The sequence below is a fragment of the Rhinoderma darwinii genome, chromosome 11 (assembly GCF_050947455.1).
Source record: "Rhinoderma darwinii isolate aRhiDar2 chromosome 11, aRhiDar2.hap1, whole genome shotgun sequence".
NCBI lineage: Eukaryota > Metazoa > Chordata > Amphibia > Anura > Rhinodermatidae > Rhinoderma > Rhinoderma darwinii.
Window position 1 is genome coordinate 34,663,235 of NC_134697.1, and position 144,179 is coordinate 34,807,413.

The window sequence follows — 144,179 nt, forward strand, 5'->3', positions numbered from 1 at the left end:
TCTGCCAGATCCATAACACTTCAAGGAACATCAATATCTGAGTCATGGCAACAACTTTGACCAAAACCAGATAAAAGTCTTTACAAAGCAAGAAGACAGGGAATACTCCAGATACAAAGCAACCCCTTTAATGTGCGAGAACACATGCTTTATGTGAATGACCGTAAACACTAAATTTGGCATGACTCCGGATTGTGTTCATCTCTTAACCTCGGCTTTCAGATGGGAAACGTGTTTTCAGGCTCCGATCCAGCTGCATTGTGATGGTTATTTAGAGCAACATGAAAGTCTTAAAAAGAAGAACAATTTGATTTGCTTTGAAAGCCCTCTGTCTGTATATAGGAGATTGTCACAGCATTATCATCATCATCATCATCATCATCATCATCATCATATTGGGAAACTGATCTGACTAATGTCCCAATAATTCATTTTCAAGATTATCTGTTTTCTGCCTTCTCTGAGATCACGTGCAATCTTGAAGGAAATTGAAATCGTAATGATCTTCAGAGATTAAGAAAATCTTGGGAAGATGTTTTTTTTTTTTTACTTTAGGGATCAATTAGAGTCTTAATGAATATTTTCTTCAATCACTATGTTTGCTAAGCTGCATCCGCCCTATACCAAGCAACAGGCTCTGCAGCTGGCGAGCGTCTACCGTGAATTTCCATGTTTCTATTGAGAACACCACATTAGGTTAATGTATTATGCATACGTTAAAGGAGAGCAGATATATGGCTCTATATTTGACTACAGCCAAGCTGTCAAAATGAGGACATAATGGGACCCCAAAAATTAGATAGGTCTACAGCCACAATTCCCGATGTGAGGAATTCATCTTTTCAGATTTTGCAGGTTGCATATAGAAGCATAAGCCATAAGACGACTATACATAGCCAACTCATCTATCCAGTTCTGAAATACTGACATCCCTCTAAAACGTTCACCGAAGATAATTTATACGTGACCTCACAGCCATTACCTCATCGTGTTCATTTTATACTGGCGTGTGCGTTCAACTTCAGATCAATGCGAAAGAGCTTACTCCAGTAACTATAGAATCCCTGGGGGATAATCACGCTACTGATGTAAGACAGACACTAGTAATGAATCACAGACGTGTTACGCTATCGAAGGATGAATACAGCCACAGAAAAATACTGATCTCCATTACACGTCACCACAAGAAAATGGCATTAAAACGGACAATGGCTGGAGCGTAACAAAATACTACCTGTGTTCTGGTGGTGAACAGCAACAATAATGTTTTCTCCTTAACATTAGGCTAGTCTGCAGAGTAAAAGTAAGTCAGACATAGGGGTCATAACATATGGCAGAAATGATCCCAAAATTCTAAAGAATCTACATCCTCGCCCCACAGTCAGTGGTCCATACCCAACATGGTCAGACTGGCCAACCTCTAGTGGGCCCAGGCTCTGACACAATAATCCACGCCAAAGCTCCAGCTGAAGACAACCCCATTTGGTGCCCACCTACTAAACCTCATTGATGACCTGTGTGTGCAATAACCACAATGCATTTAAAAGTAGACGTGCACAAGTTCTGTATAGATGGGTGGGCCCTCAAAATAATTTTCTTTCATGTGCCCAAATAACCCCAATTTAATTATGCACTCAATCAGGACATAAACATGAAGGCTAGCGCAAGTAAAGGTAGACAGACCAGTCTGCATTCGCCAGCAATAGCCTTTACCCCCCCCCCCCATCACCATCTTTAACGTTGGTCTACTATGGGCACATAGATATCTGACCAGACACCAACCACAACTATTTTGTTCCATGGGAGGAAGATTCCAGGATAGCCATTGAGAAATAAAGCACTTGATATGTTTATCAGCAAAAAAGGTTAAAATGAATGCCTGGCTCGATCTACAGCTCCAAGGCAGAAATGCCTCAGGAATGGATTATTAAGACTATTTTGATAACTGAATGGTCTGTATTTTCCAAAAAACAAAAACAGCCACAACTACGGAGAGGATGAAAGCCGAAAATTGGAATGAATCCTCTCCCGACCCCTATTTTCCTGGTACTAGTATAGCATTGGCACAATGCTAATTATAATCAACTACCTATACAAAGCAGAACATTTTAATTCATGCATGTGATGTTTTAGGAGAAACATTCCCAAATTACTTTTTAATCCAGAATTGCGCGATGGTCCTGAACCGTGAGGAACAGTTACCGGAAGTACATTACAAGATACATTTCCAATATGGCTTCACATATAGGTAGTTTAAATGGATGGTATCTGGCTGTTTTGTGCCTATCACAGAGCTATCCTGATTGGTCGTGTCAGTTTTAAAGATACAGCTGTAACAAAGTTGAACTTGACTGATCACTTGCTGCAGCGTGAAATCACACAACAAAAGCCATTGAAAAAGTCAAATGAAAGAGCTTCTTGCCACAGTGTATTTAATAAGTAACTACACTGTCAGCAAACTTTTGACATGTCATAGTGACATATCAAAAGTTTGGATCAGTAGGGGTCCGGGTGCTGAGATGTAAACAGTCTACAGCTTGACAGGTAGCGCCGATCACAGACGAAGGTGCAAAGCGCTCAGCCGAGCGCATTGCACTTAGTTTCAGCAATGGTGGGGATCTCCGCACCTGGAGCATCACCGATCTAAACTTTTGAGATGTCTTTATGACATGTCAAGTGTTTGATGAAAGTGTAGTCACTCTTTAAAGGGAACTTTCAACAGTTTACAATTCTTAAAAGTTTACTCCCACGTCACCATGTCAAACATTTTAACATACCCATTTTCTTGTACATGTAACTGATGCAAAATTATGTTGAAATCCCCCGACGCGCTATTGAATCCCCAATCCCCAATATCACTCTCAGCAGTTTTGAGACCACAAAACTGCTGACAGGTTCTCTTTAACGTGTTAAAGATTGCTACATCTGTATTGCCAGGGGATATCTCAGGGTCTGTAGTGCATGCGGAGTACAGACATTCTGAGAGAGCGCTTGCTCTGTTTGCCTCTAGTATTCTGTAAAGGGGGCTTTACACTGGGCGTTTATCCAGCAAATGATCATTCACATGACGCTTGTTGCCGATAATTGCCCTGTGTAAACAGGGGAACGATCAGCAGATGAACACGCAAACACTATATTATCTGCTGATCGTATCGTTTTAAAAAAGTGAAATATCATTGTCGGCAACACATCTTCTGTGTAAACAGGGAGACGCGCTGCCGACATGATAATAATGGATGGGGACGAGCGATCAGAGTAACGACCGCTCATCCCCATCCATAGCCCCTTGTCACAGGAGCAAACGAGCGCCGATCAATGATGTCTCGTTGATCGGCACTCGCTGCACTGGCCGCTTATCAGCAGTTGAAAAGGGCCTTTAGAGCAGCATGACTGTAGCGCTCCTGTTCTGCTGCAAGGCCTCATGCACACGACCGTAGCCATGTGCACGGCCGTGATTTTCGGGTCGGCCGGCCACGGAGTGACAGCCGCGAGCCACCCACGAATCGCGGGCTGTGCACATGGTCGCGGTCATTATTCTCAATGAGCCTGGAAACCACGGTCGTGTGCATGGCCCTATAAGAATGAATGGGGCCGCAATTCTCCCGTGGATTTTCGGGGGAATTGCGGCCGCAAAAGCACGTTCGTGTGCATGGGGCCTTAGAGGGGTTTGTCTAGTTTGGACAATCACTTTTTGCTAAAAGAGTCACCCAGTCGAGTACAGGATGTTCCGCTACTGGGACACCCAGCAATTAGCTAGAATCAGAGAGGGCACCCAGCAGCAAATGCTTCATATCACCTATGGTGGTGTTGCAGGGGAATTGAACATTACACAGAGCCCATTGAAATTAATAGGATGTTCATGTCATATATGTGCTGGGTGCTCAGAGAGTGAGAGCCTGCTCTCCATTACAGCTAATATGTGAGGATCCTTAAAGGTGAAACCCCCACACACATTTAAAGGGGTTGTCCGCACATGGACTACTGATGACCTATCCACAGGATAGGTCACCAGAACACGATCATGGAGGTCCAACACCCGGACAGATCAGCTGCTTCGGCTGCCTCAGAGCACCGGACGTCCATGACGGAAGCAGATTACTCAGGTCACAGAATAGCGGCCGAGCTGCAGTGCTGCAGCTCTGCTCCTATCCAAGTGAATAGGAGCAAAGTTGCAGTTCTGTAGCACGGCCGCTATGCAGTGTATGGAGCCATCTGCTTCCGACTCCGAACACTGCAGTATAAACTCATTACAGTTCACAAGACTAGGTACACTTCAAATAATGAGTGACACTTGAATAATGTAATCTGCAACACAAGAAAATATATGTAGATTGATAGACGACACAAGACATTTTAATACATTTCTGGATTTCACCAGGGTTTTATTATTAGGCTCACAAACAAATAACCCATAAAGTATGGGAATCAGTCTTTGTTTTGGCTTTAATACACTTATCTTTTTGAGATATAGCCGACTCCCCATTGTTCACCTTATTATGTAATTACAATGGCTTATAATGTAAACTGAAAAAGTGCACCAATTGACAAGAAGTACACAGCTATGGGATATTTCAGCTATGATCAATTGTCCACTTACTGGCTTTAAATTGCTTCTTTAGCCTGTTCAGCATGGACAGTAAAGGATGTTGGCATTCATATACCTAATTCAATTTACTATTTCTATAATCAATACCCTTTAAACGAAAGGCGGCCTACATGAAACATTTATGTCATACTATCATTTTTATCAGTCTATCCAATCATCTGTGGCTTCAAATCGATGATATAATATAGATCACAGATATTGGGGGAGTTTATTGTATTTTTTATTCGGCTTTACGACACTTTTCTGGCGTAAAAAAAGTGGTGAGAAATTGGGCGGGGTTAACTACAGGGTTCGGGGTCAGCAAGTTTCTGACATATTTATAGTTTCTAAAGTCGTGCAAATTGTAGCGCAAATCTACGTCTGCCCAAAGAAGGTGCACAATTCGGTCATTAGGACTGCCCCAAATTTATCAAGAGGCGTACGAAGTTCACTCCAACATACTACAGTTGCATGAAACTGGAGTTTGAAATGCCAATCTTAATAAATTTCCCGTCTCCCAAAAACAGGCCTTTCATTTGACCAGTTATAATTTATCTATAAGATAATTAAGCTTACCAAAACATAAAAGTTGGTGGGATCCATGGACAATGTAATTAGTACGGGAGCAGCTTGAATATTCCCTGATGCCTTAACCTTGCTTCGCCAGTCGTCTGTCAAGTTGGAGGTCAACATGCCTGATCGTTTGACCCCCTGGGAGACATGCACTGCCTGACATGTTTGCTTTATCCCCCCCTCCGCATGGCAATAAACATACATACTCTACCTACGTGGGCATGCATGCTTATGAGGGAGTTGGAAGAGGTAGTTGTCGGCTATCGTATACATAGCTTTAAAGCTGATCTCTGTACACAACGGGGAGATTAATCAACCCGGTGCAGTTGCCCATACCCACCAATCAGATGCCATATCTAATTTTTCAGGGGCTTTTGTGAAAATAAAAGAAGCAATCTCATTGGTTGCTGTAGAAAACACCTCCACTTTTCTTTTGCACCCCTTTTGATAACTCTCCCTCAAGGATACTTCACAGTAGACAGGTAACACATTACTTACTATCTTTCCTAGTACTTGTGTTCTCCCTTTCCTTGCATATTTTCAACCTGATGAAGTGCCAAATCTTCTTGGGTTTCCAGCAGGCAGTTTATTGTGTAGCAGAAAAACTTTCCTGTGACCACTTCTGTACATGTAGCCACATGTAATCAAATGGTGGTCACCAAACAGAAGTCAAGTATTTGCTAGGCAACCTGAAATAGCAGACCCTTCTAAATCCATTAAAAGGGGGCTTATGAAAAATCCCACAATAAAGGTTAAGGTATGTAGTACTTATAGGTATATGAATTCAGTTACTGGAGTGGAGTTGTAGTCAATTTATATTTAAATGCCATTGTAATAACAAAAGGTAAAGTAATGGAGGGGTCACAAAAAGTATTAGCAGATCCTGTAACTCTCAGCAGGCAAAGGGGCTGCCACATATGGCTCGGTTGTTTAGTAGTGAGTTATAGACCCTCTGAGAGCTAGAAGGAGGAACAGTCTTTCTATTGCAAATGGTATTACTTGAAGTCTGTGTTATGATTGTGCTCTAGCAATTCGCCTACCTGAGATTGAAAGCAACTATGTCAAATAGGAAGAGATAGAGAAGAAGGTGCTAGTCATAGTTTACAAAACCAGTCATTTCGCTTTGGGAAAAAATATCGCTTATCTTACATTATTTACAACAGTTGACCTAAACGTGCCACTGTGGTAGTGGAGAATACAAAGCCAAAGCGAATGACAGACGAACGTGAAAGAAAACATTAAAAAAATAGCTACAGTATTAACCGTGACAAAGGAGAGAGAGCAAGAAAATAGGGTTGCAATGCTATTAAATAAAACTATAGATATCCAATGGAAGCTTTTTTGCTTGATGTTACTTCCCAGAATCCTTATCTGCTGCATCTTGGACCACAGCAAAATGGCTGTCCTGAGATCGGAACGTAAAGAACTTAAAAAAGTATGGTATCCTTAACGTTTCTGCCCAATGACACACGGCTTGGGTTCATTAGGCAAGGTTAGCATTGCCCGTGAGGATGGATATGGCTCCTTTAATACACATCAGATGAAAACAAACTCATATTGGAACTTCTAGACATCTATTCACACATTATGTCCGGTCAGTTAAATGTTTGTGTTCCTTTGTCAATATAAAAGCAAGATATGTTTTATACACGAAATGCAATAGCATTTGTGGGCAAGTTGCTTTTTTGGCAACACCAATCGCTGGAATGTCAAAAAAAAAGGCATAAGTGGTAAGTTATTGGCTTTAAATTTCCGTGGCTGTGATTTCTTCGAACTGAATCTCAGCACCGTGCAAGTCAAATTCATCAAGTTCCCTTGCCTCCAGTTCCAGAGAGAGCTGCTTAATGTCTCTCTCCAGCTCCCGATTCTGTTGGTACATCTGGATATAGTTGTGTTGTAGCTGCTTTTGATATCGGATCACTTTTTCTTTTTCTTGCTGCCATATGCGTCGTTCTTCCTCAAAATGTTCAAACTGATCCTGGTTTCTTCTGCGTTCACTCATCAAAGCCTCTCTTAGCTTCTCCATGTACTGCTTCAAGCTCTGCAGGTTGTCCGAATTTTGACGCTGTGCTTTGGCCTCGTCACTTTCATAGAGCAAGAATGGATCTTCCTTCTCATAGCAATGGCACAGTCCATGCCGAAGGCTGGCTACAGCTGCTTCTCGGAGACTAGCCACCTCCTGGTCCAGCTTACTAGCCTTCTCCCGTAGTAGCTCAGCCTCATTCTTCTTACGCTGCAGTTCATTCTCGCACACCTCCAACTCCAGCGTCTTTGTATGAGCAGTGTCTTGAAGTTCCTGAACTTGCTCCTCACTAATCTGAAGCTCAGATCGAGTGTCTCTTAGCTGGGAACGAAGCAGTAATATTTCATTGGATTTTTGAGATACCTCGGACTGAGTATCTTTCAGCTGCTGTTTGAGTAGAGAAATTTCACCAGACTTCTGACAAACCTAAAAACAGAAGACATGACATGTAAGAAATGGAGGACGGGCTTTCATTCTATCCAGTGAACACCATTTTGGACAATATACATAATTTTTTATATTTTTCCTGCAAAGTTAATAAGTATTTTGGACGTTCGATGCACTTCATACAAGTTACATTTTTAGTATGGCGAGTTACTTGACATTTTGACATGATTTAAGGCACATGAACGTGTCCGTTTTGTGCACGTAAAAAACGCACCCTTTTTCTTGCATTGTAGTTCCGTGTGACATCCGCGTACGATGCGCGTCTGCGTTTTTTACGCACGTTTTTTACATCAGCAAAAAAAACTGAAGCAGGGGTTTTATTTTTTCCTCATCATTTCTTTAGCAACTGGTGCGTGAAAAACACGGACAGCACACAGATTGACTTCAATGGGTGCGTGACACGCAAAAAATGCACAGGTATAGTACATGCAGTCAGTTTCACGCAGCGGAAATACGCTGAGTGAAAAATACTGAATGTCTGAATGGCCCCATTTGAATTGCATAGGTCCGTGTGACGTCCGTTGTTCACATAACATGAACGTGAGATACGCTCGTGTAAATAAGGCCTAAAAGGGTATTCCAGCGACAAGCATTTATGCGTTGAATTTCTGATTAGAAACTGGACTCCCACTCAACTGAACAACAAGGGTCCCCTGTTTCTGCCATGTAGGTGAAGAGCACAGTCACTTGTGAAGTATTTTCATAAGAGTCTATGGAGAGTGACAGAAACAGCTGTTCAGATCTTTCCGAAACATTCGATAGACTTCCATGGAGAGAAGTCTTGGTGCGCTCTTCCTACTTTTGCCTGGCTGCAGGGCAGCAATGGGGGACACGATCAGGACCCTTGCTCTGCTGACTGTGGGGCTCCCATTGCTCGACATTTATGGTATATTATATGGTACATTTATGGCACATCAATGTTAGTTGATGGACTATTCCTTTTATAGCTTGTTCATAGCTTGGACATAACATGACATTCTGGCATTTAGAGGGGTAAGTCATTAGACAGCCGCCTCCCTCTCTCTTAGAACAATATTGGAACTCGGACCCTGGGTTCATAAACTTAGGTGTGATCAATATTATGGTTAGCCTGTGTGTCAGAGATGATGTAAGCCGACCTGTCGGTCCAGCAGACTGACTGATTTCACTTACAGAGGTGCTATGCAGCTTCTCTGTATAGTGCCTACATAGAAGCTGCATAACAAAAAGTTAATAAAAAAGTTTTCATAAAAATAAATGAGAAAAAAAATTTTAAGCAACAAAAAAAAAAAAATAAATACAAAAGTTTAAAGACTTTAAATGATATGTCTTCTAAAAGAATCATAAGACATCAAGGCATAACATAAGGCTCTCGTATGAGTTTCATACCTCCCATTTTGTCTCCTCCAATCGTGGCCCAAGCTCTGTTTGCTCTCTTTCAAATGAGGCGCACCGCTTCTCCAGCAATTCTCTCTCTTGGAGAAGTTGAGAGAAATCCTCCTGGAGTTTTTTCTTCTCTTGCTGTAGCTGGAATATTTGGAGTTGCAGAACCTGCTGCATCCGCTGAGCTTTCTGGGTAGCTTGCTTCATTTTGAGGCCACAGCTTTGACGGAGTTCTTCCATTTCCTGCTCACATCGTTTTTGTTTTTCTTCATAAACCTGTAAACGTAAAAAACTAATTTGTCTGAACCATAAACTCGCAATTATCCTGGTCAATTCTTCAATAATACCAGCTGTTTATAAACATAGTGGTTGAAGCCTTGTTCAGAAATACAGACTGAATATGTATAGCAACAGGTGTCTATTTTGGCACCATGGTGTCATAAAAACAGCAACATTTAATAAAAGAAGCCAAATTCTCAAAATTGGTGCATAGCCTGTGAAAATTTATTGTAATTTCTAGTAATAAGAACTTGTTAGTTAGAACTGCTGCGGTTTACTTTGAAACATTTGTGCAGCATTGTAGACTTTAGAAATCATGCTTTTTTTTGGAGCATTCTTCCTAAAGTCTACAATGCTGCACAAATCTTGAAAAATAAGCAAAAGGGGAAAACTATCCAATGGGTTCTTGCCTTTGAAAATGTTGCCTACGCTTATGTATGGGACACACCTATATTGCACACACAAAACAATAGCCACCACTATGCATTTAGAAATACATGCCTTTAAAAAAAACTCTCCATATGAACTTAAAGCAGTTGTGCAGTGTTCAAAAAAAAAAAAAAAAAAAAGTATTTTTCCACCCCGATAAAGATAGTTTCTCTTGTCCATGGGACGTGCCTGTTATTGCGGGTTAGCTCCATACACCTGAATGAGGACAAGCTGCAATACTAGACACAGCCTATCAACAATAGCAGAGCTATTTCTGGGATCTGAGTCTTTGTCTAATACTGGATAACCCCTAGAATAAGTACAGCTGCTATTAAAGATCTTTCTACAATATGTTTATTACATGTATGTGTCATGTTTATTACAACAAATAATACTGCATGTGTATTACAATAGCACGTAAAACATAGAGTGCCAAGTTTGGAGTCGGGAAGGAATTTTTTTTCCAAGGTGAGGACATTTGGTTTCTGCCTCATTGGGGGTTTTGCCCATTTTGGAGTACAGTACAATAGACCATACTAGTAAAATCACAAAGGCATGAAGAACTTCTCAACAACTGTTTAATTATATCCTAACTGAACAATATGATCAAAATATTGAAGTGAGCCTTCAAACCCAACAGTTTGCCTTTCGACATCACAGTGCATAGTCCTCACTATATGGACTTTAATAAAAGATCAACTTATTGAAAATGTATTTGTACATTTCTTAAAGTGGCTGTTTTATTAAGACAACTCCTTTTTAAAACTGAAGCCATAGCAGTGATCAGCCGAGGCGCCAGCTTCTGAAACCCCTGGCGGGAACAGGTCCAGCCATACGTGTCCCCAGCACCAACTGCTGCAGGGGAAATGTACTATTACATGGTGGCCATTCAGATATAAAGAAGAGCTGGGAATCTCCCTCTGGGACATCAATATGTACTTACAGGGAATACGGAAAAGGGTTGTCTTGGTGAAACAACTCCTTTGAGGCCGGAAGCTGTTAACTGTGCTAAAGAAACCCTTAAAAACATATAAAAAAATTGTATTATTAAGGTTCTTAGAATTTTGAGGAATAGTTCCTTTAGCAAAAGGATTTTGCCAAGCCGGTGGTTATATTTTTATTTGTTACTTGAAGAGAAAATCAAACACAAAAAGTATCTTTAAACATATTGTAGATACAAAATCAGTGGAGTCTATGAGCTTCAACCACCACCAATTTCACAAAGAAGCTGTGACTTTCTATAGAGTGCCCAAATACCTTTGGCACTGCTCAGACATATTGGTTACTGGACCTTGTGGCACAACTTCATAAGCAAAATGTTGACACTGGAAATCTCCTGAGCTGAGATGATGGTTATTGGGTGCTCTATTGTTTTGGAAATTGGCAGGAGGTCCCCTCTCATAAACTCCACCAACACAATACTTCTACAAGATATATCAGAAGACGACTTTTATATGGAAATCCCCTTTTACTTAATAGACAAACTCAAAATCCGGTTTTGAGTTGAATATTAGAAATGCCAAGATTAGAAGAACTTCTTGTTTCTAAATATATAGGTCCGGCATGGAGTACAGCCTTAGGCTGGCCATACACATTAAATGCATGTCAGCGTACCTGCTGATTTTTTCAGAACCAACCGACCATTTCGGCCGAGCATACATGTGTATGGGGGAGTTGAGAATAATAGCTATCCCCCGAACGATCGTTCGGCCAACAGCTGTCTATAGTGTATGGCCAGCTTTAGAGTAGAAGATTCAAGATTTCAGTGGCTTTAATGTTCTAATTTCAAACCTGGCAAATAGCTGCTTCATTTTCATCCAGATTTTCTTTAAGATGTTGTAGTTCCATCTCCCGATCTTTCAACTTCTCCTCCAGCTCTCTTATAAGAATCTCTTCATTGATGATGGGTGACCTATCACATGAGCCACTATCGGATGACTGGTTCCCTCTTCCACTTAAAGACCCGGTGCTTTTACTGGAAGATGAGCGTCCACTGTCAGAGTTTGAAGGACGTGTCCGTGCTCGTGACACTCGTTCCGAAAAACCATTTATGTTACTGTGATTATCTAGGTTAATGTGTCCCATGGACATGCTAACTGGGTCTTGCTGTTGACTGCAACCTGTGCTATAGGTGGGAAGACTAGATAGAGAGTTCCGACCAGAGTCTGACATTGTTCCAGAGATGGAACTGTTCCTGCAACTAAGCGAGTTGTGCTTGTCATTTGTTCCAATTGAGTTCCCATTGAAAAGAAGATTTAAACTGCCCTGGCTGTCCGATAAGCTAGGGACCCCATTCCGTTGGATAAGATATTGTAAAGAAGAGTTCCGTTTTTTTGGCACTACTGGTTTGAAAGCTGTTGGTTTTATTAATGTCTTCTCAATATTCTGTAAAAAAAAAAAGCACAATACAATATATTTGATAAGTCATCAGTGAAATATTACAACACTAGTCCATTTACACTGACTTGGAGTCCAAAATTAATCAAATGAATACTGCAATAGTAGCAGAAAAAAAAACCATGATCATTTACCAATTGATTCATCTGATCATCGTCCCGGTAAACAATATATGGTAATTATGTTAAAAAGTGGAGTCTGAAAACTGGAGCCAGAGTAAAATAGAAATATCTATCTTGTCTAGACCAATTTACCAATGCAGTAGTCATTACTGTACTGAGTTTTCAAGCAGCTGCTTATTTATTGGCAATGACATAATTAACATTAGAGTTTAAAAGTTGATTTCATGAATAAAAATAAGTGGGCACTCATCTATTAAGATATCTTAGACCACAACATGAGCAAGAACTTCTGAAGTTTAAGAATAAGAGAAAAACAATGGTTGTTCCTAAAACTAAACAGGAAAGATTGCATGCACAGAACTTCAACCAACAGGACATGGTGGAGTCAAGACCAGTACTGGTGTATTGCAGTAATAAGTCATGGGTTCGAGAAAAGTCTTAAAGAGTAACAGTCATTTCATAAAAACTTTTAACATGTCATAGTGACGGGTCAGAAGTTTTGATTGGTAGGGGTCCGGGTGCTGAGACCCCCACCGATTGCTGAAACAGGGTAGAAGCGCTCAGCCGAGCGCAGTGCCCCTTCAATTGTAAAGGGATAACTTGGGCTTTTTTTTGTCTCTTCTCGGGAAGACGAAGGTAGTTGAAAATGGGCTTATAGACTTCTATGAGCCCATATTCAGCTAACCCGGTCTCCTTGAGGAGAGCCAAAGTATACTATTACAGCCGAAGGGGCACTAGGATTGAGCGCTTCTGTTCCTCGTTTCAGCGATCGATGGGGGTCTCCGAAACCGGAACCCTATTGATCATTACAACTTCTGACATGTCATAGGGACGTGTCAGAAGTTTTGAAGTGACAGTTACTCTTTCAGATGGCCATACACATTAAACCAACATCGGCCGAACCCGTCAACCATCTAATGTGTATTAGACGTTCAACCAACAATTGTTTGGCAAATTTCGGGGGAGTTGGAGGGGGGTGAGGTTGATATTGTTGTATCTCAACACATTCAATCCTTTGTCGCCAATAGAGATAAGCTGCCGCCAGAGGCCTATTGCCGGCTTCCTATTGAGAACACATGCACGCTCGGCCGAACTGAGCATTCATGTACATGGGGAGGTTAGGAGGAATAGCAGTCGTCCGACAGCGATTGAAGATTTACGGCTACATTTACGAGGGCTGTGTATATTTTACTACCAGGCTAGAAGTTCAGCTGGCTTTCCAAGACTCTCCAGAGTCATATAGTAATTGTGCTTCATGTGATCACCTGAACTAAACTTACTATGCTTTAACAGACCAGAAAATACAGAATCATCTTTCCAGAAACAAATCCCAAGAGATGTCATTTTCTGACATCTATGTTTCATCTACAACTGTTAGACTATGGTCCTATCTTATACACGTCTGTGCCGAGTATTTTTGAAACTAAGAATAGCCAGACAAAAAAGTCTGACTTCAATGTGGGAAGCTTTAGAAGTTAAATTGATCTACAGTACAATCTTCAAAATGTTGCAAAATCTTCTAAGGCATATCAAATTAGCTATATATGGACAATTTAACCACCAAGATGAGCATCTAAGAAAGATATCTCATAGAAGTCTCACTGTGTATGTTAAGCCTAAAGCGACCCTCCGGTCCCGGGACAACATTATAAATATGACGGGGTGCATTGAGTTATACTACCTGCTGCCCTCCAGTTGTGCCCCCTCTGCCGAGTGTCTAGTTTTTAAAACGAAGGCTCCGTGCGGCTCCCTCCTGCGGTCATGTGATCTCTAATCTGGCTGGCCGAATTACACAACGTCTTATGTGTGGATTGGAAGCCAGTTTCTCTATGTAAGTCTCTGTGTGAATCGGCCAGCCGGTGAGCAAACAAATAGCTTATACGTACACGTACAAGATGCCCATTACAACTGGGCAAAGCATGTTCATGGGCGTGCTTCTTTAAGCGATTATCGTGAATGCTCGCTCATTAGTGTGGAATATGACAGATAATCTGCTTGTATGAATGGGCCTTTAGTTAAAGTCATCCAGTCGAAAGATCTGTCCCCTGAGCATTGTTTGCTTTTCCTCTATTAGTTAACAGTTCTCGTTTTAGCTTTCTCTGAAGCTTTCTGCAGAATAGGATTACACTTCATTTACACCAAAATAAGATTAGAGTCCATTTTAAATGTGTTTTGTATCATTGGAGTTTTGAATTCCACTAAGGAAGAGAGAATAATTAAGATGAGGTAAAAGTAGAGCGTGTAATCCCATACTAGAGAATACGATATTACTGGGGAAGATGACAAATACACCATTATGTCTTGAATTTGACGAATAAACATTACATCACCAGGAATATAATAACCCTTAAGAAGATTATATTTCCAATATTTCTTCCACTCCTAAAATGTCTTAAAGGGCTACTAAACCTATGACATAAATTACCTTAATAAGCCAGAAAAAACAACTTGACATATTTTACCTTTGAAATAATGTGAATATGCATTGTATAATTAAAGAGGTATTCTATCAGGACAAGCCTTGTCAATCTGGAATTTATGGAGGTGGGAGGTCAACCGCTTGGAACACCCTCTATGAGTGACAGCAAAGCGCTACAAAAAAGAAGCTGCTCTGGCGGACTCATGTAGTCCATTTATAGCATGGATAAACATTTAATCTGAAAGGCCGTCATGTAGTACTGCATTTTGTCTGAAGTGGCTACTACTGGGAAAATTAATGCTGGCCGAATCCTCCCACAGTAAAAATAGCTATTTGCCGGGGGTTTCCAGAGATAAATATTATATTGAAGTAAAACCATGAAAAAAGAAAGGATAACGTACAGCACTCAATCAAAAATAAAAGCCAAAATATTTATTTCATGCGATTAAAACTAGTAAAACATTCCTAGGACGGACGCTTACACATTTCGAACTGAGAGTTCTTAGTCATAGCTATAACTAAGAATTCTGTTAGAAACGCGTAAGCTTCCTTCCTAGGAAGGAATGTTTTACTTGTTTTAATTAGATGAAAACATTATTTTAGCTCTTATTTTTCATCGAATGCTGGACGTTATCCATTCTCATTTTTTTCCCATGCTTTTGCCTGTTACCGACATGGAGTCCTGTCCAGAGCACCGATAGAATCTCAAGCGTGGTAAAATATCAGGTGCATGGTGGGCGGACCACATTCTTTTTGTATTCTTTGTATTATATTAAAGTACCAGTATTTGACGGGGTAGTCCCAGAAGCGACCGTTATCACCTATCCACAGTATAGCAGACCAATGTCTGATCGCTTGGGGGCCCCACCGCTGGGACCCTCACAGATCGCGAGAAAAGGGTTCCTAAACCCCCATTACCCCTCACGGTTTGACTGCAGTGAGTAGCACAGTGAATGGAGCGGCGGTCAAGAATGTGTGCTGCCACTCCATTCGGATTCTAGGGGAATAAGAATCCAGCCCATTACAGCGTGGTTTCCATCAGTCCCACAGACATTGAATGGAACGGCAGGTGCATGCTCAACTGCCGCTCCATTCAAGCTCCTCCTCACTGCGAGGGATGCAGTGAGGAGGAACAGGGGGGTACGGGACTCCCGCTCTCACGATCGGAGGGGGCACTTGCGATCAAAAATTATCACCAATCCTTTGGATAGGTGATAATTCTCGATTTTTCGGATACTCCCTATAAGCACCAAAAGTATAATTCTATGTCATCAGCTAATGAAGCCATATTGTATTTTCATTTTGAGTGACCCTATAGACACTGTCATTTCATTTAATATTGGATAGGGATCTAAAAAGTAGACTTTTTGGATGCACGTTAACTATGAATGTCTTGTATATATTTTGGGAGAGGTTAGCAATTATGAAATAAAAAAATAGAGCTGCTGGCAAATTAAGAATTCTGTTTACCCTTGGATCCAACTCTACAGTACAGTTTTAGACAAGACGTGTCTTTGGAAAGGCTCCCTGTATAAAGAAGAAGACACAAAGGCAATACACCCTTAAAGACCACAGAAACTTCCTGAAGGTGGTAACATCTATATATTTAACTTGGCAGAGATTAACTGGGTAGGAACTAAAATAAATCGTATGTCCATGAAGGACAGCAAGAGATTCACGTAAGAGTACTACGCTGCCCAATGGATTCATATTGCCTGTAGTTTGGGAGTTATTCAAATTTCATTGTTGCCCTGTATTTTATATTGTTTCACAATGAATTTCTTGTTAAACAACAAGAATGGCATCTCTAAATATTGGACACCTAAACTATAAGACGCTGTCCAACAAATGTCCAGAATAGTCTCGAAAGATGTAAAGTTAAGCGATTTGGTGGAAAAGTCACAACATGAGGATTGGTGCTTAAAGTCTTTCAGATTCCGTTCCGGTTAAAAAGATAGATTTAAAAATACATATGGGAAAACTTACCACCAACTATCTTTTATTTAGATGTGATAGATATGTGGTAACTCTACATTATAAGTCGATCTTACATTATGGTTACTACAGTCAAACCACCTATTAGACAACTTTATGAAAAAAACATTACCTTTTCTAGTTTTCCAGAAACAGGAATAAGTTTGGGTGGAGGTCCTCTTATATTTCCATTGATGGCCCGTTCTTCCCGCAAGTCATCGACATCACTGCCAGGGCTATTGGGAGCTCTAGCTTCACGCCACTCCTCCTTATAGTCCTCATTGACATAGGTATAATTCCCATTACTCCCAGATGTAGCAGCACACGGTTTCTTTGTAGGAAGTCCATTATAAAGTGGGTCCTGGGAGTTATAATTACTTTTTAGGAGTCCCTCCTGCTGCTTAAAAAAGTTCGACATGCTGGCAGGTTTACGGCACTTGTTGCTAAATTCTGATGCCTTGCATTGCTTGTCATGATAAGGTCTTCCAGAGATTAGACTACTCACACTTCCCATAGTGTTCTCGGAGTCTGGTGGCCTTGGCTGGTCTTGGGGAATGTTGACCTCCGGGTTCTGGTCAATGGACAGGGGAAGAGTCTGCACTGCAGCCATTGTGTACGTAATTGGAAGATGTAGGTCTACACATGCAACCTAAAACGAGACAAAAACAAGAAATATTTTATATTTTTTTTCCCATTTCTGTTCTCTTAGCAAAGTATTCACGGTCTCAAAGGCGTCTCCAACAGATAACCACTAGGCTACGTTTCACATGGCTGGACACCATCTCTCCCTACATTCCTTTGGCTCAGTGTTATATTTCCACTTTCCAGCACACAGATCAAAGCACTGAAATGATGTTGCTCTTATTACAGTCACAAACGAAGTTAGTATAGTCGTTTTTTAGAACCAACATGTTTCAATTAGGTCTGAATTTTTACTTTGGTGGGAGAACAACTGCATTATTACCAAAAAAAAAAAAACTGAAAAAAAGGCAGACCATTAACTGGAAGATATATTTTCTGGGTTACATTAGCAGGGGAAACGTGGAAATTCCAAAATTAGCAAGTGTAAGATATTTACAGCAATAATTGATGTAAGATGGAAGGATTACTGAATGTTGTGTATAATTTATAGTAAATTAAATTGTTTTTTTGCAGCCTTGCCTGTAGGGTAGGTTTTAGAAGTCAATTTTGAACATACCCAGCATTTTACGTCTTACCCAGTGTGGCAAGGTGAGAACCAAAGGGAGAACTCTGTCATGTGAGTTGTTGCCTAAAGTAACCATCACTGACAATTAAAATGAGGGCAAAGAAAAGGACAAGCAGGCTTAGCAGGATTGGAGCCAGCCATACACATTAGAAGTATGCCTACTGAACCCGCTGATTTTAGTGGGACCGGCCGACCATCTAATGTGTATGGTGGCGTTCCGACTCTCAACCAACGGCAGATATCGTGGGAGAGAGGGGTTAGACAGGTTGAATTTCAATATGCCCGATCCTTTTGGTCATTAGTAAATAAGTCGCTGCCAGAGAAGTCTGGCAGCTGCTTTATCACTTCTTCCCTTTGAAAACACATGAACGCTTAGCCGAGCGGAGTGTGCATGTGTATAGGGGGAGTAGGAAGGAATATCTGTCAGCCGAACGATCGTTCATTCGACAGCTGTCTAAAGTGTATGGCCAGCCTTTGGGATTTTAGACAGCCTTTTTCTGAATGACTTGCTCTGTGGAGGATGTTATTCTGAATCAAAACGCCATAGGTTAAAATGACAAATAGCAGATGTCTGCCTTGATCTGTGGTCTGGTCTTGGCCTCTATTGAACAAATTTCCAAGACTGCACTTGTCAATGACGAAAAAAAAAAAAACCAATGAGGCAGATTAACTTTTTCACAGTTATCGGTCTTTGATCGGTATCGGTCACACATATTCAGGTCACGAAAAGGACACTACAGTTGGCATAAAATGATCTAAAACAGACTTTTTGACCATTCAAAATCTCTAGTGTATGGCCAGCTTACGTGTGGTCTGCAGAACCATTTGCAGGATTTCTGCAGGATCGGCAAATGATCTAATGGCAGATGTCAGGAAAAGAAGGACTGAGTAAGTTTGTTTTTAAGATAAATGACACTTTGTTACCACAGGCTTATTCCCTTCTCCCCCATTGAAATGAACGCGCACGTGCTTGACTGATAACTGTTGGCTGGATGAGTGTTAAACCAACGGCTATCGAATGTGTATGGTCACCTCTAACGACACCATTCTTCATCTTACTGCCGTGTTTTGTAAACATAAATTTATAAGAAGCTCTATAATCCCACCATATAACCACAGATAGTCCTTCATATGGTTAATCTATGCATCTCTAACAAAACTATTGTTTCCAACTGATTTAATTTCTTGTACTACTGGTCAAAAAATTTACTTGACAGGAAAAAAAATATTATTGGCAAATGTTGGTCATTAAGACAGCAAAAGAAAATAACTGATATTTCGTGGAACAAGCAAAATTCTCTGACCACTTTTTAAAGGAAACCACCGAGAGCTTGTCTGGGTTTGCTGCAAGATGGATCTTGAAATAAAAGAATGTATGGTCAAGTGTAAAATATCTAGATAACAGAATACACATCGGTCCTTGCAACCATTAAATGCTTTTTGACTTAAATAGGAATTGTTCCACGTATCAAAACATATCTAACCATATTTAGCATTAGAAGAGAGAAGTCAAGCCTCAAAAATATTGTCACTCTTCGAAAGGTCGCAATAAATATACAGGAATTTGAACTGCAGATCAGCAGTCAGTCACCTCCATAAATATCCTAACCAAACAGGATAAATTGGATTTCCAGAAATATACTATTTACCAGACTATACAGTTGCTACGTGTGCCAAAGTAAATGGAAATAACTGAACAGAAAAATTATCTTAAGTTGAAAGATTTATTAAGGGTCTCAAAAGGTCCCTATAAAAAGAAACAATAATATATTACATGACTAGTACATTTCCAGCTGTTGTGCAAGTCCTTAACGTGCGGAAAGAAGTTGCTGGGATTTGCAGTTCCACATCAGCATGGGAAGATCTGCTGTATCCTAAATAAACCGATGTTTTCGACTTCATCATAAATTTCTATTGCAATGAGAAGTAGGACATAGTCTATTCATGGGGTGCAGGCTCTCAGGAGTTTGTCATGACATCTGTAAAGATAGATGGACATTTTTTGTTTATCATGAACCAATTAAGTCGCCTCTTGATATCCGAGAAGGCTCAGCAAACTAAGGTCTATGGGCTGGACCCCTAGGCCTTGCTTTCCTTTTGCTTCAACATTTGGGACCGTGGTGAAAATACAGGCCTGACAAAACGGTGTAAGCAGACCAGCACACATTAGTCTGTTGGCACCAAGAGGATGGCGAATTAATACTACAACTCCTATCATAAGTAACCACCATAGATGTTACATCTAAACATGTGGTGTATCCCTTTAACCGGTTCAGGACCATACACCGATTAGCGATTTTTAGAACACGTCCGTTAAACCGCTATAAAAGTTTTTGTTGGGCTATCAACGTGATTTTTTATGTTTTTTTCGTGATTAATGCAATTTTCTTATGTTTATACACATAGTTTATCCTTTTTTTTTTTTTAACCATTTTTAGGCTTATGGTTTGAAAAAAAATAAGATTTATGTTGGGATTTGAGCAAATTTTTGGGGTAATTATAGTGTTACCCTAAAATATACTTTTTATTTGTGATCGTCATGGTCTACGGTTTATTTTTATATATTACATGTCTATTTTATGGTAATAAAATCTGGGCCGACGTTGCAAAAATGATTGGCAGGAGGAACATTTTTATTTATTTTTTTTACGGGGGGTATTTTATTGTAGGACTGCACCTTATATCTGCAGGTATGAAATGTTTAGATCTTTTCTAAAATGTCTTCCAAATAATTGTTACCATTGTAGTCCGTCTCTCATCACATCTGACATCTTGGCTAAGCAGCTCAATGCATAAACTTACAAGTAGAGACGTGTTACTTATCTCAGGTGACAAAAGTCAAATGTGAACAAACCCGCCTGGTTATGGAGCACTATTAATACTAGTACTGTACATGAACTTTGATCGGTAACCATCTTTCAATGTTACATTTAGTACATGTCAATTTAATACAAAGCCTTAGGCACTGAATATTTGCCGGATACATTACTGACCTCCGAGCCTACGTGATCTCTCCATAACGGTTGTTCCGACCAGCTCTCTAATCACTAACAGACCACAAAGTCAACAAGATATGTGGGGATATGGTAGATCTTGATATGGTCTCTGCTCGAAAGCTGGAACATATCACGTTGTAAAGTTCTATTGAAATCAAGTTCTCTCTTCTTGGCTGTTAACCTTTTCTATAAACATTCTGCCGCTGTCTAACTTTTATATCGGATTCCCTCACTAATCCCTCTCCGACCTCTCCGCTTTCATGTCTGCAGATGCCACGGTTCTTCTGACCTCACCGCTGCTTTGAATAGGGATTTCTTTACCTCCTTTTCATTTGTTACTCCCTTTTTGAATGTTGCCAGGAGTTCAAGAAGCCTTGCGTGACTAGCTCACATTTGTGGAAACACTAGACACCAGGCCTTGCCTTGTGCTAATGAAAACCTTTGCTGCCAATGACAGTGAACTGAGAAATAACACAGAACTCTTGATAGCAAACACCTGCCGATTGCTCCAAGGGCAACTGAGCCATTCTTCTCACCTCTATGGCAAGGTCAAAGAACACAATCTAGGCACTGATCCTGGGGCTAAACAAACACGTGAATGAAAGATACTCTGGACACTTCGTATAGCCTAGGAAGGTCTCGTCAGTCTCTCAGGTTGCTACAACAATGCTCTAATTCTGCTCTGCGAGGTATAAAACTAGAAGGTATAAAGATGTTGATTTACAAAAAGTATAGTAAAAAAACCTAGGTAGAAAACACCTTTAATACAGTCCAACAGCCTCCTTAGGTCATTTCATCCTTTCCTACTTATTATCCTCTTTGTATCAGGTCCTTTATTGTAGATGACATTTACCAGGGTCCTGATAGTCCCATACAATGGAGACTTCAGCAGAACATAGTTAAAGTCCATAGTTCTCAAAAATAGATGTACACAACTGAAGTGTCCGGAGGTTCTAGGTCTCTATGGATTTGGTCACTGTTAAATATAAGACATCTGCACCAAAGTATAAGAAAGGTGTAAATGATCTGCAGATTTAATGGCGGTCAATTCTGTTACACATGCTGCATCGTTTATATCTAAAAGATTTATTGGTTTCATAGATTATAAAAATATATATATTTTTTTATTAAAACCAGAGACTTGTTTTATGGAAAACAATGTTCTCATTATGCATTTATAACTTCCTAAAGTCCGTTCCACCATATGGAAGATTGGATATTTGAAGATTAGTGATCCAATCCCAAAACGTTATGTTGTTCTGTACAAACAAATGAGCTACTATATAATAAAAACAACATCATATAAGACATGCCTATATTTCCCAATATATACTAGCGGTTAATATGTGGTTACATGCTCATTGGGGGTGGGGGGGGAAGCAACTACACTAAGAAAGTAATGGGAAGGGCTATTTGTAAGTTATGCCTCATTTAAATTGCTGGAGTAAGTATATAGATTTCTATCAGACCTCTCAACGTTTGGAAATGTTAATAGATGGACAGAGATGTACATATGACGTGGCATTTCTAAGAGTGTCTAACCCCAGTGCCACAAAACGATGTTTAGCACAATGTCCATGTAATACAATTATTTCCCTTCATCTATGCTCCAGTGCTGCTCTTTTACTTAAAGGGGTAGTCTACTTTTGGCAAATTAATGTTATTTATTATATCATTATATATAATTAAAAGTTATAATATTTTCCAATATACTTTCTGTATTAATTCCTCATGGTTTTCAAGACCTCTGCCTGTTATTATTCAGTAGAAACATTCATGGTTTACTTCCAGTGGATACATTCTGTCCATAGTCATGTGATGGACACAGGTGCTGGGAATGTTAGAAAACACAGCTCTGATACACATGTAACTGTAAGGGTATGTTCACACGAGGGCGTCCGTTACGGCTGAAATTACGGGGATGTTTCAGCCTGAAAACATCCCCGTAATTTCAGCCGTACCGGCATGTGCAGGCGCTTGAACGCCGCGTCAATTACGGGCGTAATTAGCGCTGCTATTCATTGGAGTCAATGAATAACGGCTCCAATTACGGCCAAAGAAGTGACAGGTCACTTCTTTGACGCGGGCGTCTATTTACGCGCCGTCTTTTGACAGCGGCGCGTAAATACACGCCTCTTGTGAACAGACAAACGTCTGCCCATTGCTTTCAATGGGCAGATGTTTGTCAGCGCTATTGAGGCGCTATTTTCGGGCGTAATTCGGGGCAAAAACGCCCGATTTACGTCCGTAAATAGGCCGTGTGAACATACCCTAACGATCCCAGCATCTGTGTGTCCATCACATGACCATGGACAGAATCACATCCACTGGAAGTAAACAATGAACGTTCCTACTGAATAACAGGCATATATAGAAAGTATATTAGAATTACTATAGAAAGTATATCAGAACATTTGCTGAAACTGGACAAACCCCTTAAGACTGGCCGCTGCCATGTAACTTCCTGTGAGTGCTACTTCCTCTTCCCATGTCGGAAACAAGCACTAAGGGAAGAAATCAATCTGGTTTACACGACCTATCACGGACTGCTTCTTCAGGGACATTTGAGTGTCAGCCCAGGACAGTGAAACCATACTAGCAATACGTGATTATTTTAGTGAATATGAAATGGTTGGCAGCATTTTTTTTATTAGAGACATTCCATATTCCCTAAATACACAACACGGCATCTAAGCAGCCATGGTCCCCGAGAAATAAAGATTTGTCCCCATGGTAAGTTCATAGAATACTTATCACGGCTTCATAAGCGGTCAATTATCTTAAATAATGTTAAATGTGATCTGAGCAGGAAGGGGATATTGAGGATTAAGTAGGGAACATAATGATGTCATCCAGAATTCTATCTACCTGGGACATTATTATGTTACATGACTGAGCTGTGTTTATAAGTAAATGCTTTATAGTAAATGGGAAGTAATGCTTTTACAGAGCCGATCTCTCTGAAATAAAAAAATAAAATCAGCAGTAAGTATATGACCTTAAAGCGATTGTCCTTAAAGCGATTGTCCAGTTATGAGAATAAAACTGATATGAAATCAGGACCTATAGGTGCGGTTTACCTGCTATTTATTTTCTTAGTACTTGCTGATCAGCTGCTTTTTAGCTTAGCTCGATCACCTCAGAGCTGTAATCTGACTAGGGCTTAGTTGCAGTGCCTACAGGGAGTCTGAGGTAGTCTGAAACAGACCTCCTATCATCATTGGTTCATGCTGCAGCTGCAAGGGCAGAATGATTATAAAGTGTCTAATAACCACCACTGAGAATAAGATGAACATATACGGAGGCCCTAGTACGGGGAGCTTGAAGCGTCGCTTTAAGGCATTCTCTTCCTCTATCCTCAATTGGAGCTATAATGGCAGCCATGTTGGCACCAATTTATCCAGAAATTGAAAAAAACTAGTAAATATCTGAATAGAATTCCTATAACAATACAAATGAAGGACTTTATTACATATGATTTATTTTTTATTTCAGGGGCACATGCTCTTTCTTTTAGACCTCTGGGGCTTTAATGATGTTATATAGACCCTGGAACAGGAGGCCCATTTCATGGCAGTGCCTACAAACAGAAACATCTCACCTCTGCACTTTTTGTAACAGGCTAATACAGATATCATTTTTAATTTTTATTCTTTATTACACTTTTTGTTAGATGCACTAAATGCCCGGGTATAACTTGATCTATTTTATGCCTTGATAAAAGAATCCAGATGAGTGAAGTCTTTAGCCGAGATTTACTATACAATTTTATTATAATGTACCGTTTGTAATGAGTAAGTGGAATGAATTTCTTGATAGATTTAACTACAAAGGGTTTACATCAGACTTTCACCTGTCATTTACGATTCAGAACCATTTAGAGGATAATTCTAAGTGACGTTATGAGGAGATCTGCGTTGCCCATATGGTGGGACCCTGCTGGCTATATTCCCACTGTACCTTCTGGGAAATATTACCTCTGGGAGATGGAGACATTTTCCAGTAGAATGCACATTATACAATACAAAGCTTCTGCTCTAATAACCGCAAATTATCCTAATAACTAGGTATGTTGTGCTAAAATACAAACATATGCCCATATGCCCATATACTGCATTATAACGCTGCTAGTACAGTATATAATATTGTGGGTTGTTTCATTTTTTAACATAATTATTCTATTAAAAAGAAACTCAACCGGAAACTGATGACTGTTGAAGGAAAAAAAAATAAAAAATACAGAATATGAAACCACTAAAAATAAACGGAGATGTAAAACTAATTGGATGCAGGTCTAGATCATGTCTAATTTCCATCTATTTTTCTTTCCATCTGTTGTACAGAACAATGGCGATCATTCACACGTGTTGTTACAGGTGCGGTGAGCTTCCAGGATAACATCTGCACTCCCATTAGCTGATTAGAAGCTACAAAGCCTTGGACCTTGCAGGGGAAATCATTTATAAGTTCGTAACATGCTTTGTGATGTTCTCTGCAAAAAAACAGTCAACGATTCCGAACGTCATAGAATAGAGAACAACACAAAAATAACTACGCGCTATGGTCACGCTCACCTTGTGCTTCCTGCTTCATCATTTCCTATAGCGTTGCCAGTCTCCCTGATTTGCTCAGCTTCCTTCCTAAGCAAAAGTGAGGCAACAAGAGAATATCTGTAGCCCTTCCCCAACACCCAGCTGGATCAAAAACTTCCTGTACCCTGTAATTTCAAACTCTCCCTCCTGCAATTGATAAACACATACACATAAAACAAAAAGATAGCTAAATGGATCGCTTTTCTGAAACCCATTTTTTACAGTGAAGAACCCCATAAATGCAGATTGCAGATATAGACACATGGCGGCCTTCAGTCACTGATGAGGGGTGCGAGCGAATAGGTGCTATTAGACAAACAGCACTATATTTTTATGTCCCGTTTAGGTTAACCGTACTAAAGACCTATCCCTACAATATGCTGCCCGTATATAAAGGCAGCATCTTATGGTGACCGATCGGTTTTAAACTACAGGACCAGGTATGAAAAGTTCACGAGACAGACTTCTGCATAGACCTCGGCATATTTATACATAAGTTCACCCTTAAATGGTCTCTTTCATATTACATAGTCCTTATTTCTGTAATCTATTTTGATAAACGCAGTTTATCTTTTTCATTGATAGAATTGTTCGCCTATGAAACCACCAAATTCTGTATGTAACTACAATGTGTATAAGTTAGGTATCCTTTAATATATACCTTACTTGCCTTGGCAGCAGCTGACTGGCATTGGCTCCTCGAATTCACAGAATTTCTGTACTTACAAACATATAGCACTGTGTTTTTTAACATCTCTATGCTGGTTTCTAGCCCCGTAAAATTAAATTTACATATAAACCCCCTTCGACAAAGCTCTTGCACAGGTCAAAGGTCTCAAAACAGTCTTCTTGACCCTTATCCGGCCTGTAGCACAGCTGGTTACACAGGCAGATAAAATCGCTGTCTGCAATAGATCACTATATATGTATCATATCCATAAAGCTTGCTATAAGAGTGTGTAAGAAGACTGTACCCCTGCAGAATGTGGTCAATGTCCGACTAAATGTCGAAAACTTGCATATGAAACTCTGAGCACTCTTGGTGCTCATTTATACAAGACTGATTTGTAGAAAGTATTGCATCCTGTGGAGCTGTATTCATTCGCACCCTCACACTCCTTAGCACTGTGTTACAGGGGAGTCTGTGGGATGCATTTGTAGAAGGTTAACAAGGAAACAAGCAGCATTTGTGCTAATAATGCCATTTGGGCGACACACATCGTAAACTCGGACTGCAATGTGTGCTCTAATTGCTCTAACACTTCCTAAACAACTGTTTTGCTGTAACATCCATTACCGTACACACAAACTGTCTCATTGTCCGTGAACGGTTATATGAGGAGTCTCATGGCGTCAACAGACACTTGTCAAAAATGTTGCAGATCTACATTCTTAGACCAAAAGCGGAGATTGTTCTGTGTTTCTCATTTGACATTCCGTTGTGTGAAAAAGCTGTTCCAACACACACAACCCAATGTTCGGAAGGCGAAAAAAAGAAGTACCAAAAAAAGTTAGAAATTTGTTTAAATTATGGAGCATTATCGTAGAGCTCCTTCCTTACATTTCTATTTAGCGTAAGCCAGTGGATCCATGCCACGCTTAGCAGTATATATTCTCATAGATAAGGCTATATTCACAAAGTATTACAATAATATATAGTATTTTAACTACACTGAATGACAAAAATAATGCACTTTGGCCAACAGATCTTTCTTCTTCGACAGATGACCATACATGAACCACTAGTGGGAACGCAGCCTAACATAAGATTGGTATCGGCGATAATGTGCCCACCCCTGCAGAGCCAATTATGCCTAAAGAAAAAAACAGAATAACTGCAGGTCTCTATGGCGTTTTATGGTTTAATTGGATTATTTTGGCAGCTTCACTTCCCTAACTAGGACCCATGCCTCCCGCTGCGGAGACATATAGTTAGGTAAACCTACTCTGATGTCGGAAGGTCCCCACCTAGGTTACGTAGCTTGACAGGTCGTATAAGAACTCGAATTCGATGTTACAATAGAATTTGAACTAGGCAAATCAGTCGTGAATTTTGAGTATTGGCTAGTAACTTGGCAACTCTTCCAAAAAGGTTTAGCAGCTTGAGATCACCATAGGACTGGATGTGGCCATTTTCGCAACGTAAATTTGGTTTTAGACACTCATAACAACTGGAAGTCACTGTGGGGCAAAATATATAGACACCAACTTTTTATTAAGGTCCTTCTCAGAACATTACCACATACATATCTACACTTTCCAGATCTTTGAAATGATGGAAAGACAAAAACAAGACGAAAAGATCTAAAGTAAAAGGTTCAGCGCTACCAATAGTATGCCCAAAGTGTTGCACTTTCCATGAAGAACCTACAAAGTGCTAACCAGGACAAGTGAATGTGATCTTATATCACATATGGTGTGAACTTATTAAATACTAAAGTCAAAAACCAGGGATTCAAGATTGAAGAGTGGTCATTGTAAAGCAACCAGAAATACTGTACGTTCCCAGTGCCCAAAGTAAGAAGAAATTCTGTGTTACATTGTAGCACGTGAGTTACAGTTTATTTTTTAACTATTTTATAGCCTATGTGGGGTTTTGCATTTAAATAATTGCTTATCTACTTTACATATTTCATATCAATATGAAAACTTGCACCTAAGATGGGCATGCAAAACCTGCTCTTGCCGTTTCTCATGAAAAAGGTCCAAAATATAATGCAAGTCTAATTCACTAAAGGATTATAATGTTATGTGCCAACATGTAGTTTAAAAATAAAAGTAGGGATCTCAGACGGTTTAACAAATATAAAACCCAATAAAAAACGGGATATCAAAATCAACTTTCTGAAGCTGGCCTAAAACGGAAAACCATAACTCCCAACATGTGAATGTCCATTTGCAGGACAGTTTTAAGTCCATTTCGGCACTAATCAAACTTTTGCATTGTTTCGCACGTTCCTTGAAATTTTTTTTTTTTAAAAACGGTAAGTTTGAAACATGAATGAGACTCATGTAGTAAACTATGTGTCACGCGGTGCGTGGATAATAGGACTGCCACGGGGCCTGCAGAGGACGGTGTGAACGCAAGGGATTTGACATGGGGCTAAACTGGGGAGTGGGGTCTAAGGGCAACCCAGGTATTCATCCTATAACTCCTATACAGAGATCTGGACTTTACATTCCGGGGATAGTGACCTAGGGTTCCCCAGCAGCAGGGTGTGAGAGAATTTCTATTAATCCAGTGCGCACTGGTCAGAAACTTCCATGACTTATGATGTAAAAAAAGAAAGAAAAACACCAAAGAGTCTGGCACTGGGATCATAGGTGGGTGTCCAGCAGCAACTACCTAGGACCTGAAGTCTAATCTCTCGTCCCCATGCCAGGTCCTACATTATTGCAGCGAGGCTGTAAAGACATTGGCACCAAGAATTGGATGCTACAACAGAGCAGAGCAGTAACTTGCTCTTCCTGGGCTTCAATGCAAATTTTGTAACAGGGCCCCGCACCTACCCTGTGCATTTATAACATGGCTCCAATACTGCTGTGGCATAGCCCTTAGGGTATGTGCACACACACTAATTACGTCCGTAATTGACGGACGTATTTCGGTCGCAAGTAACGGACCGAACACAGTGCAGGGAGCCGGGCTCCTAGCATCATACTTATGTACGACGCTAGGAATCCCTGCCTCTCCGTGGAAATACTGTCCCGTACTGAAAACATGATTACAGTACGGGACAGTTGTCTGGCAGCGAGGCAGGGACTCCTAGCGTCGTACATAAGTATGATGCTAGGAGCCCGGCTCCCTGCAGTGTGTTCGGTCCGGTACTTGCGGCCGAAATACGTCCGTCAATTACGGACGTAATTAGTGTGTGTGCACATACCCTTAGAGGGTGCCACATAATAAGTCTTCTTATAGGACACCCCATATAGCTACACTATTGTGTCAGCTTCTACACAGCTGGGGACACCAGCAGTGATAGTGTAAATATGTTATCAGAATTTTTTATAAATCGGAACCGCAGAGGGGCCAGATTATCGGAATTTTACGGTATACTACAAACAGTATAAACCTAAATAATCTTGCAATGTACTAATCTGTCCCATACCATCCAAATGTACGTGCGTAAACTACTGAATTTCTTCGGTCTATAAAAGGGTTCTCCAGGATTATAAAACATGGCTGTTTTCACCCAAAAACAGCGCCACACCTGTCCATGGGTTGTGTCTGGTATTGCAGTTCCATTAAAGTGAATAGGGTTGAACTGCCATACCACCCACAACCTGTGTGGCACTGTTTTTGGAAGAAAGCAGCCATGTTTTTGTAATACAAGACAACTTCTTTAACGATCAACATTTAAAAGTACGGACATTGTGACTAGCACTTATAGGACAACCAGTGGCGCATGCAGTGCCATGGGTCACAGTGGCTGGCACACTGTTTTTGGGGGCATTTGCAGCTTGATCTAGTATTGGAATTTTGGAGCCACTCGAAAAGTGGCATAAAAGTCTTACTACAGAAAGCCTTATTATTTATCTGCGAATGTTGGAGGGTATGCAGTACAGAATAAAATTACAGTAGATTAGCTAGTGATACCAACAGGACATAACCCACTAGGGAAGTGTTACGGGCTGTATGCAGGAGTAATGGAAAAATACTTGTAGATGATTCAAGACGGACAAATACGATTTCAATTCTGTCTCTCAGGCACTGACCTCTAAGACCTGCGTAGATGTGGGAGAAAAAGCCCAGCCCCCACCATTACAATTGCTGTGGGGCATTGTTCAGGGAGTATGGAAATGATCGCTCTGCTTTTGTTCCTTGCTTGTTTGTCATGCCGCCTGTATAGAGCAACAGAAATAATAGCTGCACAACTTCTGGGTTTAACAAGAATTCACTCTGGGTAGCAACGCGGATTCTGATTCAGAGTCGATACCTGTAAAAGTTTAATTTCCCCTTACTATGACGTAGTTGCAGATATTTACTGCGGTTTTAACCTATGCTGTGAAACCGAATGCAAATCATCGTTGTTAATGTGATCAGCCACTTAATGCACACAACCGGATTACAGCTCCGTACAACCCCCCGGGTGGTACGGCACCCATAGCAGAGTATGGGGCAATACTGTACTTTGGCACCATACGGCACCTACAGCTCGGTAGTATGTAGCTGTAGGGACTTTGTTCGCCGCTGTACAGGCTTCGTGCTCACGGCTCTGCTATGTGCTACTGCTGAAATACGTCATCGGAACGGCTTTAAATAGACCAACTCTTATTTTAGCATTCAGCCGTTACTTAAAATGTAAAAAGGAATTGTCAAGTGAATTGTAAACAAGTCAATTCTAGTAACCATGAAATGATGAGGGTTGTCAGGTGCTCGAACTCCGAACAGTGAGATCCAGCAGTGATGTGTCCTTGGAAATCATTTTAAAATGTTGGCAAGCGTGTTATCATGGTGTGTGGCCCCAAAACAAGCGCACGGCCTGAGAATAATATAACCTAATCAAAATCAATTGCATCACTGCTGGGAATGCTCGTTAGGCCTCATCCACATGGCAGAACGTTGTCAATAGGGTATGTCCCTACACAGTCCGACATATAGGGGACAGTATCAGTGTTGGGACACTCCCTATTTGCAAGGGAATGGTAATACTCTGTTTTCAATTTATTAATACATTTTCAGACGGAACAACAGAGGAGCGTAATTCTACAGAATTGTTTTTTCATTGGAAATAGAAGCATTTTTCAAAACAGAAATGATAGGTCCTCTTTAATATAGGACCTATATCAAAGTATCAGCCTATGATACGATTGTTTCACATAGATTGGCAGAGCCCCTTTAAAAGTAAACTCTTACTTCCCCATGTACGTCTGATTATCTGTAGCGTTTGATAATCCAGAATACACATACAGATCTCCGCCTTCATATATCCACATGACTGAATCTCTAGATTGTGTCACACCTCACTGATCATAGATCACATTTCACTGCCTCTGGACAAAAAAAATACAACGTCAAAAGATCAAAGTGGGAGAAAGTGACCAAGTGGAACATCCTTCCTAATAATTACTCTCTAAACCTCCTTCACCTTTACATACAAACTCCATTAATCACCAATTAACCCGCTCTTCCATATACAGTACACGGCCTTATATACAGGTGTCATCTGGTCCTGAGTAAGCATTGCTGTTCTCTACAGATCAGATATTTTTCAAACTGCACAAATGCACACCCCCAGCCTGGGACAAGTTGGTTTAGTCCCTCACATGTGCTTTAAGGCTTCATGCACACGACTGCGCAATGGCGTCTGCAATTTATTTGCATTTTTTGGTGATAAATTGGGGACCCATTCATTTCTATGGCCCCATGTACATGACCGTGGTTTTCACAGACCCAGCATGGGCTGGGACTGCGAACCTGGATCTCAAAAACCCAGGACAAGTAATGTTATGGTCCGGATTTGCGGCTTGACTAAACAGGTAAAATAATTTTTTTTGTTAAGGATCCGTGAATCCTGAGGACGCATTGATGCACAACAAATTTATTTTCCAGTCAAATGGACCGCAAAAGATCCTTGGTTTTGTGCACCGTAAAATAACTACGGTCGTGTGCGTGAGGCCTAAGACATAAATAAAGCGGATTTATAGTAGAAAAAAATTCATTCAACTCTTCAACATTTTTAAGATCTCTATTTGCAGTAAGTGAATAGAAACGTATCTAATTTAAGCAATCCTCTGCTAGCCAAATACACCGGCAGCATCACAAATGTTATAGTTTGTTACAATGTGTCAGTGTAGACACAATGTATCAGCTTGGAACCAAAAACAGGTTAGCTCACAGAGGACTGTCTAGACTACATACAGTTGTATCCACGTCTTTATTTAAAAAAAAAGAGGGATTAGTGTGTTTGTGTAACTTTGTAAATACTTTTTATTAAAAATTATTTTTACTTTTTAAGACACAGCTGCTCTGTATTCTTTATGAACTTAGATGTGATGGATAACAGGTGGATCCTGAGTGTCAGAGGCCCGCTGTCCCTGAACCAGACAGGTTCGCGGGACTGACAGATTCAGTTAATAGCGCTAGATACAGCTGCTCTGTATAGAGAAAACAGAGCAGCTGTATCTAAAAAATAAAAAGTATTCTTAAAAGTAATTTTAAAAGTATTTACAATGTTACACAAAACACACTGACCCCTTTTTATTAAAAAAATAAATATCGTTTTTCCTTTCAAAATGTTTACAAAGCCTTTAAATAAAAGGAAACAATGTTGTCCACCTTCCTCATCTAGCAGCAATGCAATACGGGGTGCCAGCTCACGTGATGAATGTGGGTGACACATGACAATCTCGAGAAGAGCAAGGAGATCTGCAAGTGTCACCCACAAGCCATTATTTTCCAATCACCCAAACATATTCAGACAGCTAGTCAGGAAACAGAAGGACCACACAAATATTAACTAGAGTATAAGTGGCTTAATACAGCTTCTGTTGGAGTTTCCCTTTAAATATTCTAATCAGGCGTTTCTTAGTTATATGTGTTTCTGGGAAAGCAGAGTGTTATCCAATATGACCTCCAATAAAGCACCCAGCGGTTGCCATCCAACTTCTCTAGAGTCCTGAAGAGTAAATCCATCTAAGAGGAGATAAGGGAGTAAAGAATATGTTTCATTGGCAACATGTCTTGTAAGGTGGAATGTTAGGCGACTACCCCAATATTGGCATTCACCCAGATCTCCCAGGAGACAGATTACAAAATGTGTTTTATTTATTTATTTACTGGCGACTTACTTTACTTACTTTTTTTGTTGTTATCCCTTTAGGATCTTAGACATTTATGGCTGCCCCACCAGGTGGGATCGGTGTCGGGGGGACCCGCCTTCTGCAGATAGGTGTAGGTCCCACCTCCGGAACCTACACCTATCAGATATTTATGTAGATATCCCATAAAAGTCTATAATGAGAATACCCCTTTAACGTTGGCATGGTCTGATAGGTAAATTAAAATGACAGTTACATAGGATCCCTTGTAGACTGTGCCTCCTCCTCATCTATAGATCATTGTAACATAGTGGCTTTAAAAAGCGTCAACTAAAAGCAGACCGAACATATGCAAAAAGCTTTGGGAGGAAAAACAAGGTGAAAATAAAACCCCACGACCCCTAGCATAACACCAGCATAGACGCAGTATTAATTACAGTTACACGTCATTTGTAGAACATATCATTGTGTAATGCATGTGATTAACAACAAGTTTACCAAAATCTAAAGACTTAGCAACTGGCGCGCACATCACTTATTGCATTCATTATAATGATTAAAGGAGTAATTGTCGTTTCAACTTATTTCCCAAAAATCAATAGTACAAGAGTCAGTCTCTCTCTCTCTCTATTGACTGTTAAAATCGGTCTGCAGTGAGATAGTGATGAAGACGGATTATCTCTCACTACAAGATCAGGTTACAGCTGTTGCCCATAAAAGTCTATGGATAGGGGAGAGGGATGAGAGCGGACGCGTGTGTGTGCGCGTGTACGGCCCTCCTTACGTCAAATTTTCGCCTTCCGTACGTTGATGTATACCTTCAACAGAAGGCTGCAATATATCCCACTGTATGGTATACAGTGGGATACATCACCCAGGGACTGTTTTTCTTGTGCAGCCTGCATATATGGAGAACATGGACAGCTCGATCTCCAGTCTCTCTCCTTATAAATGCTTATTTAAGCCTAATTCTTTATAGGCTCTGTATCCATCCATCTGTCCAGGGACAAATGCTGGATTTATAAAGGGGGGGTTTCAAGTGCAATGGTGGATGCCAAAAGTCCCCCCGATTATACTCACTTTGCCAACATCCTTCATCACCCATTTTAATGAAGGGATGGTCACTGCACCTTCCTTCTGTTGAACGGTGGGGGTCCCGGGGTTGGATCCCCACTGATCATATATTGATGGCCTAACCGAAGTATAGGTCAGCAATAAAAAAAAAACCTGTAAACCCCTTTAAATGTTAAAAAGGTCTGCCTGCAGCTGCTCATTAAGGGTGCTCACTGCATAGGGATTTCTACGGATCACACTGACCTCAGTAATAAAATACGGAGAACTCTACTTAGTGAACTGCTTAGGCCCCATGCACACGACCGTAGAATTCATCCATAATTACAGACAAATTAATTTCTATTGCCCACAGATACCTTCCCGTATATTTACAGAAAGGTGTTGGTGCCATAAAAAGGCTCCGCAGAAGATAGGACGTGTCCTATTTTTTGCTTTTTACAGACTAAACTCCCATACTTTATATGGGAGCACGGCCCGAAATTGCGGGTGGCTGCCAGCTGCCTGCCGTGTCCGTAATCACAGACCATGATTACGGGCAGTCGTGTGCATATGGCCTTAGAAAGGGATTTCTGGGTGCTAGGTAGCCCCTCCTGCCCTAAAGTTTGCCCATGCTATCTATAGACATATCTCAAATATGAGATCTATACAGCACATCTACATTTCATATTTATTTAATCTAATATCGATCTCATAATGATCTATATTAAATCTATCTAGTTTTGTACCTATTGACATGCTAAGGGCACTTTACACGGGCAGCAGCAGGTCGATCAGCACTTGTTAACTCCATTTAAGTGGAGCAATGATCAGGAGTATGGGAGCAATGATTAGGAACGAGCGTTCGTACGAGTGCTCGTTCGTCCGAACATTGGCCTGTGTAATAGGGAGTACTTGCTAATATACATTCCGGACCCCCGTCATGCCAATTATGAGATTTTAATAGAGTTTTACAGCTCTGCCGGGGACCGGAAGTCTAGTTGCACAGTTTTCCTTCGTCGTCATGTGACCGACCCCGCTGTATTCTATATAAATCACTGTACTACTGCTCCTGCTTGTACATAGAGTACAGCGGGGCCGAACAAATGAAGAAGATTCGTATCATCATGAAGGAAGATTGTGCAACTAGACTTTTGGTCCCCCGCCAGGGTTATAAAACTATTAAAATCTCATAATCAGCGTGACGGGGACCGGAATGTATATTAGTGAGTGTACTCACTTATTGCAGGGAGTACACTGCGAATACATTTTGGTCCCCACATAAACCCTTTAAGTGATAGTCAAGCTACAATCTTAATGAAACTTTTAGAGTGTAGAAAATTTTTAGAACATAAGAGATTCCAGTGCACAATTTGGAATATAAGACGCCAATGTATAAATAAACGCCAATGTATCCAGAATGGATGACGTTTTCTTTCCAGCAGTGCCTGCAGTGAGTCATCCTAACCCCTGGCTTCTATCCTTTCATCCACTATTCAAGCGTAGGGGTTTTTTTTAAGCGTCTTCACGTTGGGTTTTGGATAGAACATTGTGGATGATTACAATTATGTCACATGGCCGCTCAGATATCCCCCAAATGACAGCGCAACATCAGGCATAACCGCAGAGAAGTCGAGTCAGGTCCTAAGAGGTGTTCGGACATGGCTTCCTCCATTACAATAAAACAAGGCCAAGAAAAGAAAGAAAATCATTGCAGGAACCGCCTGCTATACAGGGAATTCTGACTTTCCCTAAGGTTCAACTGCAAAACAAATCTGCAGGAATATCCTTTAAAAGCAAGCAGGGCTGGGACGAGAGAAAAAACAATCCAGTGCATAACAGGAAATGTTAATCAAAACGCGGCAAGAGACATCAACGGACATGGTTTCAAATTTTAAACAAATACAATTTTCACAGGACTGTGAAATACAGGCCTTAAACTAATCTTGTAGTACAAATGTAGCAGAGCTGAGTTTATCATTTTGATCACGAGATCACATTAGGGGAGAGTTACTAAAACTAGTGCTAAGAAAAAGTGGAGCAGTTACCTAAACCAAACAATCAGATTGGCGCGCTCATCTTGCAGAGGACATTTGGAAAATTAAAGTAGTACCCTAATTGGTTGTTATGGGTAACTGCTCCACTTTTCCAGTGCACTATTTTTGATAATTATTTTGAAATGTGTTTACTGTGGTTTTCAGTTGTAACAAAAGCTTCTAGATTATCTTTACTCCACTCTATCAGAATTATGCAGCTTCAAAAGTGTTGAATGGCAAATTCAGCTCCACTACATCTGAATAGGTCTACAATCCAGCATGAAAAGCTGCTCTTATTCCACTATGACTTTCACCAGTGACCTCAATACTGCAAAATAATGAATGCAGCAAACGTTTTATTCCCTGTGGCCATCTCAGACTACAGTAGCCTAATTAAAATCATACATGACCTGAAATATGGGATTTGTGTTGCAGCGCAGAGCTCATTGATGTGAAAGAGTGGTATAAAAAAGGAAAGGCAGGAAATCGCTTTCCCACAAACCTGGACACTGGGTCAATGCAGAAAGGGCCTGGATACCATAAATCTGAGCTATTGCTCCACAGCCGCTCCAGGACGTGCTTTGAACTGATCAGCCATTGGCTGCGGTTTGTTTCCTCTGTATGCCATCGAAAATAAAACTATGAAACAGGAGCCGTGGATTATTGATCCCATATGACATAAAATGGACTCACTGAACGATAAGCATCCCAGACTAATCCTATTTTACCAATTGCTTCCATTCACATCACTTAAGTATTTGGACCATTGACAGGAAGAAGTGTTTACAGCTAAACACAATGATCATGTACATCATAATGCTAAACACTCTGCGTACAACCTTTTACAAACCACTGCATTGCATTACATAGTGTGTGTGAGTGTGAGTGTGTGTGTGTGTGATATATACACAATCCTCTGCTGACATTCTCTACATACAAACTGTCCCTAATCAAAAATGACAATCTAGCTGGCAGGTGTCAATTTACTAGACATGAATCATCTATCATATGGAGAAAAACTCAACAATAATGATACATACAGCCTAATCTTTCCATGTAATCTTCCATAATGTATAGACCGATGTAGCAGAGCCTAGACATCTTAAGGGGTATATCTGAGCAGTGGGGGCACCAACAAGCTGCTCTGCCTTGGCAAGATTTAGATATAGGGCATCAAACTGAATCTCTGCCCCCAGTGAAGAACAACCCAGCTACGATTGTCAATGTGATATTACCAAGTGTAATTGGTACTTTTGCCATAGGTTTTCGGGTAAATCTATTAAGTTATCTCAATTAAACAAGGAAATGACAAGTTCAGCTTGTTCTAGAATCCACAAAAACCCAGCTAAAGAAATGTATATGAGATAACCGACCCGCAGAGAAGGTGCACAGACTCCCCTTCAATTATTTTTGGGTGAATAGTTTTGAAAGTGATCCAGGGGATGACCAAAATAATCTCCTCTATATGGAAAGAGCCAGGTCCAGACTGGAAACTTGAGACATGAAAGTACTTTCTAATATGTAACCTCCAAGTACATATGTAAACGAGTCACATTTTCCAAGCCCAGCTGTCTGAATGAGACTTTCTTTGTCTCACACTTTCTTAAAAGCTGTTAAGTTTGTGTAAAAGTCTCAGTATCAGAGATTCCAACATAAACATCCGGAGTATCTGTGTCTGGGACTGCAGGACATTACCCCATTCAGTGCCCAATCTGCTTTTCTGGCTCCCCTGAAATGTGCCTGTAACCTGCGCTTACCTTTCCTTTCCTTCCCCATGGTCTCCAGGATTTTGTAAATTCTAGAACGTGGACTGTACAGCTCGAGGATCCGCAGCCTCCTTCCCTATTATCGGACACACTTTCCAGATAGCAAAGTCTTTGGCTCAGGTTCTTGTTAAACTGATCAAGTTTGAAAATGCTTCTCTCCTCTCTCGTTGCTGGCTCACTCCCACCCCCATCCTCTTGTCAGGACTACCCCCCTCCTCCCAGGACTGACTGTATATCCAGCCCACTGCCTGGATCTGTCCCTTCAGTGGCCTCAAAGGAGAGAAAAAACAGACAGGCTACCAGGACTAGTCAGTGACCACCAACAGTCAGGCAACGGTTACTGTATCACACAAATGCAGCTTTTGTATCATTCACAACAGTTTAGTACTGACCTAAATAACTTTAGCTCCGCAGCAGAATATCCACCAGCAATATATGTAAAGTTCTGCCTAGAAATGGGAGTCTCCGCTGTCAATGAATGTACATTATAGGATTAGAAGTTTGCATGGACAGGACACACTATCAAAGTTTGCATTTGAGTTGCTGTGTGTGTGTGTGTGCGTGTGTGCGTGTGCGTGTGCGTGTGTGCGTGTGCGTGTGCGTGTGTGCGTGTGTGAATGCATAAGGTCCCATGCAGACGACCGTACTTTTATCCATCCGTAAATACGTATCCGTAGTCATCCGCAGCCTATGTGCATATACAGAAAGGTATCACCAAATACAGTCCGTCGTGAATCCGCAATGCATCCGTAGATACGGATCCACAAAAAGAAAAAATTATGTGAATCATCTGCGAACCTGGCCTAGCAATGCTTCTGTAATTACGGAAGTTCCCATAGACTTCTACTGGAAGTCCGTACCGAAATTACGGGCAAAAAAAGGACAGGTTCTTCATTTCTACGGCACGGACACCCATCCGTAAAAATACAGAAAGGTGTCCGTAGCCCATAGAAATGAATGGGTCCGTAAATACGGTCTGTAATTATGGATGAAAAATACGGTTGTGTGCATGTGGCATTACATTATACAATGTTCATAGCTATGGAAGATGACATTTCTATCTAAATAAATTATGATACTTAAGAAAAGAAATAGAAAATGTATAGGTAAAGATATGTAATAAATCAAGAGATAAAACTCCACTTAATGGGGCTTTTCCAGCATTAGAAGTGATGGCATATCGCTAGGATATGCCATCACTTACCAATCAGTGGGCGACTAACCAATCCTTAGAATGAAGGGGCTGCAGTGCCGTGCAGGGAACTGCAATACAGTCTCATCGACTAGAGTTTAGCGTTGTTACAGTTCCATACACAATGGGTGGATGGAAGAGACGCCATGCAGGAGAATCGACGTAGGTTGCAGAGGTCAGACCCCCACCGATCATGTAGTGATAGCATACCCAAGCAATATGCCACCTATTTTTTTTAAGGAAATTCGCTATTAGAGAAGTTTATGCCACATGGACAGCCGGCTCTTATCAAAAACTCCAAACCCAAGTTGTGGCAGCCCATTCAAATGAAAGGGTTACCATGTACTTTATGGTTGTGACAAGTCTAGCAGAATGAGGGCTGCTCTTTGCAGTTACTCTCCACTGGCTAATAAAGAGGGTCCCAAGTGGTTATTCAATTGGCATAACCACTTTAAAGCTGAATGTTGGGTAGAGTTCTTCTTCAAAGCCATTATTAGTCATGACCCTAAACGACGGTTACAAAGCAGCGCTCAGAGTAATTTGTGTGTAACATTGGTAGGCTACACAAATATTTCGGCACTCATAAATTAGAAGGCAGCGTAGTGTGGTTAAAATTTGTTGATAAGTCTTGGCGAGAATCTGATGAACATTTTCATAAGGAGGATTCTGGTTTCCAGCAAGGAGAAGTTTCCTCCTGGCTGAGCGAGAACCATCATTGATGCCTAGCGAAAGCTCGTCGCGACCTTAAGCTGTGCCCCTTCCAAAGGTCCAGACAGTCATGGAGAGGTCAAAGTGGTGAATGTCCCCGGTTTATCTTTCGGACTACTTCTTTCAGCAACAAAACGCAGCCCGTTAGAAGTGTAGCTATCCAATGGGTTAAATTATCTCATAACCAAAACTGATCAAACTGGTTCCTAAAGCATTCATATACAGCTCTTATGAATATTCCTACAAAAATGGCTGTCTTGAATCATCAGGACAGGTAGTCTTCAAAACTACAAAAGAAAGCCCTTGACGTATGCATTATTCCAGACAGTAGTCGATGTTCTTGCTGCTATACAGTACACTTTGGAAGAATTATAATGGCAGATATTTTTAATACACAGAAACATCATGAGTTTAGTGTTGAAAAGCAAAAAAAATAATGATAAAATAAAAGTACCACGTGCCTATTGTCTACAGGAGATACTACTCCACTTTACAAAATTATTCTAAAAAACATAAATGCAGACTAAATGGCCATCATTACATATGGCTGTAATTACACATCATGCCAAGATCGGTTATTATCTAATCTTCGCAGTGCGGTGGAGCTGTCACTTAACCACATTGCAAAACATCCATTATTCATGTGGCCTAAAATACAGGAACAGAATACATCCCTGAATGATCTCCATGCAAGCGAACAAATATCTCCGGCAGCTAGACTCATTTTATTACTTTTGAGTGTGCATATGATCCTTTTTTTTTGCTACAATTTAAAGTGGCAGTAAACAAAATACAGGGTTGGCCATTTATATGGATACACCTAAATAAAATGGGAATGGTTGGTGATATTAACTTCCTGTTTGTGGCACATTAGTATATGGGAGGGGGAAACTTTTCAAGCTGGGTGTTGACCATGGCGACGATTTTGAAGTTGGCCATTTTGTATCCAACTTTAGTTTTTTCAATGGGAAGAGGGTCATGTGACACATCAAACTTATCGAGAATTTCACAAGAAAAACAATGATGTGCTTGGTTTTAACGTTACTTTATTCTTTCATGAGTTATTTATTTGTGTGATTTAACGAATCTCATCCACACGCACCGCAAAATTTCCAAGCAGAAATTCACACGCGGTGCGTATTTTTCATGGCGCAGCATGTCAATTCCTGCTGCGGAAAGTGGACTGAATTTTTCCCAATTTTCTGCAGCAATTCCGTTACGTGTGGACGAGCTCTTACTATATAGGAGAAGGCTTTGCTGTCCTCAAATGTTTTGTGTGTCCGGCCATTTTGGTTGTTTCATAGCACAAACTTCCTGATCACTAAACAGAATTTGAAAAGGTTTCTTTAGGATCACATTTTATTTTAGGTTTCTTACTTTCTCAAGATAATAATAATCCTGTCTATAGGGTCAGTCGTATCATCCTCTGGGAAACCTCAATTAGAAAGGTAGCATTTTTAACTCTTCCACTCTATTGTTTTCCTCCACTGGTGCCCGGTAGCCCATTTTTCAGGCAAGAACAAGTTTAAGGGGAGGGGGCCTATATTTGAAAAGGTCTATGGGGAGGAGCTTGTAGACTAAGGCTTTATTCATACAGGCTTATTTTACCAATATTCAACAGTCTGTATTCTGGATGGATGTTACACCTGGATTCCCTGCAGTTCTACTGAGGAATCAATGGTGACCCACAGTGTGTCCCAGGTATACAGACTGTTAAATAGGGGTACAATAAACCCATCTCAATGAGGCCGAATTCAGTGAGGGCTTTGACCAACTACTTACCTTATTCAAGGCGAACGTAGTATATGTCCGTGTAACGGATGTTTTTTTACGGCCATCACACGGGCACATGTATTTCAAATGGGACCATTTTTCTCTCTGCTTTTTTTTTTTAATGGTTGAAGGGCCTGTGAAAAAAACAGGACATGTCCTAATTTCGTCAGTTTTCACAGATCCCTCAATAGACTCAAGTCTATTTAGGATCTGTAAAAACGGGTCCCGCACAGGTGGAACTTGGACGTGAAAAACTGCAGTTTTTCACTCACATCCGAGTTTGCACTCGTTTGTATGAATCTGGCCTCAGTAAGCAGTGAGGTTCTGAAATAGACAAGTTAATAGTCAGCATGTTGGGCAGGACGGCAAATGTATTCTTAAGGTATATTCCCACAGGCAGGACACGCTGCAGATTTTCTGCAACAGAAGATCTGCAGCAGAATCTCAAGAAAAACGCTGGTAAATCGGTCACAAAAATCTGAACCAAATAGTGTGTTTTTCATGCTTACATTTCTGCGGAAACCCTGCTGTTTTCCCGCAGCGATTTTTAACAGCGGATTTAGCGTTAAACATTAATTATAGCAAAGTATATGTGCACCTGCGGATTTCCAACATTTTGTTGGTGCTGGAGAAACGCTGTAGAAACTGCAACAAAACAAATCTATTTTGCGAAATGTATACTCCCCATGGGCAGCATCTCCGCACAGAACCAGCAGAAAAAATTGACATGCTGCGGAATTGAAAGTTGCACCGCAGAACACTTTCCGCTTGACTTTTCTGTGTTTTTTTTCGCAGTGTGGGCATGAGATTTTCTAAATCTCATTCACTTTGCCGATACTGTAAATGCTGCGGAATTTTTGCACAGAATTCCATTGCGGAAATGCCACAGCGTTTATGCTACGTGCGAAGTCCTGGACAAGGCCATTAACCCTAATGGGTCTTTCAGTTTGATTAAGATGCTCAGATGGAGTCACTCATCAGTACTGAATCTTCTCTAAATACCGTCCCTCTATGGTTGGGGGCTGGTAAAAAGATAGCCTGTTTGTTCTCCAACTCAGACAAAGAAGGGGGTTAAAGTTTCTGCTGTGTCCCAGTAAAATGGCCTAAGCCCGTCCCCTATATAGCAATGGACGGGGGAGAAGGAGAGGAAGACAAAATGAATGCATCAAATTCTAGTCTATGAGAGCAATGTCACTATTTAACTTGGATATCATGGAGACTTTACAGGAGAAAACGGAAGGCCACACCGTGGATGAATGCCAGGGCCCCTTTTTATCGACGGACTGGTGTCCCAATTACAGATCTGAACAAATGAAAACCTTCTGACATTTCCCTATGATAGGTCAGAAGTTTTATAAAAACCAAAAAGGTAAAACCTTAAATCCAGAACTCCAAGAACAGAATATTTACAGGAGTTAGATGTCATAATTAATCCAGTACAGCCTAGCACAAACATTCCGCTCCAACATGCGGACCCTCAGAACTGTCCAACACAAAACTTGTCTTTTATCTTGCCTTTTCCAGCTATGTGTGGGCTGCAAGGCTGTAAGATTACAATGCAGGGAGAAGGACAAAACAGGGGATTCCAAGGAGAAGTAAACGTTAATTAGTTGGGGCAGAAGTTCATGGACAAGAAGGAGGTGATAAGAAAAATAATGACTTTTGCTTTAAAAGCAGAAACCGTGTTAAAGGTCTTCAGTAAATGTCATGTCCACACAGTCCTAGAGAACCCAGTTAACACTATACAGCTCAATCCTAAATCAGCTTAGGGAATTGTCTGCAGATAATGGGAGATGTAGTCGAATAACGTTGCTTTTATTTTCTACTAGATGTTACCATACTGAAGCTTTATTTAAGAAGTGGGAAATGTACTTTCAGATTAAAGTCGTTGTCCACAATTGGACAACTGATGACCTATCCCCAGGATATGATCGGTGCGGGTCTGACAACCGGGCCCCGCACTGACCCGCCACTCTGGCTGCCTCCAGGCGCCAGATGTTTGAACGGTATGCAGTAGTTGGGGTCGGAAGCAGATGGCCTCCGACCACCGCATAGAGGCCGTTCGGCAGGACTGATCCGGAATCACAGATCCCCAACAATTCACAAAAAAATTGATGACTCCGCAATTGCGGACCGTATAATGACTTGTACAGAGTTTTTGTGGTCCACAATTGCAGCCCCCGCACTGATCCGTATAAATCATGGTCATGTGCATGGGGCCATAGAAGAGATGGGCCTGCCATTTATCCGCAAAAATGCGGATAGATTGCGGCCAAATAAATACGGTCGTGTGCATGAGGCATTTGCTCTTAGCAGGGACATTACTTTATTATGCCTTTCTGAGACATTAATGTACACAATATTCCCATACTTGGACATCACTGTTTATTATTCATGATTTTTTGTTACATCACTTTACATCATCCCCATTTTGAGAGACACGGTGACTAGGATTACACTACTGTGACATCACTGTGTGCAAAAACGCTTTGCTACAACTTCACAGTATTTATTTATTGTGATATCACCGTGTGCATACACCCTGCACTGTGACATCACTGTGACGATTATTCCTGTGCTTTTAGTTCACTTTACCTCTGTGCAGTGACGTCACTGCCTTTATTATCCATGTGCAGAAATATCATTGTTTAATATCCCTGTAGTGACATCATTGTGTGCATTATACGATGCTGTATTATCTCTGTGCTGTGACATCACAGTATTTATTATCTCTGTATTGTCACATAACAGTTTATATTTCAATGAGCCTGGACCGCAAATGCAAACTGTATGATGATTACATATCCTATTTTTTTTGCGGTCCAGGCTCCGGGCAATGCACGGACCGTGGTAACCACAGTCGTGTGCATTGGCCCATAGGTTATCTCGCAATTGTGGATAGTATACGACCACAAAACTACAGTCGTGAGCATGATGCCTAAGGGTGCTGAGGTTGCACTAGTTCTGTGATGCAACTGAAAAGTTTCTCTATTACATAAGAGGATACCAGTACTATAAATTGCATGTAAAATTGGAGTATCTGATACAGATTTTCCATCAGGGCTCATGTCATGAACTTTAAATTACACCTCAGTACATTTTGTATATACAGAAATTTGCATGCTCCTAGTAATACACCAAATAATATGACTTATACATCTTCTGAAATGTGAACCAGATCCCCATTGGTCAGAAATGGTCAGTTTTTCTGCATCCACAGATTATGGATAAAATACTTTAACTATTTAATGTAAAAAGTGGGGTCCCTCACTAGGGATTCCCCTCAAACAGCCAAACTGGACAGCCTCTTGAAATAGTGGCTCTACCGAATTCAGGAGGACCGGTCATGATTTTAATGGGCAATAATGCTTTACTCATGGCAGGTTTCCGTCAGTGATAACGGCTAATCAATAACGGGCCTGGCAGTTCACCCTCCCTCCCCCACACACACGAATACCACATCGGGAGCCCGTTCATGGGTTGAACGAGTCATTTTTTTTAACCCCTTAGTGGCGGTTGTGAATTACACCAATAAGGCAGTAGGTGCCGGCTGTTTCATACTGCTGACACCTGCCTGCAACAGGCAGTATTGGAGATAACTACGATCCCTGCGGATTATCCCCTCAGATGCTACAGTCAATAGTGACTACGGCATCTTAGCGGTTAGGGAGAAGGAGGGAGCATATTCTGTCCTCCAATCGACCACCCCGTGGTGAAATCGTGGGGTGCCAAGGCCTTTTGAAAGCCTCCAGGTCTGCCAGCAGTGTTTTATTATTAAGCCTTGCCAGAGACGAGGTTTAGAAGTAGAGAACAAATAAAGGCAACACGCTGTAACACAAGTAATGTAGTGTATTAAATGAGCTATCAATTGTGCGCACGTTTAAGTCCTCTAGGGGGACAAAAAAAATGTTTATTAAAAAACAAAAATAACAAAAAAGCAATAAAAAAACTTTTCCTATTTCGAGAAATATTGTAAGCTATATATATAAAAAAGTAAATATACTTCGTATTGCCACGTTTGTAAAAGATCTAACTTTTATAAACCACTTATTCCCATAGTGGAAACCGGTTGATTCCAATAATAAATACTAATTATAATAATCCAAATGATATGGATTAAAGAGCGCTATTTTTTTTCGTTCCATCTCCATGTTCCCGATTAGAACCATGGATAATATAAAGAGTATTTATGTAATCCCAGTGAGTATACAGGGGAAAAAAAATCGCAACAGTGCTACACTGATTTTTTTTTTGGACACAAGTGTGCCTGGAAACGCTTTCTCAAGGCTGCGAGCCATTGGTTTTTCTTGCAGATGCAGCAGCAGGAACGCGTTCCATTCATTGGGGAGGCAACTTCAAAGCATGGCAGGGCGGATCATGTTGTGTTTATTGTCAGCTCCTTGGAGACAATGAAGATTTCCCAGGCTCTGCTGAGCTGAAAGGAAAGATTTATTTTCCAACCAGCACCAAATAATCACTGCCATTCTTCTCTTCCCATTTTCAATTTAGAGACTGCTGAGAAATAGAAAGCAGATGAAGGACGGCAGCCTGGCAGCCTAAAACCCAGGTTTATGTGACCAATCTGGGCATTCATGCTCACAATTTTGGTTCACATGAAAGATTTCCACCCCCCTCCCCAAACACCCTCTGTACTGTAGAATAGACCATTCTATTGGAAGAAGTTACAGCTAATCTGTTCATGCCACCAAATTAACCTAAACCAGATATTGTAGCACATAATCCAGGCTTCACTGGAGCCGAAAGCCATTTCCTAGCGTAGTGAAAGAACGTCATGTACAAGTATTTCGCCTCTTCTTACAAAAAAAAAACAACAACAAAAAAACCAAAACTATTTCTATACAGACACCATATAAATTACAAACTGATGCAAACATAAATTAAAGAGCCAGGGGAGGGTTAACAAAAAGTAATGCCACATGCACACAACTGTGTGTGCCGACCGGGTTCCGTCAGTGATCCATGGAAAGATAGGACATGTCCTATCTTTTCACGGATCGGAAAGTCGGGTTCCTTTCCATGGACCCGATTCACCCGCTAAAGTGAACGTGTCCGTGAAACTATCAGGTGCCGTAAAAAACGGCCCAAGTGGCACTCTGTATTGTCCTTCGAGCATTGGTGACCTCATCTTCATCATCATCATCATCATCTTATTGTAAACATGTAGGTTACTTTTGAGAGAAATATTATTAAAAATTACATGGACCATAACCCAATGAAACTTTGGTCCTAAAAACTAATACTATAAAAGTCAACTAAATTCAACCTCGAGAAGAAAAACTAGAAATCACAAACCTACATGGACCTGATCACCACTCGTTCATCTCAGAAATAGGGTCACCTATAAATCTCTCTGGTAGTTTGCTACAATGTATCATTCTGGAGTGCAGGCGGTTTAGCTCACAATGCATTGCCTTGACTGGATACAATTGTATCCGCTTCTCGGTGAGAGCACGACTAGCTATTTGCCCATCTGCGGCCTCTAAATGTGATTAAATGGAACCAGTCAAGTCATTCTAGCCTCCTAAAATCGCCACCATGCCTTAACACATGACCTGACAAGGTTCAACACATGCCCCTTTAGGTTTTCACAGATGCAGCAAAATCTATAAAATCAAGTTAAAAAACAGTGCACTGTGTTTTCCAATTAGCCTAAAGGAGTCATGGGGGGGGGGGGGGGGGTGGCGCCGCTATCTTGAAGTCATGTTATTCAAGTCTGTTATTCAAACCAGTTTTTCCAGGCTTAATGGACATCCCTAGCCGCTCTACGTCACTACCAGCCTCCTCCGACTCTCACGGATGCAGCGTTGCCTTGTAATCCCAGGGCATGCGCACTGCAGCGATGAAGTTGGGCAGAGTGCGCCTCACTGAACTGCACATGCCTGGTGAGTACACTAGTCATGGTGGCAGCTAAAGGGGGCTAAAATCACCTGATAGGTCCACTTTAGGTGATTAGGCTATATTTCTATAAAACTGTAAAACCCCTTTATCATTGTTACCTGCCTTAAATACCATGCCCCAATAAAATCTTTATCTGTAAGAGGTGGATCCCGCTTTATTAAAATGCAGCACTTCTATGGATGCTCATTGCGTTCCGTGGACACCTGCAAATGCTCAAACTGGACAAACCCTTTAAGAACAATCTTTTTGCCTTATGAGAAACTCTTGCAAAATCCAGACCACCATTACTGGACATAATGCATGAGGATTGCTCTGAAAACATAAATATGCACAGCCTCCAGTATAAGGGTATGTTCACACAGTGTTTTCGGCCGTTTTGCGGGCCATAAACGCCCGAAAAATCAGAAGCAGAACGCCTCCAAACATCTGCCCATTGAAATCAATGGGAAAAATGGCCTTCTGTTCCGATGGGCTGTTTTTTATGAAAAACGGCTGCGTAAAAAAACGCCCGCGAAAAAGAAGTGCAGGACACTTCTTGGGACCTTTTTGGAGCGTTTTTTCATATACTCGATTGAAAACAGCTCCAAAAACGGCCGTAAAAAAACGTAGTAAAAAAACACCACGAAAAATCCAGTGGCTTCAAAAACGTCTGAAAATCAGGAGCTGTTTTCCCTTTAAAACAGCTCCATATTTTCAGACGTTTTTAGTTTAGTGTGTGAACATACCCTTACTAGTACATCTACAGGATGAAACCTATATCCCACTAATAAATAAAGCGCATTTTAGTGTATGGTATTTTATATACAATGCAGACTCTGAAAGTAACCAGCTCCCAGGATATTACATCAAAGTATCATTTTTGGCAGGCAGACAGACAATACATGAATGTGCAGTATACGATTCCTTTCCATGGGTTTTGGGACTGTATTAGAACCGCAGAAGTCCGTTTTGTTTTCCTGCGATTAGTGAACACTTTCATCATTCTGTATTCTGCCAAGTCTGCTTTATGGAGGCACTTTCCACTTACAGGCTGTCATTCATCAAACATAAGTGGTACTGAGTCACTCCAGCGCTGGGTCTATTTATACACGATCTGCCATAATGCACCATGCTCAGAACACAAGCCAGGGGTTTACTATCTCGGGTACTTTTAACTTCAGCAGCCCTAACAATTTCATAAAAATCTACATCTATTTCTGTCTATTTTAGGTTTTCAAAACCATAAAATAATAATTTTCCAAAATTCTATACAAATCAAGCTAGCGTTCAGAAAACTTACAGATGTATTATACAGAGAATTTAAGGTTCCCAAACAGGCTGTACATGCAAGGCCAAGAAAACCATTTATAGGTGTAAAGGATCTGCCAGACACAGCTTCTGTGTCGACGCCCGTGGTTAATCAGTCTGCACCTGCTCCTAGGTCTGATAGAGTGACTCGATCTGCTACCACTCAGGCTGGTAGGCTCAGGAGTGGGAGAACCTATCACAGCCTGGCCAGACGGTTCTAGCTCCCGCCCTCGGTCTATTTATACCTTCATTTCCTGCTTGTCTTTGCCTGTGATTCTTTCTCGTTTCCTGGCTCTGCTGTTCCTGCTATTGCTATTGACCTCTGCTTCATATCGACCCTGGCTTTACTGACTACGCTCCTGCTCTGCGTTTGGTACCTCGTACACTCCTGGTTTGACTCGGCTCGTTCACTACTCTTGTTGCTCACGGCGTTGCCCTGGCTTTACTGACTACGCTCCTGCTCTGCGTTTGGTACCTCGTACACTCCTGGTTTGACTCGGCTCGTTCACTACTCTTGTTGCTCACGGCGTTGCCGTGGGCAACTGCCCATTTCCCTTAGCTTCTGTGTACCCTTGTCTGTTTGTCTATCGTACACATATTGAGCGTAGGGAGCGTCGCCCAGTTGTACGCCATCCCCTAGGACGGGCCGTGCAAGTAGGCAGGGACTAAGTGGCGGGTAGATTAGGGCTCACCTGTCTGTCTCCCTACCCCGTCATTAGGCCAGCAGTATGTAAGAATAGACAAGAAAAAAAATGGTCATGTATGGTCTACAAGTCATAGTCATCAGATGTTGGTTGCGTTATATGGCACGTGGTGATGGATAATTTCCTCTATTGACTTTATGTGGAGTGATCTTGTCAAGATCATGTTTTTAAGGTGGCTATACACTTTAGATAGCTGACAGATATTCTTCCTGACCCCCCATAAACATGTGGGGGCTTATATAGTTACATAGTTGATAAGGTTGAAAAAAGACACAGGTCCATCAAGTCCAACTTCTAATCCTACCATGATCCAGAGGAAGGCAAAACCCCCAAAAGGTTGATGCCGATTGCCTCACTAGGGGAAAAATTCCTCCCGGACTCCAAATATAGGAATCAGAATAAGTCCCTGGATCAACATCCCATCTCCAGAATCTAGTACTCAATCTGTAATATTATATTTTTCAAGAAAGGCATCAAGACCCTTCTTGAACTTGTTTATAGAATCAACCATCACAACATCCTGTGACAGAGCTTCATAGTCTCACCGCTCACAGTAGAGAACCCCCATCTGTGAGAACAAAAAGATCGGGCATGTTGAAATCCAACATGCCGTTCCTGTTTTCCCTTGATATCTGCTGTCTGAGGAGAGTCAGACCCCCATTACACATTAGATAGGGGCGAAATCGGCCGATGTTCATCTAATGTGCATGGAAACGTTTAAGAGTAGCAGAATTCATCAGATATATAAAAACAGATTTAGTAATTTTCCAGTTTAGGACTAGACCTACTCGACTAAAATGTCCTGTCCATCTGTAGTTTATAATGAAGAAAATAAAAAACCTCGCTTTGAAAATAAATATAATAGTAGCAGACGGAGAGTGGTCTGGACCTTTGGGCAACAATGGCCATGGGCCTCTTACCACCAAAAGTTCTAATAAAATTGAGCTGGGTAAAACCTTTCAGCTTCATCTAATTTATATTTTTGTGGGGGCGTTTTCGACCCTGCACTTAAACTTTAATACATCTGAATTAGGGGCTGTGGGCCCTTTTTGGCCATGGTCACTAACATTACTGCAGTGTCCTGACAATGAATATACATTACCTCCAGCCAGGACGTGTATTCAGAATCCTGACCACTTCTCTGCACTTCTCTGTGAGTTACAGCATAGCAGGCGTAGTTTCGTGAGATTACGCTGTAAACGGTCATTTACAGCGAGATTACGCTTGCCTTGCTGTAAATATCACAGAGACGCTACAGAAGTGACAGGATTCTGAATACACGTCACGTCCTGGCTGGAGGTAATGTATATTCCTTGTCAGGACACTGCAGTAACGTTATAGTGTCTTTATGTGGCTGCACATAGCGATATAGCTATATCGCTATGTGCTGTGTAAATGAATGGAGAGAAGTGTATGACGCTGATTGGTCACTGATTGGTCAGCGTCATACACTCCTCTGTACAACCCTCACTTGGCCAAAAAGTAAAACACGCCCAGTTGTCCATTGAAAAACTCATTAGCATAAAGCTTATATAGGTCATAAGTCCCTCAAAATTGATTGTTTTTCTAAATAAAAAACACTGCTGTAATCTACATTACAGTGCCGATCACATTATGTACAATATAGGGCACTTCTAATGTGGTGACAGAGCCTCTTTAAAGGAATCTCAATGGCCACTCTGTCAAGTTAGGAAATACCAGTGTTTATAATCTCTGTACTATGACATCTCTTTGTGCATTATCATGGTGTTATGATGCTGTGTTTTTAACCTTTGCGGTCTTTAGCCTTTAGCTATGACATCACTGTTTATTATCCCTGTTCTTTGACATCACAGTGCATATTATTTGCCCACTCTGATATCACTATGTGCAATAACCCTTTCCTATGACTTCACCGTATTTTATTATCACTGTTCTGTGACATCACTGCACATTTTCCCATACTGTGACATCACTGTGTGCACTAGCCCTTTTATAGGACATCACTGGGTTTGTTATTTCTGTTTTGTGACATTTTTGCATCATCTCTGTACAGTGATAAACGGTGACCATGTACGCTGCACTGTGACTATTATTCCGGTGTTACTTCACTTTGTTCTTTATCCCGGTGTTGTGACATCACTGTGTTTACGGTCACTATGCAGATATATATAGATATATATATATATATCTCTTTATTGAGACATCAGTCTGTTTTTTATCGATGTACTGCGACATGCACTGCGTGCATCAACAAGATTTCGTTCATGGTATTGTTCTCTACCTCAAGATCACAAACTAATTAATTTTTCCTAGCCAAGCATGTGCCAAACAACAAAACTAAGATGGTCATTTATTCATACAATGTCTTTGTGTAAAATGTTTTAAATGTTGTGCTCTTCTCTCATTCATTTATAAACCTGCCTGATGAAGTTTCTCACCTCTGTGCTTTAAAAAGCTTACAATTATAATTTTTCTGGTTAGTCAATAAAAGGTATCCCTTCTATAATACTTTTGTCTTTTTTTTTTTTTACAACATAAAAGTATTTAACATCACATGGTCATTTCTTGAAATGTAAGATTTGTTTGTATGCTATCATCCTGAAGACGTCTTCCTCCCCATAGATGCCAGCACCTGCGGCCGTCCTGTCCAGCAGTGACCACTAGGGTGCGTGCTCTAGCTCATTCCCGGCCTTAATGAGCCAGAGCACACACACGTGTTAGATTGACTGATTGCTCGCATGATCACCCTGGACTATAAGATGGGCCCTGCCCCTTCCTTCATTGCCTGAGCGTGGCTGTGTTTACCCGTGTTAGACTTTGAAAATGGTCCCTTAGTGATTTTCAGTTCCCAGTGTTCCCATTCCTACCTGTATCCTGTGCTACTTTGTTCCTGTGCCGTAGAGAGTTGGAGTGGTGTTGTGTCGTATACTACGCCTGCTGTGTTACACAGCGCCTGGTGTCTTCCTGCTGCCGAGGTCCCATCCGAGCCTGCCATCGCTACTGTCTATATTGCCACAGGTACCCTTATTCAAACTATTGACTATGCCTTGGTCAGCTGCTATCCTGCTACGGCGGTACAGCCCAGTGGGTTCACACACCCATTGTGACAGTATGTTTAATCCTGTAGTATTGAGGTCAAGGTTTTTGTAACAGGTGAAGATGTTCAGAACGTTCAATTATACAGACACTGATTCTTTGTATCCAATAGGCCAGGCCTTCAACATTAGGTCAGGGGAAACAGAATACTTTAATCTCCTTTGATCACTCAGCACGCTTTAGTGCCTCCCTTTTGCTAAAAACTATTTTCCTAGAAGTTATTAAATAACCACAGGGTAAATGGGGGGGGGGGGGGAGAGAAGAAGACTAAAACAAAACAAATTAGACTGTTTTTTCACAGATACAATCTCTCCAAAGAGAACGTAGCACTTAATAGGTCCAGATTTTAGCAACCAATGCTCATTCTGTCACACACCATAATACAGACATCATATAAAACTGGGGAGATTTGCCCTGGGCATGATCAGTATTCTGGCATTTTTACTATTGGGAAGAAGAAATTCACAAACAAATCCTAGTATTGCTGATTACCTGCGGATCCACAGCACAATCCGGTGTGGGTAATCGTTTAAAAAAACAGTATACTTACCGAAACCAATTCACTGGTACTCTTGTGGTGACGCTTCCCTAATCCCCTGCCAGTCTCCGTTTACCAGCCTCCAGTGATGACATGTCGTCTCAACTAGTGACAGGCGGTCGGTTACGTGTCGACACATCAGAGAAGAGTCTGGCGGGGGCACCAGGAAAGAGTCACCGCAGGAGCGCCAGGGGATTGGTAAGGTAAGGTGAGTATACTGCACAGGGATGTTGTCTCCTCAGATGCGGCAATGGTAGCAAACAAGAAAGTGGAAAGTCACGAAAATGGGATGAGGGAGCCCGGACCTCTTGTCGAAGGTGGTAACGACTGTGGTAGGGTAAAGCAGCGCCTGAAATGGGGCTAATTTTTATCTTTGTGACGGTGCCTCTCGTCTTCTATGTAAGCTGCTAAAAAAAAACGTGTAAGAATATACACTACCGCTCAAAAGTTTAGGGTCACTTAGAAATGTCCTTATTTTTGAAAGAAAAGCAGTTTTTTTTTTCAATGAAGATTACATTAAATTAATCAGAAATACACTCTATATATTGTTAATGTGCTAAATGACTATTCTAGCTGCAAACGTCTGGTTTTTAATGCAATATCTACATAGGTGTATAGAGGCCCATTTCCAGCAACCATCACTCCAGTGTTCTAATGGTACATTGTGTTTGCTAACGGTGTTAGAAGGCTAATGGATGATTAGAAAACACTTGAAAACCCTTGTGCAATTAGGTTAGCACCGCTGTAAACAGTTTTGCTGTTTAGAGGAGCTATAAAACTGACCTTCCTTTGAGCTAGTTGAGAATCTGGAGCATTACATTTGTGGGTTCGATTAAACTCTCAAAATGGCTAGAAAAAGAGAGCTTTCATGTGAAACTTGACAGTCTATTCTTGTTCTTAGAAATGAAGGCTATGCCATGCGAGAAACTGCCAAGAAACTGAAGATTTCCTACAACGGTGTGTACTACTCCCTTCAGAGGACAGCACACACAGGCTCTAACCAGAGTAGAAAGAGAAGTGGGAGGCCCCGCTGCACAACTGAGCAACAAGACAAGTACATTAGAGTCTCTAGTTTGAGAAATGGACGCCTCACCGGTCCTCAACTGGCAGCTTCATTAAATAGTACCCGCAAAACAACAGTGTCAACGTCTACAGTGAAGAGGCGACTCCGGGATGCTGGCCTTCAGGGCAGAGTGGCAAAAGAAAAAGGCATATCGGAGACTGGCTAATAAAAGGAAAAGATTAATATGGGCAAAAGCACACCAACATTGGACAGAGGAAGATTGGAAAAAAGTGTTATGGACAGACGAATCGAAGTTTGAGGTGTTTGGATCACACAGAAGAATATTTGTGAGACGCAGAACAACTGAAAAGATGCTGGAAGAGTGCCTGACGCCATCTGTCAAGCATGGTGGAGGTAACGTGATGGTCTGGGGTTGCTTTGGTGCTGGTAAAGTGGGAGATTTGTACAAGGTAAAAGGGATTTTGAATAAGGAAGGCTATCTCTCCATTTTGCAACGCCATTTTAAAGGATCTGCCAGACACAGCTTCTGTGTCGACGCCCATGGTTAATCAGTCTGCACCTGCTCCTAAGTCTGATAGAGTGACTCGATCTGCTACCACTCAGGCTGGTAGGCTCAGGAGTGGGAGAACCTATCACAGCCTGGCCAGACGGTTCTAGCTCCCGCCCTAGGTCTATTTATACCTTCATTTCCTGCTTGTCTCTGCCTGTGATTCTTTCCTGTTTCCTGGCTCTGCTGCTCCTGCTATCATTATTGACCTTGCTTCATTTTGACCCTGGCTTTACTGACTACGCTCCTGCTCTGCGTTTGGTACCTCATACACTCCTGGTTTGACTCGGCTCGTTCACTACTCTTGTTGCTCACGGTCTTGCCGTGGGCAACGGCCCCATTTCCCTTAGCTTCTGTGTACCCTTGTCTGTTTGTCTGTCGTGCACATATTGAGCGTAGGGACCGTCGCCCAGTTGTACGCTGTCGCCTAGGACGGGCCGTGCAAGTAGGCAGGGACTGAGTGGCAGGTAGATTAGGGCTCCCCTGTCTGTCTCCCTACCCCGTCATTACAGCCATGCCATACCCTGTGGACAGCGCTTGATTGGAGCCAATTTCATCCTACAACAGGACAATGACCCAAAGCACACCTCCAAATTATGCAAGAACTATTTAGGGAAGAAGCAGACAGCTGGTATTCTATCTGTAATGGAGTGGCAAGCGCAGTCAACAGATCTCAACCCCATAGAGCTGTTGTGGGAGCAGCTTGACCGTATGGTACGCAAGAAGTGCCCATCAAGCCAATCCAACTTGTGGGAGGGGCTTCTGGAAGCATGGGGTGAAATTTCTCCCGATTACCTCAGCAAATTAACAGCTAGAATGCCAAAGGTCTGCAATGCTGTAATTGCTGCAAATGGAGCATTCTTTGACGAAAGCAAAGTTTGAAGGAGAAAATTATTATTTCAAATAAAAATCATTATTTCTAACCTTGTCAATGTCTTGACTATATTTTCTAGTCATTTGATAAATATAAGTGTGAGTTTTCATGGAAAACACAAAATTGTCTGGGTGACTCCAAACTTTTGAACGGTAGTGTACATGCACATAACACACCTAAGTATAAAGAGCGGCTTTGTAGGGAAAGAATCTTTTTCTAGCACTATGCATTACTACGTTACATACTGTCCTCTTAATGACTTGGTGACTTATTAATTGTTAACAGTTACCAATGCTCTGAATGTTTTTTGATCAATATACTTGCGACTTCCCCATGGAATGTACATGTTTTATACCTTATTGAAGCAGCCTTCTATATGTAGTGTTTTTTGTGTATTATTCCAATAATAAAGAAATAAAGTGCATAAAAACGTTTATATCAAAGTGAAAAAAAAGTTGAAAAACTAAAAGTTATATAATTCTGAACATCATAGCAGCGTGGATATGGGATCATTCTAGGATTCCATTTTTGTGACCTTATGAACAAAAGGAAGAGCTAAGGCTACAGGGGTTGAGACCTTGTGCAGGATCGTATTATTAATAGTCCTAGCCTGATGTCACTACTACTTTAGTAGTTTTTCAAAAGACACAAACACAACAGTATTCTTCCACCAACTAAATTATCCAAACATACTTTATGTTAAGAGAATTATATAAAAAATGTGATGGGAATGCAAAACAAAGAGAAGGATGTCGACCCTTCAGCCTAGGTGGTCCTTCTATAGGATTAGATCAGCTGCATCATTAGTACATGGGCTTCCTGCACTCCTGGCGTGTATTCACACAAGCAGGTTTTGTGGTGGTTTTTTTTGCCATGATTGTCACAGTTGTGCAAAATCTGGAAGAAAAACGGCATGTATACAGTAAAATAAAAATAAAAAACACCACAAAAGCTGCTTGTGTGAATATACCCTTGAGCTGGCTATACACACTAAATTTAAAAAACCGCCATCATGTGGCCGACTGATCGTACAAACGATCGGACCATCATCAACATGTCAAACTTGCAGATCAGAGACATGTTTTAACACATAATCCAAGGCAAAAGAACATTATGCCATACACTCAAATTTTCAGACAGCAATGGATTGAAAAAATATCCAAACCGACAGATTATCTTTTTGGGAGACATTGTTACATAATTAGTACGGTTGGGAAGAAAAACAAAAAACAGACATGTCCATCAAGTTCAACCAAGAGATGGGAAAAAGGGAAGGGATGAAACAAATTCGACACATTGACATCGGAGCTGATATTTTTTTGTTCTAGGAAATGATCTAAGCCTTTTTTAAAGCCATCTCCTGTCCCTGCTGTGACGGCTCCTGCGGTGATTATTGCATAGATTTACCGTTCTCACAGTAAAGAAGCCTTGTCGCCTCTGCAGGTTGAACCTTTTTTTCTCCAGACGGAGGGAGTGCCCCCTTGTCTTTTAAGGGGGTTTTACATGGAACAGGATTTCACTAGATTTCTTGTATGTGCCATTAATATATTTATATAAGTTAATCATGTTCCCCCTTGGTCGTCTCTTTTCAAGGCTAAATAGGTTTAATTCTTTTAAAGAGGCTCTGTCACCAGAATAAAAATGCTCTATCTCCTACATCAGTTTATCGGCGCTGGAATGTAGTTACTAGCAATATGTTTTTATTTTAAAAACGATGTTTTTTAACAAAGTTATGGCATTTAGAACATTTATTCAAATGAGGTCCTTAATGCCCAACTGGGCGTTTTTTAATTTTCAACCAAGTGGGCGTATGACAAAGAGGTGTATGACGCTGGCCAATCCGCATCACACACCTCTCTGCCTTACACCCAAGCTAGATTCACTGAGCAGCGTGATCTCGCGAGACCGCGCTGTGACACCACTTCCGCCCACAGGTCCTTCATCCCTGCGTCTGAAGACAACATCTTTCGTCTCCCTCCAGGCCGATGAGAAGTCCCAGTCGTCGGATCGGTAGTAGCAGCAGCAGCCTGGAGGGAGACAAAAGATGTTGTCTTCAGACGCAGGGATGAAGGACCTGTGGGCGGAAGGGACGTCACAGCGCGGTCTCGCGAGATCACGCTGCTCAGTGAATCTAGCGTGGGTGTAAGACAGAGAGGTGTATGATGCGGATTGGACAGCGTCATACACCTCTTTGTCATACGCCCACTTGGTTGAAAATTAAAAAACGCCCAGTTGGGCATTAAGGACCTCATTTGCATAAATGTTCTAAACGCCATAACTTTGTTAAAAAACATCATTTTTAAAATAAAAACACATTGCTAGTAACTACATTCCAGCGCCGATAAACTGATGTAGGAGATAGAGCATTTTTATTCTGGTGACAGAGCCTCTTTAAGCTTTCCTCATAACTTAGATTCTCCATGCCCCTTATTAGCTTCGTTGCTCTTCTTTGTAATTTTTCCAACTCCAGGGGATCCTTTCTATGAACTGGAGCCCAGAACTGAACTGCATATTCTAGATAAGGCCTCACTAATGCTTTGTAAAGTGGTAATATTACATCCCTGTCCCGTGAGTTCATGCCTCTTTTAATACACAATATCTTGCTGGCCTTAGATGCAGCTGATTGACATTGCATTCTGTTATTTAGATTATGATCTACAAGTACACCCAGATCCTTCTCAACAAGTGACTCCCCCAGTGTAGCTCCCCCTAGGACATATGATGCATGCAGGTTGTTGGTACCCAGATGCATAACTTTACATTTATCTACATTAAACGTAGTTTGCCAAGAGGACGCCCAAACACTGAAGGATCGGCTTGTAATTTATGAACATCTTCCATAGACTGAACACTACATAGCTTGGTGTCATCTGCAAAAATAGAAACAGCGCTTTTAATCCCATCCTCTATATCATTAATAAATAAGTTGCATAATAGTGGACCCAGCGCGGAACCCTGGGGTACACCACTTATAACCGGGGACCATTCAGAGTAGGAATCATGGACCACAATTCTCTGGATACGGTCCTTGAGCCAATTGTTTAAATGGTGACTTTCGCAATTAATCATGCGCAAATAATTTTCAGACAATGATCAGCCAAAAATCACCAAAATCAGTTTTCTTTAATATGGATGGACAGCTTGTAAGTGTCAGTACCTATCAAAACGTTGGAGTGGCTGACAAACAACATAATACCCCCAGACAACATTGTAACACTGAAAGGCGGAGTTCACACGGGGCGCATACACGGCGTAAAGGGTACACTGCATATCTGCCCTGGTGGCCGTAGGGAATTCCGGGCGAAAACCGCAGCAAATTGTGATGCAGTTTTTTGCCCGAAATGTCCGCTGCAGAAAACTGCAGCATTTAGCAGTCAGAGGGCCGGCCTGTGATTGGCTGCAGCGGCGGTTACATGGGATGAAAAGTCATCCCACGCGGCCTGCCCTCTGACATCATCCAGGCCGGCCTGCTGGGATAACGTTTCATCCCATGTGACCACTGCTACAGCCTTTGATTGGCTGCAGCGTTCACATAAGATGAAACGTCATACCAGGCGGCCGGCCTACAGAACATGAGAGGTAAGTATAAGGTTTTTTTTTTCCTAGCAGGCTATTTTTGCGGCGGAATTCCACCGCAAAAGTCTCAACACTTGACGGATTAGATCCCCATTGAATTCAATGGGGAAAACCCACAACAAACTACCGGCGATTCCGCGTGCACATTTGACATGATGCGACTTAAAAAACTGAATCACAGGTTAATTTGTGCGTGGAATCTCTGGATAACACGTACGCAGCAGCGAGTGGATGGGATATCTTGAAATCTCATCCGCTCCTTTGCTACCGTATTATGCTGCAGATTTTCCACAACAAAATACGTATTTACGCCACGTGTGGATTAGCCCTAAAGGTAAATAGTTGCTTGTGTATTAGGAAGTGGTATATATGGAACAATATGGTTAGACACAGGTGTTCCTACAAGCACCACAGATGATGATAACCTAGGTTTTGTCTGTTAGAACAAAGTAAGCAATGTGTAGCTCTGCTGACAAATGCTTGTACTGCGTACTAGTTAGTTATACTATACAGTATTCATGAAGAACTACAATGAAGGTTAAACAGTCAGTAAACCTGGACATTACAAGTCAATATTGGACAAATTCCTTGAGACCAGATGAAGCTTCGTTTTTGAGAATGACTTGAATAGCTCAAAAGGTCAGTTATACACTTCTGTACTACGCAGGGTTAAAAAGGGAATGGTGGTCAAGATCTTAGTTCCTTAGTACCAGCAAGTAAGTTATGTTATTAAACACCCCTTGTTCTCAACTACTGAGCAGTCTCAATAGAAGAGTCTTTAAAGGCCATGTTAACCATTGAATACTTTTTTTTTTTTTATAAAACAACGTATTATGGTGTTTTAAGCAACTTTGTAATTAGTTTTGATTTAAAAAAAAAAAAGAATTTACTTTTTCAGATACAGCTTCTATGTATTCTGGATACTTAGAAGCTGTATCTTGCGCTCAAACACCAGTCAGTCAGGTCAGCGGGAATGACGGCTTCGGTGACAGTGGGTCCTGCGGGTCTCTCCGAACTTAGATGTGATCGATAACAGCTGGATAGCCAGCTGTCACCTAAGCAGTCACTCCTGCTGACCTGATGGATTCGGGTTTGAGCGCAAGATACAGTTCTTTTTATTGTCCACACACATACTTAAGAAGATCACCTCAAAGTCGTCTTTTTGCAAAAGCTGAACAAGCCCAATTTTTCTAGCATCTCATTGTAAGGGTATGTTCACACGCAGTGGTTTCAGACGTAATTCGAGGCGTAAACCGCCTGAAAAAACGCCCCCAATTCGCCTATAAACATTTGCCCATTGCTTTCAATGGGAATTACGGTGTTCTGTTCCCACGAGCCTTTATTTTACGCGTCGCTGTCAAAATACGGCGCGTAAAATGACGGCTCGTCTAAAAGAAGTGCAGGATACTTCTTGGGATGTTTTTGGAGGCGTTTTTCATTGACTCCATTGAAAAACAGCTCCAAAAACGGCAGTAAAAAAAAGCAGCGAAAAACGTGAGTTGCTACAAAAACGTCTGAAAATCAGGAGCGGTTTTCGCCTGAAAACAGCTCCGTATTTTCAGACATTTTTGGTCACTACGTGTGAACATACCCTTAGAGAGACCTTCGATCTCATTTATTAATGTAGTAGCCCACCTTTGAAACCTCTCCAGCTGTGCTATATCCTTTTACAATCTAGAGTTAAAAACTAAATCCCATATTCGATGTGGTTGTACAAGGGATTTAGAGAGGTGCAATATTATATTTAGATCTAAAACTGAACTCCTTGTTTTCCCACCATCTACTAACCTCCCTAAACCTGATGTCTCCATCTCTGTGTGTGGCACTATCATCACTCCTAAGCAGCACGCCCGCTGTCTCTGGGTTATTTTTGACTCAGATCTTTCCTTTACTCCTCACATACAAGCACTTTCACGCTCCTGTCATTTTCACCTCAAAAACATCTCCAGAATCCGCTCTTTTCTTACGGAGGAAACCGCCAAAACTCTCATTGTTGCTCTGATTCACTCTCGTCTTGACTACTGTAACTCATTACTAGTCGGTCTTCCACTCACCAAACTCTCCCCTCTCCAATCTATCCTCAATGCAGCAGCCAGGCTCATCTTTATGACCAACCGCTACACCAACGCCTCTACCCTGTGCCAGTCACTGCACTGGTTGCCCACCCCCTTCCGAATAAAATTCAAACTTATTACTCTCACCCTCAAAGCTCTCCACAGCGCTGCACCTCCTTACATCTCCTCCCTCATCTCTGTCTACCACCCTACTCGGGCTCTACGTTCTGCCAATGACCTTAGATTAAAATCCTCCATAATCCGAACCTCCCACTCCCGTCTCCAAGATTTCTCTCATGCTGCACCCGTCCTCTGGAATGCGCTACCCCAGACAATCAGATTAATTCCAAATATCCACAGTTTTAAACGTGCCCTGAAAACACATCTATTTAGACAGGCCTATAACATTCCCTAATCTGACTCCTTTCCATGGCCCTCCTTTTAGATTAGTCATCAGAATAAGATTCCCTCACACTCCTTTTCTTCATGTCCGTCATACACGGATACTGGCTGGTGACCGGCTCATGCAGCTTTATGTTACCACCGCATGTGTATAAAAATGGCCGGACCATTGTACAGAACAAACACTGTTACACTTTGTGTCTCCCTTATTTCCTCATAGATTGTAAGCTCTTGCGAGCAGGGTCCTCACTCCCCAGCTTTGAATTGTAAATGAACTTTGTCACTATGTAATGTCTGATATTGTTTGTTTCATGTTCCCTCTAAATTGTAAAGTGCTGCGTAATATGTTGGCGCTATATAAAGATTATTATTATTATATGGTAACAACTATCATTTGCTAATTGCATGATATGGCAAAAAAACTGTAGATTTTGCAGAACCTTACTTTACTTTTAAGTAGACACAGCGGTCATGGAACCTTACCCTTATGCTTAAAAGTTAACTAAAACGTTCAAACTTCTGACATGTCATAGTCCGAGCACTGAGACCCCCACCAATCGCTAAAACGAAGCGGCAGAAGCGCTCGTCTGAGCGCTGACCAGCTTAGTTTCAGTTCGGCTTTTTCGGAAAGCCGATGTAGCGGAGTACGGGCTCATAGATTTTCTACTGAGAAAGGCTGAACAGAAACCAAGCGACTCAGTGCTTACCCGGACACTTCTGCGGCTTCGTTTCAGCGATTGGTGGGGGTCTCAGTGCTCGGACCCCCACCGATCAAAACTTTTGACATGTCACTATGACATGTCATTAGTTTGTTGAACGTTTAGTTACCATTTAAATGTGGAATTTTCCAAAGTGTGTCCGTCTTTCTGGGGATTACAAGGCATATAGCATAGAACAGTCGCATTACCAAGCACTAAACTGCTGGCTTGCAGACATAAAAGGAGGACATGATTGATGTTTGATGCTAATAAAAAATTAAATGGAGCAAGATAAAAAGAAGTCTTTACGTGCAAACATTAACATGCAACTTATTTTGCCTCTAAAAACCAGGCATTACCAGATAATCCCCGCTGTCACCTCCACAGGACTGGGCACACCCTGCAAGTTGATATGATAATATCATCCCCCACATACCATATGTGCCTGAGTTGTATTAGCACATGAATTGAGGACAATGCGTATCAGCAGAATTGCTTATGCAGTCCCCATCATGGGCTAATGGTAATCACCGCTTTTAACAAGTCAGCCTATTAATTCTTAGTAGCCTTGAAAATGACATATATTGATCCGAGTCTTTCATTTTACAAGCACATGAAATAAGCATTCACAGCGGCGGCAGAACACTTATCAAAAATATCTTAAACAGGGGGATAGGGATTTATGGGCATACCAGATGGGTTTTAAAAAACTGATGAAAATATATGAAATAATGAACAATATCATAATGTTGCAACCAGATATTAACCCAGAAAGGACATGCAGAGAAATACTTGGTTGCAACATTTTGATTTTCATCCTCTTTACATATTCACATCAACGTATTAAAACAAGTCTGGCTATCACGATGTACTCTATGTATCAAATCTATTAAAAATGCATGCCATTTTTTTATTTATTTTTTGCTAAATATTGCAAAAGTACCCATGCCATAAAGTGGAGTAAGGAAAAGTATCTAACATGCCTAGAAAGTTGCACTAAATTTGTCATGCCGCTTGCCCTATTATCAAGTCATGAATTTCTCAATCAATCAAAAAGAAAGCCGCACTGCTCTAGTTAGTGGGTGGAAATAAATCCTCCCAGACTCAGGCTATGAGTTCATAGATACAAAAAGTAAAAAATATAGGCAGAAAAAGCGGATCATGAATAAATAGAGTGGTGTGTTTTATTTAGCCCAGCAACATTTCAATCCAACTCTATGGAATCTTCCTTGAGAAAGAACCCATTGTGTTGGATGGAAATATATAGTGGTGGAGATTATTCAGCAGTACAGACCAATGTAGCTGAGAATCCAGCAGTGGGTGCCATAGAAATCTTACCATCACATCTGTATGTTTCTCTCTGCTCCTACTTCCTCTCCCTGCTCCCCCTCCATAGACTTACATGCAGCATGTGTTGCTGATTCACTCTATCTATGCTCCCTCTTCCTGCTCACCCCTCCCCGTAAACTTCTATTGGCAGGCAGAGACGTGACATACCACCAACTTCAATACTTGACAGTGGATGGACAGCATATTACAGAGAGGGAGACACCTAGTGACAGTCACTTCACACAGCATTTGCATGGATAATAGAACTGAATATTAACAGTAAGTAAATTACAAGTTTTATATAAGGTATACTATGAGATCAGCATAAGTTGTTTGAAAAGTTAGTGTCCATTTAAGAGGCCCATACACATTAGACAGATCTTGGCCGAGCACGCCGATATGGACATGATCGGCCAACAATCTAATGTATACGGGCAGGCTACCCGACTCTCCCCTGAAGGCAGATGTCAGGGGGAATAAAAAAAAAAGTATCGGAAATGTCAGTTCAACATTATTATATCCTTTGTTCCCAAGACAGATAGGTTGCTGCCAGGTGTGGGGCTTCAGCTTATCTCCCCCCGCCGATTGAAATAAACATGCGCGCTTGGCTCTGCAGAGCTTGCATGTTTATAGGGGAGTCAGGAGAAATAACTGCTAGTTTGAGCCGTTATTAAACATGTATTGCCACCTATAGAATGCCTGCTAGACACAGTATTATGCACAATGTAGTAAAAATCTGACTTAAAGGGAAAATGTTTAAGATAATTAATCAGCTCATGCATATGATGTGTAGAACACCACACACCGGCTCCTTGTACAACTGACAGATCTATGTGTGGTCTCTGCAACAGCCATATAAACAGCCCAGAATAAAGCAGTTCTCTCTACCATTGGGAAGTCCCAGCAGCAAAGTAAAGGCTGCCGTTTTACAGACATGATTTTTATGCTGGACTTTTTTTTTTTTTTTAATGCAATAATTTCTTGGTTCTTTTTCAAGTACCACATACTGGACAAAATGTTGCTAAAGAGCAGAGCTTCAAGATTTATGTGAGGTTATATTGAAAGAACAAATCCTACCCACAATGAAATACAATATATGTGAACTATGTTTCTCCTTTCTTAAATAAAACAAAAAGCAAATCAAATAGAACTCACCGGGTCATGCGGAAGAAAACACTGGAGGTAAGTTAAGACTATAAATCCTAAGTACAAAGTTAAAGGAAACAGAAGGGATAGGTAAATGGGGGTTTAGTAATGGAAAACCTGTCAACCGTATTTGCCTTTTCTTCTTGCATGGCTGCCTTCCAATTAGCAATGAATTTAAAAGTACTGTTTAGAAGAAGACACAGGGAACATGAAAAGCCGCCCAAATGCAAACGAGCCAGTGGAAAACCAGCAAGATGCCAAGGACAATAATAAAAGCCGCTCACAAACGGTGCTGTGAATAAAAGGCTGTCAGGGTCTCAGAAGGCCTTAGTTACAAAGTAAGATCCCAAAATCAGAGTTAAAAAATAAAAAAAAAAAAGTCTTTATTAAAGATAATTTTATAATTCTACATTTACTGGCACTGATGGTCAGTTCCTTGGTTGCAGTTGCATACAAGCAGAGATAGATCTTGACTCTGAAGAGAAAGTCCATATTGTTCTTCAGACTTAGAGAAGTCCATTCATTTTCTTGCAATCACCGAGGCAACACTCTGCTCCCTTTTTTGTAGGAAATGCTGTTCACAGAGGTCTCCGATCAGGAAAGCTTTCTCCCAGAACCATGGTCTTTGTTAGGTTAAGTCAGGTTAGCAGGCCCCTGGCTTCCAGTGCACTGTCCCAGCTATTTACCCCTCAATGCTACAACATCAGACAGAATGAGACAGCTGGCCCTATGAACTCTATGTCACGCTTCCTTTCCAGATCTAGCCTTCATATAAGATGCACTCGGCTTATATCCAGTTCTCTTCCTAACACACTTAACCACAATGCAGAGGAACTTGGTAAATGTCCAATGCTTGAGTAGATAAAGGGACGTTTTCAAAAGGTCTCTTACAATTGAAAAGTTAACCGGATTAGAAAGAGAAATTACGAAATTAACACTAATTATCATGGCAAGAAGGCCAATTACCATAATAATCAAGGCCCTCCATTATATAGGATTGCTGCTATTGCAATAAGATTTTCCTTCCATTTGTAATCTACAATTAAACATGCACACATACAATTAAGTGAATGAACAGAAGAGAAATATAGATCAAAACAATATTTGCTGTGACCACCCTTTGCCTCAAAACAGCATCAATTCTTCTAGGTACACTTGCACAAAGTCATGGATTTAGTAGAATTATAGTCAGGTGTAGGATTAACCAATTATACAAAACAGGTGATAATGATCATAATTTTAATATGTAGGTTGAAACACATTCATTAACTGTAACATAAACAGCTGTGTAGGAGTCTTAAAACTGGGTGAGGAGCAGCCAAATTCTGCTACAAAGGTGAGGTTGTGGAAGACCGTTTCATCATGTCAAGACTGAGCACAGCAACAAGACACAAAGTAGTTATACTGCATCAGCAAGGTCTGTCCCAGGCAAAGATTTCAAAGTAGACTGAGGTTTCAAGATGTGCTGTTCAAGCTCTTTTGAAGAAGCACAAAGAAAAGGGCAACATTGAGGACCATAGACGCAGTGGTCGGCCAAGGAAACTAAGTGAAGCAGATCAAATATACATCATGCTTACTTCCCTTCAAAATCTGAAAATGTCCTGCAGTGCCATCAGCTCAGAACTGTCAGAAACCAGTGGGACTCAGGTACACCAGAAGTGGTCCTCATGGTAGAATTATGACCGAAAAGCCATATCTTCGACGTGGAAACAAGGCCAAGCGACTCAACTATGCATGAAAACATTGGAACTGGGGTGCAGAAAAATGGCAGCAGGTGCTCTGGGTTGACCAGTCAAAATTTGAAATATTTGGCTGTAACAAAAGGCAGTTTATTCACCGAAGGGCTGGAGAGCGGTACAATAATAAGTGTCTGCAGGCAACAGTGAAGCATGGTGTATTGTGCCTGCGGTCACTGACCGCCGACACGTCCTATTTACCGGCAGCCGCAGTACACTTTCTTCATGTCGGCGTCTCCCTCCTCAGTGTTTAGTTCCCCAGCCAATCCCTTTACACCCTGGACTATAAAAAGGGCTCTGCCCTTCCTCCCTTGCCTGAGCGTTGTGTCTACCCATGTTCACCAAGCGTCATCTGTCACGCCAAGCGTCATCTGTCACGCCAAGCGTCATCTGTGCCGAGGAGTCTGCTATGCCATAGTGTCTGCTACGCCATAGTGTCTGTCAGAACCTCTATACAGGTACTCCAATACTAAAGACTTACATTAACTGTGTCTTGGACAGCTGCTAGTCCTTTACGGCGGAGCGGCTTAGTGGGTCCACATACCCCCAGAGTCGTGACATGGTGGAGGTTCTTTACAAGTTTGAGGCTGCATTTCAGAAAATAGAGTTGGGGATTTTCTCAGGATTAATGATGTCCTCAATGTGGAGATATACAGACAGATACTTGTCCATCATGCAAGATTATCAGGGAGGCATCTGATTGGATCCAAATTTATTCTGCAGCAGGACAACGACCCCAAACTTACAGCCAATATCATTAAGAACTATCTTCAGCGTAAGGAAAAACAAGGAGCCCTGGAAGTGATGATATGGGCCCCACAGAACCCTGATCTCATCATCATCGAGTCTCTCTGGGATTGCATGAAGAGACAGAAGGATTTGAGGAAGCGACATCCACAGAAAATCGGTAGTTAGTTCTCCAAGATGTTTGGAACAATCTCCCTGCCGAGTTCCTTCAAAAACTGCATGAAAGTGTACCTAGAAGAATTGATGCTTTAAAAAGGCAAAGGGTGGTCACACCGAATTTTATATGATTTAGATTTCTCCTCTGTTTATTCACTTCGTATTTTGTTAATTGATAAAAAAAATAAAAATAAACTTAAATGCTTCTATATTAGAAAGCATTCTTAGGATCGGTTCACACTGAGTTTTTTGCAGGAGGAAAATCTGCCTCAAAATTCCATTTGGAATTTTGAGACAGATTTTCCTCTGCCTGTACGCTGACTTTCGCTGTGTTTTACACCCGCGGCCATTGAGCTCCACGGGCATAAAACGCCGCGAAATACGCTTTCCCTGCTTCCCATTGATGTCAATGGGAGGTCAGAGGCGTAAACGCCCGAAGATAGGGCATGTCCCTTCTTTTTCCCGTGAGCTTGTTTTTCCGCTCGCGGGAAAAAAACGCCTCCGCTTCCGATTGAAATCAATGGGAGGCATTTTCGGACGTTTTTTGGCGCATTTTCCGATTATATATATATATCTTTTGGATTTGGCCACTCCACTGCAGTACCTCCATTTCCATAGTTGACATTGTATGTATTTAGATACTTTTGCAAAACCTATGTTTTGTTCTGTTTTTGCAATGCCCACACAGTGTATTTTGAAGGCTACAATACTTCAAGTTGCCTAGCAACCACTTCAGTTCCTGTCTGGGTGACCACGATTTCCCAGCTCACGCACTACACTACAGAGTTGCAGGAAGTTCACCATCTCATTAGGTAAAACAGCCTGTTCGTTTATAATTTGGGAAAACATGGTAAAAACCTTGCAAAACCAGGACAGAAACATTCAAGTAAAGGAGGTTGAAACGCAGGAACAAGAAAGATTTTGTTACGTGTGCTTTGTGTAGCAAGCATACACCGGCTTTAGGAGAATAGAATAATTTAATATGCTGTGCAAAAAAAAATAAAAAAAAATTACAATGTAGGGTAAACTTGATCTGTTAAACCTTCAATATTTGAGCACCTAGAAGATGAAAAAAATATTTTTTTCCTGCCATCCTCTATCCCAGCTAAATAACGCTTAAAATTGAGTTATTGTCCAATGTCTCTTACTATAAAAAAAATAATTATTATTTAATGAAGAACTCCAAGTAAATATAAAATATGAAGGCGGTTTAAAAAAACACCTTTATATTTTATACTTACTTGGAGTGCTGCCTTTTTCCTTGGATTTGTGTATTGATGAACCGAAGGGGACTTGGTCAAGACTCTGAGGCTTCGGACCCGCCAATTTTTTGGGTTTCCCATTACAGTGCAGCTCCTATATATCATTTGGATAGAGTATAGTGGATTATTTATTCGCCAAATATTCACAGCAACGTTTCACCTTCTCAATCATCAGGCGTTTTCAAATAGATAAAAAAATTAAAAATACAAAAAAAATTAAAATGTAAGCCAAAGTTACGAGAGAAATTTGAGAAAAGCTTGATCACTAGTGAGTTTTAGGATCACGATTAAAAGGGGTTGTCCCACTATAAAATATCATATTTATTGTATAGATAATACAAAATTAACAATATTTGCCCATTACATGCTGTAAAAAAAATTATCCAGTGACGAGTTAGGACATTAAATGACAAAGTATGGTACCACCTGGTGTTCAAACTGTATAGCAGTGTACATGTCCACCTAATGAAGTGCCGTTAGACAAGCAAGCGCAGTCAATCCCACAGAGGCAGGTCTCTGCATAGTGATCCTCTCTTCACTGGAAGAGCAGCCAATAGAAATCGCTTTCTGCCCAGCTTGTCAGGGAAGGAGCAGAGCGTCTGCAGTAGCATGGCAGTATAGATGCAGAGACCATTGCCTCTCAGCTTGCAAGGATTGTAAAGTTCTGCTTCCAGACAGCTGAACTCTGCACATGCCCACTTTATTGTTTTATTTCATTATATTTTCAATGGTTTCTAAGGGAGTGCATACTATGGATGTTACATAGTATATATCTTTTCTACTCTGGATCCCATGTTACCTATCTGCGGGGAAAGTAAGAAGGAACAATATTGAAGGTAAGGTAAGATATTGAAAGTAAGAAGGAACAATATTGTCAGCTTCAAGGAGGGGAAGCAGAATGATTCTGCTCAGAGACCCCTCCCCTAGCGCACAGATTAGAAGCACCACCAGGGAGACACAGGTAAGCAAAAAAAGATGAAAGATATTTTTATAAACTAGAGACACTGCAAATTATTTAAAACAGCTATTATCAGCAGTTCTGGACTTCTGGTTTGAAAATGATGTGGGTTAAGCACATAAAACGCTATGGATGACCCACTATCGTGCTAACATTTAGAACATGGTGCCACTGGCAACAATATAGAGTACATCATCAGCTCACCCACAGAAAATACACATTTCCGAAAGACCTGATTGAACAAGGGGCGAATTAATAGGGTTCAGAAACCTTTTTTCATATACCCTATCAGGGAACTCTAGTTAATATAGGGGGTGCTCTGTTCAGGATTCTCGTTTCTTGGCCAGAGTGGAGAGTGGTTTCAAAGAATGTCTCTCACTCTGGAGGACTTGGCCTGTCCTACTTTACACAAACCATCCAATGATTTTAATGGGCACAGTGTAATGTGGAATTTTTCCTGTGGTGGTGCTGCAGGGAAACTGAACATTTACTGCCAGATATCCCCACAGATGACAACTGACTGCTGGTGGTCCTAGCAGGGGACATTATTGCGATCAGCTTATTTTCAAGGGACCCTTCCAACAAGCAGGAATTGTCCTAAACTAATAACTTTTTTAAGCAGCATGTGTGGTTTAGGCCTTTGGGCGCAGCAATTGGATGGGTTGTAAGTATGTTGTAAGTCTTTATACGTCATCATCATAGGAAGCAATTACATAATTTACAGGAAAAGTTGTTACCACTGCAGTAAAATACAGGTCAGATCATTATTAGATTAAATGGCTATAATAATGTGATCTATTTACACATCGCAAATAACAATACAATGGGTCATTTTGGTGAAAATCAATGTGAAACTGCTTTTTCCCTTCTGCTGCACAGGAGGTTTCTGTCCTCCGAGCGCCTGACTGACAAAAGAACTAGAAACTATCCAGCTATGGATGTAAAACATGTCTACATGTATAATGCACTGCCAATAGTGGAGCCCTACTTAAAAAACACAAACCTATTCGATTTAGCAATCACATAAACCCCCCCCCCCCCCCCAACACATTAAAACAAACCAGATTAATTCTGAACATGCAGTGGAAAGTTGCAATGGTACGACCTGAAATAATATAATTTATTCATGAAAACATCCCCTGCTTCCTTTGCTGGTTACATTCCAACCACAATAAAACCAAATTTATCATGTAGTTAAGAGTTTAACGCCAGACATGGGGCCCATCCGGCTCATTAAGCTGTGTATACAGACTCCGCTAGACGTGATTCCAACTGACGGATATAAAAATAGAAGTTTTCGACACGTTTTCAGCCTTCTAACATCTGTATTGTTCTGCCTGTCTGAACTGAGTGGAGCTTTACCCTCTCTGTGCTATGAAGTGACCCCATTGCGGTTCTACAAGGACTATTGTTTCTCATATGGCAATATGATCTTAGAGTGATTTATGAGTTATGATATTGTTTGGCTGACAGGGGTTACTTGATCTAATTTTATACACACGAAAAAATGTTGACTGTGCTGCTAAGACTGGAAGAGCTTTCAACGCTGAGCCCATGTTTATATTTCGAGCAGAAAATAAATAAAAAAAATCTCTGTAGAGAACATAACCCGGGGCGCTGCTGGTCAAGAAGATTTATTCTAACAATACAGCCATTCCTGCAGATTTTGTCGAGTACAGAGGATGCTGCACATTAACTTGATGGCATTTAAATAGAACAGAGTCAGTAAATGAGGTTTATCAAAGTGATACTAATGTTTTAGGGGTTTAAGGGAATTTCATATGTACTCGGTTACACTAGGCAGCAAATGCAAACAGTATAACTCTGGCTTTATGAAGGGGCTTACCAAGAGATCAGTGAACCCCTAGGACAAAAACGTTAGTTTACACCACAAAAAAAAGGGGGAAAAAAGCCATGTCTGCCAAATATGCTCAATTCCATTCTTCCTCCTATAGAGAGGAAAATGAGGTTACATTTTTGCAACCACTGACTGGCCGCTATATACATCACCATAGGGTTACATTAGCCCGTCTGAAACCAAAAGGGTGTCGTCTTGGCCTTCATCTGTTGGGTATGCGTTAGTATATCGCAAAAGAAAAAAAAAAGGAATGGAATAACGTAGTAGAATCATATATTGCACGGTATACATGTTCTTTTTGAGCATGGGAGCCTATCGGTGTCACAACCATCCATTTAGTATATTTGTCAAGAGCTTTTCAAGACGTAAACGGATGCCATAATAGCCGATGAGGGACGTATGCCTAACAGTGGCATCCATCACCTATAGTTTATTATGGCATCCGTTTAATTTATACATCATGCCTATAGACTACAGTGATAAAAGAGGGCACCGAATAATGTACTGCATCCTCCCTCAATGTGTTATTGAAGAAGATTTGACATGATGACAGACAACACAACAAAGTACTAACCAGGACGGACCCTGAAATGCTTCCAAGATCAGACAAGATTGGTCATATTCTGGGTGGTGTGGCCATAGACCAAAAACAAAGTTATTAGAAAACCCCTTTTAGGTACAAAGGTTTGCGGCAGCCATTGTAGACATTAATATACATAACGATACAGTCCAAATGTTTGCTAGGAATTAACATACTAGGACTATTGTTCGGCACATATATTGGTGGAGTGCAATGTGGAGCCATCTCCAGGGTGTTCTTCAGTACAGTATTGCATATTCCGCAGCTCTGGGACATGTACCTCTCTCTACGCTGGCCGCCGCATCCAGGCAGGGACTGGGTGGAGATGTGGCTGTGCTTACAGAAACAGCGTAGCTCTCTGTGCTATGCAGTTTCCGTAACTCCGATAGACGTGAATGGGAGTTACAGAAACAGTGTAGAACACCGAGCTTTAGATTCCTGGTAACGTGATCTCCTTCTTATAGAAGTGAATGGTACCTACATCTATCAGAAAATGTATGGCATATGCCATAAATTGTCTGAAATGGTAATACCCCTTTCAAGAGTAATAAATGCCGACAGTGTACTATATAAGCTACATGTATGAGAAGATAAGGCATAATTCCCAAAATTGGCATCCCCATTCGTGAGACACTATTATGTCCCGCCAGGAACGCCCACAAAACATCCCAAAAACACCCATGTTTGTGCAAATTTACATAAGCTCTGCCTATTTTGTGACCTGTGAGTTATGAATAAGAGGTTTCTACTATCAATCAGAACCCTACCCTATACGGATGTGGAGGAACAACTCCAATACTGTGCTGTCTACAGATGGGCGTCTCTGGTTTGGCTATTAACCCAAGTTGTGTTTCAAGGCTCTATAAAGGGTTTTACATTGACTTACAGGATAGTCACCTACAGGTGGCACTAGAGAGTTTTCTTGCATAGACTGTACTAGTAATCGTGTATGACGACACCTGTTTAGTTTCATTAGTCACGGTTTAATCAGTTATATCTAGTCATTCATTTTGCCTACGAGGATTCTATGAGCTGTAGAACGTCAATTTTACTCATCATTCCATGGTGGAGCTATCGGCCATTATTTCCACATCTCTAATTCCAAGGAGTAAATGAGAGAATTATCTGTACAACTTGAAATCCTTGCTTACCAGGGTAGTTTACTTAAGGCGGTTATGTGGGGACAGAAAAGTATTCGCAGTGTACACACTGCAGTATGGGAGTGCACTCGCCAATATACATTCCGGTCCCCTGTCACGCGGATTATGAGATTTTAATAGATTTTTATGGTGCCGGCGGGGGACCGGGAACCTAGTTGCACAATCTTCCTTCAGGACGACAACTCTTCGTCATGTGACTGGCCCCGCTATACTCCACGTACAAGCAAGAACAGTAGTACAGCAACTATATAGAGTACAGCGGGGCCGGACAATTGAAGAAGAGTCGTGTCATCATGAAGGAAGACTGCAAATAGACTTCCGGTCCCCCGCCAGTGCTATAAAAATAGATTCAAATCTCATAATCAGCACGACGGGGACCGGAATGTATATTAGCGAGTGTACTCCCCTACTGCAGTGATTACACTCCTTATAATTAGTGAGGAATATACACATGCATGGCAACAATCACCTTCAAAATACCAGAAGAATACGGAACGGAGAAGATTACATACCTGTCCTGACAGATTTTCTTTTAGGCAGTACGATGACTCCAGGTAACGTTATCTCATTCAATGCATTGGAAATCAAAACAGGCCTACAATAGAAGAGAAATAACATTTAGTTGCAAAATAAAGAACAGTTTGAACAGGAATAAAATCAAAGAATCCAAACACCAGAAACCACCCAAGTATTAGGCCAATGAGTTAACATGTGTTAACATTTTAGGTTGAAATGCGTTATGTTATGGACTAAAGCTAGCCATACACGAGAGGTTTTAGATGGCAATTTTCTGAACGACATGAAGGTTGTCATGGGATTATAAACCACAATTAGTAATAACTTCTGACAATAAATGCAGGTAACTACAAGTAAAATATATAAGACACTATAATTGGTAGAAGTAAAATTGGCCAAGGCCATCTTTATTAGAGTAAATAAAACTTAACTCTAAGGCCACATGCACACGACCGTAGTGGTGTGCACGGGCCGCGATTTGCAGCTCGGACAGCAAATCACGGGCCGTGAGCATTGCCATGTGCATTCATATCAACGAGCCTGAACCGCAAAATGCGTCCGTAATAAGACATGTCCTATCTTTTTACGGTCGAGGCTCCCGGGCAACACATGAACCGTGGAAACCACAGTCGTGTGCATGGGCCCATTGAAATGAATTGCGGCCGCAAAAATACGTTTGTGTGCATGGGGCCTAACAAGTAAATTAATTACTGCAGTCATTAGCTCTGGTTATAATCCCACGTGGATGCCTCCTTATGGACCATGATTTCTACATTCTTGATGGCACCAGTAGAAGTAAAAAACGATAAATCGCCTACAAATCGACTGGTGGATCTCTGCATTGCTCTGCGAATTTGGACTGAGCATCTGTCGTTTGGCATGAATAACTTACACAAATCCAAAATGATATCTACCTTTAGTGGGCATCTGTAAAACTTTAGGGCAAGAAAAAGCGCCAACAGGCAGAAAAATGGTTTAACTCGCTCTTTAAGGCCATCTGAAATCTCTAGTGTTTGTATACTTGTAGAACAAGCGAAGGAGGAAAGTCATTATGGCATTATGGGTAGGGGCAAAAATCAAATATTTGTGTTTGAATTTTGAACATGTGAATAAAATATATTAGGAGACAAAAATAGTAATTCCCCTGGAAACTGAATATCTGAATCACTACTCAAATACACAGGAGCACTACTATAAAGCACCTGTTTTATATCTACTTGTGCAAATGCATGGCTGCTAGGCAAATATCGGCAGGTTATAGGATAGGGAGTCGAAGCTAGAGGCGTAACTCTCCTGGGCCCCAATGTTCAATCCGTAACCTGGTCCCCCAGCTACCACGTGTCGTTTATAATACAGGGGTCTTGTTATGTGGCAAAGGGGCCTCTGAGCCCTCAGGACCTGGGTGCCACAGCTACCTCTGCATTCCCTATAGCTATGCCTCAAGGCTAAGCAGCAGCAGCCATTTTAACATCTTAATGACCGCCCGCCGTCTTTTCATGGCAGGCGATGCAGAGTCTACAGCAACGTCTTTTGGCGTCGTTATAGAAGAGGATGATGAGCGCTCCTGTGAGAGCTCATCCTCTAAGCAGGAGCTGTAACCAACAGCTCCTGAACTTGTAGCAGCCTGCTAACACAGCTCAGATCGGAAAACATTCTGACCCCAGCTGCTTGACCCTTTCAGCGCCACGGTCCGTGTCATGATCTTCTTCGATCGCTTCACCAGCAACCCGGTGACAGAATCGAAGACCGGGGAATCCGTCTGCAGTCAGTCCTGGGGACCTACAAAGGACCCCCAGGACTGTCTGCTCAGTATTCCTGCCGCTAGGGCACAAGGGGGCGTTACTATGGCTGTGACACTGTCCAATCAGATATGGACAGTGCCACCAGGGGCGTAGCTAGGGGGGGGCAGGCAGGGCATGTGCCCCAAGTGCAACTTAGAGGGGGCGCCTGCTCCACCCCCTCCTGCACTATAATTGTACCTGCGTCTATAGGACACAGGTACAATTAGAAGCAATGAATGGCCGGGTACGTTCCGTGCTCGGCCATTCAGCGCTTTTCTACGAGTGAAGCGGTATCGCACTTCCGTCATTGAAAGGCGCTGACTGACAGGGAAAGTCATTCTGCCCAGCCAATCGGCACCTTTCATAGACGCTTCGTTCAAACCCAGGAGACCTGCGCAGAAGAGCGCAGGTCTCCATTGCTGCCGGCCGGCGTGGGAACGGGATTAAGGCGAGTTTGAATAGTTTTGTTATTTTATTGTAATAAAAAAGTGTGTGGCTTTATCTACGGGGGGGGGGGCTCTATCTACGGGGGAGCTATATACTGGGGTGGGCTATCTATGGGGCACTATATACAGGGGTGGGCTATATCTACAGGGGGACACTGTGTGTGTGTGTGTGTGTGTGTGTGTGTGTGTGTGTGTGTGTGTGTGTGTGTGTGTGTGTGTGTGTGTGTGTGTGAGACAATGTATAGTGCGATTATAATTAGAGGTGCAGTGTATGGTGCCATTATATTTAGGGGCGTAGTGTGTGGTATAATGAGAACTTTATCTTTATTTATAGGTGTAGAAATGTTGGAAAAGTGAGAAGCTGAAGACATCTGAGTGGCAAACTGCAGAAATGGTCTGTGACCGGGAGAAGTCATCATAGAAGTCTGGACCGGATGGAGAAAAAGAACTAGAATCTGAGACGTCACCGGTGAGTCACTTAATGTAAATGTTTATTCTGCCTCTAATCAGCACTGTAGTTACTGTATGATCTGCAGCGAGATGATGGGTGGTATGATCATGATATGATTTATTTTTTGTGAAACAGCATCTCCCAGCATATCCTTACCATTGTTCGGTCCATGCTTGGAGCTGTAGTTTTACGCCGTACATACCTATACGGCAGGGGTAGCACTAAATTGAGCTCTATTTGTGCTGGTGTTTTATTTATGTACAGAGCTTGGTTCTGGTGCTGTATATATGAACTGAGCTTGGTTCTGGTGTTGTGTATAGAACTATATTGCTTGTAAAACGTACAAATGTTTTTATGCTCGAGTTACATAAAAAGAAATGTGGAAAAGAAATGAAACGTCATTGATTGGTAGAGAAAACAAACACGGCGAGCGGGAAGGAGATGTCGAGAAAGAGGTTGGGGGGGCGCCAAACTGAAACTTTGCCCCGGGTGCTGGAGAAGCCAGCTACGCCTCTGAGTGCCACAGCAAGAGCGAGCAGAGAAAGTGTACGCTCTATCTCTTAAACTTTGAAGATCAGTCTTTTCACCCGAACTGGCAAGGGGGCGTGTCACTGCTACGGACAGTGTAAGAGCTGGGGAGCGCTTGCACTGTCTGTAGCAGAGACACGCCCCCTTACCAGTTCGGCAGACAATACAAGACTGATCTCTCGCAAGAGCTGAAGAGATGAGAGCGCACATGCCAGCTCTCCACTCCACAGCTCTTACACTGTCCGTAACAGTGACACGCCCCCTTGCCAGTTCGGCAGAAGACTGATCGTGAAAGCTGGAGAGTGAGAGTGTGCGCACACTCTCTCTCTCTCCTCTATCCTCGCTCTTGCTGTAACACTGTCCGTATCGGATTGGACAGTGTCACAGCCATAGTAACACGCCCCCTTGCCAGAACACGCCCCATTGAATGTTCAGGGGGTTATTTAAATATCGGGCACCAAATATAACGGCACCTATATCTAAATAACGGAGGGAGGTAGAAATGAAATGGAAAGTGCCCCAGGGTTTGTTCAACCATCCCCATTACATGCTGCCCTCAGCTGCACATGTATGGGAAGGTAAAAGGTTCTCTTTAAGGGAAATTTTAAGCCCCATCCCCACAGGAACACGCCCAAACTGCATATAAAACACACATTCTATATGCAAACGCTGCAGTCTCGATTGTCTGAGAGTCCTATGAAAAAACCACCAACCCATAGGCTAGTGCAGGGGTCAGCAATCTTCGGTAGTCCAGCTGTTGTGAAACTACAACTCCCAGCATGCCCTGACAGGGGCTGGCTGTAAAGGCTTGCTGAAAGTTGTAGTCTCACCACAGCTGGAGCGTCGAAAGTTGCTGACCCCTAGGCTAGTGTTTTAATACCATACCTGGAGCGACACCACCATATGCAATGTTATGCTTGTACTATGATTCTTACTATACAATTTGATCCGCCGTCCATATAACACGCAATCAAGAGTCTTGCAAACTCGTCTAAGTGACTCAATGACCACAGGGTTCACTTTGCCGCCAGCTTTTAAATATTTGTAGGATTTATGCAAAATCTTGGCAAGAATCGCTTCTCTTTCTATGGACATATCAAGATGCCTAATGTGCAGCCAAACGATTACTAAGCTTTGGCCCGTACATGGGAAACTGGTGCAGAAATCATTCAAAATTTCCGTAAAGGTCACCGTACAATTCAAGTTTATTCCACAATTTACAGCAACACCTTGTATTTAAATGATAGATATGAGATAGATCGGTGTGAGGATAGATAGATAGATAGATAGATAGATAGATAGATAGATAGATAGATAGATAGATAGATAGATAGATAGATAGATAGATAGATAGATAGATAGATAGATAGATAGATAGATAGATAGATAGATAGATAAACTATAAGGGCTCGTCCACACGCTGCGGAATTGCCGCGTTTTGACCGGACGGAATTTCAGACGGAAAATACGCAGCAGAATACAGTAGCAGCATAGTGAATGAGATTTAACATGGTCTCCATCTCCTAACATTGTGAGAAATGCAGCAAAACATGCACCATTTTCTGCAGTAAAAACCGCAGGAAACAGTGCGTTTTTGCCGCAGCGGAATGTCTGCGTTTTTCAACGGAATTGCTGCAGAAATTTTCTGCAACAATTCCGTTGTGTGTGGACAAGCCCTAAGAGCTGTGAGAAAACAAAAACACAAAGATGCAGAATCACAGTGCAGGCGTGAAGATACATCCAAACCTATACATACAGCCGGGTAACCAATATGCCTACACTTTTTCTACTGGTGCCCAGGTTTTTGAATTTTTCCTTTTGATAGGAGTGATCGAGTTTATTGCAAGGCCACTAAGAATTGAATCTGGCCCCTAGAGTAGTCGCCAAAATAATTTTTTCCCCCTATACAATAGCGAGAAATCCTTTATTTATTCTGCTCCCCAAAGTAGCCCTTATGGGGGCATTAAAATCATAAAGACAAATTGATTAAGACAAGGGAACAAAATATCCAAACCTAAGGCCTCATGCACATGGCCGTGCCCATAATCACTGCCTGTGACCGCCACCCGCATTTTCAACCTATGCTCCCATACAAAGTATGGGAGAACGGTCTGTAAAAAGCAAAACAGATAGGACAGCGGCTTTCTACAGCCCGGACACCTTCCCGTAAAATTACTGGGAATGTGTCCGTGGACAATACAAGTGAATGGGTCCATAATCGCGGACCGCGAATACGGACGATTTTTACGGTCGTGTGCATGCGGCCTTATATTTCTGGCAGATTCCGTATGCCTCCGTATGAAAAACAAAAGTACAGCAGAGCCTGATAAAAAAATCTATAGGTGCGATATACCAACTCTGGGATTGTACGTAGTCGTAATACGTTTGTGTATATGAGCCATTAGTAAAATAGAACCACACATCATGCAGCAACTAACCAAAAGTAATATTACACATAATATAAATGAATGAACACATAGAAAAAATACAAGAAAAACTTTTCGGATCATTCTTTGGAGTCCATACATAGTTTTGTGGCTAAAACGGCAGATATATAAGGATTACAATATAAACACACAGAGTGTGACCTAGACAAACTAAAACATGAAATCACATATTACAGCATTAACCAGGAAACAAGCGCCATCTTGTGGTCCTGCAAGATATAACATGCTAAAGACATTTTCTTATAAATTGAATAAGGAGGATATAAAACAAAACCTGAACATTGTGAGAAAAACTGCTATTGAAGACAGGGCGTTATATGCACTGTGCATTTAATGTATTATAGGATTCTTTGATAAAAATAAAACCGTATGAATGAATATCCTGAAACTTCTTGCTACAAATGAGAACATTTTCACAATGAAGAGAGATGATAATATTCATTTAAAGTGACAGATTTTATTCCCAGGGTAAAGCTTTTATCAGCATGTAAATATTATTGGAGACCATGATTGTTACCATCAGTGTCTTTTTATGAACACATACACTATATTGACAAAAGTATTGGGACACACCTCTTCATCATTGAATTCAAGTTCCATTGCCACAGGTGTATAAAATCCACCACCTCACCATGCAGTTGCCTTTATAAACATTTGTGAAAGAATGGCTCTCACTGAATTCTAGCGTGAACCTGTAATAGGACGCCACCGTTGTAACAAGTTTGTGATATTCCTTCCCTCCTAGATATTCCACGATCAACTGTGTTATTGCAGAGTAGAAGCTTTTAGGAACCAAAGCAATCCACGAAGTGGCAGACCACGTAAAGTTACTGAGGACCCTGTCGAGTGCTGAGGTACATAGTACATAAAAGTCCCCAGTTCTCTGCTGACTAAATAACTGCAGAGATCCAAACCTCCTCTGGCATTAACATCAGCACAAAAACTGTGCCCCGGGAGCTTCATGGCATGGGTTTCCATGGGCGAGCAGCTGCATCACCTTACATCACCAAGCACAATGCCAAGGGTCGGATGGAGAGGTGTACAGCCGCCGCCACTGGACTCTGGAGCAGTGGAAACGTGTTCTGTGGAGTGATGAATCACACTTATCTATCTGCCAGTCTGATGGAGGAGTCTGGGTTTAGCGAATGCCAGTAGAATGTTACCTGCCTGACTGCATTGTGCCAACTGTAAAGTCTGCTGGAGGAGGGATAATGCTATGGGGTTGTGTTTTAGGGTTTTGCCTAGAGCCCTTTAGTTCCAGTGAAGGAAAATCTTAGGCTTCGTTCACATCTGCGCCAGGCTCCTGTTCCGTCGGAACGGGACCCTGACAGACACAAACTGAAACCAAAAGGTTTCCGTTTCCATCACCATTGATTTCAATAGTGACGGATCCAGTCCCTATGCTTTCCGTTTGTCTCAGTTGTGCAAGGATTCCGTCATTTTGACATAATCAATACTGTACTCGACTACGCTATTGATTCCGTCAAAGCGACGGAACCCTTGCACAACGGAGACAAACGGAAACCATTGGCACCGGGTCAGTCACCATTGAAATCAATGGTGATGGAAACAAAAACCTATAATTTCCATTCGTGTCCGTCAGGGCTCCGTTCCGATGGAAAGCTCCATCGGAACGGAGCCCTAGAGCAGATGTGAATGAAGCCTTAATGCTTCAGCATACCAAGACATTTTGGACAATTGTATGCTTGCAACTTTGTGGGATCAGTTTGGGGAAGGCTCTTTTCCCCAGTGCACAAGGTCCATAAAAGTCATGGCCGGGTGAGTTTGGTGTAAAAGCACTTGAGTGGCCGCACTGAGCCCTGATTTCAACCCCATCCAACACCTTTGGGATGAACTAGAATGCAGATTGCGAGCAAGACCCTCTCGTCCATTATCAGTGTCGGAGCTTAACAAATGCTCTTCTGGATGAATGGACAAAAATTCCTATAGACAATTCTAAATCCTGTAGAAAACCTTCCTAGAAGAGTGGAAGCTGTTTCAGCTGAAAAGGGGAGAGCGGCAACTCCATATTAATGCCCATGGATTTAGAATGAGAGGTCATAAAAGCTCCTGTAGGTGTAATGCGTAGGCGTCCCAATACTTTTGTCCATAATATATATATATATATATATATATATATATATTTTTTTTTTTTCTTTTTTTTCTTTTTTTTATTATTATTATTATTTATTTTTTGAGAGGCAAGGTGACTGCATTGCTCATTTATGATGGTTATGGCAGTTAAATATGTATTTTAGACTATTCCTTCATTGTGCTGTTTCTTAGATTTTGCACCGTCGCCTTACTCTCCAGTAAAACATAATACATAATCAATAAAAAACACATAAAACATAGAATCGTGTGCCATTTGATATGCTCCATGTATCCCTTACTCAAATCCTAAGCCTAACTAGTTTTGTTTTACTGTGTAAAATGAGCCTTTACATAGCCATGAACCCAATCTGAACTGCATAGTAACGTCACCGCACCTGCTCTACATAAACAAGAATCCTAAAATCTGCCTGTGCCCCAAGGTAACGTTCTCAAGCATTTGTACATTTTTCTGAATCCCTGTCCCTGATCACAGCACATTCTATATATTAAAGAACTACAACAACATCTTTATGACTCAACTTTCCTAAGGAATAAAAGATTTGCCTTGGAGCCACTACTTGGGCTAAACATGGAGTTGCTTTCCGGACTTTTTCCCTGCACATGGCAGAGCTGCGTGCAGAACACTTCATGGCGGTACACGGATCCCCCTGCGGCTCTGTCGTAGCAGCAATTATCTCCGTTAGACACTATCCGATGAAACATGCCACAACTTTTTTTCTTTTGGATTCATATGGAATCCGACCCAAAAAAATCCTTAGTGCGCCTCTGTATGATATCTGAGGCATTCAGGGGTACAGTAGGACCCCATAGACGTTTACCTTATTATAGCTCTGTACAACTTTGAGGTTGAACAGAGTCATAGTATGGCCGTGTGCATGAGTACTAAAAAGGTAATGTTGGTCATGGAACAATTTATAAACAATCAGTTTTACAAGAATGGACTAGGTTAAAGGGTTTGTACATTTTAAACAATCCCCTTTCTCTTAATGTAGCCATGATACACCTTAATTTAATGGTCGGCTGTACAGCTTTTCTTCCTGATCTCCCTATACACATGCACTCGGAGCGTGGTGGTGTTCTCAGCAGGGAGCTGGAGGTAAGTTGCTGCCATCTTTAGAAGGGTCCCTTGACAATAAGCCGATTCCATAATGTTACGGTACTGGGAACCCCAGAGATCAGCTGTAATCTTTTGGGAAACCCAGCAACAAATTTAATGCCCATTGAAATAATTGGTCTGTCCATTTAATGCATAGATGTGCCGTGATGGGTCCTCTAGAGCCAGAACTACTCTTTGCAGCCACTCTCCACTCTGGCTGATAGATGAGGGTCTTGAACAATAGTCCTCCACCTATCAACCCAGAATAATATATTTGAAATGGGTTTCCAAAACTAGACAGTCTCCATATTGTGATATTCCAAAAATTAGGCAAGCCACCTAATATCCATTTCAGGTCCCAAATAATGGATTTCTATGGGGTGCAGGTTTTGACTGCAGATGTATCCTAGACTATAAAACCCTTCAATCACCTACCATATCTGGTGGCTTGGTAGAAAAGTGTATGAGCTAAGTTTGCTGCATACAACCACATTCAGACAAAAACAAATGTCTTTTTAAATAGCAGACAAAGTCTCATCCATTACACTGATGTAGTCCAGATGGTTCCTGTTACCAGGCTCAGGGTTACTGATTGTCTAACTTCATTTTACACCGAGATCTAAAGTCATCTGGTCGCCATAATGAAAAAGAATCAAACACTGCTCATTCAGTTTCCAGCCACTCTGAGTAACTGCTCTGGAGGGAATAGGACCCTCTTCTTCAAAAGACTCCGAGACGTTCACTAGACTCACTTAGGGATGGAGATGAACATTAAGTAACATCTGTTATTAATAACAGTCTAATAGTCTGAAGAGCAAGGACCTTTATTCATTACATGTAACCATCAGCAGGAACTAAAATAAGAAAAAATAAGAAAACAAGCAAGAGAGAAAAAACATATTCCAGTTTATTCTAGTCTCCCCTCACAGCCGGACCGGAAAAATGGTCCCCGGTACTTCTCCAGACGGGATCACTTACAAGTCCATTAACATCCTGGTGTGAAATGTTAATCTGTTACAAATGACCATGACAATAGGCAAAAAAGTCTGAACACACTAGTTTCAACACCTACGTTTAAATTATGCTGTATGGAATAGGCCTGTAAGGGTATATTCATATGTGCAGGTTTTATTTAGGTTTTGTTCAGGTTTTTTATGCAGCGTTTTAAAGCCAAAATTAGGAGTGAATTCAAATAAGAGGTGAATTAGTAGTTGGCCTTTATAATTTCTCTCTTTATAGTCCACATCTGGCTTTGGCTTCAAAACTGCAATTAAAAAAACCTGATCAAAACCTACATGTGTGAAAACACCCTAAGAGAGGTTGGTTAATAATGAAAAAACCCGAAATACTCTATTACAGAATAAGAGCTGCAGGGGGTCTCTCTCGATGTGGAGAACCCAGCTCGTCCTTGCATTACAAGTATAGCCTATGGTATTTAATGGGAATGGTGTACTACTTGATTTCTCCTGTGGTGGCGCTACATGAGAATTAAAAACTTTCTGCCAGTTCCCCAGCAATTTACAGTAGAGATGTGAGTAGCTTATGGTCGGTGGACATTTCTAACATAAAAGGGATTGCGCAAAGTGAATAACCCCTTTAAAAAGGATTTACACCTAAATTGTAAAAAAAAATAGAAAGACAATCTCATGCACCGTACTTCTATTCATTACTTCAGAAAAAGAGATGTAAATCGAGACAATCTGAATTCATGAGATCAAGTAACTAAAGAAACAGACGTTGACCCTTCCTATAATCTCACTGCGGACTTTCAACCTGAGTGGCCAACTTAGAAGCCAGAAATAAAATCATTCCAACCTACTCAAAATGTTAGCGGAAAAAAAAAAGTGCCTATGTTTTCAAATAGGAACCAGACGTAAGGGAGAGGCTGTGGAGGAGGGGGAAGTAATTGAACCCTCAAGTGCCCGCCCTTCCTGCAAGTATCCAGATGTTTCTGTTACAATCTTCACAGAATTCTTTCCATTGAATTATTCTCTTAAACCAGGACTCTTAATTAAATGTGGCTGCGAGTAGCAAACCTCCCTTCCATCAAAATATGACAACTACAAAGTGTTAAAACATTCCGACAAGACAGGAAAGATCTGGAGAAGCCAAAACGAGGCAAATCGGCAGGTCAATGGAAGGTCTTCTCCATAGTCTGGGCCCCAAAAACTAGACAGCTTAGGACAACGTCTGAGTATTGAATTTCGTGTGTGTGTGTGTGTGTGTGTGTGTGTGTGTGTGTGTGTGTGTGTGTGTGTGTGTGTGTGTGTGTGTGTGTGTGTGTGTGTGTGTGTGTGTGTGTGTGTGTGTGTGTGTGTGTGTGTCACACACAGGGTCGGACTCGGTCCACTAGAAGATCACTCTGATGGACCAGGGTATTACACAACAAAACGAAGCCTCCAACAGAGAAAAAATATATATCTGAAGCTGAAAAGTAAACTTATTGCTGGCTTATCATGGGGTTTATACACCAACTAACCTCGGTGTTTGTAGATGACATGGACACGCACCGGTTGTGTAAAAGGGTAATCCCTCAAAATAATTGACCTTGCACTACGTGCAGGGGTACATATGCCAATGTACCCCTGTCTAACAATGGGCATATCAGCATACAACAAGAAGCAGATTCATCAGTATTACAAAAGAGCATTTTCAGCCATTACCTATTGCTATCCAAACTTATTAGGGACAATACAAGACAAAGAGGCTGAAAAAGTTATAATATTGGACCCTAACATTTGGACCATGATGCTTTGCAGGGGGCGCTGTATTATAACTTCTACTCTGGGATGTTCTTTTGCCTGGGCTAGGAGAATGTTATTCTCTATCATTGACAATGTGGGAAAGGAAGGGACTATTGTTATGAGCCAAAATTTTAGCTCTCACCTTGAACTAAACCCCCAAAACACCCAAAAAAAAACAACACACACACACACAAATAGGATCTATGTACATGACCTTGGGAAGCTTCACAACAGTGGAGAGCTACTTTAAAAAAAAAAAAAAAGAAAACCCAGCTGCATAGGTAAACCAAGAGAAAAATTAGCAATAGGTGACTTTTTTAATTTTGGGTGGAGTTACCATTTAAATCGACCAAGGTGATAGAAATATACCGTAGCATCAGATTAAAGTTCAATATAAAATATTCCCTACCAATTTCTCTGTACCTGAAGGTCACGACCATTCCTCTGTTAGAGCATATAACCAGTTCCATATGTTCTTCTTCCTTCTGCCTGATGTGTTATTTTTTTCTCTCAGCTCTATGTGGAATCCATCTTTAATTACAGCTTGGCGATTTCAATGCACATTTACAACGCTGGCTCTCACCCTCCCTCCTCATGTCTTATATAATATTGCTTATGCCTAAAGCCATAACATTGTGGTCAACCAATTTTAGATGTTGTAATATTCTGTGAGCCGAGTGTGTGTTTAGATAAGAATTAGAATACGAGGTATGAGAAAAGGTTTCATTTCCTAGTTACAAGACAAAAAATGCTGGATTGAAAGATTCTACTAACCGTGATTATCGTATGCAGCACTCACGTCCGATCACTGAAAATTAATTATATTGCTCTAACCTAAAGATATTCATAAACGTTACATAACTGATAATAGTTGTTTGACCACCTCAAAATGAACCAGGAAACCCCCCCCCCCCCCCCCAAAATGAGCAGGTCAGGGTAAAACATTGAGGGGGGAGCTCAAAGCATACGGAGTTATCATGGAGTTCAAAGGAAGCTCCGTATATTCTATATATTCATATGCAGCGAGCTCCCTCTAGTGGTAGTGCAGGCAGACAGAATTTTATCATTTAAAGAGGCTCTGTCACCAGATTTTGCAACCCCTATCTGCTATTGCAGCAGATCGGCGCTGCAATGTAGATTACAGTAACGTTTTTATTTTTAAAAAACGAGCATTTTTGGCCAAGTTATGACCATTTTTGTAGTTATGCAAATGAGGCTTGCAAAAGTCCAAGTGGGTGTGTTTAAAAGTAAAAGTCCAAGTGGGCGTGTATTATGTGCGTACATCGGGGCGTTTTTAATACTTTTACTAGCTGGGCGCTCTGACGAGAAGTATCATCCACTTCTCTTCAGAACGCCCAGCTTCTGCCAGATCACGCTGTGACGTCACTCACAGGTCCTGCATCGTGTCAGACGAGCGAGGACACATCAGCACCAGAGGCTTCAGGCGTTAGCAGGTAAGTCGATGTAGCTACTTACCTGCAAACGCTGATGCAGCTGCAGAATCAACTGTAGCCTCTGGTGCCGATGTGTCCTCGCTCGTCTGACACGATGCAGGACCTGTGAGTGACGTCACAGCGTGATCTGGCAGAAGCTGGGCGTTCTGAAGAGAAGTGGATGATACTTCTCATCAGAACGCCCAGCTAGTAAAAGTATTAAAAACGCCCCGATGTACGCACATAATACACGCCCACTTGGACTTTTACTTTTAAACACGCCCACATCGGGGCGTTTTTACTACTTTTACTAGCTGGGCGTTCTGACGAGAAGTATCATCCACTTCTCTTCAGAACGCCCAGCTTCTGGCAGTGCAGACACACAGCGTGTTCTCGAGAGATCACGCTGTGACGTCACTCACTTCCTGCCCCAGGTCCTGCATCGTGTCGGCCACATCGGCACCAGAGGCTACATTTGATTCTGCAGCAGCATCAGCGTTTGCAGGTAAGTAGCTACATCGACTTACCTGCAAACGCTGATGCTGCTGCAGAATCAACTGTAGCCTCTGGTGCCGATGTGTCCTCGCTCGTCTGACAAGATGCAGGACCTGGGGAAGTGACGTCACAGCGTGATCTCTCGAGAACACACTGTGTCTGCACTGCCAGAAGCTGGGCGTTCTGAAGAGAAGTGGATGATACTTCTCGTCAGAACGCCCAGCTAGTAAAAGTAGTAAAAACGCCCGATGTACGCACATAATACACGCCCAGTTGGACTTTTACTGTAAACACGCCCACTTGGACTTTTGCAAGCCTCATTTGCATAACTACAAAAATGGTCATAACTTGGCCAAAAATGCTCGTTTTTTAAAAATAAAAACGTTACTGTAATCTACATTGCAGCGCCGATCTGCTGCAATAGCAGATAGGGGTTGCAAAATCTGGTGACAGAGCCTCTTTGAGAACCTTTCACCTCCCCATACATGTGCAGCTGAGTGCAGCTTGTAATAGACAGGGCTGCACAAACCCTGGGGCACTTTAAATTTTTTTTCCTACCCTCCCGTTACATTTGGTGCCTGATATTTAAATAACCCCCTGAACTGTCAATGGGGTGTGTAACGGTAAGGGGGCATGTAACTATGGCTGTGACACTATCCAATCAGCTACGGACAGTGCCACAGCAAGAGCTGGAGAGAGGAGAGTGTGTGCGCGCGCAGCTCGTAGCTGTGCGAGCGCACGCTCTCACTCACCAGCTCCTGCTGTGGCACTGTCCGTAACTGATTGGACAGTGTCACAGCCATAGTTACATGCCCCATTGACCGTTCAGGGGGTTATTTAAATATAAAGCGCCAAACCAGGACAAAAATTCATATATCTCTAACTGAATGGTTGTGTTAAGAGAAACTTGTGGTTTTGAGCTTTGCATCAGTAAAGCAGAGCTCCTACCCCCCTTAAAAAGGTAAGAAAACACCACCATTAACCATAGCGAATGCTCAAGTTACATAACTGCAAAATGATTTGCCTATTCTCCCAGTAAATCTCGAGGAGACTCAAAATAACGGGAGACTTCTCACACTCGGCTACAACTCAGTCATGCTCCCCCCACCAGTTAGTCGGAGTGTTTCTTTAAACACATTGGCTGGTACATGGGGGCACGGTTGTTGGCTCTGTCAAAAGGGTGCCAAGGCTGGTTCTACTATGGGGGTGCAAAGACATCTCAACTGTGAAAACATCCCTGGTCTTCTTTAAAAAGAATAAAAGGATCCTGGGCTACTGGGATTATAATCATCCATTTATGGATCCTTTAAAGAGGCTCGGTCACCAGTTTATAACTGCCCTATCTAATAGGCGCTTTAATGTAGATAACTACTGTTTTTTTTTTTTTTAAAAAACGTTTATTTTTGACCAAGTTATGAACATTAAGATTCCTTCACCGAAGCGATGGAAGACTGAAAAGACATCGCCTCCAGCCGTTGCAGATTCAGATAAATGTCCTGGCACGGCTGGAGGCGACGTCTGTTCACTCTTCCGTCTCTCTGGTTAAGGACGTCACAGCGTGATCTCACGAGATCATGCTGTGCTGTGGATCAAGCTGGGCTGGAATCAAGAGAAGTGTATGACGTTGGTTGGTCAGCGTCATACACTTTTCTTTACAATGCCCAATTGCTGAAAAGTAAAAAAAATGCCCAGTTGGATATTAAGAACAAATTTGCATAAATCTTAAAATGTTCATAACTTGGTCAAAAATAAACATTTAAAAAAAACTGTAGTTATCTACATCAAAGCACCTATTGGATTAAGTAGAAGATAGGGAAGTTATAAACTGGTGACAGAGCATCCTTAAAGAGGCTCTGTCACCAGATTATAAAATCCCTATCTCCTATTGAATGTGATCAGCGCTGCAATGTAGGTAAAGTTTAGTTTTTTTGAAAAACTATCATTTTTGCCCAAGTTATGAGCAATTTTAGATTTATGCAAATTAGCTTTTCAATGGACAACTGTGCGTGTTTTCTCCTTTTACCAACTGGGCGTGTATTGTGTTTTTACCAACTGGGCGTTTTTACTCGTTTTACCAACTGGGCGTTGTGAATAGAAGTGTATGACGCTGACAAATTAGCGTCATACACTTCTCATCGTTCCCACCCAGCTTCTTTCACTGCAGACAGACAGCGTGCCGTCACCCACAGGTCATTCAACCGTGGCGTCGGACGAGAGAAGACATCGGCTCCAGGCATCCGAGGGGGTACAGTTGAATCTGCAGCAGCATCACCGTGTGTAGGTAAGCATAGTGAACTCCCCAGAGACGAGAATATTACCCTCTCGGACGCCTGGAGCCGATGTATCTTCTCTCGTCCAACGCCAAGGTTGAAGGACCTGTGGGTGACGTCACGCTGTGTGTCTGTGCAGTGAAAGAAGCTGGGTGGGAACGATGAAAAGTGTATGACGCTGATTTGTCAGCGTCATACACTTCTATTCACAACGCCCAGTTGGTATAACGAGTCAACACGCCCAGTTGGTAAAAACACAATACACGCCCAGTTGGTAAAAACACAATACACGCCCAGTTGGTAAAAACACAATACACGCCCAGTTGGTAAAAACACAATACACGCCCAGTTGGTAAAACGAGAATACACGCCCAGTAGTCTATTGAAAAGCTAATTTGCATAAATCTAAAATTGCTCATAACTTGGGCAAAAATGATAGTTTTTCCCCCCAAAAAAAAACAACTTTACTGTTATCTACATTGCAGCGCCGATCACATTCAATAGGAGATAGGGATTTTATAATCTGGTAACAGAGCCTCTTTAAGTGGATACCTCCTTTTCCAAAAAAAATAATGCTAATCTAATAGTATACCTAATATAAAATCAACTTTATAATTTACTTACTATTAAAAATTTTGTTATTTTATCCAAGCAAATTCTGTGTGAAGTTACTGCCATTAGGTGTCTCCCTTCCTGTAATCTGCTGTCCACCAATTTTAAGCAAAATCCATCCCTATTTAGGCCCAATGCACACGACCGTGTGTCACTGCTTCCCCGCGGGAATACTATCCCGTGCTGAAAACAGGATTACAGTGCGGGACAGTAGTTCCGCGGAGAGGCAGTGACACCTAGCGTCATAGATAAGTATGTTGCTAGGAGCCCGGCTCCCTGCACTGTGTTCGGGCCGGGACATGCGGCCGACATGCGGACCGTATATCACGTACCGATCACGGTCGTGTGCATGGGGCCTTACAGAGCAGAATTGAGGAGCTGCAGAAAGCAGGGGTATGTTTTATACTGCCTGCCCATACAAGTCTATGGGGAGGGGAGGAGCAGAGTAAGATAGATACACAAAGATGTGCTGCAACTACCTGGTAAGTCTGTCACTCTCGCTTGTACGTTATACGCATGAACGGATTTTTGTGCGGATGTCAATTACAGTGAATGAAACCATGGAGCAGACAGTGACCAGTTAATGCCCTGGATTTTGATCTATTTAGCCAAAATGTATGTATGTATGTATGTATGTATGTCATACAGTGAGTTATGTTGCCAGAGGAATGGCCCTAGGGAACTCAGGAGCTTTCCCAGGGCTGGAGCCTTCTGCTAACCCTCTGCCCAGGGACTCCGGCGCTGTTTCTGATGTCCATGTACGTAAAGTGACGTCAGAAGTATTGCAAAGCCTGAGTCCACGGTCACAGTGTCGGCAACGGTCTGGCCAGGGATTCCGGCCCTGGAGAATCCCATCACATCACTTTACATATATGGACAGTAATGTCAGGAGCTTTAACAGGGACAAAGTCCACGGGCAGAGCACTTGTGATGCTCTGCCTGGTGACTCCGGCATTGGGAACCTCATGACATCACTGTCCATATACTAAGGTCAGGAGCTGTATAAGTTTTTTTTGTGGTATCTCTCTGGATGGAATAGCAAAGCCTACTACGCTATTCCATCCTTCAAAAATAAAAGGTATACCGACATCTACCAGCCCGACGTAGGCTAAAACGATATAATGGAGCACTATGAATTATGGTCTACATTGTTTATAGTATACACAACATGATGTGAAGGGGCCTTAAGGGAGGGGGAAGCGCCTGTGAGGATGTAAGGAGAACTAATGCTCCGTTCTTATGTTGCCATTAAAGTTCAATGTGTTTTTCCACATTTCTGACACAGATGTGCCACAAGCGCGTAGCAGATCCGCACGAGAATTAGTCCCATTGTCATTCAAAGTTGCTCATCCTCGGCTTTTCCATGCAAAATAAGTAGAATGCCACTTATTGCTGTGCTGGATTTCTTTTCATTGCGCAGACAAAAATACACGTGGAAACTTTTTCCTAGCATGTGAACTGGATTGCGGAAACCTCATATGCATGGGATGCAGAATCATCGGCATGCCATCGGAATCCGCATCAAATCCAACATGTGTGAACGGGGCCTTAGGGCGAGTTATAAAAACAACTCTGTTAGGCCAAATGCACACAACGCTTATTACATGCAAATTTGTTGCGGGTATTTGAGTGGCAAATCCGCAGTGTAACACAGTACCAGCAAAGTAAAGGAGATCAGGAAATCTCATCTACATGTCGCAGATTTTTTCTGCACAAAAATTGACCTGCAGTGGGCATTTGAAAATATGCTACATGTCAATTTATCTTGCGTTTCCGCTTGGGAATGGTTTGACTAGTTTTTTTTTGTATATATTATATATATATATATATATATATATAAATCGCCTGCACCTATTTCCGCATCAAAATGTAAAACGCGCACCTAAAAACTTATCAAGAAACACGCCATTTACAGCAAATTAACCCTTTACATTGTAAAGGATGAAATATGTTACAATTCTGCAACATAAGGGTATGTTTACACGGCTCATTTTCTGAAGTTTTTCGGGCTGTAAACGGTCGAAAAATCGGAAGCAGAACGCCTCCAAATATCTGCCCATTGATTTCAATGGGAAAAACGAAGTTCCGCTCCGACGGGGGCCCTTTTTTACGCGGCCGTTTTGAAAAACGGCCGCGTTACAAAACGGACGCGAATAAGAAGTGCATGTCACTTCTTGATCCGTTTTTCATTAACTCAATAGAAAAACAACTCTAAAAACGGCCGTTAAAAAACGCTGCGAATAACGCTAGTTAATTAAAAAACTGCTAAAAATCAGCTCTGTATTTTCAGACGTTTTTTGTTAAGCATGTAAACATACCCTAATAGTCACGCAGCGGATTTAAAAATCAGCAGCATGTCCTAAATTCCATGCAGATTTTTTTCTGTGAACGTGCCCGGGGTTTTGAAAACTCCATTCACACGAGTTGGGGATCAACCGTGTGAAGGACATTTTCTTTTTTAACGTACTCGTGCGGGAAGTAACCTCCAGCGACGATGTTTAGTTACCGAGTGGTGCAGCTAGGGGATAACTGTTTATTTTCCAGCCCAGATTGAAATGCTGAGTACACCACTCCAGCCATATCATGATGGTGCCCATAGGAAAGATATTGTAATGCGTAATAGTTATAGCTAGAGAGCATTACGACACTCAATTATTTATTGTAACAATCCAATATTCATAGAATTAGTACGATAAGCGGAAAAATGTGATACTTATCCAATATTTCGGGACATTTCAGTCTTCCTGGGCCTTGTTCATACGTATTGCAGAAGTGACACTTGAAAATTAACGCTGGCTATGGCAGGGGCAGTGGGTAATTGTTTCTGCTGTTGAGCCATGTGTAGTGGTGTCTATTAATAGTTACCGCGCATGTGTGCAAATAAGTCATCTGTGCACGTGGACTCGGTTGATATTGGAGAAGTGTCGCAGTTTTCCGCTGATAATTCTAGTCTTATAAATATTGGATTGTTCAAAATTATTTGCATCTGACCTGTCTGAGTGCCATGGATTTCTGTATGTCTTTTACAGATCGGCCTCGTCTATATATTTAGCACAAGGAAGTGTGTGTCAAACTTCATCTACTTTGTGGCTGCTGTGTTTGTTTCCCGGTCACCAGCACATTCCCTGGCTGCTTCTCCTTCCTTCTCTCCCTCTAAAGATTTGCTCATAATGCACTCTCACGACCTCACCCTTTCCAAAAGTTTCCTGCACGAGAAGTTGTAATAAGTACTTTAACAATTTATCACATCTTCCTATGTAAAACAGAGAGATGAGCTGCTGACATGATGGAAATGTATGGGGACCAACGATTGTAGTGACGATTGCTCATTCCATACATAACCCATTGCATTGTGAAATGGAGCAAACAAGCGCCGATCCATGTGCAGTTTCGTTTATCGGCGCTAATTTCACAGTCCATATCGGACCATGTAAAAAGACCTTTACATCTGATCTACAGCCAACTCCAGGTGTATGTGGGCACTGGCGCAACAATGTCACAGTGGGCCCACTATCTACATACATAACCATTAGCTTGACAAGCGTAGAGCATGCTCAGATCACTATTACTCAGACCACCATGCCCGGTAGGACTTGACATCTGCCCTGGTTTGCTTAGTACTGACACCAGCCCAGATCTCATTGCCATTTGAACTACGAACAAGTCTGACAGAAGCCGGCACCTGGGATAAATCAAGAAGACAAAAAAGAATTTCAACAGTCAGATATTCTTATTGTGTATTGATGGACAGTGATGAACGGCCTCACATGTAGACCACAACAGTAGTTATTGCCTGTGGTGGTAAGAACCTATATAGTGTATAGAGACGGTACTGAATTCTAGAAAACTGGTAGACCTCATCTTTATCAATACTTGGTTGCCTAACACATGGATGTATGTGCAAGGCAAACCCATTCCCTAAACCATGTTTAGACGGAATAAGGATTATTTTGTTTGCTAGTAATTCACACAGAGAGAACATGCTGTACGTGAAAGTTCTTTACGTGGAGGCTTTTTCAATAGATCACCTTTAGCCATGAAGTGTCATGGCTTGAGAATACACACACTGGAAGCCACACACCATTGTTTGCTCTAGCTAAAGTTTGTTTGACCTAGAACATAAGCTATAAAGTCCTCCTAGTCTAGCGAGAAAAGCAAGATTCTAGTAAACAGGCCCATCATTCTACCTTTTCCCAGCCAGTCCGATTTACAGACTATGATACTTACTTCACGAGGATTCCAAAGCACTGAGGCAATGTTTAATAAACGGAATACAAAAACCCCCAGTAGGAATGTACAGAGCACGCAGTGTGTAAATGGAGGTGGCTTAGTGTATGGTATATACTGGACGCACTATGGGTCCCTTGCAGTCAGCAGCAGATTTCCCTTACTTGGTCATGAATAGGACCTTTTATCACTCAATCAAATTTCAGAACGTTAAACCGGGATTTAAACGCAGGCCTCCTTGCTCCAGCATAGCGAATATATTATTTTCCAGAGATGTAGAGCATAAATACCTGTTTTTCCAAAACCCGGGCCAGCATTCTATTAGAGGCATGGAATAAAACATCACCGACAGTGTAGGGACAGGGCTTTATGCTCCGGTATTATACTACTACTATGGCTCAATAATAAGACCATGATTTTGCGAATGTAAAGGATTTTCTCCAAAGATCAATAGATAACCAGTAAATAGTTGCAAATTTGTTGAGTTGTATAGCAATTTGAGCAAGAAATAAAAATTCTTCATTTTGGTGAAGAGCCGATATAGTTCTATGTTTGAAGTCCAAAAATTTACTTGCGTGAAGTTTTATATACAAAACAATGACCTGATTATGTGATAAATACAGACAACATACAGACTGTTTTTATCTCTTAAGAATGTAAAGCTTGGGTGGCATCAGCTGGCATTGGAAATTTAACGACTCCAGAGATTCTGATCCCAGATGCATAAAGCAAACATAATGAGCATTCTTACATATATTTACACAACAGGGCAGCATGAGAAACATATGTCTCTATACATGTATTGTGCAGTATTATACGGAGGAGCAAGGCCGCAAGGTCTGCTTCCAATAAAGCAGCTCTCCCAAAACAAAGGTCACTTTAACATGGGAATTATTCACAGAGGAAAAATATACAGTGGTTAGTAAATTACTTCCATAATCCAGATTTGAAACCAAGGACTACTATATCAACATTTTATCTAATCTATTAACGTTGTTGACCCTGTTCACATTATGTTTGTGATGTGCGCCGGGACGGGAACCTTCCTGACATACATCCATAGGGCTCAATTCACCTGATGGAGGCCAAATAAGTGTCCTCCCATTGGGTCAGTATGATTCAGGATTGGGAGAGGAAAGGAAAGACATGCGATCACTACTTTGTACAGCTGTGGTTGGTAGCTGAACGATTCCCTGCCTCCTATTACCGAGCTCAGTGAGGATGATGATGATAATTAGGAGGATGACGAGACAGGCTTGTAGTGGGGCAGACAGTGGTGTAGTACAGCAGGGGGTTAGGAGGTAGGTGGCTAATGATGTAAAGTCCGCCATGCAGTTCTAACTACAGAGGAACCATATAGTGTATGCTGAATGACAATCCCCATGCAATAAGGTAATAAGTTGTCATATGGTATCACTCCTCATATCTCAAGACCCCTGTACTGTAGGGGAAGGGGTGGTGGGGTCCTCACCCATGCCTATACGGTGGGATGCGCTGCAGTCTTCCATCAGAGGTATATCTATGCAACATACACGTCTATACGTATTGTTCATATCTTTATTCAGTGTTTAGAGGTTGTGTACACTGGGTTCTGAGAAAAAATAGGGATGTTTTAGGTAAAACACCATTCATTTGTAAAGACATAGGGGAAGATTTTTCCACAGTTGTAGTTTTCCATAGAAACCAGATTTTAGCTTTTATTTTCCAATGGGTCTGAGGAAAATGAGTGCTAAAATTGCATTGGTTGCTATAAGCTATATTTTTGTGAAGCCATAGCTTTAATCTACGGAAGTTGCCAGTGTCAAGCTACTAAATAAATCAAACTGGAAGACTAGACGGATCTAACTGGTTAGTGAAGTCATAATTTGATGCATGATGACAGACACTTCAAAAAATGCAAAGTCAAACAAGTCAATTACAAAAATACCATCCCTCCTAGACGTGTGTATGTGAATGGCATGTATTATCCATTCCAGATTAACACTACAATCATTGAAAAGCTAAAACATACTATGTGATACCGTTTATATAATGTAGCATAACACATATAACACTATAGATGACCAGAGCTGAAAGGATGAGGGTGTCCAGCCAAAGTCCTCTCTGTAGGTGTCCACACATGAAAGCTAACAATCTCCCAAACACCCAACTTTTAAATACTAAAGATACCCTCATTGGATTAATTTTAGGGACGGCTTCTCCCTTGGTACAACCAAAGGCTCCAAAAAGAACAGTGAGCACAAATAGGTCAAGTCCTAGATCTATTATTTCTCAAATTCTTTTGCAGTCTACAGTTCAACAATGTATACAAGACACCTTGCGGAAAAAAAAATTACCCTTTTTTCTAAACCTGGACAGCCCCTTTAAAAGGGGAATCCCCCATGTAAACACTTCTAGCATATCCATGTCCTGGGACATGCACCTCTCTAGAACGGGGCCACCCAACCCCCATCCCACCTGTTCAGGGAATTGTCTTCACATGTACGCCATTCTCTTCATTTGATTCTATGGGAGTTACGGAAACAGCCTAAGCAAGTGGGACAAGAGATGGGTGACCCTTGTTCTGGAGATCAGTGCATGTCCCAGAACTGGGACCCGCATCTATCAAACATTTATAGCATATCCTGTGAAGATGCCATAAATGTTTAAAGTTGGGAATGTTCGGGTGTGTTCTTTTTTTCTACTGTAATAACGCAGCAGATTTTCTACCCGCAAATCAGGATGGAAAATCTGCAACAATTCCAGTACACGTGAACGTAGCATTCAAGCCGGTCATACTCCGTAGAATGATGTTCTTGATCATAGTTTTCTCTATTCACTAAAGGTGATATTACACGGCCGGACTTCTATTGGTACCGTCAAGAATGTAGGAATCATGGACCATAACGAGGCATTCACATGGGATTATAATCACCCATGTGCTTCCCTCCTTATGGCTATATATAATTTTGGCGGCAGTTTTCCCGCCATACGTGGTTTCGTTTTCCCGCCTGAAGGTGGGTAAATTTCAGGTTCAGTTGACCCATGTGACTGGGTTGCTGAGGAAGATTTTATCTTCTGTACAGTAAAGGTAGTACTACACAGCTCGACGTGGGCCATGTAAATGAGAGCCGACCAACGAGGCAGCACGTTGATCGGAGCTCGTTTACTCCTTTCACAAGTAGCTAGTATGGGGACGAGCGCTCGTTACGCCGATTGCTCGTCCCCATACATTTTTATCATGTTGGCAGCGCATCTCTCGGCTTACACATGGGGATGTGCTGCAAACAACGATAATAGTTTAGGCATTTAAAACGATGCAATCAGCCGATGAACGAGCGTTCGTTTGCTCGAGAATATGCCAGTGTAAAGGGCCTTAAGGATAAGGCCACACGGAGGCGGCCCTGACACGGTCGCAACATGGCTAACAACCGCGCCGGCACCATGTTCGGTGTGGCTGTCAAACAGCCTGTTAGTGGCCGCATGCTAACGCAAGTAAACCGTCCCTTTATCTGCAAAATTGTGCGCCCATGAATTAATACACTCTTTACGGCTGCACGATTTTGCAAATTACAACAACTTACCTCCAAACACTGCACTCGGCTATCTCCGGCGCTCCCATAGAGAATGAATGGAGCGGCAGTGCGCATGCGCATGTCACCGGAATACCTCTTAACAAGGTATTTGTCAGCCGCTCCTACATGGTGCCAGCGCTGTTGTTGGCCACGTTGCGATTGTGTCAGGGCCGCTCTGTGTGGCCATACCCTAACAGTCAAGAGTGTATGAAGCTAGCCAGACTCTCCTTGGGCATAGCAGTGTGGATATCCAAGTGGACAATTGGAGGCTATTGCAATTTTTTGGTGGAAGTTATTTTAGGTGTTGCCACTTTACTATGAATATAAAAAAACACAAAAAAAGAACTCATGAAAGTTAATGTTCAAAGAGAAAGACATGCAGGTGTTTTGTATACAAATAGACTTTGTGTTACATTAGTTTATTCTCCAGCCAAAGGGGAAACACAATCAGCAGGGATCGCCTTTGTTTATTTTCTTTAATGTGAGCCGAGCACTTTGCATAGCACGGAGCATAGTGGGGGGGGGGGGCTCACTCAAGACAAAGCTTTGTTATCTTGTTAGGACATGGTGTAGACACTCCCAACCCTCTACGGGAGTGCACCCCTTCGTCTAAAAAAACCTTAACTGACCTTGAACTAGGAGACACAACACAATCTTCTGGCTGATAAGGGACACAAGTAAATAGAAAGATAATCTCATTGTGAAGTCCTCACTATGAAAACACTAAATAACTAACTGGAGACAAATTGTGCCTTCTGAGATTCAGCCTGATAATCTTAGGGTATGTTCACACGCACTAATTACGGACGTAATTCGGGCGTTTTTGCCCCGAATTACGTCCGAAAATAGCGCCTCAATAGCGCTGACAAACATCTGCCCATTGAAAGCAATGGGCAGACGTTTGTCTGTTCACACGAGGCGTAATTTACGCGCCGCTGTCAAATGACGGCGCGTAAATAGACGCCCGCGTCAAAGAAGTGACCTGTCACTTCTTTGGCCGTAATTGGAGCCGTTATTCATTGACTCCAATGAATAGCAGCGCCAATTACGTCTGTAATGGGCGCAGCGTTCAAGCGCCTGCACATGCCGTTACGGCTGAAATTACGGGGATGTTTTCAGGCTGAAACATCCCTGTAATTTCAGCCGTTACGGACGCCCTCGTGTGAACATACCCTCACACTTATTAGGAAAAAGATTCAAACTTGTAGATTCCAGCTCACACAAAGAAACAAATGGTACTCTCATCCATGGGTAATGTCTGGTATTACATCTCTAGTCCAGTAAAAAGACTTGCCCAGGACTAGAAGAAAAAAAAACAAACAAATAAAAACAGACCCTTTTTTCTCGTCTTGGTCAGCTTAAGGCTGTGTTCACACAGAGTTTTTTGCAAGAGGAAAATTCCTCCTGCAAAAAGTGCTCCAGACGTTTTTTGCACAGTGGTTTGACAAAAACTCGTCAAAACACTCGTCGAGGCGTTTTTTTCCTGTTTCTGACTGATTGAAATGGGGTTTTGGAGGCGGAAACCGCCTCAAGATAGGTCATGTCGCTTCTTTTTACCGCGATGAAGTTTTTCGGTTTGCGGTAAAAAAAACTCGCCCGCCTACCATTGAAATCGATGGGAGGCATTTTCGGGCCATTTTTGACGAGTTTTGCGGAGCGGTTTCCGCACCAAAAAGCTCTGTGTGAACAGGGCCTAAGACTTGTGTTTACACCTAGCGCTGTGACATATGAGAGAACGGAAATGTAATTTTGCATAGTTAATAAAGAGGCTCTGTCACCAGATTATAAGTGCCCTATCTCCTACATAATCTGATCGGCGCTGTAATATAGAGAACAGTGGTTTTTATTTTTAAAAACGATCATTTTTGAGCAAGTTATGAACAATTTTAGATTTATGCGAATTAGTTTCTTAATAGACAACAATGAGAAGTCTATGACGCTGATTGGTCACGGATTGGTCAGCGTCATACACTCCTCTGTACAACGCCCAGTTGGTAAAAAGTAAAAACACACCCAGTTGGTCATTAAGAAACTAATTTGCATAAATCTAAAATTGCTCATAACTTGCTCAAAAATGATCATTTTTGAAAATAAAAACCACTGCTGTTATCTACATTACAGCGCCGATCAGATTATGTAGGAGATAGGGCACTTATCTGGTGACAGAGCCTCTTTAAACAAATACAGACACCAAACGTCCTAAATACAGTCCCCAAACCAGGCTCCCTAAACACAGACCCCCTTAAACAAATCCATGCCCTTATACTTACATAGCAGCTCACTTCAGTCTTCTCTGTGGAATTTTGCTGCTGCTAAAGGCCCTCTAAACAGTAGTAAGAACTTCAGAGATGAGGTCATGTGACCTTATGTCTAAAAGTCCTTTTGCAGGACATATACAATGCCGTTTTGTCATGGTTTTTGCTGCGATTCGCGACAAAACTACATTGTACTTTGGGCGGCCATGGGCCCAGAACGCCCTATGATGAGTTCATGAGATCACGCTGTGCTGTGTGAGTAAGTCCCACAGAAACTTTATCGAAGTGTCGGGAGTGTGAACAGATATCGCATCCTGGCTGGAGGCAATGTCTATTCACTCTCAAGACACTTCAATAAAGTTAATGTGGGTGTATGTCACAGCACAACGTGATCACGCGAGATTTCTACATTACAGCGGCAATCAGATTATGTAGGAGGTAGGGCATTTATAATCTGGTGACAGAGCCTCTTTAAGCGTTACATTCCCTTGCTCCCTCTCGGACTGCCTGGTCTGCGTAAAGCTGGCCATACACATTTAATAAAATCGTCCAAACCTGCCCATTTCAGCGGGACGGACCAGTGATCTCAGGTGTATGGGGGCCTGGATTTTAACATGGTGATCCTTTGTTCCCGTGGATGAAAAGCAAGAGGTATCTGGCATCGACTTATCACCATCTCCCCAATGAAACCAACATGCACATTGGCTGTCAAAAATGCATATTTATGGTGGGGTTTTAGGCAATAGCTGTTAGCCAAATGCTATTACACATGTATGGCCAACGAAGGCTATATTCACACTGCGTTGCAATGCACATTCGGCAAATACACTATGAAATGCCAACATACTCCGAATGTGTCTATAGACTTCGATGGATCCGATGTATGCCAAAAGAGTGGCATGCAACGGTATACCTTTCTTTTACTGTATAAGTGTAGTTGACAGAGAACTTAAAAGACATATACATCGTCGAGTCATTATATTAGGACCACCAGCTAATATCCAGAGTAACCGCCGTGTGCAGAATGGACAGCAGCTAGACGGGCTGGGAGTGACTCAATAAGGAGCTGGTAGATTGTCTCAGGTATCTGGAGCCATGCTGACTGCAGTGCATCCCACATTTGCTGGAGGGTACGTGGGGGAGGATCCATACAGCGAACAAGACAATCGAGGTGGTCCCACAGATGCTCAATTGGGTTCAAGTCTGGCAAATTAGGGGGCCAGGGAGGTACTTGGAAGTCTTGGTCGTGCTCTTCCAACCACTGTCGGACATTTCTAGCCACGTGACATGTCGCATTGTCTTACTGGAAGATTCCATCTGCCCCAGGGAAGACAAACAGAACGTATGGAGGGACGTGATCTACAACGATTGATTCATACCCAAATCAGTTCAGAGTGCCTTCCACATGGATGAGTCGCCCAGAGAATGCCATGATAAAATTCCCCAGACCATAAGGGTATGTGCACACGATGAGAGGCTTTTACGGCTGAAATGACAGACTGTTTTCAGGAGAAAACAGCTGCCTCGTTTCAGCCGTAAAAGCTCCTCCTCGACACTCGTAAATCTTGAGCTGCTCTTCATTGAGTTCAATGAAGAACAGCTCAAATTACGTTGCAAAGAAGTGCCCTGCACTTCTTTGCCGAGGCAGTCAATTTACGCGTCGTCGTTTGACAGCTGTCAAACGACGACGCGTAAATTACAGGTCGTCTGCACAATACGTCGGCAAACCCATTCAAATGAATGGGCAGATGTTTGCCGACGTATTGTAGCCCTATTTTCAGACTTAAAACGAGGCATAATACGCCTCGTTTACGCCTGAAAATAGGTCGTGTGAACCCAGCCTGACGCTGCCACCGCCAGCTTGTTTTCTTCCAGCAATGGTTGCAGGGTGTTTGTTCTCTGAAATTTCTCACCTGACAGCAACTTCCATCCGTTCGATGAAGCAGAAAACGTGACATCGGAGAAGGCAATACTTTGTCAATCATCAGTGGTCCAAATCCGATACTGCCGTGCAAATTGAAGCCTCGTTTTCCGATGCACCTTTGTTAGCATAGGACCAGTGACCATCAGTCTACTTTGGAGCCCCACTGTGGGACTGCTTCATTGTAGCGTGTCGTTCGGCCCTCGCGCACCTTCGTAGCCGATGTTCACCTCCCACATCAATGGCCCATAGTACTCCGCATTTACCACGTCTGTTATTCCCAATAGTGCCATTTGTCGACTCACGATACATTTTCACCACAGCACAACATGCACAGTTCGCACACTGCACTGTTTGAAAAACACTGCTACCCTTGGCCCGAAAGCCAATAATCATCCCTTTTTGCAACTGATAAAAATCACCCCTTTTACCCATGGAAACGAGTGATATGTGTTCAGACAGTCTATCACACACCACATATACCCACCAAGCCAACTCACGACACATCACTTCCTTCATGAGCCACATGCTGCCGATGTCAAAACTGGGAGGTGGTCATAATAGGGTGACTCAACTGTGTAGTTGCATACGTTGAGGATATATGTTTAGCGTATATTTAGGATGAATTAACCGGTGTGTATATGTATGCCAAACAAACAAAAAACAAGGTGTAAACAGGACCTTAGGCTAAAACGACACATGCAGTTTTTTAGTCAAAGACCATAGTAGACCGAAGGAAAGGTATGTGTAAAAACTAAAGGCCCTTTTACACTCAGCAATTATCGGGAAGACAAGCGTTCATATAACGCTCGTTGCTGATAATCGCCCTGTGTAAACAGGGGAACGATCAGCAGATGAACGAGCAAACTCTCATTCATCTGCTGATCGTATAGTTTTAAAAAACAGAACTATTATCGTTGTCGGCAACACATCTCCCTGTGTAAATAGGGAGACGCGATGCAGACGTGATGATAATGGATGGGGACGAGCCATCGGCGTAATGACCGCTTGTCCCCATACAAGGAGCAAACTAGTGACAATCAATGACCAGTCTCCTTTATCAGCACTCGCTGCAATGGCCAAATTGGGCCGGTGTAATAGGGGCTTAAAGGCCCTATTACATTGGCCAATGATAAGACAAATGAGCGTTCATATGGAGGCTCGTTCCCGATCATTGCCCTGTATAAACAGGGCAACGATCAGCCGATGAACCAGCAAACTCTCGTTCATCGACTGATCTGCTCTTTTATTAAAAATCATTGTTGTCGGCAGCAGGGAGACACGCTGCCGACATGATGAAAATGTATGGGGACGAACGATCGGGGTAACGAGTACTCGTCTCTATACATAGCTCCTTTTTAAAGGAGAAAACGAGAGCGCCGATCAACGAGCCGTCTCGTTGATTGGTGCTAGTTTTCACGGCCTATATTGGGTGGTGTAATAGGAACTTAAGGGTTCAGTCACATGTGGCAAATTTGCCTTGTAAAATATTCTGCAACACAAGAAATTGAGAAATCTGATTTGCAGCATATTTTCACGCTTTGGAAAAACAAGGCTTTTGAGTCCGCTACCATCAATAACTGCACCCAAAACGGTGTGCTGGGATTGTTTCACGCACACAATTTTTTGTAAAAAACCCCACTTCAGTTTCCAATGCAGTTTTTTGGGCCAAAGCCAGAAGTAAATCCAGCAGGAAGGAGAAGTCCCTTCTATATTTATTTCCCATTTCTTTAGAATCCATTTCTGGCTTTGGCTCAAAAAAACGCATGAAAAATTGCCATTAACTAAATGGTAAGTTCCCATGTAGCGTAAATACTGCGGATCCATTGCGGAAAATCCAAAGCATAATACAGTAGCGGCAAATTTGAACAAATCTCATCCACACGCTGCGTAAATAAGTGGAAAAAAAACGCTCGGAGATTGACCATGCGGTGCGGTTTTTTAATTTGCAGCATGTCAATTGGATTTGCGTAATCGCTGCTTTTGTATTTCAGGTTTTCCCCATTGAATTCAGTGGGAGGTAAAACCTGAAACAAATAGCAGATGTTGCGATTTTATTTTTTGCGGCGAAAAGGCAGCGATTCCGCAGCAAAAAACACAACTCATTAAAAAAAATAAAAATCTTATACTTCCCCAGAATTCTGTGTTTCTTTGTCCAGGCCGGCCTCCTGGTAGGACGTTGCATCCCATGTGACCGCTGCAGCCAATCACAGGCTGTATCAGTCACAAGATTAAAGAGGCTCTGTCACCAGATTTTGCAACCCCTATCTGCTATTGCAGCAGATCGGCGCTGCAATGTAGATTACAGTAACGTTTTTATTTTAAAAAAACGAGCATTTTTGGCCAAGTTATGACCATTTTTGTAGTTATGCAAATGAGGCTTGCAAAAGTCCAAGTGGGTGTGTATTAGGTGCGTACATCGGGGCGTTTTTAATACTTTTACTAGCTGGGCGCTCTGATGAGAAGTATCATCCTCTTCTCTTCAGAACGCCCAGCTTGTGACAGTGCAGATCTGTGACGTCACTCACAGGTCCTGCATCGTGACGGCCACATCGGCACCAGAGGCTACAGCTGATTCTGCAGCAGCATCAGCGTTTGCAGGTAAGTCGATCTTACCTGCAAACGCTGATGCTGCTGCAGAATCAACTGTAGCCTCTGCTGCCGATGTGGCCGTCACGATGCAGGACCTGTGAGTGACGTCACAGATCTGCACTGTCACAAGCTGGGCGTTCTGAAGAGAAGAGGATGATACTTCTCTTCACAGCGCCCAGCTAGTAAAAGTATTAAAAACGCCCCGATGTACGCACCTAATACACGCCCACTTGGACTTGTACTTTTAAACACACCCACTTGGACTTTTACTTTTAAACACACCCACTTGGACTTTTGCAAGCCTCATTTGCACAATTACAAAAATGGTCATAACTTGGCCAAAAATGCTCGTTTTTTAAAAATAAAAACGTTACTGTAATCTACATTGCAGCGCCTATCTGCTGCAATAGCAGATAGGGGTTGCAAAATCTGGTGACAGAGCCTCTTTAAATGTCATCCCAGGAGGCCAGTCTGCAGGACATCACGGGGTAAGTATGTGTTTTGCTGTTTTTTCCCACATGCAGCTTATCCCGCAGAGGACATTCCGGACGAAAAACTGCACCACAATTTGGTGCCAGTTTTTCGTCTGGAATTCCCTGCGGCGCCCAGGGCATTGCGATGTGCTTTTACGCAGCATATCAGCCCTGTGTGAACATAGCCTTACACGGACCAATGATCAGGCGAACGAGCACTTGTACCAATGCTCGTTCAAGATCATTGCCTTGTGTAAACAGATCAATATACAATATACAATAGCGCAGTCGACTGCGCTATTGATTTCGTCAAAACAATGGAACCCCGTCACATCGGTGACAGACGGAAACCATTAGCTAAGTTTCGGTAAGTTTCCGTCACCATTGATATCAATGGCGAGGGAAACGGAAGCTGAGGTTTCCGTTTGCCTTTCCGCTGAGGGGTTAACCCGACAAAAACCTCTGACGGAACCCCTCAGCGGAACACAGACGGTGATGTGAACAGAGCCTTATTAGCAGCGCATCTCCCCATGTAAACAGGGGATGTGTTACCGACAAGATGCAAATGTATGAGGACGAACGATCGTATTAACAATTGTCCATCCCCATACATTCCCACCGCTGCTCTATAAATATGGAGATAAACAAGCGCCAATCCACCTTCTAGATCGTCAATTGGTGATACAGTTGTTTTGGTATTTTAGTCATTAACCAGAAAGCTCAGAACGAACAGAGAAATAGGTCAACAAAGATATAGCGAATATAAACAGTAAGATCAAATAAATTGATCAAAGTGAATAGAGATGTGGTTATCATTAATGAGGGATGCTGCATACTGATCGCTGTGAGCGTTACCGGAATGATAAGTGTTATCACTGTGTGCTGTCTTGGTAATTAATAACCTGGTCATTGAATTCAAAGCAAGCTCTCCGGGGCAGCACCTCCTCCAAATCCACTGTGCTCACATTACACGCAGCTCGGGAATGGCTCCTGATGGGGCTTTCTTAAAACCTGTAACCCATTACGGCGAGCGAGGTGCTATGATACAAAGTCTCCTTTGTATTAAACTGTACAGAAATAGAAAGCAGGATTTTCATGGTGTTCCAGGTTTATGGCCCTTCTCACACTTCGGAGGTGCAAAGCAACAGAAAATAGGCAGGTGTTGGAAATTGCAGAAGGGGCCAAAATATGTATGTAGTGGAATGAAGACCGGAAAAGTCAATACGATCCTCGGTGTACGCTTTCAACCTGGGGTATGGCAAATATAACATTATACAAAATATAGATATCATATCTATTTTAATCTCAATTATGCAAGTTAAAGGGTAACTAAACTTTTTTTTTGTTTTTTTATTTAAAGTCTAAAAATGTCATAGTGGCAGTTTTGATCGGTGGGAGTCCGAGCACTGAGACCGACAGAGAATGTCTAGGAGACCGTACACCGCTCGCTCAGCCTTCCGAGTAAAGCCGATCAGAAACAAAGCGGCACAGTGCTCACCAGGGGTCCCGGGCCCCCACTAACCAAAGCGGCGGTCACACGGATGAAGAGTCATCCCTGGAGGTCAGCCCTCTGACGTCATCCAGGCCGGCCTCTTGGGATGACGTTTCATCCCATGTGACCACCGCTACAGCCTGTGATTGGCTGCAGCGGTCACATGGGATGAAACGTCATCCCAGGGGGCCAGCCAGGAGAAAGAAACAGACTTCTGGGTAAGTATAATATATATTTTTTTCCCGAGTTGCATTTTTTTGCAGCGGAATCGCAGCGAACCAGCCGCCAAAAAAACGCAACAACTGACATGTTGCGGGTTTTACCTCCCCGTTGAATTCAATGGTGAAAACTCGCAATAAATAAGCAGCATTTCCGCAAATACAATTGACATGCTGAAGAATAAAATTGCACCGGGCAGGTCAGTTTCAAAGCTTTTTTTTTTTTTGCTTAGTATTTACGCAGTGTGTAGATGAGATTTGTTTTCTCTCATCCACTTTGCTGCTACTGTATTTTCTGCTGATTTTCCACAATGAATTCCATTGTGGAAAATGCGCAGTAGTTACGAAACGTGTGAACGGACACTTGTACTGGTTGTCATTGGAAACAGTCAACAAGCTTGTTGTCAGACATATTCTCTGAGCTCTTATAATGCAGTGGGAAAGCAGTTAACAGCACACTCCCAAGTTTCTCCATTGTCTTGGTCCACTCGGACTTGTGCAGAAACCTAGTAAAGGAAACTGAGTGCGGGGGGCGGTTGGTAAGAGTTCCAGAATTCTGCCCAAAAGTGGAATTTAAACATTTTGGCCTGGAGTTAAGACTTAGAATTCCTTTAATCCAGCTTCCGATAATATACAGTCTGATAATTCAGTTCTCTTTTCTACAGTGTGGTTTTCAGAGCCTGCTTTACCTCTATGTGTGAATGCACTTTATATACACAGCAGTGACGTGGCCATATTCTATCATCTGTATTACGGCCCCAAAATCCGGACCCCCATGGCTCTACCGAACGGAGCTTAGTTCTCCATAGGGTTCTACGGTGATTTATGTTCAACTCAGTATAACTTTGGGACCCCCAAGGTGGTGGTCATGCGTGAAGCTGGACATATTGTCTTTAGGCCTGATTTACACGAGCGTGTGCGTTTTGCGTGCGCAAAATGCACTTAACAGCTGCGTGTGTCATCAGTGTATGATGCGCGGCTGCGAGATTTTCTCGCAGCCGCCATCATTTTGACACTCCGTTTGGATGTTTGTAAACAGAAAAGCACGTGGTGCTTTTCGGTTTACATTCAGAGAATGACAGCTGTTGCGCGAACCACGCAGTTCGCATGGAAGTGCTTCCGTGCGACCTGCGTGGTTTTCACGCACCCATTGACTTCAATGGGTGCATGATGCGCGAAAAACGGGGAAATATAGAACATGTCGTGAGTTTTACGCAGCGGACTCACGCTGCGCAAAACTCACGGACTGTCTGCACTGGCCCATAGACTTGTATAGGTCCGTGCGACCCGCGTGAAAAGCACGCGCGTCGCACGGACGTATATCACGGTCATGTATATGATGCCTTAGGCCTCATGCACACGACCGTAGCCGTGTGCACGGCCGTGATTTTCGGGTCGGGCGGCTGCGGACTGTCAGCGGACTGTCAGCGGACTGTCAGCGGACTGTCAGCGGACTGTCAGCGGACTGTCAGCGGACTGTCAGCGGACTGTCAGCCGCATGGGGCCTTAGACTGCTGGTTATCCTGGAAGATTCCTACATTTAAAAGTAGCTCCTATTTAAATAAAAGTTTGAACTTGGTAAAGTAAGCCTGCCATCTAGTTTATTACCACTTTCTGGTAAAACCTTCAGTCTAAACCATAATCTATATATTAGGTAGTTTGCTGGATCCTTCTAGAACATACAGATTTATGCTGCATAAGGATCAGTATAATGTGAATGGAATTATCAGTACAATAGAAAGGCCAATGATTGAAATGTAAATGAACGTCCTGTATGACTGGTCCTTCCAGACTGGCCTGTTGATCTGTAAATCCTACACAGTGCTAGTAATTTGCTACAAGGTGGAACCTCCCAGTTTATTCATTGAGACATGAAAATAAAGCGCATATGAAGCAAACCTACTCCTTGTATGCATTTAAAATAAAAAGAAGGCAACTTTGCACATGATCTTGATTAAAAAAAAGTCTCTTTATTTTGTGTCTACAGTTTCTATACAGACCGCTATGTCGCCATGGTAACTGACTACAAACAAACTCTGTGTAGTCTGATCCTACAGCTATTCTTTCTTCCATCTGCCCCCTACTACCTGCCAATACATTTGTTGGGTCAGCAGGACGTAGGGTACAGATAAACGCACGTAAGGCTGAAGGACTGGACTACACAGGGTTTGTTTGTTGTCTGTTACCATAGTCTGCATCGGAGCTGTAGACAAAGAACGGTGGGACATTTTTAATAGAGATTATTTGAAAAGTTGCTTCATTTTTCATTTTAGATGCTTTTAGCAATAAAAAGAAAAAAAAAATTGTTGCAAAGGTGGACATTTTCTTAAAATAAACCATTCTGGCACCCTGGCTTCATTAAGAAAAGTGTTATTCTATAACTTAAAGGGGTTGTACAAGATTAGAAAAACATGACTGCATTCTTCCACAAAAATTGCCGCATCTGCCCACTGGTTGTTTCTGGTATTGCAGCTTGGTCATGTTGCAGTGAAATGGACTGAGCTGCAATACCACATGCAACCTGTGAACAGGTGTGGTGCAGTTTTTGAAAGAACGCAGGCACGTTAGGTTATTGTTTAACTTGTCATGACCAGATTATATTAACCCTTCACTCAGGATGGTGCAAACTAAGGAGTTACAAATATGTATATTTTATTTTTATACAGTAATAAAGCAGAATATAACGCCTTTTGGTCACTTACTGTATGGGATGTTTTTCAGTGACTGACAGAAATACAATATCAGATAAGTCATGCATTAAATGCAGAGTAAGCAGTTCCCTCGTTGCCAGCTGTCACTTGTTCATGAGCATCATGAATTAGAGTCACTGATCATCACAGCTCAACGCTCTCGTTACTCTATCTGCATTAAAGTGACAGAACAAGGGAGACGCCAGACTTAAGAAGCGTATAGAGGTGCATTTATTAATTACAGAGATAACCAAATTGGCTTACCCTGCAGTGAAGAGAACCAACAGGGTGTTCTGTGATGCTCGTAAAGACCACGTTGGTAGAGCACGGCTGCACAGTGTCTGAACGATGGATCCAAATCTAGAAGGAATTTTTGCAGCATCAAATCCGATACGCTAAAATAATCTCCTACCCAATATGTAATCATTTTTAAAACATATAGACCATATTAGTAAATATTGCATAAACATCCTAAAACATATGCAAAACATGATATTCGTGAAATTTATATTTATACTAAAGGGAATGTTTTAGCCAAGAGAGTAAGATTTGGGGGTCTGCTGTAAAGCACCAGATTTATTACTCTATTTAAAGGAAAACTTTGGAGAAAACTGGATTTTCCAATAGTAATTATTCCTTAGTTTTGACATCCTTTAGAATAAATGACTAATTTCAATGAACAATCTCTGTGAGCACGGAATCTGCTAAGCCAAACCTAAATGCGTAGTAATAGCCCTCACCACCAGGGGTGCCCTGGATTGCCATGCTCTTGTGCACACCATTGTGCTCATTTTCTATGTGGCGGTGCAACAATTTATCAATGTTGTTGAGGGAACAAGTTTTGAAACTATGTAAAAACGGTCATCAGATTGAGCTTTGTCCGAGACAAGGTCTCAAAACCGTCCATACACATAAGGTAGCTGTCAGTTAAACCATTTACGGATTACTTCATATAAGTGGTCTCCAATCTGTGGCTCTCCAGTTGCTGTGAAACTACAACTCCCAGCATGGCGGCAGCTGGAGGACCACCGGTTAGAGACCCCTATTGTAGACTTGTCTTTTTACAGTTCTCTGATAATGATCTTGATTTAGTGCTGTAAAATAAAGATTTACAGAGTCACAAAGTGCCCGACTCACCTCTAGCGACAGTCATATGACTTGAATCATTCATCGGATATAACCTTGTTCCATTCAGAAAAACAAACAGCTGCTACCAGAATGTATTCTATGGGCTCCACCCAAAACTAAAGGTACTTTTACACCGACTGGTTATACTCCGTAGAATGATGTTCTTGATCATGGTTTTCCCTATTCACTAAAGATGATATTACACGGCCTGACGTGGCCGGTGCCAACTGGACCGCTCGTTGATCGGCCCTCATTTGCGTCTTTCATAAAGAGCTAGTATGGGGACGAGCACTCATTACTCCGATCGCTCGTCCCCATACATTTCTATCACGTCGTTTACACAGGGAGATTTGCTGCCAACGATAATATTTTGAGCATTTAAAACGATACGATCAGTTCATCGGCTGATCGCTGCCCTGTTTGCACCGGCCTATTATCGGGAACGAGCGTTCTGTGTACTCTCGTTCGCCCAATAATTGGCCAGTGTAAAAAGACCATTAGGTTAAGGCCACATGCAGCTGCCGCCGGGCAGTTTCACTGCAAAATGGCACAGTGTTTAAATGATTGTTATTGTCCGGTAATTTTTTGCAATCATTAATTATTTAAACACTGAATTGACATGTAGTAAATCGGCATGTTGGCTCAGTGTTTTGGACGCCACTGTTGTCTTACCTATAGACTTAGCACACTATTTATTAATATTTATCATTAGTCATGTTCAGTTTAGTTGGGCAGGTAAGTGGGAAGTCTTTGCCTTTGTACAAGGGTTCATGCACACGGCAGAGCCCTGTGCACGAAGCCCATACAGCTCTTTAGTAGGAGCCGTAAACCCCAATGCAATGTCGAACATATGGAGTCCATACATAGCAATAAAGCCATGTGCATGGGCCCGAACCATGTGCGGCACCTCTTTCAGTGACATACAATATATTACCTGTCCGTAACCTATAATCTTACTATAGCTGCACAAGGTATTAGTATTACATCACAACCTGCAGCGTCTGAATTTACCTTTGTATTTAGGTCTCTAAGATCTGTATTTCGTCAGTGTCCTGTAAGAGCTTTGTAGCTGTATTTTACATTGCCAAATCACGGATACATATCAAATACAGAAGTATTTCCATCAAAATAAGTCTAGGGCTACATGGCGTCACCCACGAGCCCGGGTAAAATTGCACACCAAGTCTTTAATGATTTCCTATACAAAGAAAAGTTGCACGCGAACTCCTGATCATCAAAAAGATTCCACTAGATCCAATTTTTTGCAACGGTCGCTTGATGGTTTATCCTTATTTAGGATAGGTCATTGATATTTCATCAATGAGGATCTGACCCCATGATACTTTGCCGATCTGCAGAATGAACGGCTCACAGCACACCAGCACGCACAGCGGCTTACCCATACAGGCGGTTGTACCTAGTAGTGCAGCCCGGCCCCCATGTGGGAATGTGACCACAGGACGTCAGGGCATGTTGGGAGTTATAGTTTTTTCTACAGCTGGAGGACCACAGATTTGAGACCATAGCCCTTCAGGACAATCTGTCTCAGGATTACATCGAAGAGCATTTTTTTAGCCAAACACAGTGATTCCAATAGTTCTCATAGACCAGTGCACCTGTAACTACTATTGTTGGAAAACTTGGCATTGTTCAGTATGTTACATAATCACGATGTAAAGGTGATGTTCATGGAGTATAATTTTAAGGCACGCCCTGAGCTGTAACACTAGGGCTCTGAAATCACTTGTGTATAAATACCTTTCAATGACGGACCTTCCCAAAAAGAAAAATACATTCATTATAATAGGTTTATAGCTACAACACTCATGCTTTTTACACATCCTGCAGGATGTCCATTCATCCCAGGCATGGACTGCTCATACCAATAGGTCAACATAGTATATTACATTAATTGTCAGCTCCAGATGTTATAACGTAGGATGACCTTTGTTGAACTATTCTAATATATTAGGAAAAAAAAAAATCATACACATACAATTTCTAACTAAGCGGTTATTGGAATTGCTCCCTAAGGGAGCGCACGTGTTCTAAAAATAAGCTTGCAGCGCTGGGGGGGGGGGGGATTCTTATTCCAGACTTGATTCCTTCAATCTGGACAGCAGCATAAGACTACATTCAGACAAGCATCAAGATCCACAGGTATAGGTTTTGGCATTGAAAAGGGTGAAATCTGCTGGAAAAATCTGCGCCAAATCCACCATCTGACCATGATCTAACAGTTGCACCAGCTATTTAGCTTTTCCGGTGTTTAGCCGTGTGACGACTGTTAATACAATCGCCGTCACATGGAGGCATGTATTTCAATGGGGCCGTTCACACGCCCGTGGTTTCATCGTGTGAAGGGTCCGTTGACAAATAGAACATGTCCAATTTTCTTCCATTTCCACGGATCCCTCAATAGACTCAAGTCCATGGGTATCCGTGAAAACTGGACTCGCACAGGTGCAACTCGGATGTGAAAAACAGCAGTTTTTCACATCTGAGTTTCGCCACGTTTGTCTGAATTCGGCCTTAACCCGTCTTAGAAAAAGTAGGCGAGGCTTCACAGTTGCACTTTACAGATTTAAGGCTCATGCACATGACCGTAAGAATTTTTACTGTCCGCCAGTATGGATCCACAGACGCGGATACACATCCATAGCAGTCTGCAATTGCGAAAGTGCCCATAGACTTCGATGGGCGAGTCCGTGTCACAATTACGGACAAGGATACGACATGATCCGCAAAATGTAGAACATTTCTACGGACCGAACACACATTCGTAAATATACGGAAGGGAGTCCGTGTCCTATAGAAATGAACGGGTCTGCAAAACCCAAAATGTAGATCTGAAAACTACGGTCGTGTGCCGCGGGCCTTACTATGTTTTCTTAAGAGAAAAGTGGTGGAAAACAATGCCAGGTGAAACCTTGAAACATGCATTTTACTCAACATTGTGCACACTTTGTTGAGGAATACGACGCACGAATATAAACAAAGCCCTTTTTATAAGGGCTCATTCACAAGCTCGTGAATCTCGTCCATGCGATCTGTTTAAACAACGGCCGCCACACGGACCCATGTATTTCAATGGGGGCGTTCACACGGCCGTTGTGTCAACGGAGCATGTGAACGGTCCGCTGAAAAATAGGACACGTCCTATTTTCCTGCGTGTCACACATCCCTCCATAGACCCTAGTCCGTGGGGGATCTGTGACAACGCATCCCACACGGGTCCACCCGTAGGAAACGGCAGTTTTTTACGTCCGAAGTGGGCTACGGTCGTGTGAATCTAGCCTACCTGTACGCCGGATTCCTCAGCAGGGGTGCACCATGTTGAAAAATATCTTAGTAAATGTCCCCCATTATGGACAATTTCACAGGAAGCCATTTAAACATACGATGGGATGGGAAAGTACAAGGTGATCTACTGTCATTTGATACTGACGTGCCCGCATATGTGTATGGTTACCGAATAGGCAGAAAGTTCAATGAACTCAATCCATCTTCTCTGTTCAATAATGTAGTGAAGATAAGAATACAAACACCTGTGTGAAGAAGCCAAAATCTACAGACAAAAAGCCAGAACCTAGTGTACCGGAATACAGGAGTCATTTGTAGAACTATGACCTTAGCAAAGAAAGGAAAATCTATAATATCTGGTCAATAATGTACAGCAAAGGCTCAACGAGGAGTTACGTCATTTATTCCAGGGTGAACCTACAAACAGCGAAACGACCACAGTGATTGTTCGGAACACGGAAATGTTCTCTAACTTTTCAACAATCTTTGCATAAATCATTAGTACAAACAAATAAGAAACTTTGCATTATATCTTAGTTAAAAATACCTCCTTTACTCCACTTATTAGGCTCCTCCCCTGCTAACTTTTACTCACTCTTAATTAAGGCTTCGTTCACATATGCCTCAGGGTCTCGTTCTGACGTTCGGTCGGAGCTTCCCGTCAGAACGGGACCCTGACGGAAACCAAAAGCTTCTGTTTGCATTGCCATTGATTTCAATGGTGATGGATCCGGTGCCAACGTTTTCAGTTTGTCTCAGTTGTGCAAGGGTTCCATCGTTTTGACGGAATCAAACCGTAGTCGACTGCGCTATTCTGACGGAACCCTTGCACAACTGAGAAACTGAAACCATTGGCACCAGATTTCAATGGTGATGCAAACAGAAACCCATGGTTTCCGTTTGTTTCAGTCAGGGTCCCGTTCTGACGGGAAGCTCCGACGGAACGTCAGAACTGGACCCTCACGCGGATGTGAACGAAGCCTAACTGCTATATCAGTCTCCTCAAAACAAGACAGACTGACTATCAGCTCACTGAAGGATCAGGTTACAGCTGCCCATAGAAGTCAATGGAGAGGGGAAGGGGAGGTGAAGCAGAGAGAGAGAGAGGCAGAGACAGACTCTGCAGCAGCTTTCAGTATATCTAGTAATTCTAGGGTTATACCTCACCTAAGTGCAGGATTAAGAGCTACACAGCCCATCACTGCTGTGCAATCTCCTCCATGCTGCTGCAGCTTTTATATATGTGATATGAGTGCAGGATTCTCTTCTATGTGAGCAGTGTATAGAAGACATGATAGCCCACTAGCTCAGAGACAACTGCCGTTACTATCAGTTTACCTCTCCTCCGTCAGAGGAAGAGAGGATCGATACATTAAGTGGAAAGCAATGATTCCATTAGAATTACCATTGCTTTCAATAGTATTCTTTGAAGAGAGGTAAACTGATAGTAACGGCAGTAAAATGTCAACTCTAAGCTACCATGAAAGGTTATCTATGCGAGTACAGCTTTCTGTGTCATAAGATCATCAGTCTAAAGGCCCCTTTACACTGGGACATTTTCTGTCCGGTAAATGAACGGCGATCGACCATACATGGCGATGGCAACACATCCCGTTTACACAGGAAGAATCGCTGCCAACAAGCAACCACTTTTCTGGCTGCACTGAAGATCCGATCAGCCGACAAACGAGTATTGGCTCGTTTGTAGGCTGATTGCTGCCCTGTTTGAACAGGGCATTGATCGGAAACTATTGTCCAATCATGTGAAAGGGCCTCTAGGCTACATTCACACATCGGATTTGATGCAGATTTTCCATCCGCACTTGTGGCCGGAAATTCTGCAGTGGAATACAGTAGCAGCAAAGTGGATGATATTTCAACAGGTAAGTGTAGCCAAAGGAGCGCCAGTGGAGGTTAATATTATGTTTTTATTTTAGTAGTTCGATGGTTTTCCAGAGAAAAATCCACAACAAAATCTGCACAATTTGCCGCTGCGGATTTCTCTGGACTGTCTGCAGAAAACGTCTGCAGCAAATCTGCTACTTGCGAACTAAGGACCAGCCGACTAACTAACTAACGTGTTTGGGGGGGTATCCCGACTCTCCTCTGACGGCAGATGTCAGGAGAAAGAAGGACCAGGCATGTTGGATTTCAACATATCTGATCCTTTGTCCCTGCAGGAGATAAGCCGCTGCAAGAGGTGTCTATCAGCGGCTTATTCACATCTCCTTAGTGATAACCGACCCAAGCATGCATATAGGGGAAGTCAGAAGGAATAGCTAGTTCAGCTGACGGCTATCTAAAGTGTATGACCACCTTAACGTTACATTCCTCATCCAGGTCACTAGTTCAGATATTATAAATCTATTAAGTTTTTACATCGCTGCCGAGCAGTAAAAAATCTCTTCATGGAATCACTTGCATTGTTATACAGCGACATGGGCAAAGGGGATGTATGTCTATTTCTGCCTTGATAAAATCATTATCAAAGATGTTGCCACTTATCTTCAATCTCCAATAGGAATAACAAAAAGGGAAGTCCGAGAAGATCGCTGTCCGCTGAACGACCATTCAGCCACCAGATTTCTTTCTTATGGACATTATTGCACCTCCTTTCAAGGGAGCTAGTAAAGTTTCCAATACCCTCCATCGGCTGAACCCACCCGGCTGAGATTTTAATGTTTATATGTGGTGTCCTGATGCCACATATCAGAGGGAAAAATAAAAAATATTGGGCATGTTGAATTCCGACACGGCCAAGTTTTTGTTCTCACGGTTGATAAGCTTCCATCAGCGTTGTCAGGCAGCAGCGTATTCCACGCTCTCCATTGAGAACACACGCACGAGCTGAGCACGTGTGTGTATTGGGGGGTCAGGAGGAATAGCTGTCGAGAGTCGAGACAGCTATCTAAAGTGTATAAACTGGCACCAGGAGGACGGACCCATGTCAGATTTTTTCCCTAAGCCCTTCACCCAGTGTTTTTCATAGAATAATATATAGTATGCATTGGATGATGCCATTATTCTATTTGGAATAAAAAAATTAAAAAAAAATCAGCAATGAATAGTTATAAAAATTAGAGACGGCAATAAGTCTAGTAGAACGGCCTCGGGCAATGGCCTCTCCTAATGGTTCTACTACATTCTGGCAGATTCCCACAACTTTGAAAGCATTTAAAACGATGAGTTGCCACTGGCTGTAAAGCTGCATTTCCAGCAAAGAAAAAGCTTCAATCAGAGAACGGTCACATAACTGGCCCGAGGAGGTTTGTGGACAAAGTAGACTTGAATTACTGCAATAAAAAAAAAAATCTATATGGTATCTGATAAGTGCTGAATTAAAAGATATTCTAAACTATTATATAAACCCCCCAGTATGAGTAGAGCCTCCAGCCAAGTAAAATATGTTACTGTACCATAACTCTTAGGCCTCATGCACACTGCCATATTACTTTTCCCTACAAACTCTGAGTTGTGCAGAGCAATAATACAGCACCCGTGGTCTATGCGGCACTACTGTACCTCCGTATGTCTCATATGGAGCCATACAAAGGACTGTCAGAGTCATACAGAAAAAAAAAAACAACGGTGAAATGTCTTTAGTAAAGAATCTCTCTATAGTACGCTGCTGTGGTACGGAGCTGTAGGGACTTAACGTGCCATGTAAAGGCTCTGTGCACACAACTCCACCGTATGCAGGACTCTTAGGCCACGTACACACTTAAATCAGCTGGAAATCTGTGAAAAATCCATGTGTTACTTGCAGATTTTGCAGCGGATCTGCCAAGGTTTTTACCCTTTGCACTGGAGTCTAAAGTACTAGATGCCAGACTGCAGGAATTTTCTATGTATATATTTAACGTGTGTGTGTTTGCATTACATAGTTATTAATGGCTTCGTTCACGTGTCGGATTTGCATTTTACAATGAGAGGAGAGATGCATTTTCATTCAATGGGGCTAATCCCCAGTTTTTCAGTGCAGAATGCTACTTTTTTCACGGCCGTTTCTTTTGCAGAAACCCTATTCACATGCATAGGTTGTGGATTGTCATTGGGCTCGACACGAGATCCACGCTGAAATCCCCGACAAATTCTACCTGTGTGAACAGGGCCTAAAGGCCTTTTTAGACAAACCAACGACCGGGAAAGAGCACTCGTTCCAAATCATCTGTAAAAAGGGCAGTGATCATCCGATGAACGAGCAAACCCATGTTCATCGGCTGAAGTACTCATTCATACGGTCAATAAACTGGCCGCTAGCCGGCATGCTGCCGAGATGATGGAAATATATGGGGACGAACAGTCACAGTAACAAACATTTGTCCGCATGACTGCTCCTTGATCGGTGCTCATGTTCACGGCCCATATCGAGGGATGTAAAAGGATCTTAAGGGTCCATGAACATTCCCGCTTGTATGGACCCAGTACAGAATCACACAGAATCCATGCTGGTCCATATTACGGAGCCGCAGATATACTGTATGCCGCCGTATGAGGCACTTTATTCTTCACTATAAGCAAAGCTTCTGAGGGAGAATTTAATACAGCATCCGATGGAACATGCCAGGTTTTTAACCTCATGAATTCCGTTTGCGAGGATAAAACCTTTATATTCCTCCATGTAGAACCAGTGTGGCCACAGATGTACAGTATGGCTACATTGCAGGCAATATTATATATCTCTACAACACAAAGCCGTAATACAGCAGTGAAAGCATGAGGTCTTATTCAATTTTTCTATGAACTTCATATGATCGGAATTAAACCATGGTCACATGACATTGGCACGGATTACACAAATATCCTCATTCTTCTCCAGTTCTAAACGACATGCAGATGCTCGTGAACAAAATAAAACAGACAGGAGTTTTGCAAATGCCGCCAGTGCTTACGGCCCATGCAGCCCTGGGTGTTCGTGAATGCTGCAAGACTAACAGACTAATATCTACTATACCTAGAACTGACTTGGCTATGCCCAGAGCTCACATGGCTATGCCGAGTGATAAAATTACATAATTGCTGCTATCTAAAATAAAATACTAGTGATAATTATTACCGAATATACATTTGGCCAACAAGGCTCAACTTATTCCTTTAGGACTCGCTTGCCATGGAACCATTGGATTTCCGCATCTTGGCTTTAATGTTTCCCTATGGCTAAAAAGTTGAAACAGTCTTGCAACCATCGTAAAGTATCTGACCATCATTACCAAAGCAGTAATACCGCAATTTTAAGAAATATTCAGACGGTGTGGTCAAATTGAGTTTTATTATTGGGAAATTGGGGCAAAATGCCACAATTTAGCAAAAGCCATGGCAATCACTGTAACTGACCGTACCAACTGAATATACCCGTACAGTCGTGGATTACACAGTGTTGCTGTGAAGCCCTAGCGTCATTTATGGCTGAAAGTGGGTCTTCTTTAGACTGTAAGCTCTTATGGGCAGGGTCCCGTTTCTTATTTCATTGTTCGTGGATGTTTGCTCTCCAATATTTTTTATTCTGTATGTTTGCTGCTTCCTTCGATTGTAAAGTGCTGCGGAATATGTTGGCGCTATACGAGAATAGGTTGTTATTATTATTACCTGTATTACGCCATGCCCATTTTTGGAACCTAGAATGGAAATATATACTTGTATCCTTTTTTGTGCCATCCGAATACATAAATAGTATCTATGAATTAATTACAATGTGAAACAGAACCAGCTTCATAGACACATCCATCCATCATGTGCAGACAGAACTCGGAGCCGTTAGGGGACAGCAGCCCCTTACCATACAGAGGTTAAAGGGCACATACTACAGATTTAAGGACACTAGCTTTGTTTAAGTGGTCATTACACATGTCACCATCACCTATTCACATGGCTGAGACGGATTTTCCTATGGAATGACAGTCTGATTCTAACAAAAATCACAATGATTGACTCCTCATATGTTCGATTGTCAGTCAACACTACACTCATAGCAGCGATATATTTTTTTTTTAACAGACAAAACAGATTCCTGTTGGTTCAGGCCAATCAGATTCTCCCTACAAATGCAATGATTATTGTTTTGACTACGAAACTGTGGTCGAATTGTCATCAGACAATTCCATGGTCCTCACATTTTGCACGCTCAGCACTAAAACTCTCAATTCTCCCAGACACACAGAACTTTGGAAATGACGAGCTCTGAAACTTGACTCAGGCCACAACACACTGATCGCCTTGTTGTACAATACATAACAATTACAAGCGGTTTGTTCAGTTTTAACAATTATATTTCATGGAACGGCATAAAAAAAAATCTTTAAAAAAAAAAATTTAAATAAAGATTCCCTTGGTACATAAGACATAAAATACTAATGATTTTAATTGCATTTTTTTTTTATATTACATGTACAGCTGCTGCAGAACCTCTTGAGAAACAAAGATCATCACAACTGAATCTCAAATGGTTCTGATTTATGTTCCATAAAGGGAACAGGGCACTTTAAATAGGTTTCCCCCTTTGCCTGTGTCCAGCTGCATCTCATATGCAATTCATTACAGAGTCCAACAAGAAAGTGCAATACTGCCCCTGGACACAACCGGCTATGGAGTGAAATGCTTACTTGGCAGGAGGGCACTTCCCAGCCGTACAGTCCGGGTTCTGGAGCAAAGATAATCCAGAGCTCCCCAGCAAGACCTCACACTTTACACCGGTCTGTTCTCTGCTAGCATTGCTGGGACAGTCACATCGGACAACCCCCTGTCTCCTCCCCACAGGCTGTAGCATAGGACACGCCCGCTGCCTATGAGTGAGCCGCTCGCCCATGAGACTGAATCAGTGGAGGGGCCCCGGCAGGGATTGAGCGATGGACGACGTTAACAGTATGTACATCACTACTACAAGAGGTTATAGTTCCAGAAATCCCACCAACTGACCAGATAATGCCCAGGTAAATCTCAGAGCTGAGGGGGCACAGCAATGACTTCTAACACAATGGTCACATTTAAAACACAATGGTCACACAATATGGTGCCATCAACCATTGCTTATGATTAATTAAAATAGTTTGAATTGTTGCCAAAATTTATTGGACACGTTTTACATTTCTAATCTATCGTTAATTATAATTGTAGGACCGCGGCTACACCTAGACTTTTTGTTGTGCTTTTTATTAATTTGAACTATTAAGCTACAGCTGCAGTCCAAATGAGTACATTGTGTTGCATACAATCTTGTGGACTGCAGCTGTCACCTAGAAGTTAAAATCAATCTGAAGTAAAAAATCAAAAAGTGTGTGCGGTTTTCGGCTGCGCAGCAAGAAACGTGGCAAAACTGCACCGTGTGAATACACCCTGGGTACATGCTGTGCGGTTTTAACATGTGTTTAAGGCCCTATTCACACGAACGTGTCCGTTTTGAGCTCGTGAAAAACGCTGTGTTTTTCCTGCGTTGCAGTTCCATGTGACATCAGTGTATGGTGCTTGTCAGAGTTTTTTACGTGCTTTTTACACCCGCAAAATAAACTGAAGGAGGTGTTTTTCTCTTTCTCATCATTTCTTTATCAACTGTTGCGTGAATCATGGACAGCACACGGATGTGCGTCCGTCTGATGTCCGTGATTTTCACGCACCCATTAACTTCAATGGGTGTGTGATGCGCAAAAAACGCACAAGTATAGGACATGCAGGGAGTTTCACGCAGCGGACCCACGCTGCGTGAAAAACACGGAATGTCTGAATGGCCCCATTGATTTGCATAGGTCCGTGTGACGTCCGCTGTTTTCACACGCGAAACACTGACGTGAAATACGCTTGTGTGAATAAGGCCTTACAAATAAAAGCATGTTCAAAAAAACTAAACGAAAAATGCAGTGGGAACCCAGTAAGGCCTCATGCCCACTTCAGTTTTTTTCGTCCGGGTGCTATCCCTTGTTTTAACCGTTGTAGTCGACTACGCTATTCATCCGGTCAAAACGATGGAACCCTTGCACAACCGAGACAAACTGAAACCATTGGCACCGGATCCGTCACCATTGAAATCAATGGTGTTGGAAACGGAAACCTTCGGTGTCAGTTTGTGCCAGTCAGGGCTCTGTTCCGACGGAAAGCTCAGTCGGAACGGAGCCCTGACGCAGATGTGAACATAGCCTAAGGCAGACTACAGTATATGAACACAGCTTGTACAAATATCACCATATAAGAACATGCCTTGGAATATATATATATACTTTTATTTAAGGTATATTGCTTCCTTGGAATACGCTCGTTAAGGCCTCCTCTCCTTCACACACAGAATTTGTCTGGCCATTTACTTAATAAAAAACGCTTCTAAAAAACCACCAGTGTTATTAAAATGTAATATGCGTTTTGATTTTTTATGGGGTTTTAGGTGGTTTTCATTTTGGTTTTTTTTTTGTCGTTTTTTGAAGCCCTATAGAGAAGCCTGTGAAAAAAATACCATACCTAGAGATTCCTGTGTTCGGAAAAAATGCCACTGACCACTATAGACTTAATGTGTAGCTGAATGTTCGACAAACTTCAGACATGTCAGAAGTTTGTATTGGTTGGGGTCCGAGCACGGAGACCCCCACCAATCACTAGAATGAAGCAGCTGAAGCGTTCGTGTAAACGCTCAGCTGCTTCGTTTCTGTGCCTCTTTTTCCGGAAAGCCGATGTATCGGAGTACGGGCTCATAGACTTTCTATTGTGTCCGTACACGATACTTTTATTTCCAGAAAAAGCAGAACAGAAACGAAGCGGCTGAGCGCTCACACGAACGCTTCAGCTGCTTCGTTCTAGCGATTGGTGGGGGTCTCAGTGCTTGGACCCCCACCTATCCAAACTTCTGACATGTCATATGAAATGTAAGATCTGGCCGCAGCAAAAAAAATACGCCGTAAAAAAAGAAGCAAAACGCTGTCTGTGAATCCAGCCTAAAGGAAGGCAGTCAACTCCTTTTTGGCTACTAAACCAATCACCGCATGGGGATATGAACAGACATATCTTTGTTGCCGCTGATTCAGCATTCAGCGACGTCACTGTTATCGGCCGATTGCTGGAACAGTCAATCAAGGGGGAGGTATTGGACTCGGTTTATGTACGAGAGCAGAAGCACTTATGGGGCTTGGGACCGCCCTGCGGGCACTTTGATAGAATTTGCATATGAGAAAAAAAAAAACTTTTTCTCTGAAATAAGTCTATTAGCGGGGACAAAGGTATGTTTGTACAGATGTTTAATTCCCTTACTCTGCGCGGTTATTGGGTTAGTAGTCAAATAGGAGCAGGCAGATTCCTTTTTAACATCTTAGGGTATGTGCACACACACTAATTACGTCCGTAATTGACGGACGTATTTCGGCTGCAAGTACCGGACCGAACACAGTGCAGGGAGCCGGGCTCCCAGCATCATACTTATGTACGACGCTAGGAGTCCCTGCCTCTCCGTGGAACTACTGTCCCGTACTGAAAACATGATTACAGTACGGGACAGTTGTCCTGCAGAGAGGCAGGGACTCCTAGCATCGTATATAACTATGATGCTAGGAGCCCGGCTCCCTGCACTGTGTTCGGTCCGGGACTTGCAGCCGAAATACGTCCGTCAATTACGGACGTAATTAGTGTGTGTACTGTACCTAAATGGAGGACACCAAACGGTTCCCTAGAGAATTCATGGTTAATGGCCCATCACAATAATGTGCGGACACTGTCGGGAACCGAGCCTCAGGCCCAAACTAAGCATGGCGGTACCGGTGGACCCACTGGATATACAACAAAACCTATAACTAGGAGTCTGACACACGAGAATTGGGTTAAAAGATATGAAAGTTTATTGAGACAAATTAAAAATACAAATAATCACATGTATAAAATTAGTAGAGATGTGAACCACAGGAAACAATGGACAGCCAGAACAAATATCTCACAGAACAACGCTGTGCAGACAAACTGAGCACACCTGTGTTAAATAACAGTCATAGTGGTGTACAAACAGCTAATCATGGGACACTTGGTAGGTGCTGGGAGACGAATGCAACAAAGGTATATAGATGTTGGTAATTAATCTGCACAGTATGTCTCAAGCAGTAATGAATCACAGTTACAAAAAGAGCACATGCAGCGAGTGACCGAAGATCAAAAATACATAATAATGAACTGTGCAAATGTGCACATGTCTCTTACCCATGACAGGATGCAAATGCAAATGACTGGCGTCCACCCCGACGCGCGTTTCGGCCCGGAAGCCTTCGTCTGTATGTGCACACGCTTACTAAAAAACGTCTGAAGATACGGAGCTGCTCTCAAGGGAAAACAGCTCCTGATTTTCAGCCGTTTTTTAAGCAAACTCGTGTTTTTCACTGCGTTTTTTACGGCCGTTTTTGGAGCGGTTTTTCTATAGAGTCAATGAAAAACGGCTCAAGAAATGACATGCACTTCTTTTTATGGGGCGTCTTCTTACGCACCGTTTTTTTAAACTGATGCGTAAAAAAAACGCCCCGTCGCAACAGAAAGCTGTATTTCCCATTAAAATCAATGGGCAGATGTTTGTAGGCGTTCTGCTTCCGTTTTTTCAGGCGTTTTTCGAGGTGTAAACGCCCCGAAATACTCCTGAAAATACTGCGTGTGCACATACCCTTAGGGTATGTTCACACGCACTAATTACGGACGTAATTCGGGCGTTTTTGCCCCGAATTACGTCCGAAAATAGCGCCTCAATAGCGCTGACAAACATCTGCCCATTGAAAGCAATGGGCAGACGTTTGTCTGTTCACACGAGGCGTAATTTACGCGCCGCTGTCAAATGACGGCGCGTAAATAGACGGCCGCGTCAAAGAAGTGACCTGTCACTTCTTTGGCCGTAATTGGAGCCGTTATTCATTGACTCCAATGAATAGCATCGCCAATTACGGCCATAATGGACGCGGCGTTCAAGCGCCTGCACATGCCGTTACGGCTGAAATTACGGGGATGTTTTCAGGCTGAAACATCCCCGTAATTTCAGCAGTTACGGACGCCCTCGTGTGAACATACCCTTAAAGTGAACATATGGGTGATATAGGATTATATGATTTGAAGCTGCTTTTTTCTCCGAAATCCTGAGTAAGGGTATGTTCACACGAGCTGGGCTGTTTTTCAATCCGTAAACGCCTGAAAAAATGGAAGCAGTACACCACCAAACATCTGCCCATTGATCTTAATGGGAAAAACGACATTCTGTTCCGATGTGCCGCGAAAAAGAAGTGCAGGTCACTTCTTGGGACGTTTTTGGAGCAGTTTTTCATAGACTCTATAGAAAACAGCTCCAAAAACGGCCATAAAAAACGCAGCGAAAATCGTGAGTGGCTTAAAAAACGTCTGAAAATCAGGAGCTGTTTTCCCTTGAAAACAGCTCCGTATTTTCAGACATTTTTAGCCTAGTGTGTGAACATACCCTCAGGCTTCATTGACATCTGTGTTGGAGGCTCCTTTAGGGGCCTTCGTCGCAGATCCAGCCGAGTCTACCGGACTGCGCTATTGTCTCCGGTAAAACGATAGACACCCCAACAGAAATTATTAAAATCAATGGTTCCATCGGCCGCTGGGTGTGTCTGTTGAGCAACGTAACCGTTGCTCCTGTTATTCCCTTGTTCTGCTACTCTGACGGAGCAGAACGGAATAGCCTGATGCAGGTGTGACCATAGCCTAAATCCTGACATGACTCCTAGGAGAGATGCAGGGGTTAGTGAGCGCTGCTAAAATAATCGTGGGATCCCGATATATAGTCTATCTTTCATTTGGGGCCTGTTCACATTAGCATTGGCCTTTCATTCATCTGTTCCGTCAGAGAAACAGATGAATGGAAAGATAAACGGAACGTATCGTTTCTGTTTGAAATACCATTCATTTCAATAGTATTTTTTTTTTATTCAGTCTGCCTCCGTTCCGCTAGGTTTCCATTTTTTTCACGTAAACAGTAGCATAGTGTTTCCGTAAAAAAAAAATGGAAACCTAGCGGAATGGAGGCAAACGAGATGATGTGAACAGGCCCTTATTGCATAATTTATAAGTGGCAACTTGTTTTGGCATTGACATGATTCTTCATCAGGACTCCTTGGAGAGACAGTAAGGGTAGGATCACACACGGTGTAAACACTGCAGATTTTCCCCAATGGATTGATTGTGGAAAATCCGCAGCATATTACAGTAGCAGCAGCGTGGGTGAGATTTCAACAAATCTCGTCCCCACACAGCGGAAAAAAGATGGCCAAAAAAAAACGCACATAAACGCACATAAAAGAAACTGGTGTGTTGCAATATTTGCGGCGGAATCGCAGGGATTCCGCAGCAAATATCGCAAGAAAAAAGAGGTATACTTACCCAGAGTTCCCTGCTTCTTCTCCAGTCCAGCCTCCTGGGATTACGTTTCATCCCATGTAACGGCTGCAGCGGTCACATGGCCAACAAAATCATTCCAGGAAGCCGGACCACACACAGAAGAGGGGGAGGAGCAAAGTATGAAAGTTTTTTTGTTTTTTTTGTTTTCTGGTTTCTGGTGCTGCTTTCCGCAACAGAAATTCTGCCCGCATAAACGCATTTAATCATTTGCGGATTTTTGGACTCCATTCACTGCGGTGTTCAGGGCGGATATGCTGTGCAGTTTGACGCGGGGTATCCGCCCCGAACAGGCCGTGGGTGTTCCTAAAGAGTCCTGCTTACCCCGCCTACACACAGGGTGATAGGCATCTTCCTCTGTACACACACAGATATTGGGAAAGCTCTCTCAGTAATCCACATGTTGGCGTCCCTGAGAAAAGACCAGATCTGTAAGCAATTTGGTCACTATGCCAGGTGGACATATTGTACTGTTTCAGCTCTTCATGTATGATTGCGAACACATTTCAGTGTAATCTAGGACATCCGGTGGCAATCACCCCTACCCTGCAGCTGTAACCAACATCCAGTGCCAAAGGTGTTCAAGACCTTTACTGTATTCTGAAAATTCATTATATTCATAGACTCCCACCACCAATGTTCTCATCAGAGGTGGAATAAACTGGCTCAGGGCCGCCATCGGAGCAGTATGAGAATTGCAGCTGTGAGGGTCTCGTGAAATAATGGGGACATCCATGGTGACACTCATTTCCCAAACATCATAAATTGACAGTTGTTTCTTACTCCTCCACCCCACTGCCATACTTGCTACATAATGATTATATTTTTGCCAAACCAAAAGAATGAAAGTTCATGTTATGGCCCCTCACCTCTCATGGGCCCTTGTGGTGGTGGTGGTGGTGGCGTAATATGAATTCTATACATACTTTTAGTCTGGGCCCTTTAGGTGGTAATATCTTTGTTTTGCAGTATAAAGATCGTTACCCCCCCCCCCCCAGGGGCTGGACCAGTAGTCAGAGGAGGTGGTTGCCTGGGGGGGCACAGTGTGTGAATTTTTTTTTTTAATTTTCACGTTTTGTTTACATTCTTCTTCTTTTTTTTTTTTTACCACTCACTGCTTCCCTGAATAAAAAAGGCTCTGTTTACATCACGTTTTGGCCCATTGGGAAAGCTCCCTACATACATGCTGAATGTGTCCAACAGGCTCCTTTAGTCCAAAAGAGTGTCCTTTTGGCCTACGTCGGGATGATATACGTTGGTATACCTTTTTTTGGGAGGATGGAATAATGTAGTATACTACGCTATTCTATCCTGAGGGATCCTTTAAAAAGAAACGTATACTGTGCGGTATACTTTTTTTTTTTTTTCTTACTTTGAAGCCTATGTGTGACGAATGCCACTCTATGGCATCTGTCACAGGTATATGTTAAACGTATACCTTGGGGCGCTTTCCTAGGGCTGGAATCCCTGGGAAGAGCATCAGGTAGAACTCGGCCCGGGGATTCTGGCTTGGGGAAACCCCTCACGTCACTGTCTGTATATGGACAGTGATGTGAAGGGCTTTTAACTACGAAGTACCTGGCCAGAGCATATGCAGCGCTCTGGCCGAGGACTTAGAGACTGGAGAAGCCCCTGGAGTTACTGTCCATATATGTACAGTGATGTCAGGGGCTCCTCCAGTCCTGGAGTCCCCGGCCAGAGAGTTTGCGATGCTCAGGCCGGGACTCCATAGTTCAAAGCCCCTGACATCACTGTCCATATATGGACTGTGGTGTCCTGGGCTTTTGCCCGGGCTCAGCGACTAAAGTAGTGATTTGCATGGGAAGTTTAGGTGACTTATCCCATAACCATGCCTATACAGTGGGATACGTCTGAGCCTCCCGTTGGAGGTATACCTCTGACGGAGGGAAAATAACATGATGTGAACATGGACTAAGAATACTAGAATTAAAAAAAGAAGGTGCAACATCCTGAAACCTCAGCCTTGAGCACCAACAGAGCTTGTCCCACCCCTAACTACCCAATCCCTTCTCCCGGATCCTAGTTTGGAAAGGTCCAAAAAAATTTATATGATCCTGCCAGGGCTGACATTAGGCCAGCAGTGTCTAAAGAACCTGAGCGATTACATGCAAAATTAAACCAGATTGCAGAGCACATATTAACCTCTGTAAAAATGAACATCCATGTAAATGAACAAGAACCCACCCTTACCATAACAACCAATCGCCTTGCCGAAAAAAATAAAAAAAGTAGATATGCTTGCAATAAAATAAAAATTGTTGCATCAGTTTTCCAAATTGTTTCAGGCTTTTTGGGTGGGGGCGCTGACTAAGTATCTGCTTTACCTATTACAAGACTGTAGGCTTAATCTAACGTTCTGAAAATACCATACAAAATGACAAACATAACATTGCATGGATGACATAATCCCCACTAAAAAATACAATCACTGTCCATTTAGATCCACCTTTAATTTATGCAAGGATTTAGTCATTTTATAAAACATTTGGGCCTTTTATATGAGTAGATTCATCATGTCCGTAAACGAATGAAAACTGCAGCAATACGTTAAATGGGACACAGAACTGATGTCCAAAGCATTTTACAGGGAGCGTTACGTAACCCACAGAGGCAGACAGCCTGCATGAGTGAGTGATACAGGCGGCTGGATTATCTGTTATTACATTACCAAAGATTAAATGTTCTCTGGATGGCAGGACGAATACAATGAGATTATAGAGAGAAACAGAGCGAATTCTAGAGATAACCGTCCATACATTCTACTATATGTAGACAGAAATCTATAATGTCTGATATATAAATGCGTATGTATGAACGGTCATCTCTTTATTTTTTAGTTAGCCATGGAAAATCAGGATTAAAGGTTGGTTGTATGAGATTTGGAAAAAGTCTTCACCTGAATAGGGCTGAGCTGCAATACCAGACAGAGCCCGTGGATAAGAGTGGTGCTATTTATGGGGGTAAAAGAACACAGCGTTTTTTTTATTTATTTTTTTAATCTCAATCTCATACAATGTTCTCACAAGCCTGGATTTTTCTGATCGCCTTTATTGCGATGCTATGTGTCCTATACCTTTATTAACTCTTCTAATCATTTGAGTGGACATCTGGCATATAAACATACACTGCTGCTCCTAGAGTCCTGGGTATCAAGTTAGGTGCCTAAAATTTAAGGGTGAGGTTACAAGTAGCGGCCACAGTCAAAAACCACAACGCAAAACTACAGCGATCCGTAGCAAGGCCGCATACGGCCCTTTTACACCGGCCAATGATCACACAATGAGTGCTTGTTTCCGATTATTGCCCTGTGTAAATAGAGACGTGCTGCCCACATGATAGAAATGTATGGGGACGAGCGATCGTAGTAACTATTACTCGTCCCCAAACATTACTGATCATTGCTCCTTTTGAAAGGAGCAAACGAGCGCTGATCCACAAGCTGTCTCGTTGATCGGCGCTAGTTTACGCAGCCCATGTCGGGATGTGTAATAGGACCTTTACCCTTATACTGTATATTTGCTCAGTTACTTTATCCTTTTTTCTCAATTCTTGATAACTCCTTTGTCTCATACAGATTATACCGTTTTCTTAGTTTGTTTTGATTTCTTAGAATAATATTATTGCTTGTTAAATTGTATTATTTAGTCAGTGACTGATACCTGTACTATAAACAGTGACACGTCAATGTGGTAAAAAGAGAGGAATGAAAAAGCTGCTTTAAAATTTAAAGTCATAGGTCACCATGTTATATATTCCTCCACCTTGATGAGTCAATGAAATTTTTTTTTATTTGTTGATTTACCTTTGCTTGATATTTGTCAATAAAATTAATCAACCCTGTACTTTCTGGAGCTATTTTAGATTAACAAACTTCTGACATGTCACTATGACATGTCAGAAGTTTGTCAAACGTTTAGCTACACTTTAAGATCATCTGGTCTAAACTCTAGACTTAAGGGCCTTTGACACATGCCGATATTCGGCCGGTGCAGCGAGCGCCGATCAACGAGACATCGTTGATCGGCGCTCGTTTGCTCCTGTTACACAGAGGTATGGATGGGGACGAGCGGTCGTTACTCCGATCGATCGTCCCCGTACCTTTATCGGCAGCGCGTCTCCCTCTTTACACCGACAACGATAATATTTAACTTTTTTAAAACGATACGATCGGCAGATGATTGAGCGTTTGCTCGTTTATCTGCTGATCGCTGCCGTTAACATAACGCAATTATCGGGAACGAGCGTTCTATGTACGCCTGCCTGCCCGATATTTGCCCAGTGTAAAAGGCATTTCACTGGGAGCCAGAGGTGCCGCACAGACCCCTGAGTCCTGCTTCTCCTCGTATACCCCCACATTAACTATGCTGCCTCACACAGACTCACAATACACTATGCCTGCCTCTTTGGGTCTTATGAACTTTGCCCCTTGTGTGCTACCCATATGGTTTCTATCCCTTGTCTCATGTCTATCCCTGTATGCCTCACCCTGAGCTCGTAAAGTTTATGGAGCCATTGCAGCTATGTCCCTGGGCTCAAAGGCTCACAAATGCCAGTAGCTGATGAGCCCCTTATTGTAGTCTCACAGCTGCTAACATATAATGAGGTTTTCCTGCCTAATAAACTTGATTTTCCATTTGGCTCAAAATAAACCCAAAAAAATGCATGCTGCAAAGATTACACAGATTACCCCCTCACTACAGTGTCAGTGACTGATGCCCCCTCGCCACAGTTTCAGCCACAGATGCCCCACTTGTCACAGTGTCAGCCGATGAAGGGAAAATTAGACCAAAACTATACTCTTTATAAATGTAACCATCTATGGTAGTTCTGATGTCTGCTGTTTAGGCAAATAACTAACTTTTGGATGTTTTGAAAATCTATTTTCTCTGTTTCTTTACAGCAGAAAGTCACCCTAAGGCCTGGTTCACACGAGCGCTGCGCATCTCGGACGCGAAACTGCAGTTTTTCACGTCCGAGGTGCAGCCGTGCTCAGCGCTGTGGGACGCGATGTCACGCATCCACCATAGTTGCGAGTCTATGGAGTGATGCGAGAAAAGATAGGACATGTCCTACTTTCTCATGGACCCTTCACGCTCCCATGTGTGAACGGCCACATTTAATTACATAGGTCCGTGGGACGGCCGCTGTTTGTGTGTGTGTGTGTGTGTGTGTGTGTGTGTGTGTGTGTGTGTGTGTGTATATATATATATATATTCCATATTTTATGTATGTAATTATTTACTTAAAATCATACTTGTTCTAATATATGACCTATTTACGTTTGAGAAAACTGTGAATTATCTGCATTATTGAATTGTGCACAACATGGCAAAAACAAAGCAATTTATGGATTTCTCTTCAGACGCCCTATTAGGACATATGAAGGGAACTCCCTCTATGAGCCCAAATGGAAAACCGCTCTGTAAGAGCAGCTTCCAAGTTTGCCGACTTAAAGAGGCTCTGTCACCAGATTATCAAACCCCTATCTCCTATTTCATGTGATCGGCGCTGCAATGTAGATAACAGCAAAGTGTTTTGTTTTTTTTAAAAACGATCATTTTTGCCCAAGTTATGAGCAATTTTATATTTATGCAAATTAGCTTTTCAATGGACAACTGGGCGTGTTTTCTCGATTTACCAACTCGGCGTGTTTACTTGTTTTACCAACTGGGCGTGTATTGTGTTTTTACCAACTGGGGGTGTATTGTTTGTACCAACTGGGCGTTGTGAATAGAAGTGTATGACGCTGACGAATCAGCCTCATACACTTCTCATCATTCCCACCCAGCTTCTTTCACTGCAGACACACAGCGTGACGTCACCCACAGGTCCTTCAACCTTGGCGTCGGAAGAGAGAAGACACATCCGCTCTAGGCGTCAGAGAGTACAGTTGAATTAGCTGCAGCATCTCCATCAGCAGGTAAGCATAGCAAACTCCCTAGAGACGAGCATATTAACCTTTTGGACGCCTGGAGCCGATGTATCTTCTTTGTCCGATGCCAAGGTTGAAGTACCTGTGGGTGACGTCACGCTGTGTGTCTGCAGTGAAAGAAGCTGGGTGGGAACGATGAGAAGTGTATGATGCTGATTTGTCAGCGTCATACACTTCTATTCACAACGCCCAGTTGGTAAAAACACAATACACGCCCAGTTGGTAAAATGAGAAAACACGCCCAGTTGTCCATTGGAAAGCTCATTTGCATAAATATAAAATTGCTCATAACTTGGGCAAAAATGATCGTTTTTAAAAAACAAACAAAAAACTTTGCTGTTATCTACATTGCAGAGCCCATCACATTCAATAGGAGATAGGGATTTGATAATCTGGTGACAGAGCCTCTTTAAGCTGTCCATGTAGTACGTGGATGTTCATTAATTTGAAATGCATGGGGAATGTGTGGCTGGCGATGGCTGTTTGCCATGGGTGACAGGACCTGGACCTGAAGCAATGACCTGGTTGCCGTAGGGAAACCCATTTGATAGTGTTGTCTGTGGTGACACACACCCTCGTAGAGTAAGTTCACACATAACGTATATACTGCAGAATTCCTGCAACAGATTTTGTTGCAGAAAATCTGCAGCATTGTACAGTAGCAGCAAAGTGGATGAGATTTTAACAAATTTCATCCACGCTGCGTAAATAATGAGTGGAAAAAAAATTCAGAAATTGACCTGCAGGGCGTTTTTTTTTAATCCGCAGCATGTCAATTGTATTTGCTGCTTTTTTGTTGCGGGTTTTCCCATTGAATTCAAAACCCGCAACAAATAGCAGTTGTGATTCTTGCGGCAGAAAAGCTGCGATTCCACCGCAAAAATCGCAACTGAGAAAAAAAATCTTACCCAGAATTCCGTGCTTCTTCATCCAGGCCGGCCTCCTGGGATGAAGTTTCATTCCAAGTGACCACTGCAGCCAATTACAGCCTGCAGCGGTCACATGGGATGAAATGTCATCCCAGGAAGCCGGACGGCAGAGGGATGTGTCGCTATGGCTACGTAAGTATGAAACTTTTTTTTTTTCTTTTATGTGCAGTTTTCTGCAGCAGACATTCCAGCCGAAATTCTGTACCACAATGCAGTGCGGTTTTTAGGCCGAAATTCACTTTGGCGCCCAGGGCGGATACGCTGTGTGCTTTTAAATAATGTGAACATAGCCTAAATATAATCATAGAAGCAGCAAATTCAACAATTTTCAAGCAAGTGTTAGCAGGATTATTTTGTAGGTTCTGTGAGTGCTTGTTCAAATTGTGGACGGGAACTGTGTACATTGGTATTTCCTGCATTTCTTATACTTGATACAGTTTGAACAGTTATCTAATTTAATATTGATACATCTCATACTAATTAGAAATCCTCGGTATGTATTTTATATCACTTAAAGGTAGCCATAATGCCCTCCTTGTAAATTATTCAAGAAATTACTTTCAGCAACATGAACTGTTTTCATTCTTCACAGAATACAAATGGAATGAAGTTATTGCTATGAATTTTTTAAAGTACCTGCTTCTTTTCCAGATTCCTAATGCCTCATGCACATGACAGTTGTGCCACTCGGGCCGTTTTTGACGGCATCCAAGTGACACCTGATAGTCTTCACGGACCCATTCACTTTAGCGGGTGAATCGGGTCCGTGAAAAATGGTCCAAGTCTCCAATCCGAGGAAAGATAGAACATGTCCTATCTTTCCTCTGATCACTGACTGGACTCGGACGGCACACACGGTCGTGTGCATGAGGCATAAATGGGAAAAATATGTTTATTGTATTATCTAAATATTTCCAGGCATAATTACTCTCCTATAATCGTATTCTACTTCTATCAAGCAAGACAATTGTTCTTCCAATAGACATAAAAGTAGTGCTTGGATGTTGTCATAACTAATTATTTAAAGCCACCCTACGTGCCCCACAGGAAAGCTGCAGGGGTTCCAGTGCTACTGTATATTTAGGGTTGGATTAAACAGGTTGTCCACTCAGGATAACCCATGTCCATACTGTATGTCCTTCTAGGTCATATGGACATCACTGATGGAAGGTCCTCACCCTCAGAACTACTCCCTATTAACCAAAGCAGATGAAGCACTGCAAAAAGAGACTCTTGCTCTGGGGGACTTGGCACAGCCACGTATTACATAATCGCCAATTTTCTTCAGTGGGTGCCATGTAATATTACAGGTAAAATGTTGACATCCTAGTAGCTGGGCTGTAGCAGTCGGCTCACCATTGTAGAAGTGATCTCATGAAAAGTGGTAGTCCTGTTCCCTTACCAGCCATTTACAACTGTTTATCCCTTGTAAACATCCTGAATTAGATAACATATTGACAGCCTTCAGGCACATCAATAACAGAAATGAACACATTCTGCCTGTAAACTTCAATACATTAACAGAAGACAATGAATCTTCTATCAACAGTAAGTCAATATAGTCAATCATTCCACCCTAAATACTCATACAACTGGATAACTTCAGACTTAAAGTAGGAACTAAATTCTTGAAGGGGGCATAAGTCAATGAAGTGAACCTTTTAGATTTGTCCTTCCTTAGGACGAGCGTGTCAGATTTATGCGCGTAAAAAACACGTGTAAATCTTGTTCGTGTGTTGTGTTATGCATCAGTGTGCTTTGTGAGTGGCATGCGTTTTTCACGCACTCGCAAATCACTTTTTTTTAAATTTAATTGATGCGCAAATCACGCACCGCACAGGGATGTGCATCCATGTGCAGTGTGTGGTTTTCACGCATCCATTGACTTAAATGGACCTGTAGGTGCGTGAATATGCACCACTATAGTACATGCAGTGAGACTCCCGCTGCGTGAAAACTCACGCATGTGTGAACGGGCCCATTGAAATCGAGGACTAGAATCACGTTCGCGTGAATGGGCCCTTACCTTTCCTCCTGGTTTAAAGAGGATCTATTACTAGTTTATTAATTCCCTATCGCCTAACTAATCTAATAGGCGTTATGATGCTGATAAATACGGTGTAAATTGTGATTCAAAACATTTATTATTTGCAAAGTTATGAGCTTTTTTCTAAATATGCTAATTTTGCTATACTTGCCAAATGGGAGGTTACTCTTTTTCTTTTCACTCTGGGCGGTGTAATGTTTTCTGTATGACGCTGTCCAATCCGCATCATACAGTTCTCCTCTTACCAGCCCAGGAACACAGCATGATCATATATTATACAGCTTCCATTCCCGACTGTGTTTTCAACTGGTGATATCTCCAGTTGTTTCATGTCTAAAACTGCGATCCTGGTGCCATATGAAAGATTAGAATCTCCTCTTTCATATGCCATAGTTCCAACTGCGAAACAACCACTGTTCTAGGTGGTCCATCCAGAGATACGGCTATTTCAAGTGAGCCCCCCCCCCCCCTTCCCTCCAACCTCAGTCTCTCATACTGTGTGAAGCAGCTTCATGATGATAGGAAAGTTTAAGAGGCTGTGAGGTAGCTGCACCTCAGGAAAATCGCTGGTGTTGAGACCCACTTGTCTAGTAGAGTCTCATCAGTGTGACAGCGCCTATTAGATTAGCTAGGGGATTGGGTCTTACTAAACTAGTGACAGATCCTCTTTAAATTATGGCAAGATGACTGGTATATAAAAAAAAAAAAGAAGAAAAAAGTATTCAGGGTTACTCTATCAGAGACTGTGAGTAACGCAAAAGGTTCTTTTTATTTCCAAGCTGGGCATCTTCCGCCACTAATCTTGGCGTAACTCGAAACCAGAGAAGATTTTGTTAGTAACAAAATGCCCACAGCAATCGCAGATCAATCTTCCTACAGCCAACTTGTTGTTCAGCTTGCTTTTTGGGTAAAAGATACCCTTTTGTGTTTCTTCTATTCTTCCCACCATGAAATTAATCATTGATTTAATGGATAGCTGGTGATTAGTTGGTAATTGGTAGATATTACCAATGGAATTCATGTGTCGAAGGCCAGAAACCTAGGCTCTTTGTAGCGCTATTGATTGATTTGAACTATTAAGCTACAGCTGCAGTCCAAATGAATAAATTAAGTTGCATACAATCTTGTGGACTGCAGCTGTCACTCAAGAGTTACAAATCATACAGTAGCGCTACAAAAAGTCTAGGTGTAGTCCTCGCCTTAAAGAGGCTCTGTTACCAGTTTAATACTTCCCTATCTCCTACCTAATCTAATAAATGTTTTGATGCCGATAACTAACTACTGGTTTTTGGTTTTTTAAACAACTTTTATTATTTACAAAGTTCTGATGATTTTTACATTTATGTAAATTTTTTGTAAAAGGCCAACTGGGCGTTTTTTTTGTTTCACCAAGTGGGCGTAGTAAAAAAAAAGTGTATGACGCTAACCAATCAGTGTCATACATTTCGCTTTAGTCACAGCACAGCTGTGATCGCGAGATCACACTGTGGCGTCACTTACTCCCACAGTTCCTTCACCAGAACGCCGGGAGAATGACCAGACATCGGCTCCAGCCGTGCCAGGATGATTATCCTCCTCAGCAGCAGTCCTGGCACGGCTGGAGACTGGAAATTCTCCCGTCGCTCTGGTGAAGGAACTGCGGGAGTAAGTGACGTCACAGTGTGATCTCGCGAGATCATGCTGTGCTGTGACTAAAGCTGGGCATGAATGAAGAGAAGTGTATGACACTGATTGGTCAGCATCATACACTTTTCTTTAAAACGCCCACTTGGTGCAACAAAAAAAAAAAACGCCCAGTTGGGCTTTTACAAAAAAATTGCATAAATGTAAAAATCATCAAAGCTTTGTACTTTAAAAAACTAAAACTAAACTGTAGTTATCTACATCAAAGCTTTTATTAGATTAGGTAGGAGAAAGTATTAAACTGGTGAAAGAGCCTCTTTAAGCAATCAATAGGGGTCTGGGGGATTATAATTTAAAGATCTATTCCAGGAGGTCCCGGGAAATTGCTGTATTGCTTTCTGGTGGTAGTATAATGTTTTATATTAAAGTTTCCTTTCAATTCCAAGCGCCCGCCCAATCTGACATCAGGCATGAAGAGACGCTAGTGCATTTTGAGTAGTATGGTTGTCGCGGCAACAGTACGATGCTAAGATTGTCGTGTATTAATTAATCGGACCTGTGCACTATACTCTTCGGGCATCGTATGTCTATGTAATAAATGGAAATTATGGATATAATCATAACTTTTATTTATATAGTATCGTAATTCTTTGCAGTTGTGGAGGTAATAAACGTACAAAATAACAAATAATGAGAACCATAATTTAATAATAATGGTGTCCTAGGTAGCCTCCAACTCCGACTACCCCACTGCCCTGATAATGAGGGTAGATATTTGCCATAGGTAGGGCCGCACCGTCCATGAGGCGAGATTAGTTTTTCGCCTCAGGCGGTGGCCTGCTGCCTCCCTGCGTGGGTGGCAGCACCACTGAAACCAGCCATCGCCACCCCCTTGTTCACTATAATTGTATCTGCATCTATAAGACGCAGATACAATTACACGTATAAGCTCTGAATGGCAGGGCACGTTCTGTACTCTGCTATTCAGCGCCTTTCAATGATGCAAGCGGCGCAATGACGTCATCGCGCCACTTGCGTCATTGAATAGCAGGGCAAGGCACCCTGCCAATCAGCGCCTTTCAACGATGCAAGCGGAACGATGACGTAATTGTGCCACTTCGTTGAAAGACGCTGATTGGCAGGGCAGAATTACTTACCATGCCACTCGGCGCCTTTTACAGACACAAGCAACGCTTGCTTCGTTAAAAGGGGCTGAGTGGCTAGGCAAGTCATTCTGCCCTGCCAATAAGCGTCTTTCAACTACGCAAGCACGTCATCGCGCCGCTTACGTCGTTCAGCCCCAGCAGGCCTGCTCAGAAGAAAGCAGGCCTGCATTGCAAGAGGACAACGTGGGAACGAGATCAGGTGAGTATGCAAAGTTTTGGGGTTTTTTTTTTCTCTTAAAAGTGTGAGCCACATTATCTATGGGGGTGGGGGGCGGCTATATGTGTGGCACTATCTACAGGGGGATCTATGGGGGCCACAATCTACAGGGGGATCTATAGGGGGCACTATATATGTGGGGCACTAACTACAAGGGGCTCTAGAGGGGACACTATCTACAGGAGGCTCTATAGGGGCAGCTATATGTGGGGCACTGTCTACAGGGGGCTCTATGGGTGGGCACTATCTACAGGGGGCAACGTGTGTGTGTGTGGGACACAGTGTATGGTCCTATTATAATCAGGGACACAGTGTATGGCGCCATTACAATTAGAGGTGCAGTGTATAGTGCTATTATATTTAGGGGCATAGTGTCTGTCACCATGAGAATTTTATCTTCATTTATAGGTGCAGAAATGTTTGAAAAGTGAGAAGCTGAAGATATCTGAGCGGAAAACTGCAGAAATGGGCTGTGGCTGGGAGAAGTCATCGTAGAGGTCTGGACCGGATGGAGAAGAAAAGAGAAAAAGAACAACTCGAATCTGAGAAGACATCACCTGTGAGTCAATCTAAATGTTTATTCTGCCTCTAATCAGTACTGTAGTCACTGTATGATCTGCAGCGTGATGATGGGTGGTATGATTTTTTTTTTGAAACTGCAACTCCCAGCATAGCCTTACCATTGTTCGGGACATGCTAGGAACTATAGTTTTACGCCGTACAAACTGATATGGCAGGGGTTGCACTATATTGAGCTGTATTTTTGCTGGTGCTATATATATTTACTGAGCTTGGTTCTGAGGCTGTAATTATGTAGGATATATTTATAATAACAATATTGCATGGCTGGTGGAATTGTTGCAATTCCTTGTCTATTTAATAGCAACCTGTCAGGTAGTTTTAACCCCATTTCCTTGTATGTTTTTTTTTTTTTCAGATGCAGAAAAATCTATAAAGTTTAGCTGTGTTAAAGTGTGCACACTATATGCTAATTGCTCATTAAAGGGCCATGGGGCAATTACGCTATTCTGAAGAGTCATATATTCCTGACTCCAAACCCACCTTTCCATGCTTGATTGATATCCCCCAGGCTGTTATACATCACTACCAGTCTCCTCCAATTTTTTCGGATGCGCCACCGTCTTGGGCACGCACCATGCAACGAGGTGTACACTGCCTGGCTATATCGCTGCACCACGCATGCCAGTGGAGTACAATGCAACGGCGCATCCGCAAGAGTTGGAGAAGACTGGTAATGATGTAGGACAGCCAGGGGGATGTCAATCAAAATCTGGGGGGGGCGCTATTTACATTTTCGCCTCGGGCAGCAGAAAAGCTAGAATCGGCCCTGGCCATAGGTCCTCATAGGTTTCAATGGATCCCACTCATTTTAATGGAAATGTACAAAGCAGCAAGCTGAAAACAGAAACTAATAGCCGTCCTCTCTCAATATGGGAGTCTCATCTGTCAGACCTACTTCAGTTAAACTCTGATGACATCTCTGATTTTAAACACTTTCAAATTGTATAAATAAATACAATCTAGATAAAAAGTTACTTTGTTAATACTTTAACTGATACTCATCATGGGTTGCAGCCTGTCTTATAGTGCAGAGCTGTATCCATAATTCTGCCTGTTTATCAGCTGAAATTCTTGCCATTTCATGGTGGCTCAATGTGTATACAGAGCTTGCTATGGTAATTTACATTATGGGATGTGTCGTATTTTCTTAGACACAGAACAGTAATCTGATGTAGGAAAATCAAACTGCATTATAGGAGCTTTGCTGTGCTTTTAGGGGTGTTTCGGTCAAATAATAACCAGCAGAACTGTGAATGCAGCTCTAAACTATAAGGTTAAAGGGTTATTCCCATCTTCATAAATGTAGCTATTAAGCTCACCCTTCTAAAGTTAATAATTTTTCTAATTACCTGTCTGTCGCCCAGCGATGTCGTTTTCTTGCTATTGTTGATTGAAGTTGCGGTCAGTCCCTCTTTGTTTGTAGCTCGTTGTCTAGGCATCCGGCCACCGCTATTTTCCTTTAGCGGTGGCCGCGCATGCGCAATGATATCCTCTTCGTCCTTAGAAGAGGATGTAATTTTTCTCATGAATGCGCATATCGGCGCAAATCGGTGCATGCGCAGTAGATGCAGGGCAAGGCACCAGTCGTAAGGAGAAGTCTGCGGTCAGCTGAAGGTTTGTGAAGTGTGTGTTTGTGTGTGTGTGTGTGTATATGTTTGTGTGTGTGTGTGTATATGTGTCTGTGTATATATGTGTGTGTCTGTACATACAGACAAACGTGCATACAGGCAACCGTGCATACAGGCAACCGTGCATACAGGCAACCGTGCATACAGGCAACCGTGCATGCATACATACACACACACAAAAAAAAACTCACATAAGAAGTTCCCACGAAGATCTGAACGGTCCCGTCACTTTTTTCTTTTTACTGCTCCCATTCACAATAACAAAGCGGTGGGAGCAGATGACGTAATCACGTGAGTGTGATATTATTACGTCACCTGCGCCACAACGCATTGTTACTATGAATGCGAGCGGCGCCAAGTAGCAGTAAGATGGAAAGTGACAGGACCGTTCAGATCTCCATAGGAACGTCTTAGGTGAGGTTTTGTTTTTTTTTTGTATATTTTCTGTTGTTCGCCAGGTGCTGATGCAGCACCGGCACGGCGGCTAAAGCTATTACATGGGGTGAGAGGGGGGGCAGCTTTCCTGGGAGGCAGAAGTGGCTTACCGAAATGGGGTGAATAGAGTGCCAGGGGCCCCCCAGGCTATTGCCTGGGGGACACATGGTCGCACGGCCCCCATAAGTTGTTAATAAAATGTGTTTTTTTGCTTGGTATGTTTTTTCTCTCCCCCCTTTCCCTCTTTTCTCCATTTGTTATTTTATTTTAGAATGGTGCTTACCATCCTGGTGTCCCCCGGGTAAGCTGTGCTGGTGGCACGAGCCGGTTTCCAGATGTTTCTGTCTCTGGGCAGTTTTGAGTTGGTCCCAGCTGATTGGACCTAGGTCAGCTGTGCAATTGCATGAGCAGGTTCTGGCAGATTCTATCTCCAGGCAGATTTGTTGAAGGCCAGCTGATTGGTCATTGATAAAATCCTAAAGGCGGGACAATTGGACATAAAAGGAGCAGTTCATCGTGGTCAAGCAGCCAGTTTTGAAGATTGGACCGTCGCCCGCCCTCCCTCCCTATTGTTTTTTAATTCCTTCACGTCACGTTGTTTGTTAGAGGGGTTTGTCACCCAGCTAATGCTGGGCGGACTTGGTTTTATTGGTCAAAATATTTATATTTTATTATTTAATCGATTATTTATGGTTATTCTCTTCTAATTATTTTATCTTAGGTTACCCTTAATAAACACCGTGGCCATTTTTATCCAAAGAAACTGTTGTCATGTTTTATTTCAGTTTGATTGAGTATTGTGGGGTTTGTGCTACCATGTTGCATAGAAGGGTTGCGTGTTGTTGACATTCACGGTGTGTTCGTCTCAACCAGGCTTACCATGCCTCGTTGAGACGAACATTCTCCCGATGTTGCTAGAACTACAGTATCTAGCAACGTCGGGAGCGCGCACACTGCAGAGCGGCTTGATTGACATCGAGCCGCTCATGCCCCTTTTTAGAAAAGATAACCAGCACTAGCTGAGTTATCAAGTGTAAAAAAAAAGGTAGTTAGGGAATGAATTTTTTATTTTTTTCCCAGCAAATGTTTTATTATTGAATTCCAGCTTAGAATGTATAAAAAAATAAAATTTGACTCAACTTGGGAATAACCCATTAAAGGAAAGGTGTCACGAAAAAAATTGTTTTTATATAATATTGCTTTTAGTTTGATATTAAAATAAATTTTATTTATTTGTGTTGTACTTTTTACTTTTTTCTTTCTTTTACTTCTCTATGGGGGCTGCCATTTTTTTTTTCATCTCTGTATGTGTCGATTAACGATACATACAGAGATGGAATATGGCACATACATCCCCATAGAGAATGCAAACGGGAGCCGTTCCATTCACTATATCATACGCCGTCTGTGTGGGAACGGCGCATGCGCCGCTCCCACACAGACCGAAAGGAAGGTCTTTGGTAGAGCGACATCCGGTGTCATTTTCATGTGGACCGGTAGCCACGACCGGACAGTAAGATGGCGGCTTCCGGCCATATGTTCAAGGCAGCGCAGACGCAAGGACTAGGAGCGGAGGCGGCAGCGGCGGCAGAAGCAGGTAAGTTATGTTTGTGTATGTGATGTGTGTGTGTGTAAGTTCGTGTTATACTGTCTGATTACCACTGTATCTAATCCTCCTACACTGTGCGTTCACTCAGAAAATGGCGACACACAGTGTAGGAGGTTTGAAGATTCAACCCCCTCCTTCTCCTGGCACTAGCCAGGATAAAGGAGGGGGGATTGTGTGAGGACATTACAGCGAGTGTGTCTACTCCAAATTTGCAGCATAAAGCAATGAGGTTGCTTTACCACATTGCCAATGCTGCAATTTTGGGAATTGCTCCCTCTAGTGACCAGCACATTGAAATGTTATAAATTAGAATCTAATTTATAATATTTCCTGACATGTTAAAAAATTAAAACAATGTGTAATCACTTATATACTAACTGTTTAACTGAAAAAAAATTAATTCTAGTGACACATTGCCTTTAATTTCATATGCAAAATATGTGCTGATAAAATCAGAAGCAAATCCACACCACGTCATTGCTGGAGGCTGGTAAACAGGCACTGGCAGGGGAGAAGGGAAGTGTCACCATGAGAGTGCCAGAAGATTGGTAAGGTGAGTTTACTACTTTCTATTTTGTATTTTAAACAATTATCCACTCCTATGGATTTTATGGCGAACCTACAGGTAATCCACAGCAAACTTTGCAACACTCGGATTTAATTTAGGATTTTAACTTCCTCATTGAAGTCCATACGGAAAATACACAACAAATCCATGCTCGTTCCGCGACTGCCACACAGGTCAATTTCTGCATACTAGTCCGAGGGTGTATTTTTCACACTCTGGGTTGCTGCAGTATTTTGCTGCATTTTATTCTATAATTTTTTATTTTAGATTTTTTATTTTTTTAAAACATATCACGCTCTAAGTGTTGGCTCAGCTTTTGCCCCCTTTGACCTCAATAGGGAAAAGAACATGGCAAGGAAACTTCATGAAACAAATAAAGCATTTTTCGATAGAAACATTGACTTCAGTGATGCAGCTTAATGCTCGGATTTGGAGTTTAGCCTTCTTAGCACTCAGATCAATTTCTGAACATTTACAAGTAGATTTATCTATATCAAAAATGGAACTAACGAAACCTTTCTTTGGCTCCGCAGTGATATTATTTTGTATGCTGTACCACATTTACCTGGACCAGAGGTGTAACTTGAAAGCCACCTAGCAAGTACCAGGTCTCCTCCGGCACCAACTTCTACCTCTGCAGCCCCTATAACTATACCCGTGACCTGTTTTAATTTTGACAATGATTTCTCAATTTCATTCAGAGCAAATTTTATAATTACCAAAAAGGATTCCTGAGCCCTACAACAAATGTGACTGAGCAAGAGTCTCCAGTAAGTGCCTATCAGCAGCCTGCACTACCATACGGCCCGGACAACATCTAGTGTATTCTAGACAGCTTGAGAATTGTGTATAATTATCTGTGCCAGGCAACTTGCAGTTCTTGGAACCGGTCACGATTGTCCTGCATGTCAGGGGCACATAATAATACGTCTTCATTGATGAACTACAAAAGTTTTTGTACTTTTC

At 42.1% G+C, this 144,179-nt stretch overlaps 1 protein-coding gene across 3 annotated transcripts; it reads right to left on the reverse strand.

The window, feature by feature from the left end:
- Positions 1-4,351: 4,351 nt before the first annotated feature.
- On the reverse strand, positions 4,352-120,800 carry LZTS2 (leucine zipper tumor suppressor 2). 3 transcript variants are annotated; one of them, XM_075841053.1, is made up of 6 exons: positions 120,711-120,800; positions 73,837-73,919; positions 16,744-17,259; positions 11,490-12,083; positions 8,997-9,266; positions 4,352-7,607 (listed from the first exon to the last, which is right to left on the reverse strand). In XM_075841053.1, exons 3-6 carry the CDS (start codon positions 17,218-17,220, stop codon positions 6,903-6,905), a joined length of 2,046 nt encoding a protein of 681 aa, XP_075697168.1. In that variant the 5' UTR covers positions 17,221-17,259; positions 73,837-73,919; positions 120,711-120,800; the 3' UTR covers positions 4,352-6,902. The 3 variants fall into 3 exon arrangements, with proteins under 3 accessions (XP_075697168.1, XP_075697167.1, XP_075697166.1); XM_075841052.1 differs by lacking the exon at positions 120,711-120,800 and adding an exon at positions 109,945-110,036; XM_075841051.1 differs by lacking the exons at positions 73,837-73,919; positions 120,711-120,800 and adding an exon at positions 38,010-38,164.
- Positions 120,801-144,179: the final 23,379 nt, after the last annotated feature.

What these genes read in the sequence shown, in the direction of transcription:
- LZTS2 (XM_075841053.1), bottom strand. Translation starts at nt 17,220, where the DNA reads ATGGCTGCAGTGCAGACTCTTCCCCTGTCCATTGACCAGAACCCGGAG. An exon ending in TTTCTGGAAAACTAGAAAAG is followed by an intron (nt 12,084 to 16,743) that starts GTAATGTTTTTT and finishes TTTTTTTTACAG; the next exon opens with AATATTGAGAAGACATTAAT. An exon ending in TGGAGGAGACAAAATGGGAG is followed by an intron (nt 7,608 to 8,996) that starts GTATGAAACTCA and finishes TTCTGTTTTTAG; the next exon opens with GTTTGTCAGAAGTCTGGTGA.